We start from the raw sequence: 141,893 nt of genomic DNA, 5'->3' as shown, positions 1-141,893 counted from the left end.
TTTTCTTTTCATAAATCTTGTTTTTGATGTTAAAAACTTAATGAGCATTAATCTTGAATGGAATTACAGCTCTAAGTAGACAATTCAGAGTGTTGTCTTATTTAATGGAAGAATAAATTCCTGTCGGTGGCATAACTTTTCTGTGTGTGTGTTTATTAAATAAAGATTGCTTTTATATGGTGATTTGGGAGGCAGAGGAAGCATGTCTAAAAGCTAGTCTTGGCTCAACCTTTGACCTCTTTCAGAGTAAAAGAGAGGCTAACTTCTTTACCTACATCCTGATGAAGTGAGGTTCACTAGGTCTGGAGTGGATGCAGCATTTCTGTTGCATTATGTGACTGGTACACAGTATACTAATTCTGCTTGTTAGACGACTTGTATAAATTGATTGATTCACATCAAACAATATAATATTTGTTCCATTTATTTAAAGGAAATTGCCTTGCAGATTTTTTCCCCAAGAAATTTCAGTGTTAAAGATTTTTAAAATGCTTTTTCTTCTTTATGTATTTAGATCTATGACCTTATGGGAAGAAGTCAAGGAGCATTTTTTTGTTGTTTCCAATTTCCCTTAGCTCCTATCACTCTACCCCCACATGTTTTTTTCAGGTGGACTTTGGACTGTTCCACTGATCCAAGCTGGCAGTGAGGAGGTTATATTACAGAGGGGGCCTTGTTTGCACATGAGGGCTTATATTTGGGTTTTCAATCAATTTACCTTAAGAGAGTCCTAGGGGCATGGAAGGCTGATGCAATTGATTTCTGTTTCAGAATTTCTAAAACCTTCATCTACAAACCAGAAGTAACTCCTAAGTACAAGAAGTATGTAACCATTCTTGTAAATGATGTTTTCTTAGTGCGTAATGTCTAAAGAAGTCAGCTTGGATTTTGATATAATGGTGTTGAATCTGTAGATCAGATTGGGGAGTATTGCCATCTTAATGCTATCCATGAACATGGGATGTTTTCCCCTTTATTTAGGTCTTTTTTCTCTCAAAAATGTTTTGTAAAAACATTGAGTAAGTTTTGCACCTTTTATTGTTAAATTTATTTCTAAGAATTTTATTCCTTTTGATGTTATAATGGAATTGTTTATTTTATTTTGGGGTTGTTGCCTGGTACTGTTATGCATACACATTACAAACCTGCACATACTGACATAAATGCTGTGATTTCTGCTCATGATTTTTTCCCCTTGAAAACATTTCAGAAAAGTGGTACTGAAATGGAGGAAGAAATTTTAGTTGGTTCAGTTTCCAAATAACTTTACCATCTTGTTGTGTAACTTGAAGGCATTATTATTCTTTGGTAAAGGAGGCTGCAAGTCTAAGAGAGAAATGGTTTTTCAGGGGTTACTTCTGTCATTCTTAGGAGCAAAACATACCTCGCATGGAAAGGCCATGAGTAAGGGTGGCAACGTACAATTGAACTATTTAAAAGTAAGTCTCCCTTAGATAGGGCTGTTTTAAATGTACCACATGAAAGATAAACTTAAGGAATTCCTTATAGTTCCTCAGCCTCCAGTAACTTGATTTTTGTTTTTCTGAAACAGAACTTTGTTGTTTGTTTTTATTTTTTTTCCATGGCCTCATTCTGTGGCTGAGTGTGGAATGTGCTCTGCAATCTGAAGGTCTGCAAAAGAAGAAAATGAAAGCGTGGTCTTGGTGGACGTTAAGAATCACGGTCAGTGCTAGAATTAGGAACAGAAAAAACAGTTCATCCTTATAGGTAAGTTCTAAAATGGATTTACATAAAAAATTGCTTGAATAAACTTTTTTTAAATTTGTAAATCTAGTTCCTCTCATTCATAAGACAGTGTTAATATTCGGGGCTGATATGTCTGCTAAATTTAAACTTCACACGTTCTTTTCTACACAATTGAGGAGCATATACCAGCCTTCCAACTGCCTCCTCCATATAAAACCTCTTTTGCTCGGGTTACTCTTACAAAAGCTGCCACTTTAGAAAATAAACGACAAAGGACAGCAGTGATTGAAATCTGGAAATTTAAGGATGAGGCCACATCTGCCTTAAATAGATGCATTCAGCTTTGGTATTTAGTCCAGATGAGATACGAGGCCACCTAATGTGATGAGTGTCTTAGTGTGCCAGGGAACAATGGGGCATGTCAGGCGCTGGTTTTACCTTCAGCTCTGAGCTTCCTGCTTTTTATCGGTTTAAATCAACTCCTGTGTTACGTTGAATACTTTGTGTTTTACTAATCAGCTTCAAGAGCAGTAGCCACTTGGACTTGGTTTAGAGCTCAGTTCAGACAGGAAAGGAAAGGAAAGGAAAGTTGCTCTTTCATGGAGGAAGTATTCCTGGTTACATAAGTGATAAAAGAAAAGTGCTCAGATAGAACTTGGCTTATGTCAAACCTTAGTCGATTATAATTTGTAACTTTGGAGTGATTGTAACTTACGATAAGTGAAGTGAAACGTTAACATGTAAATACGCTTTTCGAGGATGTCGGTCCCAGAAACATTCCTTAAGTATTGGGATTGGCTGAACGGGTGGATACAATAGAAAAGTATGCTGTTCTGTCCCTTAACTGTTGTCTAAATAGAAGGAACAACAAACACAACCAGCAGATTGATACTTCATCCTTTACCAGAACTGACAAGTCAGATAAGTTCTCCATGTGCAACTGTCCTCAAACCACTGATTTACTGGTCAATTTTTGGAAAGGGCCTTGGTTAATTAGACCAGGACTATTTCAGTATCGATTTAAAAAAATGATTTAGCCAGTTTGGCTCAGTGGATAGAGTACCAGCCTGCAGACTGCAGGGTCCCGGGTTCGATTCCGGCCAAGGGCACATGCCTGGGTTTCAGCCTTGGTCCCAGGTAGGGGGCATGCAGGAGGCAGCCAATTAATGATTCTCTCTCATCATTGATGTTTCTATCTCTCTCTCCCTCTTCCCTTCCTCTCTGAAATCAATAAAGAAATATATTTTCTTAAAAACAGAAAAAAAATTATTTTATAGGTGGCCTAACAGTATTTCTTTGTCCTACCTTACTATGTAATGCAGTACTCATGGGAGAATTGAGTAATTAGATATGTGCGAACAAGATCAACTTTACCTTTTGGGCATCTTAAATGCTTTGTGAGTGTTTTAGAGTTATTTTTAGACCTGCCTTTGGTGCTGGTGTCTTGCCAGGTTGGAATGCTATGACAGGCAGTTCACAGGCTGTACCTGGATGTCATTTTGGCATTCTCAGAAATAATTAGCTCATTGAATAAATATTTATTGAACACTGACTTTGGGCCAGGTGCCGTGTGGGGTGAAGACCAGAGTCTAATTTTCTCGGCTCCAGGAAAAAGATATCACCTCCCAGAAATGGTGACTTCCTTTAGTAGCCTAAGTTCTGTCTGTGAGCACCTGTCATCACAGAATATTCTGTGGAGGAATACATTTTGGGGTGAGTACTATATAAGCAGGCTGAATAAACACTAAATTATTTTACCTTTAGATTAGAATTTTTTTAATTAAATGTTTTATTTTAATATAACTACAGATTCATACACAATAGTAAGAAATGATCTCATGTAGCCTTTATCCAGTCCCCTCAATGATAAGATCATGCAAAAGCATAGCATGCTCTTTACTGACACTGATACAATAGATAAGAATTTTCACATTGAAACTCAGTTCGGTCACAGGAAATGCTCATCTTAACATCAATAAAGTTTTGATATCTCCTGATGGAATTAATGGTTCAGTATTTTTCATCTTCTACCACTTCACCTCTACCCTGGAAACTTTGAGTCTTTGAAACTACCAATTTATTTATTCAATAAATGTTTATTGGGCACATACTACATGCCAGGTATTCCTCTAGAGCAGTGGTTCTCAACCTTTCTAATGCCGAGACCCTTTAATACAGTTCCTCATGTTGTGGTGACCCCCAACCATAAAATTATTTTCGTTGCTACTTCATAACTGTAATTTTGCTACTGTTAATGAATCGTAATGTGGTTGAGAACCGCTAGCAGGGTCACCTAAGACCATCGGAAAACACAGATATTTACATTACGATTCATTAACAGTGAGCTCATATTTGAGCTCATGGAGCTCATATTTCAGTGTGGGGGTGGGGAGAGACAATAAACAAGTAAACAACATGAGCAGCCATGTACCGGGGCCTCCCGGCAGAACAAACTCGTCTTCTGACATCGGAGAGTCCTGGGTATGACTGGCAATCGGAAAGGAGAAGGAGTAAGTGGAATGGCAATGGAGGAGATGAAGTTGAAGAAGCAGACAAGATGATACAAGACCTTATTGGCCAGTGTGAGGGGATTGGATTTTTATGCCAAGATCAATGGGAAGCCATTGAAAACGTTGACCAGGGGCCTGAAATGATTGGATTTTTTTCAAGGTCACTCTGAGTGTTCTTTGTAGAGTTGTTTGGCAGAGACTAGTCTGAAACAGGGAGACTGTTTTCGGGGGGCTCTTCTCGTGGTCCAGTTAAGAGGTGATGCTGCATGGACTATGACAGTGGAGATGGGGATGCAGAGAAGTGAGCTTGGGATTTCTTTTTGTGGCTCTTCTCTGTTACCTGGCTTATGTCTCTGAGGTTGTAGAATGGCAACCTTCTACTAAGAGAAGACACTTAGGTTCTTATGGTGAAAGGAAAGGATAAGACATCTCATTTCCTGGTTTCATATTTCCACCTACATGAGGTGCTTCTTAGTCATCATTTTTATTTTTTTTTAATGTTTTTATTGATTTTTTAGAGAGAGGAAGGGAGAGAGAAACATTGATGAGAGAGAAACCTCGATTGGCTGCCTTCTGCACATCCCCTACTGGGGACTGAATCCACAACCCAGGCGTGTGTCCTGACCGGGAATCAAACTGGTAATCCCTTGGTTCATAGGTTCATGCTCAATCACTGAGCCACACAAGCTGGGCCATCACTTTTCTTTGTTCTGTTTGTTCTTCTCGGTTTTGTTTCTGGTCTTTGCCTTTCATGTTGGAGGCTTTTTCTAAATTATCTTTTGTTGTCCATCTAAAAGTGTAAGGCCTAGAAAGCTGTTGGAAGTTGTGCCTGAGAGGGTGGGATGTGTTAGTTAACAGGCTCTTTGGTTTGAGGTTTCTATCAGTATCTATAGGTTTCTCCACAGAACTATTATCCAATCTGCTGGTAGGAGGAAGAGGGGGCAAAGACACACACTTAGCTGCTGGTGGTCTTAGAGCTTCAGCAGTACAAGGGGCTGTGAGCTGTGCCTGATCAATCCCTTTCTTTTTTTTTTAAATTACTTTATTGATTAAGGTATCACATATTTGTCCTCAAACTCCCCCCCCCATTCCCATCCCAAACCCCTCCATATGCATGCCCCCACCCCCCTGTTGTCCGTGATCACTGGTTAGGCTCATATGCAAGCACACAAGTCCTTTCGTTGATCTATCTCCCTGATCAATCCCTTTCGATCTCAATATTGCAACTCTTCCCCCAACCCCCACCACACCTGGGGTTCACCTGCCTATTCAACTTTTCCACAGAAACAACCACTAGTCTCCTGCTGGGTTGGGGGAGGGGTGGTCACCTGGCAGCTTGGGATGGGGGAGTGTACATTGGGGTACAATGGTTTCATCTACAGACTCTGCCAATACCCACTGGCAGTCCTAGCTGGCACCGCTGCCTGCCAGGGTACATGGCATCTTCATTTCCCGAGCTTTCTCAGGAGTCTATGCTCTCATCACCTGTTCTTTGCCCCTATGGGTATAGTACTTGATTTCACTTGTTCTAATGTTAATGGGAGGAAGTAGAGATAAATTTGTGTTCAGTTCTCTGAGTCAAAAAGAGGTACTGCTGTAAGCACCATGGAAAGTAAGGACTTTCAACCCTCTGCTTAGAGAAAACGGGTAAGAAAAGTCTATAGCAAATTGTAACCCCTTTGTGATCTCAAAGAACTTTCAACATGCTCTCTGTTTGGTAGCTTCCTTTAACTTCTCCATGTCCTCCTTGTCCAGTCAGTCTGGGGTAAGAAAAGCAGAACTAAGACAGGAGCATGTTCTTATTTAACATAGAAAAAGTACCTCATTAGTCTTAACTAGCAGGACCAAACTACTTGCCAATAAGTAATCTGAAGTTTTGCCTACATGTAGGAAAAACTGAGTTCAGTTGTTACCTTTAGAAAAGGGATAAACAGGCTGAACAGTGTATTAAAGTCAAAATAAAGGTTAATGTGCCCAGCTCCCATTGCATCATTTGCCAGGAAAGTGTGTGCTGTGAATTTTGCAAATCATTGCATGATTCGAGAAGAAGTGATCGGGAGCACAGGTTTTCATTGTGTTCATGCCCTTGACGCTACCAGCTTGTGAAATGTTTGTAAAGGGCTAGAACAGGGTCGTGGAGGTTAAGGAATCTCGGAGATGTGCTGAGTTGAGGCCACACACTGACTGCTTGCTGGATCTCAAAGGTTCATGGCTTCAGCTCGCCTAGATCCTTCTGCAACAAAACTACATGCAAATGAGATGGGGAAGAATCCTCAATGGAGCAGCCCTTGGCTTATCACCACCACTCCAGATCATGCTAGAGAGAGAAACTGTAGGCACAACCTCAGGAACAGAGTAATTAAGAGCATGAGCTCTGGAACCGCTCTGTCTACAAGTTTGGGCAAGTGGGTTTCCTCAGCGGTAAAAGGGCTGACAATAGAACCTGTTTCTTAAGGTTGTTGTGAGGATTAAGTGAGTTAATACCTGTAAAGAGCTTCGAACAATGTCTAATAAATCGATTCCCTAAGTGCTGATTTTATTATTACCTTAACTAAGATTCTCTGAAGCTGTGCTCCAATATAGTAGTCGCTAGTTACCTGTGGCTATAGAGCATTTAAGATGTGGCTGGTCAAAATTGGGATGAGCTGTGAATGTAAAATATACACCAGATCTCAAAGACTGAGTATTAAAAAAGAAGAATAAAATATCTCATTTTGTCATATTGATTGTATGTTGAAGTGATAATATTCTGGTATATTGGATCTGTTTGGATATATTACATATGTAGTCTATAATGTAAACTACTTATGTGGCTTACATTATATTTCTACTGGACAGCATAAATGTCTCTTCCTCATATGATTTCACTGTAAACTTCACCCTGATATTGTCCCCCCACCACCACCAAGGTAGAGCTCATGACACTTCTAAAGTGCACACATTATATATTTATTACATAATCTGATACATTTCCCTCCTCCTATGCAGTAGCTTTCTCTTTTGAATAGTGATACTCGACCGTACTTCTTTCCCACTATTGAACTTCCCAAACACAGTGGGATCACTGATGGTAAAAAGCAAATCACAGTTCTCGCTGGAGAGAACAGTTCCTGTTTGAGGAGTGAGGCACAGACTGAGATATAAGTGAAACAGCCTATAATATGCTGTCGCTACCTTTGGAGTGTAGTTCTTGGGGAGGCTGTCTGATTATCTGCCCACTCAAGTGGAAGGAACTGATAGAACATAGAACTCTGCCCACCAGGAAGACACAACTCAGTTCTGCCAAAATTCTTTATCTTCCACGAAATTACACACATGAAACTGAGAACTACCATGTAGATACACAGGTGGTATCAGGATTGGATATGCCTTGACATGATGGGTCCAGAGAATACGTAATTTATGTGTTCTTATGATTTCAAGTCAGATCACAATTGGTTAACAGGTAGCACTATGCTATATTCTTTTAAATGGACTCCTTTTGCATTGCTGCTAAAGACTTATTTTTAAAATAATGAGTAGACATAGATTCACCCTCAACAGTAATTTCTGAAAATTGATTTTAGAGGGAGGGAGTAAGGGAGAGAGAGAGAGAGAGAGAGAGAGAGAGAGAGAGCAATGTAAGAGAGATACATCTATTGGTTGTCTCTCAAACATGCCCCAACTGGGATTGAACCTAAAACCTAGGTATGTGCCCTGACTGGGAATTGAACCCACAACCCTCCAGTGCATGGGATGATGCTCCAACCAACTGAGTCACACAGGCCAGAGCTCAATAATTTTTCAAAAGTCAAGTGACCCATGTGCATATCAGAAAAATATGGCTCACAGGTAAAACAGATCATGTGGCTTGCAAGATGCTTTTAGGTCTGTGGGCACATGGTGCTCTAAACTAATGAGTAGATTCGTGTGAGGACATGTGAGCTGTCTTTCTGCATTTAGAAACATACACTTAAAATGTCAGGGTGATTAGAGTCCTTGGAGGCCATCTCCTGCTTTGTATATGAAGATCAAGAATGGACCAATGCAGCAAGTATATCCATACATACACATACAGAGAGAGAAATGCTCACATCATCAAATTTACCATTTAAAAATGTACAACTTAGTGATTTTTAGTATTTAATAATTTTTGTTTGTTTTGTTTTGCTAATCTTCACCCAGGGATATTTTTTCCATTAATTTTTAGAGAGAGTGGAAGGAAGGGAGGGAGAGAGGGAGACAGAGTGTGAGAGAGAAACATTGATTATTTAGTAATTTTTAGGACAAATCACAAAGTTGTGTACCACTATCTAATTCTAGAACATTTCCATCATCCCCCAAAGAAACTTTATACCAGTTACTCACTCCTCATCCCCCCTTCTCCCAGCCCCTGGCAATTACTAACCTGCTTTCTGTCTCTATGGATGTGCTGATTCTGAACATTTCATATAAATCAAGGCATATGACATGTGGTCTTTTTGTCTGGTTTCAAGATTCTTCCAGGTTATAATAGCATGTATCAGTAATTTTTTAAAAATTTATTTTTTCCATCACCATTTATCCTCTCTCCCCCTGCACTTAATTTCTTTTTACGACTGAAGAATATTCCATAGTATGGAAATGTGACCTTTTGTTTATTCATTCGTCTGTTGATGGCCATTTGGGTTGTTTCCACTTTCTGGCCATGGTGAATAAAGGTGCTATAAACATGCACGTACAAGTTTTGCATGAACATATCTTTTCAGTTCTCCTGGTTATTTACCTAAGAGTGGAATGGCTAGGTCATATGGCAACTCAGTTTAATTGTTTGATGAACTGACAAACTGTTTCCAAAGCAGCCGCACCATTTTCCACTCCCACCAGTGGGGCATGAAGATTGGTTTCTCTACATCCTTACAATGTCTGCCTTTTTCACTATAGACGTGCAAGTGGGTGTAAATTAATATCTCATTATGGTTCTTTTATTGACTTTATTGGGATTATATTGGTTAACAAAATTATATATACGTTTCAGATGTACAATTCTATAATATATCATCTGAATATTGTATTGTGTGTTCACCACCCCAATCATTGTGCGTTTTATTTTAAATTTTTATTGAGAGTATTACAGATGTCCCCCACTTCCCCCTTTTACCCCCTTAACCCGGCTTCCACCCCACCCCAGGCCTTCACCATACTATTGTCTGTGTCCATGGGCTAAGCATATACTAGTATTCATATAAGTTCTTTTTTTTTTTTTGTTTTGTTTTTTTATTGATTTCAGAGAGGAAAGGGAGAGGAAGAGAGAGATGGAAACATCCATGATGAGAGAGAATCATTGATCGGCTACCTCCTGCACAGCCCCCACTGGGGATCAAGCCCACAACCTGGGCATGTGCCCTGACTGGGAATTGAACCCAAGACCCTTCAGTCCGAAGGCCCATGCTCTATCCACTGAGCCAAACCGGCCAGGGCCATATAAGTTCTTTGGTTAATCTCTTCCTGCACAACCCCCCCATTATGGTTTTGATTTGCATTTTATATTGAGTATCTTCTCATGTGCTTATTGGCCATTTGTACATCTTCATGGGAGAAATGTCTATTCTAGTTCCTTTGACCATTAAAAAATAGATTATTTGTCTTTTTATTGTTGAGTTGTAAGCTGTTTAGCATATTAAGTTGAATCTAATTTAAATAAAGCACTCACTGCTCTAGAAAGATAAGAAGGTTGCAGTTTGACTTTGTTGGTTTTTTTTTAAGATTTTTTTATTGATTTTTAGAGAGAGGAAGGGAGAGGGAGAGAGTGAAAGAAACATTGATGTGAGAGCAGAACATCAACCGGCTGCCTCCTGCATACCCACTACCGGGGACTGAGCACACAACCCAGGCATGTGCCCTGCCTGGGAACTGAACCAGCAACCTGTTGGTGCACAGGACGACACCCAACCCACTGAGCCACACTGGCCAATGCTGACTTTGCTTTTAGTTCTTTTCTAGTACTTACACACTTTTTGAAAAGAACCCCTGGTCACAGACTGTGAACTAGAACCTACTGCCATCACTAATAAAGATGATTAACCCTCAGAACCAAAGCTGAGGATTTGGAAATCCCGGGTAAGTGACTGAAGCCATCTATTCTGAAAAGAAAGTAGCCCCTTCTAGCATGGTAAGTCACATCTTCTCGTTAAAACCACCCAAAGGAGAAAGTGAAAAAAGAATTGTAGAGACCTGAAGGAGATGAGCAGTCCAGGATCTAATATTGCTCTAAACTTGTTTTTCCCAGTGAAGGCTGACAGGCGTCTGACCATGGGCAGAGCCACCAGGCCCTCCAGGGCGACTGATGCCAGCAGCAGCAGCAGGAAGGGAAGGGTGTTGCTGATTTCCCTTCTGACTCTGGGCCTTTAGGATATGTGTCCTTTGTCTCTCATCTTAAGCTGTGGGGAGACTGGTACATGGACACGCTGCTTGCTAATTAAATGATTCCTTTTACACAACACTTCCGTAGGAGGGCCACTTGGTGTCTAGAATGCTGTTCGTATAGACTCCCTCTTACTCCCCCCTCTACCCCCTACACACACTCACACACACACACACACACACACACACACACACACATCACTGGGTCAGGGAGACCAAGGCCCTCCTTAGGATAACTGGGAACTCACAGACGGGAAGAACGCACAGCTGTTTCTCTGAGACCAGGTCTCCCACACGCCCTCATTCAACAGCACTGATGGGAGGAGTTCTGAGCCTGGTCCTGCCAGGTTTGGTCCTTTCCTTCCAGAGCTCACCGTCTGTCTAACGGGGCACAGAGAACAGCAAATAACCATGTGTCGTACAGTGTGCAGTATTAGGTGGAACAGGGAACAAACTCTGCCTAGGGATATCAAGAAAGGCTTCACCGAGGAGGGGATCCTTGGCTCAGGGTTGTGTAACTCAGCATCAGGATGGGTCCCTTGCTAAGGACATCTGCTGGTGGGAGAGGGAAGAAAAGAGGAAACTTCAGCGAATGGCCAACCCTCTGTGAGGGGCAGCTCGCTGTGGGGTGGGAGCCTCTGCTCTGGGTCTCCAGGCAGGCCCACCTTGGCCTGACCTCGGCTTAGTCTCTTGGCCAATGCTGGTGTGAAAAAAAAAAAACACAGGTAGAACCGGCCAACCCTCTGTAGTGCAGGAATAGGAAAAAGCAACCAATCTCCCAATTGTGTAACCTTTGATTTTATGTTTAGCTCAGGAAATCTTGTTTTTGTTTTCATGGCAACGCTTCTGACTTTGAACCAGGGACTTGCCTGCCTGGTGTTCTCCGCGCTGCTTTATCCTGTTTCCCGAGTTGCTGGCTTCAGAAGGAACTTTGAGACCGTGTGCGACTTGTTAGAGGGTATCCAGCCGCATCCAAGTCAGGGCAGCTATGGGAGCGCTCTCCTGCCCTCTGGCCTGGTGGTTGCTTCCCTAAGGAAAAGAGTAGCTCTGGAACCCAAATCTGGCTCGATTTCCCTCCTGCCGAACACGGCCACCTCAATGTTAGTAGGTTCTGTACATGAAACTTCTTAGTTTTAAATAACAGCCATCAGCTGTGCCTGAGTCACTCCAAAAGGAATGCATTGGAAGGAGGTCTGGCGGTTCAGGGAACTGACCAGGAGGACCAGGCTATGAAAAGAGGCAGGAGTCTGGGCAGCAAGAGCAGGACACCCGTTAGGGGCACCACTGAGGTAAGGGCTTGTTCGTTTCTCACCTGGCCCTGACTCTGTCCCTCACATGAGAGCGCCAGGCCCTGGCAGAAGCATCAAGTCTAGGCCTCATGCCTGCCCTGGGGCTAGGCTGACTTCCAACGTGGGAGGAAGGCTCTGTCTCTCCCACACAGTATGGGAGACACCCCCCCCCCCACCGCCCCCAAAGGAAGTGTTCAGATGACCACTGCACCCTGTCGGTGGGAGGAGTGAGCTGAGTTTAGGAGCAGGGCTGCCAACAGCAGGAACAACACTCATGGGAGATCCCTGGTATGCAAGGCAATCCTTAGAGATAAAATGGGGCTGAGATTTAGTCAAGATTATATTCCCCGCAGGGGATGCGGATGTGAGGAATGATGATGATAACTGACCTCAGTTACGGATGGCCTCCCAAGAGCTGACTATGTGTGACAGAATCTCATTTCATCTTTACCTGGCGAGCATGCAGCAGTACCCCGCGGCCTTACCCAGGGGGCGATGGAAGTTCAGGAAGGGTGGGCTTTCTCCAGGGTCCTGCAGCTCCTGGCGTTCACACTTAGGCCTGCCAGGTGTTGGGCTCATACTCTCTCCAGACACTGGTTTCCCTTTCCCCGGGGACACCGTTCCGTGGTGAGAAATCACAGGATGGCCGATGAGGCTGTGAATCCATCTCTGCCCCGTCCAGGCAATTGCTACTAGTTGCTCTTTGCCCCCAGATTCTATTGGTGTCACCCAGCTAATTTACATGGCCTGCTTTCATCTTGTTATGTGCTTTGCTAGGGAAGTCAAAAGTAATTTTCTAAGGCCCTTGTTGGGTAGCTCAGTTGATTAGCGCATCATCCTTATATGCCAAGGTTGTGGGTTTGATCCCCTGTCAGGGCACATATAAGATTCAACCAATGAGTGCACTATTAATAAGTGGAACAACAAATGGATGTTTCTCTCTCTCTCTAAAATCAACTAATATTTTTTTTAGAAGTAACTTTTTTGTTGTTTTAATTTCTCTTGATGCTTCCCTTGAAGTCCAAAGAACTGCCAGCTAGATTGTGCGTGTGTGTGTGTGTGTGTGTGTGTGTGGTCACATTCACCCCTGGCAGAGTCCTAAAAACAAACGGACCCTGATGGATCCCAGACATACGCACCCAGAGGTTGTAGAACAAAGTCTCCGCCATGTGAGTACCTGACCAGACAGGTCGGTTAAAACCACCCAGATTTTCTAGGTGAACATTAAGGACATGCATTATTTGTTTCCAGAGCCGATGGTCAAAAAATTCATCCCACGTGCACGTGGCATGCTGTGAGCCAGTTCGCCCCACAGCTAGTGCACGGCTTCATTGCACAGCCCTGGGCCTGGAGCTCTAGAATTGAATTGTCCTCCCACTGAAAATGCTAAGTAGGTGACTCCTTAGCAAACAGAGGCTGGGAGGTTTAGCTCAAACAGAAGGGCACTTTTAGGAGCAGGGCATTTCGGAGACCAGATGCACAGGCCTGAACAATGAAGGGGCAGTCTGTTCATTCCTGGCCTTGAGCCAGCTGTTGCCCTCTCTGGACAATGGTGTGTGTGTGTGTGTGTGTGTGTGTGTGTGTGTGTGTGTGTTGGGGGCTGGGGGTCTAGTTCTGAACCTGAGTTAATTTATATGCTTTCAGACCAAAATAAAGCATAGAGTCACTTTTCATTTGGGTACCAGGAGACCAGAATAACAAAGCAGAAAAGCTCACCTAACTACCACTTACCTGTCCTGGGTCCACAGGAGTAGGCAGGAGAGAGCCTGTATCCATCTATCTCATTTATCCTCTCTTGTCTAAGATGTGTGGGTAACATCTGAATGCGAGTAGACCAGGAGGATGGAATGGAATGGTCCCAGGCCTGGGCCTTGTGGCCAGCGGCTGGAGGAGAGAAGCTGAGTTATTATGACCAGAGCAAAACAGAGGCTGGGGTGTCACCCAGTGCCTGTAGGGAAAAGGTGATGTATGTGTACCCAATAGGAGTGTGACAGCCCAACGTTCCTTTCCAGGAACTACCGATCTGAAAGGGAACTTTGGCTCAATCCCTGGGACAACCAGTCCCTACTCAACCTCCCCTACAGATCTTGCCTGTCAGAAGCCCCTACAGGAGAGGGTGAGCTCCATGCTCCCTGTGCTTTCTTCTGTGGCTGCCTTTCTGTAAAGCCCTTTCTTAGGACGAATGTGGTGAATTCAGTGCATAATTAAAAAGCAAACAAACTTGCCCCAAGGGAACATTTACAATTTAAGGAGACATTTGTGTATAAGCAATGATTCATGCTTTGTTGTATTTCTAAAAACAGAAATGATTGCATTGAAAGATCTCTGCCTCTAATGTACTTTAACCAATACATGACCATCTCTGAATTATTAAGACAGCTAAGTAGCTGCTATCTAAAAGAGAGATTCATCTACTTCAGCCATGGATTATAGATTCACTGCTACCACAGACAAAGTCAAAAGACATAAACTTGGTGTCTGGCCATCATGGCTCAGTGGTTGAATGTCGACCTATGAACCAGGAGGTCACGGTTTGATTCCCCGTCAGGACGTGCAGGAGGCAGCCGATCAGTGATTCTCATCATTGATGTTTTCTCTCTCTCTCTCTCTCTCTCTCTCTCTCTCTCTGCCTCCTTCTCCCTTCCTCTCTGAAATCAATAAAAATATGTGTATTTTTAAAAGGCATAAACTTGGGAAGATATTTGCCACAACTAGGAAAAAATATTAATTGCCTTAATATATAAAGATTTTACAAATCAATAAGAAAAAGACTAATAATCCAATAGAAAAATGAGCAGAGGAAATGGAGAGATCACAGAAGGTAATACAAATGGCTTTTAAGTGTACAAAATGATGTGCAATTTCATTTACTTTTTAAAAAGGAAGATAAAACAGTGAGATACTATTTTAACCTTTCAGATCTCAGAGATCAAAGTTTGATAATGTACTGTGTTAATGAGGATGTAGGAAAATAGGCATTCTCATATACTAATGGAAATGTAAATTGGTAAACCTCTTTGTAAGAAATTTGACAATATCAACCAAAATTAGAAATTTACCTACCCTGTTACTGTGTAACAAATTACCCCAAAACTAAGGGGCTTGCACATTTACAATGATTTTGCTTATGACTTTGAGGGCCAGAACCTGAGGAAAGGCTAGTTCCTCTCTGACCCACATATGGTGGCAGCTGGGGTGGCTGACACTGAAGGATTCACTTTGAGGAATTTATCCTACAAATGTGAGCAAAATTAGGGACCAAGGGTATTCATTACAGAATTAGTAACAGAAAAAGACTAGATTAACCTAAGTGCCCATCTATAGGGGATTGGGTGAAATAACTCAATCTGTGTCCATGCAATGAATAACTGCACCTGTTAGAAAGAATGACACAGTTCTATGAACTGCTATTGAATGAGCCCCAAGATATAATTTCAAACAAACAAAAAATATCAACCCTGGCTGGTGGCGCAGTTGGTTGGAGCATTGTCCTGTACCCCCAAAGGTTGCGGATTTTATTCCCCGTCAGGGCACATACCTAGGTTGAGGGTAAGATTGGGGTGCATATGGGAGGCAGCCAATCAATGTTTCTCCCTCTCCCTTACTCTTTTCCTTCTTCCCCGCTCCCTTTGAAATTGGTGAAGCTGTATTCTCAGATGAGGATTTAAAAAAGTAAAATAATCAAGGCGCAGAACCTCTTGAAAAAGTACCTATGGGAAGAAATGTTCTTACAATAAACCCCTGGAAACCATACATGCCCAGCCCAGAGCAAGAGGCCAGACGGGGAACTGGTGTCCATCCCCTGAGCCTGGGGCCAGGCCACTCCGAAGGGGCGGGCAGCTCCCGGGGCAGCGCCGCAGCTCAGCGCTCCCGCCCCGGTGGCCGGACGTGGCGCCTCCCCCGCGGCGGCTGGAGCCGGGAGGTGGGGTCCGGAGCCGGAGCCCGGGCTCTGATGTCACCGCGCGCCGCGGGCGCCCCAGCACCTCCCCGGCCGGAGCGCAGGTACGCGGGAGTCCGGGCGGCCGGGCCCGCCACCCGCTCCCCGGGAGGAGGCAGGGCTGGCGCCGCGGCGGGAAGGGGCGGGGGCCGGGGCGGGGTGTCTGCGGGCCGCGGAGCAGCCGGTGCGCCCCGCGGACGGAGGTGTGGGCTGCGGAGTCGAGGGGGGCCCCTGCGAGTCGCGGTGCTCCCCGCGGCAGGCTGGGGGGCGGGGACGAGGCCAGCCGGTCGGGGCGGCGGGAGCAAGCCGGTGGCCAAAGCCCCCCGAGGGTCTCACTCGGCCACCCTCCGCTCCCGCCCCTCGGCCGCGGGGCCGCTGGAAAATGTACGTTTCTCCCGTCCACGACCGCGCTGCCCACCAGCTTGCGTTCGGAGTCAAGGCCGCGCCATGAGCCGGCCCGCGGACCCCGCTCGGCCGCCGCGCCACGTGACGCGGACGCCCCCTGCGGCCGCCGGCCTGCGCCTCTCCTCTCTCGCGTGTCTGGACTCTCCGAGCTTGAAGACTCAGGTAGGTGATCCAACCGCACCGCCGCCTCCTCCTCCAGGGGTCAGCAGCATCCCGCATCTCCTGCACCGCGCGGAGCGAGTCTCGGGGAGCGTGGGGGAGGGGCGCTGGGGACGGGGACAGCCCTGGGACTTAACGGAATGACTGCCAGGCCAGACCTACTCCGGGGTGCTTGAATGCAAGACAATGCCTGGGACCCAGAAACTCGGTCTGGCAGGGAGCCTGCCTTGCAGGAGTGTCCCCTCGGCGAGCCTAGTACTGGGGGAAGACCCTCTGGGAGGGGCGGCCTGCACAACCTCTCCCAGGTCCGATGTGAGGTGGTCTCTGAGAGAGGTACCACTTAATTCTGCCCATTGCTGGTCATGTGAGTTTGTCCGCCTTTCTGGTCACCTGATCCGGATCTGCTCCCATTGGCTTGGTATGGTTTTACCCACTGGAAGCCGTCTTCATTTATTTCCCCAACAACCTCTAACTGAAAACCTGGGTCAGCCTGCTGGCCTGGCGCAACCTCTCCACGGAGGTCCTGACCCGTATCCCAACTTCTCAACTGCCAGACTTGCCACAAACACTTGAAAGCCCACAGGCCTCAAATTGAATGAGCACTGGACCCCTTGGCCAGTCCCCATCTCAGCTTTCTCCTTTCTGAGCTTGGCACCTGCATCTTCCAGGCCCCCAGCTCTGCATGCTGAAGTCATCTTTCTCTCCTTCCTCTCTTGCTCATTTGTTAAGGTGATAAGTACATTGCAAATGCCCTGCTCCACCCGCCACGGGACCCCCATCCGGTGGTTTTCTAGCAGAGAGTCCATGCTGCTCCCCTGCTCTGGCGAGGCTTGGGAGAAGAGCTCTTTGAGCTCCAGCTCCAGGACTTCGCTGCCGGCACGGGCCCTGCAGCCCCGCCCACAACGGACACTAACACTGGTGCTGGGGCCCCTGGGCTGAGCCACCTCCAGCCACAGGGACTGCGAGAGGCTCCCTGCAGCCAGACAGGTGTGAGAACTCCTTACTCTTTGTGCTGAGGCCCCAAAACACGCTAAAGGAGCTGGGCCCTCCTGGCCTAGCAGGTTCTGCAGAGGTGTGAGTGTCCTGCCTGGGTATCAGCCTGCTGGGGCCACCACTGCAAAAGCATCCTTGAGACAAGTTAAGAGCAATAAGCAAATAGATATGTACCCACATTTTTATTATCCATTCAAGCTGTTTTTATTTGGTGAACTCAGAGTTTTCTTTGTCAACAAAGTGATTCACAAGTAAGATAGAATTTTCAAGGCCTTTGTCGAGGAAACATCTTTGTACTTGAACCGTCACCATGCCTGTAGATTCAGCAAGCCAACCTGGGCAGGCAGGGGTGGCATGAGCCAAGGTGTTCCCAAGCTGGGCCCAGAGGGGTAGGCAGAGAGAGGGCTAGTGTCTGGGCAGGGAGGATGGGTTTCCTAGAGGAGGCGACTGTCCTCCCAGGGCAGGGCTGCTACTCGAGTAGCTTCTTGTCTTCCTGAAGTCCAGAGAGTGGAAACCCTTGGCAGAAGCGGTCCCCAAGCCTGAGTGTGAGGCCCAGCCTGCAGGGCTGGCCTGAGGGGGCATAACGATGCCTCCAGGTGAGTGACGTCAAGATGGTCTGGTCCCAAGATGTCAGCTGAGAGCCCCTCCCGGGATTATTGCAGGTATTGCCTCTCCCTTGTAGGAAACAGCATATCCTCCCACCACGAACCTCCCTCCCTACCCTGACCAGCATTCTGTAGCATCTGGGGTCTCAGGGACGGGGGTGGGAGAGTGATCCTGAGCTCCAAATAATGTCTAGGAGGCTCAGATGAGCTTGCCTTTTCAGTTCCTACACCACATGGGGGGCGCCCTCTTCTGCACTCCCCACCAAGCAGCTCAGGGAAGGCAAGCCCTCTCTCCAAGTCCCCATAGCCCATAAGGACCCCAGTTTCCCAAGACTCAAAGCTGCTTTTATCCCTGACCAAGGCATACCCACCCAACTCCCCACCCCCACCCCCTACACCAGCACTGGGAGGTATAGATTTCTGGCCAGTTCTGCTCCAAGCTGTGCCTGCCTGCTTTTCTGGTTCCTCATAAAGCATGAGTGACCTGGTCAGGGTCCATGGTGGCGACTGCCTCGCCCAGTGCACCCCAGAAAAGACTGCTAGGGAGGGAAGAGGGAACAGAAGCAGAGGAGCCCTCTTCCTTCGCCTCCATCTACTCCTGACAAGTTGGCTCCTTTCCTTGCCATTCAACAGATATTTAACGTCGACTGCATGCTGGGTTTGGGGGTCCAGGGGTGTGTACACACAGCACCTGTCCTTAGGAAGCTCCGGGTGGGAATGGGAAGAAGGAATCAGGCAAGCCAACAGTTACACCCCAGGGTGATGAGCGCGGCACTGGGGGAAGGCCAGGAGACCCCTAAGCTGAGCCCCATCGGAGGTGCAAGAATAGCGGGACAAGAGGGGGTGAGCCTGTCATGACTAGACAAAAGGCCGTCTCCAGAAGCAGGGACTCTGCCAGTAGTTTGAGGGGAGGTGGGGGGATTTGCCACAGTGGAGTCGGGGCTGTGTTGGAGGCTTCAGGCAGCTGGGCGTGGGGGTGGGGGGAGACTGGCTCTCAGCAGGGTTTGCTTCTAGGAAATGGGTCTGGCTGCAGTAAGCTTGAAGGGCAGGGATCTGCCTCTTACCAGCTGTGTGCCCTGGGCAAGTGACTTCCCCCTCAGAACCCCAGCTTCTTCATCTGTAAAATGCAGAGAGCAGTTGGGACCAGCAAGATAAATATTTATGTAAGGCACCTGGAACGTAACTGGCAGGGGGGAGGGAGGACGGCTGTGAAGCTGACCTGCCACCTGACCTGGGCCTTCCAGTCTCCTTTCTTGTCCCCCAGAACATTCCTGACGGTTGTTTATCAGGGAAAGCACACGGAGAAGCTAACAAAGCGCCAGGAAGCCGCCGGGCGGGCCCGGGCTGGGAGGGAAGGAGCATGGGTACATTTTCAGGGCTCCCGGAGGTACCAGCCAGGAGAGCCCCTGCAGGGAATGGGCCAGGGGCCAGTTCCTTTCCCTGGGCTGAGACCCTCAACCTCCAGAGTTGCCTCCTGGGTTTGGGCCTACTGCCCATGCCATTCTTTTTTTTTTTTTTTTTTCTCCAGAGAGGAAGGGAGAGGGAGAGACAGAGACAGAAACGTCCATGATGAGAATCACTGATCCGGCTGCCACCCCCGCGCCCCCCACTAGGGATCGAGCCTGCAACCCGGGCATGTGCTCTTGACCAGGATGGAACCTGGGCCCTTGAGTCCGCAGGCCAAGGCTGTACCCACTGAGCCAAACCCGCTAGGGCCGCCCATGCCATTCTTGACCTGGGGGTAATGCCAGCGCTTGAGGCGGTGTGACTGGAGAGGGGACTGGTAGCACCTGGAGCCCCATCACGCGCCATCTATGTTCTTCCAGGCCCCACGGAGCTAGCTGCCCAGCGCTCATCCGCGCAGCCATGGAGGCCCTGGGTCCTGGGGGCGACCGCGTCTCCCCGGCCTCCTCCACGCGCAGCCTGGACCTGCGGCGGCTGTCGGTGCGCGCCGACTCGGCCTACAGCTCCTTTTCCGCAGCCTCGGGCGGCGCCGAGCCGCGCACCCCGTCCCCGGAGACCGACCTTCTTCCCTACCTGGACTGGGACTACGTGCGCGTGGTGTGGGGCGGCCCGGCCCCCGCCTCGGCCGCCGCCGCCCTTCGCGCCTCCCCGCAGCCCCGGCCCGCGGCCGCCGCGCGCAATGGGCTGCGCGCTCCGCAGGCCCAGGGCGGGCCGGGGCCGCTCAGCAGGCAGGACACCCCGCTGCTGTTCGCGCTGGCGGCCGAGGCGGAGGCCGCAGCGCGGGCCGCCGAGCCGCCCAGTCCGCCGGCCTCGCGGGCCGCCTACCGACAGCGGCTGCAAGGCGCTCAGCGGCGCGTCCTCCGGGAGACGTCCTTCCAGCGCAAGGAGCTCCGCATGAGTCTGCCGGCCCGCCTGCGGCCCGCGGCCCCCGGGCGCCCCCCGGCGGCGCACCCGCGCTCCGCCTCGCTCGGCCACCCGGGCGGGGAAGGGGAGTCGGCGCGCTCTGGGGCCCCCGCGCCTGGAACAGCCGGCCCGGGCCGCCTCGCCAACCAGCAGCGGCCGTGGTGCTTCTCGGAGCCAGGGAAGCTGGATGGCATGGGTCGGGGCGCTGGGATGGCTGGGGCCTGCTCCAGCTTGGGCTTCGCCAGGCCTGAGACCCAGGAATTGCAGCAGCAGGCGGTGGCAGAGTTCGAAGGTCACCAGACCAGATGGCTGAGAGGCACAGAGGACCCCGAACCCCCCTCCTTGAAGCTCGACGACGACGTCTACAGGCCTGCTCGAAGGAGTCAGAGCGCCGCGTCAGGGGAAGCTTTGGGTCCCTGGGGAGGCCCAGGAGGGGCCATGCCCATCGTCCAGGTCTGGAAGAGCAGGGCTGCAGGCTTGGGGTGGGGCACATCTGGGAGACTGAAAACTTGAGCCACATGACATCTAACCTGTTTGCCTTTCCAGGCTGTTCCTCAAGGAGCAGAACCCAGACCCTTGTTTCAGACCACACATTCCAGGTGAGAGACATGCATCACTCTTGGGAGGAGGCAGCTTTCACAGCTCTTGCCCCAGAAAAGAGAAGGCCTCCCACCTACCCTCAGTCTGAGCCTTGGGGCTCTGTATTTTGCAAACCAAATCCCCAACTGCCCCCCCATTCCCACCCCCCAACACTTTACTGTCTCTCGGGTGCAGAACCAAGAGCTTCCGTCCCGGTCACTGTGGTCAGTGCGGGTCTCTGCCTCCAGGTTCCTGACTCAGAAGGAAGCTGCAGTGGTGTGTCCCTCAGAGGGTCCCCTGAGCAGGCCCACTGACCGTGAGCTCAGGGTCCCAGAGACCCACATGGTGTGTGCCCGGCTCCCTTCCCTTCCTGATGACGAGGTCTTCCTGGAGGAAGTCCCGCTGGTCAGAATGAGAGCACCTCCAGACTGCCGTGCCCCGCCGGGGCTCCCAGCCAGGTGAGTTCTCTCTTGCTTCCAAGCAGAGTGAGACATCCCCTTTGCACACACAGCTACACAATGCCGGAGGGGCAGGGAACCCGCCCCTCGCTGAAGCCCGGGCGTCTGGGCGATGGGGTGGTGGCAGGTGGCCCTTGGAGACCACCACCGGTCTTCTGCCATAACTTTTTCTGATTCAGTGTTCCTTCCATTTCCAGTGTCCATGCCTCTGACCCACAGCATGGAGCTGGCTTGGGCCAAAGGCCTGACGGGGCTACAGTGCCCCCAGAGCACCCCCTACATGGGTGCCTAGAGACTGCAGGGACAGGGGACTGCTGGTCCACGTGCTGTCGTTCCCCTGGGACTGCAAATGGTGACGTCCCAACCGCCGACTCCACTGGACCGCTGACGACGGACTTCCCTGCAGCTGTAGAGAGTGACTCCCTCAAACCTCTCCCAGCTGGTGCCCTGGGACCTCCAGGCAGTGATACCCAAGGGCCTCCTGATGACACGGCCTTGGCTTGGGGCACTGTCGAGCCTGGTTCCAAGCCAACGTGGCCAAGTCCACGCCTGGAGCAGCTGGTTCAGGAGCTTGCCAGACTGGATCCCTCTCTGAGTGACACTCTCACATCCTATCCCAGCCCAGAGCCACCTCTGGATCTGCTGGATGGGCTGATTCCGTTGGCTGAGGTCTGGGCTGCCATGAGACCAGCCCGTGGCAGGGCTGGAGAGGAGGCTGCTGGTATTTCTGAGCCAGGGTGAGTGAGGGGCACCAGGGACTCAGGGGATTCTAAGCCCCTGCAGTCTGGGGCAGAACCACCCAGGGCGTCCCCTTACCCCCCTCCTCCCCCCCGTGCCATCTATGTAGCTCCCCCCAGGTCCTGCCAACTTCTCAGGAAGAAACAAGGCCTGAACACCTTCCCCCTCACCCTGTGTCTGACCAGCCATGTGGCCAGGGTCTGCCTGAGCCAGACAGCAGCATCCAAGCTAAGAAAGTGAGTGTGGTGGGGTTGCTGGAGGCTGGGTGGGACAAGAGACCTGAGTTAGGCCTGAGATGTCAGGAGCCTGGCCCCCCGGCTTACGTAGCCCCGCCTTCCCTGCAGGTGGAGCTGGCGGACCTCCTCCAAAAGATGCTGCGGAACCTGGAAGCGGAGCAGGAGCAGCTGCAGGGGACAGCCCAGACCTGGGCCAGGCGTGGGGCTGCGCTGGAGGCCGCGGTAGGCCAGGCCTGTGCACCCCGCGAGCTAGAGCGGTTCAACCGGTTCATGGCCGACCTGGAGCGCGTGCTTGGCCTCCTGCTGCTACTGGGCAGTCGCCTGGCTCGCGTGCGCCGCGCCCTGGCTCGAACGGGAGCACACGGGGACCCTGAGGAGCAGGTAAAGGGGTTCAGGCTGCAGGAGAGCAGGGCGGCGAAGCGCACTTGCCCCGCTCACGGTGCCCTCTCCCTGCGGCTCCAGGCCTCTCTGTTGCAGCGACTCGGGCTCCTGCAGCGGCAGCAGGAGGACGCCAGGGAGCTGAAGGAGCACGTGGCGCGGCGCGAGCGGGCCCTCCGGGAAGTGTTGGTGCGGGCACTGCCCGCCAGGGAGCTGCGCGCCTACTGCGCCCTCCTGGCCGGCAAGGCCGCTGTCTTGGCCCAGCAGCGCAGCTTGGACGAGCGGGTCCGGCTCCTTCAGGACCAACTGGATGCCGTCAGGAGCGGCCTAGGCCATCAACCCCCATCTCCCAGGCTGGCCTCTTCCCCGGGGACCCGTCCTCCGGATAAACCGCCCTTCTCCCCTCTGCTTATTTAGTTACCAGCGGTGGAGGTGGGGAGCTTTGCCCTGCCTTTCACGCACCAGGCTGGGGGTGACGCTGGTTTATTGGGCGCTTTCCCCTTGGGGTGGGGATGACCCAGGCCAGGCCCTCTCGGGATACTTCAAAGCATTGTCATGTGGCCTCACCCAAGTCTTGTGGATTATTTGGTAATTAACATATGGATTTTACAAACTGCAGTATTCCCCCTTTTTGTGATGAGAGGTGAGCTTGGTGAGGGTTGGGTAGAGGGGGAGGAGACATGTCAGAGTCTCAACGTAAGATGCAAAACAGCCGTTTATTCCTCACAATAAAAGCTGATGTGAGAAGTGTGATGCCACGGGAAGCATAGTTTGGGGGAAGGATCTTGTTTACTGGTTACAGACAGCCCCTTACCTGACGAGCAGAAGAGGGGATTGTCGGAGGATATCCGTGAGGTCTGAGAATCAGGAAGACGAGAACCAGGTTTGAAAACAGGAGGGACCGGTAAACCCTAACTGTTCTGGCAACGGCATCACTACCAAAGCCAAGGCCTGATTGCCTGAGTCGAGGTCTCCTTTGCTGGCTTTACCCAAGCCCCCAACCTCAGCAGTGCAAGTGGGGTACTGCCTCCCTTCAATGCATATGGATAAAGTCCCCAGTGTTTTCCAATGGGTTCAACTGTTTGGCTGCCTAAGGACCCTGACAAATGCCCAGTACACTTGGAAATGTGGGGACATTCATTCTAAGAGCTTTCTTCCTCTTCCAATTATGTCATCAAAGTTGACTTCATCCCACTCTCCTAAGGAGACTCCACTGGGTCCGCCAGGCTTGAGGAGGGCAGTTGGGGGTGGGAGCAGAAGGTGGGGCATGGGGGACCTGTGAGGGCTGAGGACCTGGGGAGGCAGCTCATCTGTGAGCTAGAGACGCTGACTTGGGGGGTGGGCTGGGGTTGGAGGGGCTGAAACAGGACAGGCACGCTCCTCCATTTGTGCATCGGCCCAGTGTGCCCAGAATCAATGTTAAGTTCTCAAATACACCTGTGAAAACCTGCTTTCGCATTTGTGGCTGCAAACTGCAGGGAGATTCCGGACATGGTTCATGCAAACGCGCAGTGTATTTTTTGGGAGTTGGGCGCATGAAAAAGCGTGTGTATTTAAAGCCACTGACCCCAAAGCGAGAAACCGCTGCTTCTGGGCTTGTTTTCCGATGCCTATTGTCACCAAGTGCAACCGGGTGGGAATTTTAAATGGCGGCATTCATAGCAAAAGCCTTCGTGATAACAGTGGTGCTATTGAGCACGGAACAAAGCTCACATTGTGCCTCTTTATGAAAAACATATGGGGCTCCTGCAGAGGCAGTTGCGGTCCTAACATTATGCTTTGAACACTGCGGAGCCCCGGCTCCAAGGTCCTCAGCCTCGCAGGGCAGCTGGCTTCTAGACACGTCCTGGATGGAATCTCCTTATTTCTGTCTTCTGCCCTGTACAGGCCCCACTGCGTTAGCCCATTGTGACAGCCTTAGAAACACACTCAAAGGGTCCGTTAGACCAGTGGAAATGGTGTATTTCAGAGAAAGCACTCCCAGGCCGGAATGGCCGGAACGGGCCTGGGGAGCAGCGTCTGCCCTTGTCCAGTGAAATTGCACTTTGTTCTGTGTTGCGGTTCCCCATGGGGAAGTACAAGGCTTCTCTGCTTTTCCCTCCAGATCGGGGGAGCCACCAACTGCGCCCGTCCTTTCCTGTCGTCCCTGTCTCCCTCCTGCCCCAGTCATCCTCCCGCCCACGCCGTATTCTTGCAGAGGGCAAGGATGAGCTCGCCCCACTAGTAGGTGTTCCGTGTTGGCACCACAAACCAAGACTTGAAGGACCAGGAGCCGGGTGGACGTCACCTCCAGGACGCTGCCAGCAGAGGGCACTGTTCTCCTTACGATGGAAGCTGCTACCCCCACTGGACCCCCTGCAGCCTCCCAGCTACCAGGCCCTCTGGGCGAGCCACGGGGGCGCCGCGTCCCTGCTGGGCCCGGAGGCTGCGGTTAGGCCTTTCTGCTTCCGTCGGAAAGCAATGCTGGCCAGGCAGCCCTTGGGAAGCCTGTCTCTCTTTCCTCAGTTGTTGGTTAATGAGAAGTGAAGAGGAGGGAAGCCAGGGGTGTTGATCTCGAGTATCGATATAAAAAAATAGCCTTCCTTAGTCCCCCAGCGTGGAACAGGGTCTCCTGGGTCTCTGTGGGGGCTTCTGGCCCCACCCCTTGACGTCGCCCGCGCCCCACCCTTCCCCCCAGTCTCGCCCCCGCCTCCGCCCCCGCTGCCCGCGGTGGTGCCTCCCGGCTCTGCCCGGCCGCCTGCGGCTGGGATTGTTGCTGAGCAACAGGCGGCCCAGCGACCGCCTCCCCGGCTCGCCTCCCCCCGCCCCCGCTGCTGCTCCTAAGATGGATGCAATGAGTGTACTTTTACCTTCAGGCTGCAGCTGGGGAACGGAACAGGGAAGCAATGTTCGCGTGCCCCAGAGCGGCGCCAATCTGCCTTGCACAGCCGGCTCCGCACGCCATGTACCTCCGCGAGCGGCTGGCGAAAACCTCGGGGATCCTCGCTTGTAAATCACAAGTTTAAGAGGGAATTTAGATCAATTGTGGTTGAGAACCGCAGAGAGGGGAGGTGAATGGGGAGTGTGGGGGTGGTGGGAGGCAACTGCTATAAAGCAACCTTCGCTACGACCCTGCGGTGTTGTTATCACAACAGGTGCTTACCTGATGTCTTTGAAATGTCAATCTCCCTCCCTCCCTCCCTCCTCCTCCCTTCTCCCTTCCCTGTAGTCACACCTGAGACTACTTCTGCTTCAAGGTTCAAGTCCAGAGGTGTGGCAGTTGTGGAATGGTGAGGCCAGGGCAGAGGTTGAAGGCAAAAAGCTACCTGGAGAGGAATAGAGTTTGTGTATTTATGCAAACATTTTAAAAGGTCAAATAATTTATTAAAGGAAAAGGCCCAAGCGAGGGGAGAATGCATGTCCTGGGGTTCCTGGAAAGGGGACCTGGCCCTGAGCGGCTCTGCCTAGGACCCAGCTGGAGTGTGCTGGGGGGTGGGGGTGGGGGGTCTTTAACAGCACGAGTCCAGGTGACTATGAGGGAACATTTATTAAAGCTGGAGACAGTAAGACAAGAAAGGGCTTAACACAGAAGCAACAGGAGAGCCTAGGCTGGGCTGCCTTAGCTCTCTGGGAAGTCAGAGAAAAGGGGGCCTTGGGGACGGGTTCAGGGGACTAGCCTGGGAGGAGCTGCCACTGCCCATTGCTCCCCTGGTTGCAAGCCTCATGGGGTTCTTTAGATTAGCATGCCTGTGGGGGGAGAAGATGGAAAAGGGAGGGGGGTGCACAGGCTGGGTCCTTTGTGTTGAGGGTCTTTATCTCACTCTGCTTGTGGGAATCTTAGGGGAGGCCTCAGGGGAGGGTCTCAACAGAATAGTCATCAGCTTTCCAGGTGTGTTCTTTCAGGGTCAGGATCTCCACTGCTTGGTCTGGGCCCCAGGGCAGGGGGTCTTGCGTCAATGCAGCTGGTCCTGAGGCAGCCCCCCGAGTCACTTGTCTGGTTTTGCTGCTCTTTGGGGCCTGGAGCTGAAATACAACTGATGCCTAGATGTTATCTTTAAGGAGGAGAAGGTCTGGGGGGTTGGGGGGGGGGGGTGTCTAAACCACAGGACCAGCAATATGCTAGTGGTGGAAATGTTACCCTGAGGGTGAGGTTCTTGTTTTCCCCGTTTTGCCCCTTGCTAGGCACCCAGGGCTTTCTGCCCTGGTGACCTGTACCTGGCCCATTGTCCTTGCTCTGCTCATGTCTAACTGCCTATAACACTAGGTGTGCCTAGCTTTATGACGGTGTGTTGAGGGCTGAATGACAACTGTCTAGTTCTGGAAGGTGGGGGTAGGGATTCTAGAGGAATATGAATTAAGAAAGACATTGTTATGTCTCTTAATTAAATCAATATTACTTATCGGGTATGGAATAAGTTCCCTTTTCTGGAATACATTTTTTCTTGCAAAACCCATTGGTATTTACTTATTTTTGTTAATTCTAACCAGAGGATTTATTTTCCCTATTGATTTTTAGAAAGAGTGGAAGGGAGGGAAAGAGTAGGGGTGGGGGAGAGAGAGAGAGAGAGAGAGAAGCATTGATGTGAGAAAAACATATCGATTGGTTGCCTCCAGCATATGCCCTGACCAGGGTTGGGGACAAACCTGCAACCCAGGTATGTGCCCTTGACCGGGAATCGAACCCCGAGACCCTCCATTTTTCGGGCTGACACTCTAACCACTAAGCAAAGCTGGCCAGGGCTTGATTGTCCTTTATGCATACAATCACTAACATGGTAAACAATGGTGATCATGTGAAGCACAGCCACCAATCAGAGCTATTTGGGAGTGCAGCTAGATACCCCTGTGGGGCCAGCTTAGCACCCCTGGTAATATTTCAGGTTGGTTTGTAGTTCCCAAAGAACTCTACCTACTCATTTCCTATGCTTCTCCCACTATAGCCTGTAGGGTAGGTATTGCCAGTCTTATGTCCCACAGAAAAGGGACATGGAGCTTGGAAAATTGGGTGACTTTCCTAAGGTCACTAAATGGGTAAAGAGCTGAGATTGAGACCACCTTGCTTTTCTGCAACAGGATATTGTGATGGGAAAAGCACAGGATGCCATCCCACTGATACTTTATCTCGCTGTGGGGCCTGAACAAGCCCCTTACAATTTCTCTAGGCTTCAGTTTCCTCACTTTAAAATCAGCATACCAATAGGACAGACCTTTCAGGTTGTAGTTAGTATCTGCAAAGTGTTTAGAACTGTCCCTGGCACGTAATAAACACAGGTCTTAGGTGTATTACCCACACCCTGGTCTCCATTAGTTAAGTGAGACATGCTCAAAGACAACCTCCAACCTTCTATAAGACAAATAAAAAACTTTATTAAAAAGCTTGCTCTGGATGTGACTCTCATGCATCTACATCAACAATTCTCCCTATCAAAAGGAGTGGCTCTCTTCCCTGTGGTCATTCTAACCAGCTAAATTGCCTTAACTTATAAACAATTACTTTTGTGTGTCAGTTGGAAATACCCTTCCACAAGTGTACCTCCTTGCTAGGCAATATATGGTTCGTGAAAACTTCCCATAGGCACATCAAACCATAATTTCCTAGTGATTTACCTTATAATGTCAGAAAGTGTTGTCCTACAAGGAAAAAGCAGTCGTTTCTAACACCTGAGTTTTAGGCTTAGTGATCCTAAACTCTTGTCAAATGTTTTACCTCACTTATTTTTATTTCTTTATTTTTAAATGTATTTTTATTGATTTCAGAGAGGAAGGGAGAAAGAGAGAAAAAATAGACATCAGTGATGAGAGAGAATCATTGATTGGCTGCCTCCTGCATGCCCCCCTACTGGATATCAAGCCCGCAACCTGGGCATGTGCCCTTGACCAGAATCGAACCTGGGACCCTTCAGTCCGCAGGCCGATGCTCTATTCACTGAGCCAAACCGGCTAGGGCTGTTTTACCTCATTTAGAAAGATTGCAGCACACTCTTTTGAAACATGAAGATTCTTCTGGCAGTTTGAGTAACCCTCCTCTAATTTAAGTGTGCAATAGACATTAGTTATTATTATTACTACCCTACTGGTTTAGACTTTGATCTTTCTCAAGGTGGGTCATATTTGCGTCTGTGACCCTATTTCAGTCAGGCCTCTCTTTTACCATGGAAAATCTCTACTATTTTATTGCCTTCTAGACCTTCAACCACTCAGATTGCTATAATTACTGCCTCCCACAATTTTCCTGCAGAGGTAGAAGATCTCATCTGCATTTTAAAATAATTTGTGCAGCTTAGCTAGAGTTCTCGCAAGGAAGGTGGGAAAGGCAGGTCAGAGCTTACATTTATCTACAGTGTTGGCTACCATGGCCACGTGGGGTTGACGCCTTTTATTTTGCGGAGCAATTCAAACTCTTTCAGTGATAAAGTGGCAGAAGAGGGATGAGGAGAAAAGGGAGAGATTAAGTAGATAAAAAAGGAGAGGGAAAGAAAAATACAGTGGCAAGAGCTGTAAAAGGCTTAAGGGAAGTACATCATCTCACAAGCAGAAACAAAATAGGAGACTGTTTATTTCATTGCTTAAATCAAAACATTCCAAGAAGGACTGCCTTACATAATTTCAGAGGCCTCACTGAAATATGTATATTTGGGAGGGGAGCCCCACTACCTCGTGCCACAAAAGCTATTTGATATAACTAATGACATGCAAACACAATTTGCAAAAGCAGAGTATTACCACCATATGATACTAAAAAAAAAGGTTGAGCAAATAGATTCCACATCTTTAAAACAAACCAAAAAAGCCATTATAATTACACTGTCTTGAACCTGGGAAATCTTGGCCATACCTATGAACCTTCTCAGTCATAGAAAGGAGCAAAGGTCCAGAGACATCAGGTCACTCCTCTGAGGTCACTGAGCAGAGACTTCACATTTGTTATTTTGGGTTAAGTTGTTTGCTTTCAGAAATGGATGTCATGTACTTTCTAATTGTACAGACCTTTCATGTAAAATAGTTGGTCCTTAATTGTATTCATTACTGTTTTACCAGTTATTTTTCTGGTATGCTTTTTTTTTTTTGAATGGCAGCCCAACTTTGAATAGTCACCTACTGCATTGAAAGTCTCAGCCAGATTTTAAAAACCACAGAATGAGAAATATGGTACAACAGTGCAAGTCACATAAATCACATTTAATTAAATATTCATGCCAAATCAAAATAGCCACCCACCAGTGCCCAAGACGGGTGTTTCTATTTCACCATAAAGATAACCACAAATTAAAAGTGTTTGTCCAAATGTCTCTTTTCTCTTGTTAGCAAATCACCTTTACTCCCAAGACACACTTGCTTCCTAATATGTAGCACTCACAGTACAAGTGAAATTAATTACATTTGCAATGGTCATATTCTGTGTTCAAGACTCTCTGAACGCTTGATTGCCTAAAACGAGGTAGATAAGCATTTAAGGATTTTGTTGGTTGGGACTGATTTCCTTTAGATCTTGATCATTATGATTTTAAATAGAATTCCAAAATCTTTACCAAAGATCAAAAATGTCTAAGCACGTTGCCTAAAAATGGAAAAATATAATTTCAAAAGGTTATTATGAAAATTGTTTTACCTCATTTCAATTTAAAAAAACGGGACAAAAGCATCAAATTACAAAACCACCAGTATCTTACAGCTGACAAGCCACCCAACCTCACACAACACTTAAAAGAGACCCTTGCAACTTGTTCTGGCTTGGGAGTGCATAGATGCAGAGGCACTGGGGTTAACTCCTTAAGGGACCAGGCCAGCTGCTGCCCCTTCACCTTTGGTCCTACATTTCAAGTCTCCTCCAACGTTTAAGCCTGACTCCTGGCATTTTTCATAGGAAGCTCTCACTGAGACCTTGACTGCCATCTCTGACGGCAGGTCAAGCTACAGACAGAAGCTGGAGGCACAAGCCCACCCGGGGAAAACACTGTGGTGGACAAAGTTGGAAACCGGATGGAGCCGGAAGTGTTGGGCCGCGGTCATGCACAAGCTTAGGCTGAGGGGCAGGCCGGATTAGATCAACGCAGTAGCCTCAGGACTGTCAGGTTGTGGGGGGCAGGCTGGGCATGAGACCAGCGAAAGGTCCTGGAATGGATCCCCGAGAGATTTCGGAAAAGGCCGGCAGGCCACTGCGGGTCTTGGTCTTTTTACGAGGAGCTATGGGCGAGGCACCCAAGAACTTGCTGAAGGAGCCCGACTTCCTCAAGCCTCGGGCCAGGTCCTGGAGCATCAGGTCATCGGCCAGGACGCCCAGAAACGCGCTGGTGGTGGAGCTGAGGATGGTGGCGGCCACCTGCACCGGGCGCCGGACCACGAGACTGCCATTAACACCACTGGTCCCGTCGGGTTCGGAGGAGCCCTGCAGGCCAGGGTCGCCAAGCAGCCGGCGCAGCGCGTACGAGGCGCCCCGCCGCAGGTACTGGTGCGCCCGCCTCCCGCTGTGGTCACGCACGTGCACCTGTGCGCCCAGGCCCACCAGCAGCACGGCGACCTCCTCGCGGCCGTGCAGGGCGGCCAGGTGCAAGGGCGTGTAGCCGCCGTGGGAGCGCGCGTTCACGTCGACCGGCGCGCCCCCGAGCCGCGACACCTCCACCAGCTGCAGCACCATCTCGCGGTCGCCGCTCTTGGCGGCCCAGTGCAGGGCCGTGAACCCAGACATGAAGTCGCGCTTGGCGGCCAGGCCGCGGTCGCGCAGCAGCAGACCGTGCAGCTGGTGGTTCCAGCGGCCAGCGGCCGCCCGCACCAGCCACTCGTGCTCGGCCGGCTCCAGGGGCACGGCCGACGGCGGCGGCGCGACGGGCACCTCCTCCGTGTCCGGGCTCAGCAGGCGCGGGCCGGCGCGGGACAGGCGCCGCAGGTGCGGGGAGCGGCCGAGCCCCAGGCCGGACTCCTCCACCGAGAGCCGCCGCCGCAACAGCGGGGAGCCCCGCGGGCTCGGCTCCTCCGACAGCTGCCGGCGCAGGCCCTGCTCTTCGGCTCGGATCCGGAACGCGGCGGGGCCCGGGACACAGCGCACCGGCAACATGCAGGGCTTCTGGGGAGGCGCGCGCCGAGGAGGGGGCGGCGGCCCCGGCGTCGCCCCGGGCCCAGGTTCCAAGCCTGGTGGCTCTGCGCCGGGCAAGGCCTCCTCCGACGGTGCCCTAGCCGGTGGGGCCCCGTCGGCAGAGAGGCCCTCGGAGGGCGGGGCCCGCTCCACGGGCCCCCCGGGCTGCTGGGTCGCGGGGCTTACCAACAGCTCCCCAGTCGGCGGGGCGGGCTCGGAGACCGGGGCCTCGGGGGTGTCCCGTGGCTCTGACGGCGGGGCCGGGTCCTCGGGTGCTTCCACCGACCCCTGCGCGGGGGCCGAGGATGGAGCCCCCGAGGCAGCGGTTTCCCCCGGGGAGATGGCCGCGGTCTTGGGCTCGGGGGCGCTGGAGTCGCCGGGGGGCTGGGGCTCCGGCACCCCCCGGGGCCGCAGCTTCTTCCTCAGCACCACGAACTTGACGCCGTCGAGCTCCTTCACCACGGCCACGTCGTTGACGAGCTGCTTGAAGCGGTCCCTGCGGGCGGCACGGCCGCGCGGGTCGCCCGCGTCCAGCAGCGGCTTGAAGCGGCTCAGCAGCTCGGAGTTGCGCACCTTCCCGCCGTGCTCGTGCAGGAAGCCCAGCACCGCGGCCGGGCTCACCCCGGCGGCCGCAGCGGCAGCGGCCGCGGCCGCGGCGAGCGCCATGGTCGGTCCCCGCCCGGCAGGGAAGCCTGGCCGCCCCCGTCCCGCGGCCTCGGTTCCCGGGGTCCGCGGCAGGTGTGCGTCGCGGCGCCCGCTGGGACGCGCCGGAGCCGGGGTTCCGGGAGTCACGTCCGCCTCGCCAGGCTCACCTGATCGGGTCCACCGAGGCCGCACGGGCGTGCCCCGAAGCTGGACCGCGGTCACGCCCACGCCGCGGAGCCCGGGCGTCTCCGGGAGAAAGGCGCTCCGGGTCGCCGCGCGCGCCCGCGCCCGCCCCCGCCGCCCCGCCGCGCCCCGCGTCTTGGGGTAGGTTTCTGCCTTTATATTCTGTCCAATGGGTGCCAGGCTCCATCCCCCGCGTTTGGTGCTCGCTTTACAGGTGACAGCTGCCACCAGGGAGCGGAAATTCTCCACCACCGCTCCCCCCACCCCCCAGCTCCATACACGCACCCCAGAAATTAAAGGCGCAGTGCCCTGCCGCAGCTCGGCGCTGGTTGCTAGGTGGGTGTGTTTCCCAGGAATGAATGCCGCAGTCGACCCACAAGGAGCTTAGGATTTTATTCCTTTAAGAAATATTTACCACAAAATACCGGGCGATTATTTAAAAACAACCATTTCTTTAAAGACTATCAGTGCCTCTCCTGTAGTCGAATGCCTTTCATACTGGCTTCATGCAATTTGCAGCAAAGACAATTCGCTGTGCGTGGCAATGTATGTGACACGAGGTTTAGAAGAGGTGTTTAAAAAAAGGAATTGTCTTATGAAGAAATAATACATTTTCACATCGGATTTGGGGAATAAAACCACAGGAAAACATAACGAGTAAAAAAATATCACTTGAAATCACCATTAACATTTTGAAGTATTTTTATTCTCCCCCATATACGTGTATACATGTTTACGCTTTAAAATAAGAATGTGAAATTGAAAATATGCTATGTTTTAAAAACTTCATTTAATCCACAAACATTTGTTGAGCACCTTGTGTGTGCCAGCACCTTTTCGGGTTGTGATATGTCAATTAGCAAGACAGATAAAACCCCCTGACCTGTGGAGCTCACGTGGTGGTGGGGGTGAGGAACAGAAGTAATGTGATGAATCCGAAAACTGGATAGCGTGCGAGATGAATACTGTGGAAACAATAGCGTAAAACAGGAGGGGCAGGTTGCAATTAAGCAGGGACTTGAAGTGATCAGGAAGTTCACGAGCTAGGTGGGAGAAGAAGGAACCACCAGGGCAAAGGTGGGGTCGATTTCTTAATTTACAAATAGAATACTACACTATAAACCCAGAGGCACCGTACCTTAGTACTGTAATTAGAGAGAGCAGGACCCTGGAGTCAACATTCCACACTTGAATCCTAGCTCTACCTTAGGCTACTTGCTTGACCTCTGTGTACCTCAGTTTTCTTATCTGTGAATATGGGAGTGACAATAATAGTATAGTGCTTACCTCATTAGGCGGCTGTGAAGATTAAGTGAGAAAATAAACCTAAAACAGTGCTTGGCCCCCAGTAGACATTCAGATTATTGTCAGTAGTGTAGCCACTACTATTATTGCTACTTGTTGAAAAGAAAAAGAGAACAGTAACAAGAGAAAGATCTCCCTTTCTCTAATCCCCAAAGGCCATTTCAGTCTTTAGAATGCAGATGATTTCCAGAATGCACGATTAATCGTTTTCCCCCCACTTTATATTTTATTGCAAGTATTTTCCCCAATGACAATATTCTTTACAAATGATTTTTTAAAAATATATTTTTATTGATTTCAGAGAGGAAAGGAGGAGAGAGATAGAAACATCAATGATGAGAGAGAATCATTGATCAGCTGCCTCCTGCACACCCCACACTGGGGATAAAGCCTGCAACCCAGGCATATGCCCCAACTGGGAATCAAACCGTGACCTCCTGGTTCATAGGTCGACCACTGAGCCGCGCAGACTGGGCCACTGTTATTTTTAACAAATTTTAGCGAATAGGCCAAAGGTTGGAAAAAAACACTGTAGCAATTTTACCAACATAAATAAATATTACATGTCTACAACTATAGTCTTCGTATTTAAATCCAAAAGTCATTGCTGGTCAAATGTTCAGAGAATGATTAGCATGTGATCACACTGCATCGGGGGAGGTAATTGGGCTATTGTCCCCGGGACTGACTTTCTGCAGCAGTGTTAACGCCTGCAGGCCAATTCTCAAGGTGACATTCGTTTACTAGAACTATTCAGCATATATTTAAGACTGCTGTAGTACATATCAAAGTTTTCTGTGACATTAAACTTTTATATATACTTAATTTTAATTACACAAATGGGTCTACATAGGTAAAAACAGGTGGGCTAATTTGTCAAATGTTTCTTTTTAAAAAATATATATATATCTTATTGATTTCAGAGAGGAAGGGAGGAGAGATAGAAACATCAATGATGAGAGAGAACCATTGATTGGCTGCCTTCTGCTTGCCCTTCTGGGGGTTGAGCCCCCAACCTGGGCATGTGCCCTTGACCGGAATGGAACCTGGGATCCTTCAGTCCATAGGCCAACACTCTCCCTCTCCCTTCCTCTCTGAAATCAATACAAATACGGTACATATATTTAAAATAATAACAACAAAAAATACAAAGCAAAACCACCCTGGCTGATGTGGCCCGGTTGGTGGAGCATGGTTCTATACACCAAAGTTTGTGGGTTCCATTCCCAGTCAGGACACATATCTCGGTTGTGGGTTCAGTCCCTGCAATGGGAAGCAACCAATTGATCTCACTCTCCTCTCTTTCTCTCTCTCTTTCAAAAAAAATAAATAAATAAATCAACCAATAAAACACAAAGCCAAGACAAAACAAAAATATCAGGCCTATTAACCCAAGGAAGTTTATGTACAAAAAAGTACAAGACTTTGAACATTACTTAAACATTAACACCTAAGAAATGGCGTTGAGTAAGACACTTTCTTGACTTAACAGCAACAGTCTACTAATTTCCTGAGGTTTCACAAAAGGAAAAATATACAGTGGACAGTCTGGCTGCTGATAGGGAATCTGTACTCACCAGAGAAGGCTGGTTTGTCTCCATGATGGATCCAGGTTCCCCCATGGCTGCTGAGCTGTGTTGCTGGCCCACTCCTGACATGCAGACAGCCTGTGGCCTGCTCAAAACTGCAGTGGCCTTCCCTCTGATTCCCCCTTTATGGAGGAAGGGCGTGGATAACCCCACCAGTAGATAATCCTGTCTCATATCCATCCTGTTCCTAAATCTTTATACAGAAACGCAAAAAGATGGAATTATTGACACTGTTGAACACTGTTACTGTTTTCAAAAAGTAATGCACTTGTGGATGGGGTGCTGTTTGCAGTTTCTATCAACATTTGAATGATTTTATCAGCCACTATGGCTACAGTCCATAAGAACAGCCGGTATCACTCAGTGGCTGAGGGTTGACCTATGATCCAGGTCACAGTTCAATTTCCAGTCAGGGCACATGCCCAGGTTTCAGTCTCTATGCCCAGTGGGGGACATGTGGGGATTGAGCAGAAGGCAGTGGCCAATCAATGATTCTCTCTCATCTCTGATGTTTCTATTTCTCCCTCTCCTTTCTTCTCTGAAATCAATAAAAATATATTTTAAAAAACTAATCAAATAATTCTTTTTTTTTTTAAAAAAAAGAAGAGGAATGGAAGTTTCTATGCACAAAAATTTCCATGCAATTTATGTCATTATATATATATATATATATATATATATATGTGTGTGTGTGTGTGTGTGTATACATATATATATATATATATATATATATATATATATATAATCTGTCCGCAGGCCCATGCTCTATCCACTGAGCCAAACTAGCTGGGGTGAAAACCACTCTTAATATTTGTGGTTTACTCTGGGAGGTTTCCTGTATACATCCAGAGATATAAACACAGCCATGTATACAGTCTACACAGATGGAATGGGACTGCACATTGTTTCATAACCGTGCTTCTTTACTGCCTGCTGTAACCAATGCTGGTGCGGATGGAAGAGGGGGCCCTGCAGGAGCTGATGGCAGGCTCCCCGGGAGAGCTGGTGAGGGTCATCAAGCTAGGGCAGCGGGGGCAGAAAGACAGAGATGGATGCCAAAGACAGTTCAGAAACAGAACTTGTATTATATTGCCTGTTTTCATTTTCACAGTCACATTTCCTTCATTGCAATTTTCATTTCAATAGCCACTTTTTATATTTTCTTTTCTTAGCCTTTTCAGGACAAATTGCTGGTTCCCTTGGAAAAATAGTTTCCATGACCTCATTGGTAGTGGAGCCTCAATCAACTCGGACTTTTGTTACTGCCTCCTCTCTCCACTGGGAGGAGGGAGGAGTCCCCTGTTCAAGATTATTGATTTATGTGAACTCATTTTGAACTCACTTTGACTGTGATCACTAAGAATAGACAAGGGATTAAGTACTGATTGAAAAGGAATTGCTGGTACAAGCAAGTTCATGGACTGTGCTTAACAGGCTTCAGGCTCTGAGCTATACAAAGAATCATGCCCAAGGTCACAGTTAATTGGCTGAACCCAAACTTGACCCCAGGCTGATTCCAAAGCTTGTGCTCATTTACTGTGTAAAATTAGGTCACTGATCACTTAAAATCACTTAGTATCATATAATGTTCTGAATGTTAACAAATATAGGGGGAACTCCTCAAGTAGAAATCTAGCTTAAACCTTTGTACTTGGGCATCTGAACATACTCTGCTTTAGTATTTTCAGTGATTGGTCTATAGTTTGAGCAAACATTAGAGCAAGGATGCCAATGACATTCAGTTCCTCAGGCGGTTTTTAATTTTAGGTACCCTGCTGTCATTGAGGCCATGGAATCAATTCTTCCAGTGACCAGCAGTTTGCCCGCAAGCATTGGGAAGATCAAATACAAAATGTATATTTCTAGCCCAGCTGGCGTGGCTCAGTGGTTGAGCATTGACCTATGAGCCAGGAGGTCCCAGTTCATTTCCAGGTCAGGGCACATGCCTTATTTGCAGGCTCAATCCCCAGTGCGGGGTGTTCAGGAGGCAGCCAATCAATGATTCTCTGTCATCATTGATGTTTCTCTCTCTCTCTCTCTCTCTCTCTCTCTCTCTCTCTCTCTCCCCCTCTCCTCTCCCTTCCTCTATGAAATCAATAAAAATATTTTAATGTCTATTTCTATCAAGGATGAAAGTCTGTAATGTTGTCTTGAATATGGGTGAACACAAGTGGGAGGCCATTTGTTCCTAGTTCAGTATCTTAAATTTGGAGGCAGTCAGGGTAGAAAGCCCTTCATATTTTTAAAAATCACATTATTAAATAAATATAAAATTAAAAACCATCCATAATCTGCATTATATTATGCTATGCTATGTTATGTTATATTGCAGTGCCTATTCCAACCCACACTACCCTGTGAACCCCACAGGGAGCCGTAGTAGATGCTTTATGGCGGTGATTGTCTTGTCCTCTCATGACAGCATGAATCGCTTTCTTCCATTAGGCTCAGACCACCACAGTCTGGCTCCTCTGCCCCCTGGTGTCTCACCAAAGTATCACCACGAGAATCTGGGGTGCCAGTAGGCAGGGACATGAGGGGGATGGGTTCCTCAGAGTGGCAGTAAAGGGACTTTGCCCAGATAACCAAGTTTTGCAGTCAGGACTTCCTGCTAACCAGCGTAGGGGAACAAGAAGGGCCTTTTCGCCCTAGCCGGTTTGGCTCAGTGGATAGAGCCGTCGGCCTGCGGACTGAAGGGTCCCAGGTTCGATTCCGGTCAAGGGCATGTACCTTGGTTGCGGGCACATCCCCAGTAGGGGGTGTGCAGGAGGCAGCAGATCGATGTTTCTCTCTCATCGATGTTTCTAACTCTCTATCCTCTCCCTTCCTCTCCGTAAAAAATCAATAAATAAAAATCAATAAAATATATATATATTTTTTTTTAAAGAAGGGCCTTTTCTTTCTCATGCCTGCGACTTTTTAAGCCCAGTCTTTTCTGAGGTCAAAGGGACTTTATTTCTAAACCTCAGCGACAAATGTCAGAGCCTTGGTGTCTGTTGTAAACTGAGCTTTTGTATCTGTGGTTGACTTTTCAGGCTGCTGATCTGACTCCTCAGACTTGCTTGGTTGGTAGGCAGGGAACCAAAGACTTGGAAGGCTGTGTCCTGGCTGGGGGGTCAGGGGCAGACCTTGCCCTTTGCTGCCCTCCGTTATGCGTGCTTTATTCTTATACATGAGTTTTGACTTAAAATATTTTTTTCTTCTACACCACGAGGGACACCATTTTCCTTTCACATTGGTCGGTATCTAAATTAGGAGAGCTTAGTTTGAAAGGCCTGCAAAGTCCTATTTTAACCATTCCTTTAATTGTGGAGCCCCTGCTTGGGCCAGGATGGACAAATCAGGAACCCGTTTGGGTATTCCATGCAGGTGGGCTTGGAGATGACAGCACCGAATGTCTGGAAATAGAGTTCCACCAACAGCATCCGGCTTTACAGATAGACAGTTAAGAAATAGCTCAACTTTCCCCTAAACTCTTATACTAGTATACCTGTAGGTTTAGCTTGCCTTCTGTTTAGTATCATGGGTAAAGGTAGAAAGAATCCTTACTAGTACACATCAACTTCTCCAGCTTCCTAGTCAATAGTTCTTAGAGCTCATAACAGAGAGCTCAAAATAAAATTATTTAAAATAAGTTAGACTAAAAGACTGAAAGTTATATATAGATTGAGCTCCTCCCTTCTAGATGGAATGGGTTGGGGGAGGAGTCAAGCTGAAGTAGGGGTAACTGGGGGAACAGAATGAGGTGGGCAGGCAGCCAAAAGGCTTGTCTCAGAAGATAAGAACTTGCTTGCTGCATTGAGACTATCAGCTAAGTAAATAGCAAACAGTTTTACTAACAGCCCTCTGAGCAATCATTTGTGCCATTGAGCGATGAGCAAGAAACAGGAGGATGAATTCTGCCTCTGAGGCTGTGGGGTCTGGGGAAGAAGTCCCTAACAGTACTGGTTTGACTTGCCTGTCTTAGCTTCATTGAAATACTAGCGGTTCAAAAGGAAAACAGGGATGATATAGGTCTCTTCTCAGGTTCCTGTCCCCAAGGTGGCTCGAGCTCCCAGGAGCAAGGTGCTGTGTCCTCATCAGTCAGCATATTGTTCTAAATGTTCAATAAAGATTGATAACAATGATATGGCAACTTGTTACATAAGAATGACTTTCATAGCTTTGATTTTTCTTTTTCAGAATGGGGTCACAGGGCACTGTTGTCAATAACTTCAGTAGTTATGCAGTATGTTCAACAACTATTGATAATGATAAAATAGTAACAGTTTGTCACGTGATAGTGAGATAGTGATTCTCACCACTTTGTTCTTTTTAAAAATGGGGTCATGAAAAATATACGAAACAGGAAAAAAAACCCAAAAGATAAAAAATAAAATGGGGTCAGAGTTTTCTGCCTACACACCTCTCATCTGAGTCCGTGAACAACTTGGCTGTGTTACGATAGGGGTACGTAGTTCAAGAATTTTTAAAGCCAGGAGTGCGGCCATGGAGAGGGCTGCCTTTCTCCACGTTTCTGGATGTAAACTTCTGGTTACCTTCTTAGATGTTGACTGAACGGAGGTGATCATAGCATAGTTAGCAACGCAAACACCTGCGCTAGATCCTGCAGGACATCAATTCCAGGTACAACGGCTGGAGTAAGAGCAAGGAACAAAAATACAGAGGCGCTGGTGGCGCTCACAAGAGGAAAGGCTCGGCTCCCCCCTCCTCCCGACCCCCCCCCCCCCCCCCCGCCGCCCTCCCGTGTCTAAAACACAAACTATTGAGGGCTTCTGTCTTACTGGAAAGGGGCTGGAGGCTGCAGGGTGGCTCATTATGTGTGGCACCCTGTTCCTTCCTCGCTTTCTTCCTTCCCCAATCTTCCTCTTCTCTAACAACGATGACAGACTTTACTGGGCAAAATAATCCTTTCTTTTTTAACTGGAAAATGTTGTCAAAATGTCACAATGTCCTAATGTCCTTTGAGCTCAACATAACTGGGCCTTAGAAACTTTCCAGGGGAGAGACAATACGACCACAGTCTGCACAGAGCCTTCTGTGTGTCTGTGACAGCAAAGACCAAAACAAGCACGCTGATGTTGTTGGTGAGGGCTGGGCTCTTTTCCTGCTGCTGCTTCGTGGTAGTTCAGTGTACATCTTTAAAGAACATTGCTTATGTCTCCGTTAAGAGGAACTGTTTATGTCTCAACGGTAACAAATCCCATGTCCTATTTATCATTTTGCTCCAGAAGGTGTAGTGGGTTGAATGGTGGCCCTCCCAAAGATACGTCGATGTGGAGAATGTGACCTTACCTAGAAAAAGGATCGTTGCAGATGTAGTTACATTAAGGGTCTTAAGATGAACCCAGCTTGGATTATCCAGGTGGGCGATAAATCCAATGACAAGTGTCCTCCTGAGAGACAGGAGAGGATAAGACACAGACAGGGAGAACGCCATGTGAAGATGGAGGCAGAGATTGGAGCAATGCCGCCAAGGAAGCCGAGAGAGCCTGGAGCCACCAGAAACCAAAGAGCAAGGAGGGATTCTCTTCCGGAGCCCGTGGAGGGATGCAGCCTGCTGACACCTTGATTTTGGACTCTGGCCTCCAGAACTCTGAGAGAACAAATTTCTGTTGTTTTAAGCTACCCAGTTTGTGGTAATTTGTTAAGGTGGACATAGGAAACTAATAAAGAATGTTGGGAGGACATGGGGGATTTATCCAAGTCTCACCAAACTGGAGGATTCCGTCCTGAAGTGGCTTTCCTGAGGTCCTAGGACTCAGATGGCCCAGGGCTGTGAAGATCAGGCACAGCTCAACTCAAACCCATGGTGTGACTATGGTGGAGAGTCCTGATGTGTAGGCCAAATTTCAGGAGCAGAAGTCCCCTGACGGTATAACACAGTGGTTCCCAACGGGGGGCACATGCCCCACAGGGGTGCAATTTGATTTTTAAGGGGGGGGGGGGCAATTCTAGAATGAGTTATTAACAGTGAAATGTTTGCATTTCTTATGGTTCTAGGGGCCTCATATACAGTATATAAATATATATTGTAACTATGCATTTCAGTTCTCTATTGTATGTTTTGAAACTTTATTTGCTATTTTTTCATATCATTTCATATTATTACTAGAAGCCCAGTGCATGCAATTTATGCAAGGGGAGGGGTGTGTGTGTGTCCCTCAGCCCAGCCTGCACCCTCTTGCAATCTGGGACACCCTATGGGGTCGGGCCTAAACTGGCAGTCAGACATCCCTCTTGCAATCCGGGATCACTGGTTCCTAACCGCTTGCCTGCCTGCCTGATCGCCCCTAACCACTCTGCCTGCCTGCCTGATCGCCCCTAACCATTCTGCCTGCCTGCCTGATCGCCCCTAACTGCTTGCCTGCCTGCCTTATTGTCCCTAACTGCCTCTGCCTTGGCCCCTGCCGCCACAGCTTTGTCCAGAAGGATGTCTGGAATGACGTCCAGAAGGTCGTTTGGGTATCTGGTCTAATTAGCATATTACACTTTTATTATTATAGACTAGTGGCCCGGTACATGAAATTCGTGCACGGGGGGGGGGGAGGGGGGGGGCGGTCCCCTCAGCCCAGCCTGCACCCTCTCCAATCCAGGACCCCTCAGGGGATGTCCGACTGCTGGTTTAGGCCCAATCCTCACCTGCCTGCCTGCCTGATCACCCCTAACTGCCCCCCCACCAGCCTGGTCGCCCCTCACTGCCCTCCCATGCTGGCCTGGTCGCCCCCAACTGCCCCCCCCTGCAGGCCTGGTTGCCCCACGCAGCCTGCTGCTCAGTCATTTGGTAGTCCCTCACTAACCCCCCTGCCAGCCTGGTCCCCCCCCCCACACACACACAGCCTGTTTGGTTGTCCTTTCAGTTGTTTTGGATATGAAGGCCGCTTAGCCTTTTATATATATAGATTATTTTTTAACAATTTCTTAGTGATTTCTTCCTCAGTACTTCAACTGTCCTTTTGTTCTTTTATTTTTCTTTCATGGATGCCATGCTCTTTGGAAGCTTGTTTAGACCAAGTTAATGGCCTTTTAGGCTTCTTCCACATGAATAGGAGTTATTTTTTTGAATAATAATAATTATATGTGATGGCAGGGGGGTTGGCATCAGGATTTTAGAGATGCTTAGGTGGGGCCTGGCCGAACAAGGTTGGGAACCACTGGTGTAAAGGTGTATATACCCAGAGGCAGGCTCCTCATTCTTGCAGGTATTTGATGCGATGAGATGGCAGGTCAGCCAGCACTTGTACCCTGCCTGGGAGGGGTGTTTCTTGTCAGTTCATTCGCTGAACTGCTGGTCCCTGACTCCTGCTCCACCCATGACAGGCTCACTTTCCCAGAACTCCACCACCACCTGCACTGCCTGCATCCCTCTGGAACCATCCACAACACGGCATTGCAGGTAGTCATCCCCAAGCCCCGAGAGTTGACAGACAAGATGAAATATCTTCAGACTTCCAGTATAAAGAACCATAGGTGACTGTTCCTATCCTCTGTATTATACTACAAAGCAAACACCTGGTGGGGAAGTTGGACGTATCAACAGAGAGCTATGGGAGGGTGTGCTTAGGACTAGACAGAGATGTGCTGTGTGCTGGGGAGCCCAGAGGAGGCAGCATTCCTCCTTGGGAGACTGGACGCTTCTGAGACAGGATATTCGAGGTGAGTAATGACTGAGGAGGGCGGGGAGAGGCTTCTCAGCAGAGGCGTCGGCAGGAGCAAAGGCACATAATAGGTTTGTAGAACAGCAAGAAGTTCATGAGAGACAGGAGTGAGGATGGGAGTAAGTACAGAAACAGGTTGGAGAAGGTGGGTGGTGCCAGGCTATTCAGGGCCACACACATCCTTGATGACTCAAACGGAACATGTCCAAACTGAACGGGTTGTCTTTCCCAGCCCCCTCTTCCTCCCACAGGGACTGCAGCTCCTGAAAGGGATCGGCATCCACCCGGCTGGCGGGGACCTCACCCTCTTCATTCCCCCCTGAATCCATCCAGCTCTCTCCATTCCTGTGCCGGGCCATCATCATCTCCAGCCTGGACACCTGCAGTGGTCCTTCCCTATCCCCCACTTCACACCCAATCTTCCCGTCCCAGGGTGACTGCCTCCACTCCATTCTTACCTGCAGCCAGTGATCCATTTAGAACACAGATCTACTCATATCACTGTCTGTGCAAAACTGTATTTTAAATGGCTCACAAGACCCTCTAGAATTCAACTTCTGATAAAAAAAAAAAAAAGAATACAAGCACAGAGGAGCTGATCATGGAAAGCAGTAGTGTCCTGACATTCCCCATCCGCAGCCTTTCTCCCTGCAGAACCTCTTTTGGCCAGTTCTGGGTTTTGGCACTGCTGGTGGTTACCTCCACATCCCCGATATTATGCTTATACTGAAGTTTCTTGACTTATCAATCTTGAATATCCTAGTGCAATAAGTAAGGGTCCAGTTGACTTTTATTGCCTTTTATCTCTCGTATCCAGCCTCGGAGTATTCCTAGTTCCTCCTCAGGTCTGTTTGGAAACCACAAAATATATACTTAAACCTTAATGTCTTGCTTCCTCAATCTTGGGCAGACCACTAACTTACCACTTTGTAAGATGGGAATGTTAGAGCTCCCATCCAACCATTCACCCTCCACACCCCAGCCACTCCTTGCCCGCACCTTGCCGTACACATGATGCAGTTTGATGATGTTTGCATTCCATTTAACCATAGTGAAATTTTCCATAGTGTTCACTGCAGTTCACCTCCGTGCTGTGTCTCAGTTTGATTCACCTTTGACCCCTGCCTTTTCATCTACTTTAAAAAAAAAAAAATGAGAGTGTAACTTTCTTTCTCTTCTCCTTCTCCTTTTGCATTCTGTGAGTTTCCCAAGCCATCAATCATGCTATCTATTCTATTGTCTTCCCTCCTCCCCCAGGTCCCAACTCTCTCCAAGAGGCCTCTGGTCAGTCTGTCCTGGTGGCTGTCCAGGCATGCTGTACAGCTCCCAGCATGCCTCCGGGGACTCCCCTTACCTGCTCTCCTGGGTTGGATGAACTGTTTCTGAATGTCCTATCTATCTCCTTCTCTTGGTAATTGCTGAAGCATGCTATCAAGTAACTTCCTAAGAAAAGATGCTTAGAGGATAATTTATTTTTTTACCTTTTTTTATTATGAAAGACTTCAAACACATATAAAAGGAGACAAAGTAATATCATGAACCTTGGATAAACCATTTCTCATTGTTACTGGTTTGATCATTTGTCTAGGCCTTTTCAGTAGACAACGAGAAATGCATTTTTTAAAAATATTTTTTTTTATCTATTTCAGAGAGGAAGGAAGAGGGAGAGAGAGATAGAAAGATCAATGATGAGAGAGAATCACTAATTGGCTGCCTCCTGCATGCCCCTACTGGGGATTAAACCCACAACCTGGGCATGTATCCTGACGGGAAATCAAACCACCTCCTCCTCATTCATAGGTTGATATTCAACTACTGAGCCATGCTGGCTGGGCTAGACATACATTTTTTAAAGGGGAAATACATCATAAATTTATGCTAAGCATCTGAATCATGTTGAAGACTAAGGGTGTTTACTTAACCTCCTAGATCTTATAGCTCCTTTCTCCCACACCCAAATGAGATAATGTATGAACATTTCTTTAGTCTCCCTTATACTGAATTGATAGCCTGGCTTGGTGTAGAGAGTTCTTGGTTGAAAGCAGCTTTCCCTGAAAACTTTGAAGACATTGTTCTGTTTTCTTCTAAGCAACCAATGTTGCTAATGAGAAGTATAGTGCCGTTCAAACATTTTTCTTGTATGTGGCCTTTTTATTTATTTATTTATTTTTCATGTAGGGGAGCTTTTAGGATCTGGTCTCTACCATTCTGAAATCCCACTATGACATGTCTAGGTGTGGGTCTTTTTAAATTAACTTTGATCCACATTTGCTTGGGAAGGCAGATGGGGGAAAGGCATTCAGTATACAAGAGATCGATTAGCCTCTGGCTTTTAGCTCCTGTCTTGATGCCTCCCTGGCATTTGTGGCCTTAGGAGTCCAGAGCCTGGGAGGGGTGTCTGGACAGGGGATGCAACCCCTCTGTGAGTAAATGTACTTTAAAATGTTCCCTTACAATCTTTTATTTTTATTTATTTATTTAATTTTAAAATATATTTTATTGATTTTTTACAGAGAGGAATGGAGAGGGAAAGGGATAGAGAGTTAGAAACATCAATTCAGCTGCCTCCTACACACTCCCCACTGGGGATGTGCCCACAACCAAGGTACATGCCCTTGACCAGAATCGAACCTGGGACCCTTGAGTCTGCAGGCCGACGCTCTATCCACTGAGCCACACCGGTTAGGGCTTCCCTTGCAATCTTTTAAAGGAATCTTGAAAAGAGAGGAGGGAAACAGGAACTGGGAGTCTCGGCCTTGCCCCTCAGTCCTCTCCCCGGCCCTGCAGCTCTTCTCAGTTCCTGGAATGAGTCTTATTTTCTCTAAATTCGATTTCTTCATCTCGGAACTTTTCTCCTTCTCTACCTCCACCCACACCGACTTTCTGCTCATCTTCCAGTCTGTGCCTCTTCCTTGAGGTGTCTCTGATCCTCCACTCAATCAGGTCCCCCTCACATTCGGTGCTTTCCCTGTCACCACGCGTCTCCATCTCCTGCCATTGCTTGTTCAGTCTCTGTTTTCAGACTCTGGGCTTCTGGACAGCGGGATCTCATCTTCCTTGTTCAGGGCTATAGTCCTGCTTCAGAGACATTCTCAGCGGGCAGCCATGAGTCCATGCGGGTGCAATGTGGGTGACGAGCTGCAGAGAGCTATGTCAGGGAGACGGATGAGGATGCTATTGCTGAAGTCCACAGGAGATGAGAGGGCCCTGGACTAGGGCAGTGGCAGGAGGGTGGAGAAGAGAGCCTGGTTGTCTCTGAGGACACAATCAGGATTTGGTGACCTTTAATTTAGTGATGGGGGAATATGAGTATTCAAAGATAATTTCACAGTGTCTGTCTTATGAGAAGAGGAAAACAGCGTTGCTGTTTGCTGAGGTAGAAAGATTGAAGAAAGGAAAGGTACAAGTTGAGTTTGGGTAAGTTAAGTGGTGGGTCACCAGGGAAGTAGCTGCAAATGAGGATCTAGAGCTCAAGAGAGACGTCTGGGCTGGAGCTATGGGAGTTATGAACTTCTAGATGGTGGAGGACATGCGGGTGCAGGTGAGCCCACCTAGGGAGAAGGTATAGAAGGGCAGGAAGGAGCAGTATGAGCCTGGGGAATCCCAGTCCTGTAGGGGCAGGTGAAGGAGTAACCCACGGAGGGAAAGAGGAAGGAATGGATGGAGAAGCAGGAAAGCCAGGGGAGGAAAGAGTTTTAAGAAATAAGGACATAGGGAGATGGCTAAACTGTGACATGGCCATTCCTTTGGACCATGAATGAGAAGAGCTGGAGGTACTGACAAGAATCAAAGTGCAGGCATGGTATTTGCTAAATGAACCCAGCAACGTGATTCATGCAACCAATATTAATTGAGTACCTACGAAGTGTCCAGGTCCTGGGGATTCATTAGTGAGCCAAACAGCCTCTAATCCCTGTCCTCATGGAGCTCACATTACAGTGAGGAACACAGATGACAAGGAAAATGAAATGCACAGGATGTTAGAAGGTGACAAGTGCTGAAGAGAAAACACAAAGCAGGGAGGAGGGTAAGAAGTGTAGGGAGAGTTGCAGTTTCACACACGGTGGCCTAGGGAAGGCCACACTGAGAAGGTGACTTTTGAGAAAAGACGCAAAGAGTGAGGAAGCAAGCCACGTGGGTGTCTGGGGGAGGAGCATGCCAGGAAGGGAAAGGCATGGGCCAGGAGTGCTCAGGGGATGGCAAGGAGTCCAGTGTGACTGGAGGGGAGAGAGGTCAGAGGGCTCCTCTCATGTACAACCTTGCAGGCCCTGATGAGAGCTGAGGTTTTTGCTCTGTGGGAGGTGGGAGCCATCGCAGGCTTATGAACATGGTACTAACAGATCGGACTGTGCTTCAAGAACCACTCAAGAGAATTGCCAGTGAAGGTTCATGCTTTGAAGGCCCAAGGCATTGATAGACAAAGCATAGAAGGAGAAAGTTCAGAAGTCAGAGGTACACGCAAACAAGATAGACATTTCTGGGGACCAGAGCAGAACATAAATCCAGAGACTCAGTCACAGCGGAGATATCCTGGAGTTGGCCTCCCGTGATCGTGTTATCCAAGGGCTAAAAATACTCCTCACAAGGTGGGGCCTGGAGCCAGACCCACCGTGGGAAATCAGGTGGTGGGACGGAGGCTGTAGAATGAGATGTAGATCTTCATGCTTTAACAAATTCTGAAATCCAAACTCTGCATGAATTCTACTTTGTTTATTTCTGGATAAATATTTGAAAGGATACGCATCCACCCAGGGAGTGGAGTGGGAGGCTGGGGCAGGGGTCTCCCTCTCTTTTTATGTACTTTTGATATATGTGGCTCTTTCTCTCCATGAGTACACACACATTACCGAGAAGGTAACAGGGGCCTAGGGCAGGGCGGGCAGGTAGAAGCAGAATTAAAAAAGAAGCCACTAGGTTGATCCATTAAGAGGCGAGGTCAACAAGAACAATTTCCTTGGAGTTGTGGAGACAAAGGACAGACTGATAAAAGACACGACACAGGAGTGAGTTCAAACGTAGATTGCTCTTTCAAGAGGTCTGACAGGAAAGGGAGGGAGAGAGATAAGGAGGGGGCACGAGAGGGAAGGAGGTCAAGAAAGGCTTTTTTAGATGGAGGAGATTTGAGGATATTGGCCAGAAGACGGTAGGAGAAGGAGGGAGGGAGAGATTTAAGTTATGAGAAAAGGAAGGAAATGCCCTGGGGAAGAGTTGGGGGACGACTTTCTTGGAGCCCAGAGGGAGGGTGGTCCAGGCGGCACTCTCGGACACAGCCACGGTGTTGGGCTGGGGGAGTGGTGGGCGGTGGGGTTAAGGGTTTTAGATGCTGACCCACGCCTGGCAGCTTCAGCGACAGTGTGGCCTGATTGCCCCACATCGCTCCTGTCGGTACTTTTCTGACCCTCCGCTAGACTGTGAGGGCAGGAACCAGGCCTGATGTATCCCCTGGGCTCTAGCACACAGTAGGCCTTCAGTTAATGCTTGTTGGCTGAGTGGATGGATTTTATTTGTGAAAAAGAGGCCCAGGCCTCAGCTGAGAGTGAAGAGGGATGGAGTGGGGGAGAGTGACTACTCTTTGAAGCAGCTGCCATGGGAAGGGGACAGGGTGGTGATGAGGAACCAGTGCAGGATTTCCAAGCAGCTCTGCTCGGTCTGCTGAGCAAGGATCCGTCAGGAGGTCCTGCTGTCAGGCAGTGGGGTGGTGATTCTTCTTTCTCTCACACAGCGCCGGCCTGAACGAGCGTGCCGAGAAAGCAGATGGGGTTTTGTAATGTGAGTGGACCTGCTGTCATCCTCTCAGTGGAGGCCTGGAGCAGTTCGTGTAGCTCCCCAAGGCCCTGGCTTCATTCCTAGAGAGGGTTCTTGCCTTGGGTGGGCTCATCCTTTGTGCTGGCAGCTGCTGTGACCAGAGCAAATTAGTGTGTTAGCCTCAGTCCAAATGTCACCCCAGGGAAGCCTGTCCTTGTCTCTCCCTCCTCTGGATCCCAGGCAGGGAGTGCGGTGAGCCCCACTAGGAAGCCAGGGCTGGGGGTACAGTAGCTGCCAGGACAGGGCACATACTGGGAGGTCGGGAGCCAGGTTGAGCCATCAGGCTCCACCAGCAGGACTGGTGGGATTGCCGAGCCGAGGAGAGCGCTGGCCAGGACGCGGGGTTCTGGAGGCCCATAGAAAACCAAAGTCCAGGGCAACCCGGGCAGGCCAGGTGAAGGAGACAGATGTAAGGGGAACAGGTGGAGGCTGGCAGGGAAAGGCTGGAGCAGGTAGCTGGCACAGGTTCGCTCAGGACTTGTGCTAAGTATTGCTGGGGCACGTGCCCTTCTACTTGACTCCCAACACATTTTGCTTTGCTGAGGGAAGGGTGAATAACCAAGTAGATGATTATAACTAATAATATATTTTTAAATTTTTAAAAATATTTTTTTCTTGATTTCAAAGAGGAAGGAAGACGGAGAGAGAGATAGAAACCTCAATAATAAGAGAGAATCATTGATCAGCTGCCTCCTGCTGGGGATGGAGCCTGCAACCAGGGCATGTGCCCCGACTGGAATCGAACCGTGATCTCCTGGATCATAGGTCGACACTCAACCATTGAGCAATATCAGCTGGGCATAATTAATAATATTTATGGTTGCTTTCCTGTTGAACCCTGAAGTTTGAGAGGCAGTAACCATGCCTTATTATCTCCATGCCCACAGCACACGGTAAGTACTCAATAAATCTTTGTGGCGTGAATGACCAAATGGCCTCAGTGTTTAGTCAGTCCAAGAACCTTTATTATTATCATAATAGCCTAGTCCAGCAGGGTCCTGAGAAGTGAGACTGTCCCTCCCCTTCCCCCCAAGAGGGACTTCACAGATGAGAACAAATTCTAATGGCCCCACATCTGCAAGTTATCAGAAAAATGAACTCTTATCTGAAACTAGAGGCCTAGTGCATGAAATTCGTGCACTTGTGGGGAGGTCCCTCAGCCTGGCCTGCACCTCTCACAGTCCGGGAGCCCTCCGGGGATGTCTGACTGCCGTGGAGGTGGGAGAGGCTCCTGCCACTGCTGCTGCGCTCACCAGCCATGAGCAGCTTCTGGCTGAGCAGCGTTCCCCCTGTGGGAGCACACTGACCACCAGGGGGCAGTTCCTGCATTGAGCATCTGACCCTAGTGGCCAGTGCGCATAATAGCGACTGGTCATTCAGCTGTTCAGTCAATTTGCATATTAGCCTTTTATTATATAGGATGAATTCAACGTATCTGACCTGTCGTCGGAAGACCAGACTATGTGAACTCTTCCGACTTCAGGCACCTACCCAACAGCCATTCTCTTCTTCTTTCTAGCAATGTGCCCTGCCCTAGGGGCCGAATCATTATTGTTTGTCGTTTGGGAAATTATCTGTACACTTCCAAGTACTTTACTGAGCAAGCTGACCAGAGGTCGTGTGCAGAAGGACTCATAGGCCAATGTAAGATTGTCCCGCTTAATGATGGAATTTAAAGCTTGCAATGAGAAGCAAGGGGAAATAATTGGGGTAGGTGAACCCTCTTAGGGTAAGGTGTGTAAATGTGGAAGGAGCACCCTGGCCGAATTCTGTGTTCCACAGTGTTCACATTCTCTCTTTCCTCCCTCCCTCCACCCCTCCCTTTCTCTCCCCCCATCAGCCTTCCACACTTAGAGTGTGGTTATAAGAACCAGAACGGAGACGGAACGAAGAGGCTCAACAAACAGATGGTGCCTGGAGCCAACACACACTCTATGGAAGAAACACAGGGCAAGTACCCCGGCTACAGCCACAGCACAGGGGGCACCCTATGGACAGCTAGAGAAGAGCACACGAGGGGCCAGAATGGGATCATAATGGGGGTCACCAGAATGGCTGATTACAGGGTGACAGCTGTCAATCTGGAATGAGCGTGTTCCTTACCTTATAACTTGGTTTATCCATCCCTTTCTATCTACAAGTAACACTGTTGTCTTCTTGTGTCATTTTTATCTGTACTCAACGTCCATATGTTTCATTTATTCTAGTCTAGCATGTCTCCCAAGTTACCAACTTACTATCTATACTTAGCACATCATAGAAATTTTGCCTGTTTTTTATTTTTCTTGCCTTCTATAGCAAATTTAAATATTCTCAATTATATTTGGCAACACACATTACATTAGCCTGGGCCAACCTTTGACAATCCTGAAACTTCTATGTGGTCTGAAGACTTATTTCTGGTCAATAAGACCCCGGGGGAAGATTTTAGGGGCCATCTGGGAAAGGTTTTCCTCCTTGATAAAAGACAAGAGCAATGCAAGGAAAAAGTCCTTTGTCCCCTTCCTCCCTTCCTATCTCTTCACCACTGAAACAATGGCTGGCACGTAATCGGCACCCAACAAATAGTTGGTTGAATAAGTGAGCGAATAATGCTGGTGTCCAGCCTTACATCTGTGACTTCAAGTCATGCTTCATCTCCTGATTAAGCTTCATTTCTAAGTCCAGGGTTGGGAAGGTGAAAGCAGGATGGAGAAAAGAATCTTATGATGATGATTTAATAACAATAATAACAGCTAACATTTATTGAAGGTTCATTCTGTGTCAGAAATGGTTCCGAGTATTTGACATTTCATTCTCACAGTAACCATATAAGGTGGAGATGATGATTATCCTCATTTTGCATATGAGGAAACTGAGGCACAGAATATCAGGCAATTTACCTGAAGTCACTCAGCTGGCAAGAGGTGGCCCTGGAATTTGAATCTATAATATGAAGGTTCAGAGAACACCCACATTGACGCAATGTTATCTGCTAGTTTCCTCTTGCTGCTGTAACAAACTACCGCATATTTTGTAGCTTTAAACAACACAGACTCACTAGTATTATCTTATAGTTCCGGAGGTCAGCAGTCCAGCACAGGGCTAACATTAAGGTGTTGGCAGGTCTGCCATCTTCTGCAGGCTGTAGGGTAGACCACTGTACCTTGCCATTTCCAGCTCTTCCTCTTTCTTTCTTTCTTTCTTTCTTTCTTTCTTTCTTTCTTTCTTTCTTTCTTTCTTTCTTTCTTTCTTCCTTTCTTTCTTTCTTTCTTTCTTTCTTTCTTTCTTTCTTTCTTTCCATCTTTCTTCTTAAGAACATGTTTTTATTGATTAGAGAGAGAGAGAGAGGAAGGGAGAGGAAGAGAGAGATAGAAACATCAATGATGAGAGAGCAACAATGATTGGCTGCCTCTTACACCCAACCCCACGGGTGCAAGCCTGCATGTGACCTGACCAGGAACTGAACCAGCGACCGCTCTTGGTGCACAGGATGACTCTCAACCAACTGCACTGGCCAGGGCTCCAGTTCTTATTTTTGAATCACTTGCCTTGTGCCTGCATCACTGATCTCTGCTTCCGTTGTCACATTCCCTTCCCTGCCACTCCCGATTCCCTCTTATGAAGACTTGTGTGTTTCCACTGGGTCCCCCTGGATAATCCAGGATAATTTCTCCATCTCAAGATTCTTAACTTAACCACATCTGCAAAGTCCCTTTTGCTGGGTAAGGGAGCATGCTTGCCGGTTCCGGGGGTTAGGACGAGGACATCTTAGGAGGTCCTTATTCTGACGACCACACCATCCTGGCTGTGCCGGTCCAGCATCCTGTACCTCACCAGGTCCTGGACCAACAGGGCCCAAGTTCTGTCCCACACCGAGGAATGGAGGAGTGTCCCCTCAGACCTTTGCCTGCTTTCCTAAAAGTTTCTGGCTTGTTCTCCCCTCCCCCACGTACATGCCCACCCACCCCAAGCAGAGGAGGCATACTTAGCAAACCAGCAGTATGAACCAAACAGGTGAGTGATGGGCCTTGGTGCGTGTGCATTCATGCATCTAGATCGGGTTGTATACATTGGTCAGGTTCTTAGTTCTGTTTCCATTCCTCGGTCAGCTGGCCCCATCCGTGTGTGTGTGTGTGTGTGTGTGTGTGTGTGTGTGTGTCTTATAGTGCCAACTTACTTTTATTCTGCTCCTAATTCACAGAGTAATTTCTCTCAGCTCCCTTGAATTCCTCCTTCCAGTCTCTCTGGCCGACCCCGGGGTTCCAGGTAAAACTCTACCTCTCGGCCATCTTGTCTCCAGCTCAGTGGTTTCCCTGGATTCCTCCCAGCAGCAGCCTTTTCCAGACCCGTTTTGTCTGTCTGAATAAATTCCCCGCAGAGATGTGGTTTTCAGACTTATTTTTAGCTGCAGAAGAACCCTTGGTTGAAATGAAAGCCTAATATATAAAGCAGATGGAATGGAGCCGTTGGGGAGGGGGTAGAGCCCGCACCCCCAGCCAGGCCCCTCCTCTGCCCCACTCTTCCCAGGGCCGCTCTGGGCCCAGTTTGAAGACCAGGCCCTGCCCACTTGAAGCCTGGCCCTGCCCATTGGCTTCTCCTCGGTTAACTGTCTCTCTCCCTATTGGCTTTGCCAACACAAAGCATTTTTTTCTCTCTTCACTTTGCTCATGCTCTTTGAAGGTCACATTTAGCCCCCAAAGCACAACGTTTTAACTTCCTCGTCTCTGCCTCATGTGTTACCATGTGGGGCTCCCTCTCACCTGCTTGTGGCCCACCTGTTCATGGCTGCAGGGATGGAGGCCGTGCTGAAATGGGCTGGCCAGCCAGCTGCACATCACCTGGCCTCCCCACTCAGAGTGTAGCTCTCTGGTTACTGGGCAGTTGACCTATTTTTTTCCAGAGAATTCTTTTTGGTCACAACTACTTTGGAGGAGCAGAAACGCTTCCACCTCAGGGAGGCCCAGCTTTCAATGTGCCCATTGGGGGTGGGGCAGAGCCAGGAGCAAGAGCTTCTGACAAGTCACATGGAGTCCCTTATAAGTTGGTATCCACCCCTGTCCTCGAGCACACCCCCCCCCCCCCCGCCAGGTTTGGAGTGGGGTTCCCTCCCCAGCCGGCAGCTCTGGACCACAGGGGTTGCCTCAGGAGGCCCTGTAGACACCAGGACCGGGACCTGTGAGCGGCTCTGTGGCCCATTGCCTGAGGGCATCCTGCAACAGAGGAAGCTTACGTTTTCCCTCGCATGGAGTCCCTTCCTAGTCCTGTTCCTTTCTCATCCTGAAGAACTAATTACTTCCATACTCATCTTGTATTTAATTGTGTGCTCTTTTTCTCCAAGAAAGCCTTCCAGATTCTATAAGCTCCCGGCCCCACAAAACCTGGTTGTGTCCCTGGGATCTGGTCTCGGGGCTCTCCCCGGGGACCCGGGGATCCACGTGTTAAAGGAGCCTCTCCTGTGAAAACAGGCCGAGATCCTCATCTCCAGGACTCTCCGAGGCATCGCTAGAGCTCTGTGTACAGGGCGTCCGTGCCAAATGCTCCGGCGGAAGGCAGCAAGGACTAAGTTTTGACAGGCTTCCCATCCCATCCACGCAGTGTCTGCTGTGGAACTCTGAGGCGGGGACCGCCAGAAACCAGGAGGCCAGGGGAGGCTGCTCTCTGCTGGCTGACCCTCCCCTCCCCGCCACTCCCACCCCGCCACAGGCTCCACATCCAGCCCTGGTGCACACTCTGGCCAGACTTCCTGGAGGAGGAGTCAGACAATGGTTCCTTCTCTCTGGAACAGCTTTCCACCAGGCCAGGATCCTGGGCTAGGCCTCAGGCTGGCAGGGCTGCCATTTCACTGGAATTCCTAAACCTCGCTTTTAAGAGTCATGTTTGCAAGATGGGCAGGACTGCCTGCCTGGCTGGAGCATCTCGGGACTTGTGACCCCAGGCCTAGGACCGAGCAGGCTCCGTGGGTCACTCTTGCTCTGTATTGTTTCACAGGCGTTGACACAGGACAGACATGAAAGCCAGAGACAGGAAGCACCAGACACAGGCCGTGGGTTAAAGCGTCCCCACGAGCTGCTCTTTCCCGATTCCCAACGAAATCAAAGAGAGTAGGTAAGACCGCGGGGGAATCGTACTGTAAGGAACCAATGCCATAAACTTCAAACTTGGCACCCAAAAAAGATCCAAAAGGAGTGGCACAGCATAGCTCTTCTCCCTACCCTGTCCTCAACACCCAGACGTTGACAAAATCCTGAACATTCTCCCTAGCGCCCGAATAGGAAAGGAAACAGATGTGAGTTGTGCCCTTATATTCTTCCTCTTCTGAATGAGCAGTATGAAAATGTGCGTGGGGAGAAATAGGGGAAGCAGGGAACATGATCTACTGCGCTGACTCAGCCGATGGAAAGAAAGGCTCCAGAGCAACACTCCAACTTGAGAAACGGATCCAACTTGAGAAACGGATCTAAAGCCTGGGTTACCCCCCTTCCTTGGGGATAGTGTCCTCCACTCCAGGCCCAACCGGGTGGCATGAGCCTGTGCAGGACACGCATCGGAACCCTAGGACAGGAGCTCACGTGGCTGTTCCAGCAAAGACTGCACTCTGCTCCTGCTGAGCTCTCCTCTCCCCTCCTCCCCGCAGAGGACCAAAGAGTGCCAACACCCAGCCTCTCCCTTCGCTCCAAGGGAAAAACACACTGGTCTCAAACAGTGGGGAGATGGTCGGTAAGGCCCCTCTCCTATCACGTTACAACAGCATAAAAAAGTTCTGGACAGAGCTACCCAGCCAAGATGACAAGCAATGGATGCAAACACATGGCAGCAAATTATTAGAGGGAAATAAATAGAGGGAAGACAGTGGGGAAAAGACCAGGGTTCCAACCCCCCCACCCCCACCCCACCCCCACAAAAGGAAAATCTTCTCAACTGCTTCACATATAAAATGACTTAATAAGAACATGAATTTAATAAATTGGAAGCTGAAAGTTTGGATGATAAAACAAGGAAATTGATGGAAAGGAAACACATTGAGAGCAAAAAAAAATACGATTATAGGACCAATAAATACATAGAACCGATAAGGAAGAGAACGGACCCCACTGAAACTCTAATCACTGAGTCGGGGCATGTAAACAAGGTAGAGAGATTTAAGAAATCAGAATGAATAGAGACAGAACACAGGCGAAGATGACCCCATAGAAGGATTATTTTATCCCTAAAGAAGAGAAATAAAAAATAGAGGCAAAAGAGCAAGTCTAATGCAGAGAAAAAAAAAAAAAAAAAGACTAACACTGCAGATTGAGAGACAGGTAATGTTCCAGAGAAGCTTGATTCAGAATGTTTAATACCAAGGCATACCTTAGTTAAGAATCTGAGTGACTTGCTTAGGAATACAAGCAGGAAAAAAAAAAAATCCCCTATGAGGGGCAAAGTCAGGCCGGCCTCAGGCCTCTTCCCAGAAGAAAAAGGAGCTAAACCTACCACATTCAACGGGAAAGAAATTGAGATAGAAAAATATTATATGCAGTCAAGGTGGTCCTAGTGTAATGGCAACAGAAAGGCATTCTTTAATAACCAAAACCCTCTTGAAAAAAAGAAAAAACAGCTTAAGAATGAAATTCAGTCTCTTAAGAGATGAATTGAAACAACTTGCCAATGCGGAAGCCTCCATCAGAAGACCAGTGGAGTCGGCGGTGGTGGTAGAGTGGTGAGCATAGCTGCCTTCCAAAAGACCAGTGGAGAGTATTGAAGTCATTTAAATCTACACGGTATTCCAAGTGTCACCCAAAAAGTTTAGGCTGTAATAACGAGTAAAAAGCAGTTATTTGAGCAAAAATAAGGTGCAGCCCAGGAGACACAGATATAGGTAACAATCCAAACTGCTCTGGGGAGAGAGCAAAGAAGGGCTGGTTTTGTAAAGGCAAAAATCGCCAAGCGTAATTATTTCATGCAAGTGAGAGTTGCTGACGAGGTTAACAGGGATTGGTTAGTTCCGATATGCAAACGAGGGAAGTGAAAACTACAAGAAGGACGTAAAGTCCATAAGTGTCCATGCAGCAGTTCCAGAGTGTTTATGACTCAGCCTTGAGCTGTGTTTAACAATAGTTTAGCCACTGAGGCACAATCCATGCATAGGCTGCAAAGGCCCCAGTAACCTAACAGCCTCCTGACTCAATTTTATTTATTTATTTATTTATTATTTTTTAAAAATATATTTTATTGATTTTTCACAGAGAGGAAGGGAGAGGAATAGAGAGCCAGAAACATCGATGAGAGAGAGACATCGACCAGCTGCCTCCTGCACACCCCCACCGGGGGATGTGCCTGCAACCAATGTACATGCCCTTGACCGGAATTGAACCTGGGACCTTCCAGTCCGCAGACCGACGCTCTATCCACCGAGCCAAACCGGTTTCGGCCTGACTCAATTTTAAAAAAATCCTTACCTGAGGACATATTTCCATTGATTTCCAGAGAGAGGAAGAGTGAGGGAGAGAGAGAGGGAGGGAGAGAGAGCGAACCTGCAACCTGGATATGTGCCCTGACAGGGACTCGAACCTGCCACCTTCTGGTGTACAGGACAACACTCCACCACTGAGCCACACTAGCCAGGGCCCGACTCAATTTTAAGTGACTCTTTAAGTAATGCTTATTCCATTTTTTTCGCATTATCACAATGCAATTGCATAACTACGCAATTATGTTTTTACAGAACATAAAATGATTATCATTAACCTGGATAATATAAAGATAACTAGAGGCCCGATGCACAAAATTCATGCAAGAGTAGGCCTTCCTTCCCCTGGCTGCTGGCACCGGCTTCCCTCTGGCACCCGGGACCTGGGCTTCCCTCGAAGCCCTGGCTTCATCCAGAAGGTCGTCTGGAAGGATGTCCTGTCTAATTAGCATATTATTATGCTTTTATTATTACAGATAGTATAAGAAACCAAAGTCAGGAGGCAGGGTCAAAAGAGATGGAAAGATGGGAAGAATCATGGGAGCTAATAATATACACACATGATTGAAATGTGTAGTTAAAAAATGACTCCAGCCTGGCCTGTGTGGCTCAATGGTTGAGCACCTATGAACCAGTAGGTCTCGGTTTGATTTCCGTCAGGGCACATGCCTGGGTTTCAGACTCAATCCCCAATAGGGGGCGTACAGGAGGCAACTGATCAATGATTCTCATCATTGATGTTCTCTATCTCTCCCTCTCTGAAGTCAATAAAATATATTTTTAAAAATGATTCAATCTCTTAATGCTTTTCACAATTTCTGTTTAACCTCAGAGGTATCTTTTAGGAAGTAATATCTCTTGTGGTCAAGACACATTATTTGAAGTTCAACTCTTCCTTCAGTTTCACTTCAACTTCTTTTAAATTCAAGTAAAATTAAATGTAATACTTTTAATTGAAATAGCATATGTATTATGGTCCAATTCTTATAAAAATATCCCTAATGAAATTTCCTCCGATGTGCAAACAAGCATAGAAAGCTTTCTTATATGATTTAAAAATAAAATAGAATGGTCATTCTGTAGTTGATTCTCAAAGGTGGTATACAGCTGATTATATTTTCTTGCTTGTCATTTTTAAATATTTTAACATTCCAATAAATAAACAAAAAATTTTAAATATTAGAAAAAAATATTTTCAGGCTTCTCATTGGAACAGATAAATAGGCCAGAAACAGATTTGGCAGAGGTTGCTGCTATCTCTCAATGCTGACCCTGCTCACATCTTATGGAATTCTTAGCTGCACACATGACGGCTAGAATAAAGACCCCACTTCCCAGCTCTGGCCAATAGGATGTAAGCAGACATGCCATGTGGCAGCTTCTGGAATCATTTGAGAGTGTTTACTCATTTTCTCTTTATCACCTTCATTTCCTGCTGCTGCTTGGAATGCAAAAGTCATTATATGGGACCATGAGGTCAAGCCCTTTCAAAACAAAACAATATAGAAGGTGTGTGTAGAATGTCACATGCCCTAGACTACCTGTCTGGGTAACATGAGAAAAAAAGGCATTTCTGTCTTGTCGAAGCAAATGAACATAATCCTAAATCATCTACAGTCTGCCACACACAGGTAGAAATTTAGTCTGTGATACTATTTGCATTGTAGATCATTGGGGAAAATGGAACAATTGGCTTGGCACACACATAAACAAATCACTGATGGACCTAAATGTGACAAAAATGTTTTTAATGTTTTATAAGGAAATACAAAGAGAATATCTTTATGAGTTTGAGATAGGGGAAAGGTTTTTTATTTTATCTTATTTTTTTTAAGAGGCATTATAGTGAAAACCATAAAGGAAATAACAGAAAAACATTACAACATCAACATTTTAAACTTGCAATGAAAAGAAACTATAACCAAAAGTAAAATACAAACAACAGTGAAGTAAGTCTGTCATATTCAAGTTCAATGAGTGCTGGGTGTGTATGGGGTGGGGTCAGAGGAGTGATGAGCTAAGTGTGAGGAGAGCTGCATTTTCCCTTCTCCTGTAACACAGTGACAGTGCATAGCAGCTGATCAAAATCTCTGAGGACTTCTAAGAAACCTTTTTCTGTGTGGAACTCAGCATCCCATACGTGTAGTTATTTAACTGTGGGACCACTCTGGGTGTGTATGTAACATCTGTGAACTTCTCCTGGGTGTATAAGGGACACTTAGAAATGCTGCCGTAAGAAATAACACTTTGACTCATGTAAAACGATTGTTGCATTTACCTTTATGTCCCCACAGGTGATATACTCCTTCTGTACTTCTGGTCAGTAGTAGTATCGAATGGGGGAGGGAGGAGGGGGGGGAGAGGAAAGGTAGAAGGGGCAGGAGGAGGGGGAGGAAGAAGGAGAAGGAGAAAAAGAGGAAAAAGAAGGAAAATAAAAAGAAATTTGGGGTTTGGAGAGTACGTATAAATTCTCCTAGTGGAGTGAACATATCCTATGGAAGGAGGTCAGCTGTAAGTTCTCATGGCCATCAGCTGGGCCGCTAGAAGCAGATATTTTGAAATATGCCCAACTAGGGCGAAACAAGACCATTTTAAAGATACTTTAGGGCAAATCCTCGGGCATTGTGATGCAGAAAATGGCAGTTGGGACAGATTTCTTACCAGTTATATGAGAAAAAAAAAGAAAAGAAACAAAAGATATGGCCTGAGATGATCAACTCAACAGTAAGGCCTTCGTAGTCTAGAGAGGGAGATTTTATTAAACATTTTATTTCAAGTATAGTTTAAAGCCCTTCACTTATTTTATCTCATTTAATCCTGTGACAGAAGTACTATAATTATTCTCATTTTGGGGAGGAGGAAAGGGAGGCACCCTTAACTAAATTGCCTAAGGTTAAAAGCTAGCAAGGGATGGAGGCAGGATTCCAACCCAGGTGGTTTGCCGTAAGTCCAGCTCCCTAACCCACTGCTCTGCGCATTTCTTGTAGATTTATAATGCAGCACGTGGAGCACCATGATCGCGAGGGGGACGAAATGAAAACAGAGTCAGAAAGGTCCAGTGGGATGTGAGTTCACCTTAGGGACAAGCTTTGGTTGCCTGGGAGAGAAGGGAGAGGAAAGCCATTTCAGGGTGAGAAGGCCAGCTGCCTGAAAGCTGGTGCAAACACCATGCAGTGGAAGGACTAGGAGACCCTCTTAAAGGCAGGTGTGCCGAGTCCAGATGTGGTCTTCAGGCATCTCCAGCCAGCACACGTTTCTGAATAGGAGGGACAGGCCGTGTGTAGGGTGGATGAGGCCAGTGGAGGAACAGGAGGCAAAGCTGGCCACATTCTCAAAGCCTGAACAGAGAAGCAGGGGGAAGAGAAAAGAAAAGGTGGGTTTCAGAGGATTGGGAGCTGGATGTTATATGGACAGTCGGTGAAAAGGATCAGAGCCCCCTGACAACTTCCGCTTGGGCAGAGGTGTTAGCTTTCTGAGTTTTGTGCACGTTTTGGGTAGTGAGATTAGCAGAGAGAATGCACACGCATTGGGAGTAGTGGTTCTCTCTGCCCAGAATCCATTAAGACGTTGCCCTAAGCCCTTTGGGGCAGGTAGGGTGATGGTCACTTGCAATGTGATGTCTTGACCATCAAGCTAGCCTTTTCTATTGCTCCAGTCCCGGGCCTGAACTGCGCCTCCTGCGCATTCCCATTGCGCAAGGCGCTGAAGGCTGGTGCCTGGCCCAGGAAGGCCGCCGGGCCGGACGCGCGGGTCCCGCCCTGGGTCCCGCCCTGGCTTCGACCGGAGCATCAGGTGGGGGTCAGGGCACCGGCTTTAGAGGCTGAGGCGGCGCCGTCAGCGCATCGACACATATGCTGGCGTCCCAGTGCCTTCGCAGGCTCCGACGTGGTGAAGGCAGCTTGGTAGGGGAGACCCCTGGGGCGCACGCAGCACCCCACTCTCCTCCCACGGAGCCGGCTTCCTAGGGCGCGGGCGCAACACTCCCACGGGCTCGGCCCAGGGACACGCGGCAGGCCGGCGGGCACTGGCCCCCCAGCACCGCCCTCCCCGGCCCCCCAGCTCGCAGACTACAAGTCCCAGCAGCCCGCGCAGCCGGCACCTCCCGCCTCGCCGCGGAGACCCCCGGCGTCCCAGCGGCAGGGCCCGGGCTGCGCGCTTGGCGGGGCCGGGCGGGGGGGCCGGTCCCGCGGGCGGGGTGGGGGCGGCTCCGCTGCTTCTCTCCGCCGCCGCCGCCGCCGAGGGGAGTTTCCAGGAAGTGGCCATATTGGATCCATTCAGCCGCAGCCGCCGGGCGGAGCGCGTCCCGCAGCCGGCTCGTCCCCGTCGCGGCCCGGCTGCTCTTCCCGCCCGCCCGCCCCTGCGGAGCTCGCCATGGCGGCCACGGACCTGGAGCGCTTCTCGGTGAGGGCCGGGCTGGGCCGCGGCGCGCGCGGGGGTCGGGGGCGCGGGGCGCGGGGAGGGGCCGCCCTGCAGCTGCCGGGGCGCGAGCCGGGCTGTCAGCGCCGCGCGGCGGGCCTCGACGCCCCGCCGGCTTGGGGACGCCGGAGCGGGCTCTTCGCGGCGTCCGCCGGGGGTCCTGGGGCGTCGGCGGGGGCTCCTCGCCAGGCAGCTGGCGGGCTCGCCCTCCTTGGGCGCAGGAGAGGCAGGCCCCTTTCGCGGGAAGGAAGGAGCCTAGACCTACCCGCCTGGCTCCGGCCAGGTGCGAGTGCAGACTGGGACCCCGGGGGCGGGAGGGGAGGGTCCCCGATACTCCGCACCCCCATGTTCCTGGGCATTTCTCTCTGCACCGCTGGGGAGACTCTTGGCCACGCAGGTGCTGTTGGATGGGCACCACCAGTGAGGATGAAGCCCTAGGGACCCAAGGGGGACCCCAAATGAGCGCAGGCCAGTGGAAGATCGGGTCCTGAAGACCCTGCGCCTGCTTTTCCTCCCCCCTCCGCATCCCCCACCCCACAACAAGCGACGGAACCCTGGGTGCGATTCCAGGCAGGATCAGCCTCAGTGGTCAGGTCTGAGGCTGCCATTGCCCACGAACTGGAGCGGTGCCAGATTCGGCCCAGTGGATGTTTGTCTGGGCCCCAGTTCGGGGATGCTTTCTGCAGGACGAAGGGCTCCGCAGGGGGCTCTGGGCCTGAGCCTCCCAATGGCCAACTTCCTAAAGGTTTTTCTAATTCGGCGGGGGAAGGGGCCCTTCTGGGGTTGTGTCAGCATGTGCCCGGGTGTCTAAGGCTGGATCTGGGTGTGTCTGGGAGGCTGGGCTGTGACAGTGAAGGAAGCTGTGTCCTCTTGCCTGCCTGTGAGCCCTGGTGGCAGGGGCAGGGGAGGGAGAGCCCTGGGCTGTTGAGGGGGAGTGGGAAGGGGGAATGCTGAATATGTGACTGATAAGGAATGGGTTCTAGGGCTAAATAAGGGAGCTAGGACTTACGTAATTACTGCTATAAATACAGTCGTCTGAATTTATATATGTAAATTTTCCCTTTAACCTGAAAATACATTTGTTGGTCTACTTTGGAAATATGCATAACTAAAGCAGGAGCTCTTGGTTTCATAACTTGTAGACTGGGGTGTGTTATTTCCACTGGGGAGGGGGCTGTGCCCGTTAAGTAAGTTTAGATGCAGGGGGAGAGATTCAGAGGTTGGATCAGTCAGAGCTGCACCTCACCTCTGCACGGCACAGGAGAATTTATGTCCCCAAGGAGGGCAGTGCCTGCATCCTAACAGACCTGCCGATTCGCGGAGGCAGGAGACCTGGGAGGGTGTGTGTCTGTGTGCATTTCTCTGCCCAGCTGACCAGAAAGTTATGTCTGAGGCTTGTCCGTCTGTGGCCAGAGGTTGCTCCAGCAGTTGGTCTTGCAGGTGGGAGTGGCATGTAGAGCAACCAGAATCCGACCACCTGACTTGCTGGCCATGTCGGGCAAGTTATTTAACCCCTCAGTGTTCTCGTCTGAATAACAGGATAAAAATATGACGTCCCTCAGAGGGTTATCGTGAGGATCCAATGAGAGGGTCCAGGTGAGGTGCTCAGCGCGATGTCTGGCACAGGGTAAGACACCACACATGAGAGGTGATACCTAGAGCCCATGTAGGTGTGAGGACTGGCCTGGCCCTGTGTAAGAAGGCAGCAGAGAACACGTTTGCTATATGGCACCCTTCCGAGGGGCTCCCATCCCCGCCTGTCCAGAGGTTGTCCTCAGAGGCTGAGCTGAGAGGCCAGGCGGGCTGGAAAGGCCCTTTCCTTCAGATTCCTAGGTTGGCTCTCTGGGAGGAGTTTGGGTGTTACCCCCGTGGTGAGCTGAGGCACAGAGAGGGGACTGACTCTGGTGAGGGTGTACAGCCTGAGCTCTGGGGCCGGGGTTACTGTGCCAGGTTCAGCTGGTTGGATGGATGCCTTCCATGCCCTCTACACTCGGGGCCATCGGACTCCTGGGAGGACTTGGAGAGGTTGAATTTGAGTGGAGACCTTGGGTGGGGTCTGGACTCCATTCCCCTCTCCTGGCTTGTCATCCTGGGAAAATAATTCCTTCCTTTATCTTGCTATAAAACAGGCACAACCATACTGATGTTCTTCAAAGAGTTCATTGAAGGTTAATTGCAGTCTATGGCAAGTTCAGAAATATGCTTAGGTGCCTCTCCAGCCCCGGGGTTGACTTTGGTGTTAAGCAGTGGCCATGAGGCTCTGATCTAATTGAGCTATGGCAGGTCTACACTGCCTTTCAGGCTGGGTCAGTGGTCAGATCAGACCTGGAGGGCTGGGAACTCCTAACTTGGGGCTTAGATGAGCATGCAGCGTGGTACTTCGAGGTCAGTGTGTGCTGGGTTCCCGTTCCCCACATAGCGTGATGTAAACACCACAGACTCAGCAGCCTTTACATCGTGGCTTAGTCCTGCTCAACCCTAGATCCGCCGTGGGTTACGGTCAGTATCTCCTAGACTAGTGTGTCTGGGACAGCCATCAGAAGATTTCCGTTGCCTCTAGCCTTCCTTGGGCAATCAGATTTCTATCCACTCTTGCTCTGCTCCTCCTCCTTACTGGGACCCAGGCCCAGGGCTTACCCTGTCTTGCCTTTGAGGGCCATCTCCTGTCAGAATCTCATGGGGCAGGGCTCCCACACTGTGGTGAGGGAGGCTTTAGGGTGGGGTTGTAAGGGTGGGAGGTGGGAGGTGGGGGTAGGGTAGGGGGAAGTAGAGATATGAGAGGGAGAGGAAAGAAGCTGCAGCGTGGCAGCCTCACACCTGGCATTCCTCCCAGCCCGTCACCCCCCCCCCTCCCATGTCCGCTCTATCCCCAGCACCATCTGTCACTTCTGTTGTCACCCCTGTAATCTTGACACTTCCCCAAGAAGCAGACTATCTACGGAGTGCCTATTCCCTCCCTGAAGCTAGAGCTGGAGGGTAGGGACGCTGGGAGGCAGCCCTCTTACCCACATGGGACTCTGTCACAGAGTGGTACCTCCTTGTCCTGTAAAAATGGCCAGTAACCTTGCTGAGCTGTCCCAAAGGAGAAATGAGAGCTGAGCAAAAGACGTCTGTGTGCCGAAACCGGTTTGGCTCAGTGGGTAGAGCGTCGGTCTGCGGACTGAAGGGTCCCAGGTTCGATTCCGGTCAGGGGCATGTACATTGGTTGCGGGCACATCCCCAGTGGGGGGTGTGCAGGAGGCAGCTGGTCGATGTTTCTCTCTCATCAATGTTTCTAGCTTTCTATCCCCCTCCCTTCCTCTCTGTAAAAAATCAATAAAAAAATATATATTTAAAAAAAAAAAAAAGACGTCTGTGTAGCTCTCAGTGCCTGATGGTGTTGAGGGGTCATAAGTGAGCCCCACCTTCCCCTGGTAGGTGGGTCTGTCCTGCCCTCCTTCCTTCATGGGCATCGTGCCATGCTATGGGTGCTCATGTGAGTAAGTTCTGCCTGGGATCTTGACAGGTCAGAGCAGGGAGGCTGGTGGGAGGCATTTGTGATCCAGAGGAGCACATGATAAGGAACTAACCAGGCTAGGAACAGAGAGGGTAGCAAGAAGGAGACTGACCACAATGCCAAGGAGATGGGAGAATGGATTGAGGCCGGGAACGCAGGGAGGGCACTGGATGTTTTGTCAAAAGTTGAATGGCAGGGAGGGCACTGGGTACTCTCCTCGTTGATACCAGCAGCCTGTAGTTGGTAAGGATGCAGCCTGGGCATTGACAAGTTTGGGACTGAGACCCAACCCCAGCACTGGTATCCCTTGAGATGGCAGAGAGGGTGGATCCCTGTGAGTTTTGAGCCCTAATGGTGGGCTAGGTGAAGGTGCCTCTTTGGGGCAGTAACTACCATGAATGCCTCTGTGGCTTGAGTCCAGCTACTGGAAGCAAGTAGCTGCAGGATGACAGAGCAAAGGGCCTGAGGGCTGGCCGGCCTCCGTGAGTCCCATGTAGCCAGTTCAGCCTTCCTGCCTCTGTGCTGCTAGCTAGGGTCACGGGATCCCCAGGCATGGTCCCCAAGGCATGAGCTTTGCCAGACCGCCAGATGTGGAGCTGTGCAGGCAGGAGAGAGACACATCTGCCTGGGGAGAGGATGCCTCCCAAGGTCAGCATGCCCTTGTGATAGAGCTAGGGTGTTTTTTGCTGGAGCCATGTGCTTCCTCATGGCTTGTGTGAGGAGCCATAGCTGGGAAGAGGTGGTGGAGCACAGGGCAAGGGGCATCTTGACTGTAACATGAGTTGCCCTGGGTGGTCTTGGCCAAATTAGATATTCTCTTCCTCAAAATATATGGCTTCCAGGTGGTCGTTGGTCCCTATCCTGGAGGCCTCCTTAGAGGGACAGAACCAGGGGAGAAGGGAATAAGGGCCTATTTCAGATTTCAGGAAGTGGCTACTCCGTGAGGGGTCTCCTGGGCTTGGGGCACCTGGAACCTAGGGTTCAGGCGGGGCTGTGGGCATGGACCCAAGTGCACTTATTAGACCGGACTGTGGGGCCTGGGTGTTAGTCTGATACTCTCTCTGGTGCTGGGGTGAATGGGGCAAGCAATAGGGAAGTCTAACAGTGCTGGCCCATATTGGTGCCCATGCATTCCTCTGTCCCCTCCCAGCACCAGCATCCATCCTGGGGTTGGAGGGGTCAGGGTCACCTTTGCTGCCCACATTCCCCTTTCCAAGGGTGGTATCCCATTCACTGTGGAGCACAGGTGCCCGCTTCCAGCCATGTCCAGACCACTTGTGGCTTTCCCTGCTGCAAGGCCTGGAGGGCTGCCACTGGAGTCCCTGAGCCAGGTGGGAAAGTGTGATTGTCTGGGGTTCCAGTACCTTCCAAGGCCCAAAGAACCCCCCCCCCCCCCCCCCCGCCAGCTCCCTGGTGGGATGGACCACACCCCTCAGGCCACACAGCAAAGCCCAGGAATGTGACTGTGTCCTTGGCCTGGAGTGGGGTGGGTGGACCCAGAAACCAATAACTGTGCTCTTGGCTTCTTAGAAACCTGGTTTTGAAATGAGAAATGTGAAACGAGCCACCCCAAATTACTAAGCGGCAGCCCTGGCTATCTGTGTCGGCGCCATGAAGGTTGATCCCTACGCGCGTCTTCTCCCCAGCTTTCTGTTGCCGCCGCAGAGACATTTTCGTTCCCAGGTGGCCTCTTGCTTTGGGACAGGTATGTCCTGCCTCTGTTCTTCTTTCCTGGGCCAGGTTAGCAGCATTTTCACCCCAGCTCCTCCCACATATATCCCCTTGGTTATTTCCCGTAACCTTTGACCTCAGCTTAGTGGCTTGCTGTGGAATCCTGGGACCAGAGCCTAAGCCTTTCCTGGGAAAATTCCTAGGATTCCTGTCAGACTCAAGGACAGTTGTGCTGTGACCATGGGTTCTGGCCAGAGGCCTCTGCTCTGGCTATTTACGGCCCAGGCTGCTCAGAGCAGCTAGAGTGGGGGGTCGGTGGTTTGTGCCAGAAGCAGGAGTGGAGAAGGCTCCCGGTGGCAGGGTGACTCCTGGGTCCATTGCAGGACTTAATAGCTCTCCTGGGGAGTGGACGTCCTGCCTGCCTGGCAGGGTGCTCGGGCCAGTGGGTGCCAAGCATGGGAGCCTGGGGGATGGGGGTGGAGAGGGGAAGAGTGTTGGAAGTCCAAGGCACCAGAGAAGAAACCTCTGTGGAAGGCCTGGGGGAGGGGCTGCTCTTTGTCCTGGATTCAGGAGCCAAGTAACACTTAGGGTGCGGCAGTACCTCTTCTCCCACCCCAACAGCCAATCTAGTTTGGGAGGTTTGATCTTAGGGGTATTTATTCACTCACAGCTTCTTTGATTCTGTTGGTTCAGACATTCAGCAGATTTCCAATTCCTTCCGCATAAAAACCTGTTTTTGTGTGGGCAAGCTGTGAGACATGGTTTCTCCCCAAATTCTACTTCTCTTCTTGGTAAAAGAGGCAGCTTCTCTTTGCTGGGGATGAGGGCTGGCTGCTCCAGAAGGCCCAGACAGAGCGTTTCCTGGTTAGGAAAAGGATGTCCTAGTTATCCACTGGGCTGCATAACAAAATGCCATTCTCCACTTTGTTCTGGACGGCCGGGCATGGAGGAACGCAGCTGGCCTGAGCAGTTATTATTTTGGTTGTTGTCTTTGATGTGCCAAAGAAATGATGACATAGAAGCCTGGAGCCTGGCTCGGGAGCCAAAAGCTTGTTAGTGATTAGAGAGGGGATAATGGCCCTGTGGAGTTTCCCACTGTGTGTATGGAGCCCAGAGCTGCCAACTCTGTCCTGGAGCTTTGGGGAGACAGTGAGAGCCCCCTGAGCCAGCACCCCAGGGAGCCGGGTGTGTGAAAGCGGCAGAAGCAGCTGGTACCGCCTCTCCTTGGAGCCACGTTAAGTTTTCCAGCCCAAAGGCTCCTCCTGTGGAGCAGTCTCCTGGGGGTCTCCGTGCCCCACGTAGGGAGACGGAGTATATTGTCCTTCCCTACCAGATCCAGGTAGATGAGGTTGCAGACTGTCAGACCCTGGGCCAGGCACAGCCCCGGACATGTTGTGTTGTGGCCTCATGGTATTCTCAATTTGTATTCGTTTTCAACTAATTTAAAAATTAGAGGGGGAGGGAGCGGCTAGGGAGAGATTAATGGGGGGAAAAGGAGACTTACGTAATACTTTAAACAAAGAATTTAAATAAATTAAACAAAAGGAAACCATAATAAAATAAAATAAAATAAATTAGAGGTTCCATTTAAACATCTAGATTTCTGGATTCTCCTAAAAAATTGGAAGATATGGCAACACAAGGTTTGCATTCCCACATTTGGCTGGAATTGCAGAATCATGGGCTGGTGTGGACTGAGCAGAGGCTCTGCCGCCCCCCACCGTTCCCACCTCTCCCTGGGGGACCCCACACTCTGCTATGTCAGCAGTGGAGTTATGTGGCTGGAGGTGTCGGTCCATTCAGATCCTGGCTGCACCTTTCTGAGCAGTGTGGTCTTGGGAAAATTGCTTAATATCTTGGTGGCTCAATGGTCTCATCTGTACAAGGGTGATAATATTACAGCCTACCTCATAGGGCCGACGTGTGGACTGAAAGAGATTAGAGCCATTCATGGTAAGCACTTGATAACTGTTAGCTGATGTTGTTTTTACTCTACTGGTCCCTTTCGCCCATTTACATCACCTGTGTGGCCTCTACAGCCTTTTGAGTTTAGACTGAATTAGATTGGGCCTCTGAGGTCAAGAATCTGCTGTCCTCATCTTTCCATTGGCAGCCATCCTGGTGTTGGGCACAGGGCAGATGTGCCTGGTGAGCGTGTGTGGAGTGACTGAATGAATGCGTTGGGAGCCTTGTAAGAGCAGGAGAGTCAGTATCGCAGAGTGGTTTGTGGCAAGGGCTTGCCTGCTCTGACACCCCTGCTCTGCTCAGATTAGTTCTCCAGCTTCTGTGTACCTCAGTTTCCTTACCTATAAAATGGGGATAATAAGTGTTTGCCACACAGGATGGAATGGACTGTGTAGGAGACTGTAAGATCGCTTGGCTTATTTTTCACAAGTGGTCCTCAGCGAGGTGGTGGTGTCATCATTTGACATCCGTTCCTTCTTTTGGTTGTAAACCCTGAGACGTTTTACTTTCCACACCCCGCCCCCTCCCGCTTCCCGCCATTCAAAGAGTTTCACTTTGGAGATTGTAGCAGTCAAGATGCTTTCAGTTGCAAGACATAGATAGCCCTACTCAGTTAGCTTAAGCAGTAAAGGGGAAAGATGGCCAGGGGTCAGGGGAAATGCCCACATGGAGGGCAGACACTGGCTCTCTCCTCTGTGATTTCCTTGAATCTGCCATCCTCTGAGTGGGCTTCAGCTTTAGGCTAGCTCCTCCAGTGGTCACAAGATGGTCATGAACTTGGGTCATGTGCCTGTGCCTGAACCAGTTGTGGAATTACGCTGATTAGCTCAGGACTGTTAGGCCCCACCCCCAGAGTTGGAACTGTGGTCTTACCTGCCAGAGCGCAGGGCTGATAGCCTGGTAGCCAGTGGGGGACGGGAAGGTTCTTTCTGAGTTGTGCCAGCTGAGATGTGCCAGTGATGCACTGGAAGCTGCTGGCTCCTCCTAGACTGGGATCCCACAAAGGTCAGCAGAGACACCTGGGGTGTCAGAACAAGCGGGGCACCTTGGATCAGATGTTATTGATGCCAAATATAGGACCAGGGAGGTTGGCATTAGCGACTTAGTGAGCAGGGAGGTCGGATCAGTCTTCTGAAACCAGGGAATAGCACTCGGTCTCCGTCAGGGCCAGTAGCCATTCTTCCCTGTGTGTACTTGTATGTGTACGTGCAGGCTCTGGAGATCGGCACTCCCATGGTCGCTGAGGCTCCTGGGAGGCATTGACTGCCCCAGGGCTGTGGGCTCTGGAGTGACAGGGTGCAGCCGGAACAAGTTGGGGGTGAAGACCTCCCTGCACTCCCCATGCGTCCCCAGAGGGAACCACGCTATGTGAGTGAAGACAGGCAGGCTAGCGGAGCGTGGAGAGATGGCTCTTGTGGTAACCCCCCTGCTTTTAGCGTCTGGAGGCTGGCGCTGTAAGAATGTGGGGACACCCAGGAACAGGATGGCCTCTGATCCTGTGCAGGCACTCTGCCCCAGAGTGGATGCGCACACCTGTGGTTCCCAGACACAGGTGACCGGGTGGGTTTTGGCTGCAGACTACAGGTTGTTGGATTGCATCCTGATTGTGTCACCCTTGGAAGAAGAGGGTGAATAAATACTGCAAGCACAGCACGCCTTCAGTCTCGCCTGAAAAGGAAAAAGCTCTAGACGAACTGTTCTGTCCTCCATTCGACCCTCGGGCTGCCACGAGCAGGTAGAACAGAGAGTAGATAGTGCAGCTCGGTGTGAGGTGGGCAGACAGCCCTGATGTTGTAGCAGTTGAGGACTGCGTTGTCTAATTTATGAATGGTAGTGTTGTCTAGCATGCTGGGCATAGTGGGGGGAAGGAGGGAAAACCCGACCTCCCCCAGCCTGCAGCCAAGTTCAAGGAGTTTATTGAAGAGATGGAGAACCAGGATGCATTAAAAAAAAAAAAAAAGAAGAACAACTAACAGTGCAAGGAAATGGTGTCACTGCCAAGTGAGGGGTCAGCAATGTAAGTTCTTAGGGGCCAGGTCAGAGCACGTGCCAGGGAAAAGGTAGAGTGAACTCTGGAGCCCAGGGAGGGGCCGAGTTTGAAAAGTGAATTCAGAGGTAACCAGCTGGGCGGAACTGAGCTGAGAAAGGCTTCAGACCGTGAAGGGCCGGAATGCCATGCGGGGGCTTTGGTCCTGACCCGGCACATCCCAGGCTCCATTCACTGTATTTGATGTGGCACCAGTGAGAGGAACCTGCCTTCGGGGCCTCTTTGTTGGGTTATGTTTGGGGACCTGGGCTTGAGTGGGGAGGTTGTGACATGGTCACTGGGGACAGGGGATAGGGAAAAAGGGTCAGCTACAAGAATAGAGGCTCTGTTGAGAAAGGGTCATTGGAGGGAACAGGTTTAGGAGTAACCCTGACGTTTAGAGAGGACAGCATAACTGCCCAGAGGGGGCCACATGGGGTTTGGGCTGGCAACACACACACTTGGGAGTCATCGATGCAGGGCTACAGTGACTTAGCTGGGGTGGGATTGTAGGGGGCACATAATTAGTGGGGAAGAGAAGGTTGGGTGTGAGTGCCAGGGGGCTCTGGTTGGGAGGAAAGAATGGTTGGAGGGCTTCAGGCTGAGGCACAGGCTAGGGCTGCAGAGAGATCGGGGAGAGCTCAGGTGCTGGGGCGACCCCTCTGCGGGAGGGCAGGGAGCCAGGGCCCCTCTGCCACGGTGCCTGCCTCTGCATTGCATAAGGGCTGCCATTGTCCTCATCAGTGGCGCCTGGGGCTGCCTTCAGGTAGGCCTGTTTCCACCCCTCTAGTGTTGTGGGCAGGATGAGACTCAGATCCACTGCCCTTTCCTGTCTTGTTCTTTCTAGCGGGCAGTCGGGGTAGGTTGGTTGGGAATGGAGGAGGCATGTTTCTGCCCTACATGGAGCTGTCTGGGGCTTGCCCTCCAGAGGGGCCAACCCCAGGAAGGCTGAGCCTGGGAATTTCCCCTCGGAAGACAGCATTTTACCCCCATTCCCAGGGAAGCCATGCACATTGGAGTCTGACCTTGACCCTCTGCTTTGGGTTGTGGTGGTTTCTTTTGATTGTGCTGTGGGCCAGCTCTAGTGGCCCCAGGCTGCCTCTCTGCTAAGGCCAGGTCTCCACGTTCTCATCCGAATCCTCTCCTAATCAACCAGAGGTGAGGTGGGGTGAGAGGGTGGCATGAACCAGAGCCTGAGGGTCCCTAGAGAACCCCACTGAGGCAGGAGGAGGAGGCCTCAGAGTCACGATGCCTTGGAGACTGGCTCTGAGATCCAGTGGTGGGTCCGAGTGAGCACCAGCCCCTTTAGCAGGGCCCACGTGTGCATTCCACACTTGGGTGCATGAGGAACAAGGGGTGTACTTAGAGGTCCCTACATGGAGCTTGAGTGAGGGTTAGAGCCAGACCTGCCTCTGCTTGAGTCCTACTTGAGTAGGAGGGCCTAGAAGGTCTGGGAGGGGACCCCAAGAACATAATACTCTTCAGTCTTGGCCTCTTAAAATCTTTATTTAAGATTCAGGGACCTCCTGGGGCCTCCTTCTGGGCAGAAGGACGGTGAGCCCTCAGAGGTAGTAGCTAGGAGATGCCCCAGGCCCCAGCATCCCTTGCCAGCCCAGGTGGAGCAGAGCCATGGGTGTAAGGGCCTTTGCTGAGATGGATTCAGGGGCCTTGAGGCCCATTGGGCTCCCTCTGAGGGAACCTGGCCTGGAATTGGAGCTATGGTATACTTGTGTTGTGTCCTGAGATTTGCTGAGAATTCAGATGGGGGTTTTACTCAGGTTTATCCTCACCCAACTTGTCCCCACTTCCCCAGTGGGCTCACTGCCTCGCTCTGTTTCTCTCTAAGCAGAACGCAGAGCCAGAGCCCCGGAGCCTCTCCCTGGGCGGCCATGTGGGCTTCGACAGCCTCCCCGACCAGCTGGTCAGCAAGTCGGTCACTCAGGGCTTCAGCTTCAACATCCTCTGTGTGGGTAAGTATATCATGGCCTGGCCAGGGGGCAGCCCCAGACAGAAGACAGATGAGGGCCTTCTGGGAGATGGGCACGGCTGCCCTGGCCACCTGTTGAGCTGCAAAGGGACCTCCCAGGCAGAGTCACACTTTGGGGGTTCAGAATGGGGTTTTGGTTGATGCCTCTGCCAGAATCAAGGACAGAGTTGGAGCCCAGGCCTGACTCAGAGTTGCCTTGAAGAGTAAACAGGATTGGGCATGTGAAGGTGCTTTGTAAACGGAGCCTTTATCACAGAGATTTAGGTGGTTTGTTTACTTAAAACACATTGACTGTTGTTCCTACTATGTGTCTAGGACTCTGTGGCAAACAAGACTCTCCCCCATCCTAGCATCATGTGCTAAGAGCTCCCACACACGTCTGAACCAGTACAGCCCCAAACTGGGAGGCTCTGGGAGAGGCCATGCACCTCAGGGCATGGGCCTCCCAGAGGCACAAAGAGCTCGGCCAGATCCTCCACAGGTGCCTAAGCCTTAGCATCTGCCGGGCTGTGGGGGCCCCTTTGGGAAGCAGCTTTCCTCAACCCCACTTAAAGCCAGCGGTGCCGGGGCCTCCCAGAGCAGCTGGACCAAGTCTCCTTTGGCTTCAGACCCAGGCCCTGCTGGCCCCAGGACCATCCTGGCTCTGGAAGGGATGGCGTGCAGAGCAGGTGATTGGGTCCCATCGAGGCCAGCAAAGGCCAATGTCTAGCGGCGTCTCAGCTGCCTGGCTCTGCCTCTTCCCCCTCCCTGAGGAAACATCGCACACGTTCCGCATAGCCCCATCTCATGTCCAGGTCAGCCTTATGACTCTTTCTTCCACACATTATTTCTGAGGCCACTGAGAAGGGATGGCTCCCGGGGACAGGGACAGTGAGGGATGCAGTGGGAGGCCAGCCCCTCTCTCTTCTGTGGGAGCTGAGGATGCCTGAGCCCCACCCAGCCGAGCCTACGGCCAGGGCCAGCCCCAGTTCCAGCCTCTGACGTCCCTTCCCCTCCACTGCCCGCTCCCAGGGGAGACCGGCATCGGCAAGTCCACGCTGATGAACACGCTCTTCAACACGACCTTCGAGACCGAGGAAGCCAGTCACCACGAGGAATGTGTGCGCCTGCGGCCGCAGACCTACGACCTCCAAGAGAGCAACGTGCACCTCAAGCTGACCATCGTGGATGCTGTGGGCTTCGGGGACCAGATCAATAAGGATGAGAGGCAAGAGGCGGGAAGGGCGGCTCCGCCCAACCTCATCCCCTGTCCCACCCTGGCTGGCCGTGGTTCTGACCCTCTGCCCAAGCACTCCTCACTGCCGTCTGTCCCCAGATGAACCACCACGCCCTACACTCCACGGGGGCCAGGGGAGGGCCTGTCAGGGAATCCTGAAGTCCTGACGACCCTTTAAGAATCAGGAGAAGGGGTCCGGACAGAGATCCCAGCCCCCACGGTGAGGCTCAGCGGCCTGCCTCCCAGGTGACGGAGCTGTCTGTAGTTACAGGCCCATCGTCGACTACATCGATGCGCAGTTTGAAAATTACCTGCAAGAGGAGCTGAAGATCCGCCGCTCGCTCTTCGACTACCACGACACGAGGATCCACGTATGCCTCTACTTCATCACGCCCACCGGCCACTCCCTCAAGTCCCTGGACCTGGTGACCATGAAGAAACTAGACAGCAAGGTGTGCTTCCCCACTGGCCCCCCGCCCCCACCTCCCCAGTTTGTTCCGTGGGCTCCACAGTCCTCCGCTGGGGTTGGGTGTGCTGGCTGCAGTGTGACTGTCCCTTACAGCCCCCGGGGGCTCTGCTGTTTGCAGGCTTGCAGAAGGTAGCCCCCTTGACTTGGTCCTCTCTCTGTTCCCTTTGTCCCTGTCCTCCGGTGGGCACACCCTGCTTTGGGTGTTTTCTCCAGAGCTCTGTCCCCCTGAGTCTGGCCTTCAGCCCCTTCCTTCCAGCTGAATTCCTTTTTTTTATTTTTTTTTAATTTAAATCATTTATTGTTGAAAGTATAACATATGTCTCCTTCCCCCCCATTGACCTCTCCCCACCTGCTCCTGACCCCCAGCACAGGCCCTTGCCCCCCTCCTGTTTGTGTCCATTGGTTATGCTTAATGCCGGCTGAATTCTTATTCTCAGCCTGCTGGCTCCTGGCCTCCTCTCCCTCCTCGACCCTCTCTGACCCTCTCCCCAGAGCATCCCAATTCTCTGCTCATTTTCTCTCTCTCAATTCCCAGTTCCTCTGTTCCCTTCACGTCCCCTGTCTTTCCTGCCATGGATTTCCCTTGGGTCTCCTGAGCCCACTCGGGAGAGGAGAGTTAAGGCCCAGAATTGAGTGAGGACTAAGAGGGCAGCTTCATGGGGACGATGGGAAGGGCTTGGGGCCCTAGAAGGCGTGCACTGTCAGCAACATGAGTTCATTTTCACCGTGAAAATGGGATAACCGTAGCCCGGGGATTTTGAGGTCTTCCTGTGGCTACTGCTGCTGGGTCATCTTACCTACTTAGGTGGGAGCTCAGCCCTCCACCGCTGCTTGTATCATGTCCCAGGCCCGTTAAGACCTTCAGAGAACTCTGGGTCAAAGCTGAGTATGCCCAGGAGACTAGTTTTGGGGAAGAGGGGCTCTAAGAAGTGCTGCTACAATGCACCCAGGTGGCTGGGTGCAGGCCGGGCCTCCCCATGGAGTACCTCCATCTCTCTTGCTTCCTGCCCTCTGCCCAGGGTTGTGGCCTGGGCAGGGCTGTCCACAGCCGGGGAATAACTAACATGCTGCCCCCTCTTCCCTGATCCTGGCAGGTTAACATTATTCCCATCATTGCCAAGGCTGACACCATCTCCAAGAGTGAGCTCCACAAGTTCAAGATCAAGATCATGGGCGAGTTGGTCAGCAATGGGGTCCAGATCTACCAGTTTCCCACTGATGACGAGGCTGTTGCAGAGATTAATGCAGTCATGAATGTGAGTGTTGGGCAAGGGCCTCAGGTCTGTGGGGCCAGAGGGCTTGCAGGCAGCACCGATCTCTGACACAGCCCTGGGGGACTTACTCCCCAGGATTTCAGCCTTTCCTTCTCCAGGAGAGATGGGTGGGCATCTGGGAGCTGGCCAAGTCGTGTGTCCTGTGGACAAGGGACGGGAGGAATTGGGTATTGGGCTGGTACTGGGGCTTCCCCACAGTTGAGTTTCACAAGAGCTGGAGTCAGGGTGGGGACCTGAAACCTGTAGGAGTGAGCAGGCCGGATGCCAGGGCTGGGAACTTAAGGAAGAGCAAGGCCCACAGGTGCTCTGAGGGAGCTTCTAATGGCCCCCGGGGAGCCCAAGGGCTGAAAGAACACCTTAGAACACGAGGAAGGAGGTTTGTGGGTTTAGCCCGTTCCCTTGTTTGGAGGTCCTAGGATACTTATAAAAAAGCCGGAAGGTGAGCATCTGGCCAGACCTTGTTCGGCCCCGTGCTCACGTGTCCTTGGGCCCCTTTCCAGGCGCACCTGCCCTTCGCCGTGGTGGGCAGCACCGAGGAGGTGAAGGTGGGGAACAAGCTGGTCCGAGCGCGGCAGTACCCGTGGGGCGTGGTGCAGGGTGAGTGTGGGCGGGGAGAGCACATCCCCAGCTGGGGGACCAGACTTAGTCCCCTGTCCTGCTTGCTGCCTGTAGCCCCCGGCCTGTGCCCTCCCTGTGACCCCCTGTTGCCTGTCCTGCCTCCGGAGTCTGTTGCTGTCCTGTGCCCTGTCCTCCGGGGCCCATCCGTGTGCCGGCCTGACGCCCGCGTGCCCTCCGCTTGCAGTGGAGAACGAGAATCACTGCGACTTTGTGAAGCTGCGGGAGATGCTGATCCGGGTGAACATGGAGGACCTCCGCGAGCAGACCCACAGTCGGCACTACGAGCTCTACCGGCGCTGCAAGTTGGAGGAGATGGGCTTCCAGGACAGCGATGGGGACAGCCAGCCCTTCAGGTGACGTCCTGCACGCAGAGCGAACCTGCCTTCCCAGCCTCAGCCACACTCGCCATGCTGGCATCTGCGTCGGGGGTCTTGTGAGCCAGGGAGTGAGGCTGTCTGGATCCAGCGCCCTCTTGCCCGCAGTGCTCCCATGACTCGGCTTCTCGGCCTCTGCCGACCCCATCCCGCTATAATCCCTCCCTTGGTCTCTTTTCTCTGGGTCTCCGCAGCCTGCAGGAAACATACGAGGCCAAGAGGAAGGAGTTCCTGAGTGAGCTGCAGAGGAAGGAGGAGGAGATGAGGCAGATGTTCGTCAACAAAGTGAAGGAGACAGAGCTGGAGCTGAAGGAAAAGGAAAGGGAGGTGAGTGCTGGGCTGGGGTTCTGGGGTGAGGCCGGGCCTGGCTGGGTGGCCGGAGGGCCTGGCACCTTCCCGGCCCACATGGAAGCCCGACTCCCCGCTTCTGCTCCAGCTCCACGAGAAGTTTGAGCACCTCAAGCGGGTCCATCAGGAGGAGAAACGCAAGGTGGAGGAAAAGCGCCGGGAGCTGGAGGAGGAGACCAACGCCTTCAACCGCAGGAAAGCTGCCGTGGAGGCCCTGCAGTCCCAGGCCCTGCACACCACCTTGCAGCAGCCTCTGAGGAAGGACAAGGACAAGAAGAAGTAGGTGTGGGCCCCCTGCGCTGCGCTGGCTCCCGCTCTCTCCTGGGCTCTCACTCTGTCCCTCCCTCGGCTCCTTCACGCTGACTTTCGTTCTCACTTACTCTGGCTTGTTTTACCGTTTTCCTCTCATTTTCACTTGCCCTCTCACCTCCTTCTTGCTCACCTTTCTTGCTCACTAGTGACCTTGATATCTTTTGCACAAATGTCTCTCTTTCTCTCTCCCTCCGCCCCTCCCTCTCTCCCTCCCTCCTCTCATTTTCCTGCAGCCTCCACAGAGCTGGGGTGGTGAACCTGGGCCACACAGGCAGGGAGAGGCCCCAGAGAGTGTGTAGCGGTCTCAGGGCAGGTCTTTCAGGCCAGAGGACAGGGCCTGGGAAGGTCAGCGTTCCCTGAGAGATTCCAAAAGCTCCTGTGGTTTCCGCTTGGACAGCTGTGGTGCTTCCCCTTCCCCCACCCCCGTCCCTGAGGCAGTGGACGTGGGATCCCTGTTGGCTGGCAGGTGGTGACGGAGAACAGCGGAGACTTGATCCCAGCCAGCACCGACCCCCTGAACCAGATGATCGCTTCCTGGCTGAAGGAAGGACAGCAGCTCCCGGGTGGGGAAGGGGCCGCCCCTCGAGGAGAGGCTGGAGGTATTTTCCCTGAGAGTAGACGCAGGAGAGGGAAGCATGGGGGATGGCAAGGAGACTTTTCCCAGCCTCCAGGAGTCAGTCAGCAGGTTGGCCATGTGGAGGCAACTCAGAGTCCCATTTCCTTGGTGTTTTTTTCATAGCCTGTTTCCACCCTTTCAGCTGGCGTCTGGATGCTCTGGCTCCTAGGGGTCTCCCTCCCCCACTCACTTCACTCAGTGCCCCCACCACATCACACTGTGGGGACCTTGCCCATCCCTGCATCTCCCAGCCCCTGGCCTGTCAGGTGCCTTCCTTCCTTGCCAGCCTCGGAACTAAGCAGGTACCCGTTTCCTCCTGAAATGTCTGGGGATGTGTGTACCCGGCCCTTCCTCTCTCGGTGGCAGTGGAGCCCCATGATGAAGGCCATGCAGTGCATAGCTGTATTACATTCCCCAAAACGCACACCCGTGAACACACATGTACACTGTCTTTCTCTCCTGCCCCATCACATACACAGGCTCAGGCACATACCTACCAACACACCCCATCCCCAGACACACACGCACAGAAGCACAGACACATCTGAGGAAATGAAACTGGAAGAGCTTCTCCCTGGGGAGACAAGGGGGCCAAAGCCAGGCCTTTAGGAACTGGGTGCTAGTTCTCATTCCCAAGGCCTGCTCTCTGCATTGGAACGGGCCCTCCTCTGTTCCGTAGTCTCCCCCATCCTGCTGACTGGTGGTCCCATCCCAACTGCTGGGACTAGTGAGCCCCTGCCTGGCCCCAGGGAGCACTCAGCCCCACACTTCCCTCAGCCACGTGGAGCTCCCCTCTGCTTTGCTTTTGCTTCCAGCCCTCATTCCCTGTCCAGCTCTTGGCTTGGTGAGTGTGGGGGCTCTGTTCGTTGGAATCTGTGTGGATCACAAGCTAGTGGCTCAGAAATCTGTTTTTTCCTGGAAAAGGGTGGGGGGGGGGTACACAGGTCTATGACTGAGGTGCTGACACCCAAGGTGACTTTGTCCCGCTCCCTGCCAGCGTGGCCCAGGCCATAAAGAAAAGTCAGGCAGCGTCCCCCTAGAAAATAAGCGATGGAGAAACCACGCAGGAACGAAGACAAGGACCTGTGGCCAGGTCAGGGTCTGAGGACCCGTGAGTGGGGTGCAGGCTGCCTGCCGGGGCACCAGCACAGCTCTCAGGGTGGGGGCTGGACACCGGAGCCAGGTCTCCTTGCTTATCCCGTGTGGCCTGGGCCTGAAAAACAGGTCTTTTCTGTTTACTGGACATGCCAGAAAGCTTCAGTCAGTTTGGCCTCTGGGAGAGAGCGCTCTCCTCCCAGGCTGGCCTTGTGGAGGCCAGGAGTGGTAAAGGTGGGGTGGCTGGGGGCACCCTTCCCTCCTGCCCTGGTCAGGGGAACGGGGTGAGTCGGGAGTGCCTTTGTGGGGGAGGGAGGGGGCAGTTATGACCATTTAGTTAAATGGCTTTGATTGGTTGTATTTATTCTTTAAATTTTAATCAGTATTTTGCAAAATTATTTCCCAATCAGATCTTGACCCTCAGCCTGGGACTCCACAAACTGAAGCGAATTCTCTGCTTTACTCGTGACACATGCCAAACTGACTGCCCTTTCCCAGTGTCCATCTTGCTGTCTTTTGCTTCTGTTTGATTTGGTCGTCTGCGTATCTTTTAATGTGTCTGTTTTTGTTCTGTTTGTTTTATTTTTATTTTTCAGTTAACGCACGCACAGACTTACATGTCAAGAGCGGACTTTAGACTTTCATGTGTTAAGTTGCTTGAGTTACACCTTGTGACCCTTCTCCCATAACATGGTGTGAGGACGGACTGGGAGCCGGTACAGACTCCAGTGTTTACAGCCTTGCTCTGTCCCCACCCCCGCCCCAGGCTGTGCTGGGCCTGGCAGGCCACCCCCCTCTATGCAAACCCGACAAAGCCATACGAATGCTGGAATCCCAAACTGATGAGGTTTATTTTTTTCAGAGCCAGTGGCTGGTCTTCCATTTACAGTGTCACTATTCCCTGACGGAGCAGTTATGTGCCGCTCTAGCGAAGGCCCCCGCCGGCGATGCTCGGCCTAAGGGTTCAGCGTCAAGATGGCAACTCATGAGGTGCCTTAGGTGTGGCCGTGTGGTGTGGTATACATGCTGCAAAATTTGTCCGATTCACTTTGCGTTAATTTTTCTAACCTAGAGTTTAATTTCAATAACAACTTTTAAAACACTTCTAAATTTTTATTTTGTCACGAGCGTAAAGACGAATAATATCCTCTCCCATTATTTTCATACGTAACACAGACACCCCGATTTTTAAAAACTAAAAATAGCTCAGCCTTTTTAATGTAAAAGTATCCCTATACTATATCGGGAGAGGTGGTAATAAACATCCTGCAATGACAGTGTTTGGAATTTCTTTACGGATGGAAGTGGAACATGGACAAGATCACGTCCAGAGTTTTCACTGTGAATGTAAATGGAACAGCAGCCCCACGCCCTTGTCTGTGCCCCTGAGGTGCTACCTGTAAACAGGGACCAACTCCGTGTGTGTTAAGTGTTTTTTACTCGGACTAAGACTCCCAAACCAGTCCTGCGTGTTCCTAATGCACAAAATGCTCAGCCGGGAAGAGGTTTTTATCTCAAGGTCCTTCTTTCCTTTTTTCCTGGCTGAGTCACAGGGCAAAAGATGAAGGTGTCTGATGTCTGTGGACAATTTAAGAAAAAACTACCAGCAAAGAGCTTTTTCCTTTCAGCTGCATTCTTAAGGGGGCTGTTTTAAGAAAGTACGAGCATCGTTTGATTCTTCTATGCTCCTGTTGGCTGGCAAGCCACCCCGAGGATCAGGGTTGACAATATGGCCTGATAAAATGGGAGACAAGAAATGAATGAGTGGAGGGAAGGATTTCATTTAATGTTGATGAAGCACTGTGCTGGGCACAGGCTCCAGAGTAACACGCAGCCCACCTCTCGAGGACATCACAGCCTAGTGCACTCCCTGGCTGGAAGCTTCGGCAGCCGTGCTGATGGATTTGGGGTTGATAGTTTGTTTTTCATGTCCTCTTCCTCCTCCCCCCCGCTGCCCCCCGCCCCCCATTGCCTGCTTTATTGATTTGCAGGACCATGTCTCCATTCAGAGTGGGGAGGAGGGGTGAGCCACCTGTGTCCACTGAGGCATGGCCAGAAAAAGGCAGCCTTTGCACCTGAGGGGCTCCACTTATCAGGAGCAGAGCAGGTGTTATTGATGCTCAAAGTGAAAATTCTCCCAGTGTTATGCCATGACCGCGGTGGATGCAGACTTTGAAGGGGTAGGAACCTGAACTATTTGAGAAGCCTTCTTCAGGAAGAACATGGATACACAATTAGGTAGGGGGCCTTGAGGACTAAGCTTCTTTAGCCTCCCAGGACGTCCACCTCTGGTTGTGATCATGTGGGTATCCGAACAGGCAAAGTCAGCATATCTAAGGCAGATGTAGCTTGTCTTTAGAGTAATTATGTGAAAGTATATAAACTTGGGCAGAAGTATGACCTGAAGATAGAGCCTCTGTCAGCTAATGTATTTCTGAGGATGAGGCTTGATGACCCAGTGGGTTCACTGGTTTTATAAGAAATGAGGACTCCTGGTTCATGAGCCAGTTTGGGGACTCGAGTGGGCAGATTCTGCCACCCATCCACCATAGCCTGTGGGCCACTCCCAGGGCATACTGGAAGGCCAGAATGGTGGCTGGTTCCAGTTGCATTTTCTGGGGTCTGAGCTGCCTCCACAGGTTTCATTAGCGTTGGTGGACCTCACTACACTTCTTTCCCTGTGCTGTTTGTGTTTGGAATTTTGTCATCATCAGCTGAGACCAAATTAATCCTGGGTGCACAAGGGAAGCTTAAAACTTGCCATGATTTAACTAGCTGCCCCTCATGGGATGTGGCCCCTGCCCGCAGAGTCTGTTTCCCCCTCCTTTTGTTTCTCAGTACCATTGATTGGCATTATTTGGGCTGTCAGTGGGATCATGCTGGCATTTGCTATCATGTCTTTCATGAATCAAGTTGGTTTTGGGGTAGAATCACCATATAATTTATTGTCCAAACTGAGAGGTTTCAGAGTGAAAGGAGATGCTGTTAATTATTCCAGCTCAACAGGCATAAGCCAGAACTGTCTCAGGCAAACCAGGAAGTATGGTCACCCCAGTTAAGGGGAACTGGAGCCTAGGTGGTTTGCAATGGTGCAGACTGACTGCATGGATGTTTTTATGTCTCTGTGTGGGTTCCCTGTTAAGTGGGGCTCATATTACTGGATAAGAGGCCTGAAGGAAGTGTGGCTTGCTAGTCTGTTACGTTAACATGCTTTTCTAAAACTGCTCCCCTTGTTAATTCATTTACTCCTTCATTCATTGACTGTTTTTGTTCCTTTCCATTCACTTTGTACTTGTTTTCCCCCCCATTAAATTTTGCATTTATTTTGAGTTTTTTTGTGGTGTCTTTCTTGGGCAGTAGCTTTTCTGATTTAATAAGTTTTCTAGCCTATTAATCTGCTACAACTGTGGTAAAATACAGCTTGTCTTTTCTGTGAACTTTGTGGGGTGAATCAGCTTCTGTAGGAATTATAGGGATTATGCAGGACACGAAGAAGGCAAACCCTGCCCTTGGAGAGTTTACATCCTTGTGGAAGAGGCTTGACATGGGACAGCTAACACCCGAGTTCTCATTGTGTGCCAGGCATTGCTCTAAAGCACATTACATGCATTGATCCCTCTACTAGTAAACTTCATACTAATTTTATGATTAAGTACCATTTCCCCCCATTTCATACCTAAGCACAGAGAGGTTAATTAATTACCCAAGGTCACACAGCTAGTAACTTGGAGGTATTGGGATTTGAATATTGGTAACCTATACCCTTAATTTGTGAGCTGTAGCTGCTCTTTGGCAACCTTATGAATGCTGGGAGAACAGTGGAAATGCAGCCAGTATGAAAGTGTTCAGTCTGCGTGTGGGTGGATGGGTCTGAGATGGTTTTGTAGAGGTGGGATGCCGTGGTAGGCAGGCAAATATTTGGTTAAGGAAGGTAGTCTTCTGGTTGAAGGAAGTGATGATAGGCTCCTGGGTCCATTTGTTGAGTTTTCTCTGTTGGGCACTAGACTAATCTCTGTGAAGACCAAAATGAGGAGATTGGGACTAAAGTCCGGGGAGCTGACAGTCCAGCAGGGAGACTGGTATGCAGACACCCCTAATGAAGGTACAGCTCAAGTCTACCCACGGGGAGGCAAGGAACAGGGAGGAAAGTCTTCACAAAGATTTGAGTGACAGATTCTCCTGGAAGCCAGGGGAGAAGGGCCTTGTTGGTAAAGGGAACAGCGTTGTACAACCTGGCTCACCCATTAGAGGGAAGAAATAATTGGACAAGTTTAAGAAAGGTACATGATGCTCACCAACCCTGCACTTCCCTTAGCCCCGTTGTCAGCAAACTGCGGCTCGCGAGCCACATGCGGCTCTTTGGCCCCTTGAGTGTGGCTCTTCCACAAAATACCACAGGCCTGGGCGAGTCTATTTTGAAGAAGTGGCGTTAGAAGAAGTTGAAAAAATTTGGCTCTCAAAAGAAATTTCAATTGTTGTACTATTGATATTTGGCTCTGTTGACGAATGAGTTTGCCGACCACTGCCTTAGCCCATCTGATCCTTCTCCCATCTCCATTTTCTGCAGCCACGGTCCTTCTGTGGTGAGGATAAAAGGAAGATGGATTGTGTCCATATTTCTCCCACCACAATGATCCCCAATCTCTGATCTGAGGTGGGATATGAGTTCCTAATCTCAAAAAAAAAAAAAGAAAAGAAGGAAATGTTAGAGGAAAGTAGGATGGCACCCCAACTCAATATTGAACAGCATCAAAAAAAATTTTTTTAACTTACAAGTGGTACTTAGACAATACAGAAGTTTGCTTCCCCAAAGAGGAATTTTATTTATAGAAAGATGGAGCCACAAGGCTGTCCCTTAGCCCAATACTGGGCTTCACAGATCTACCTTCTCTTTGGAAATTCAGAGTTGGATTCGCTCTGGGGACTCAGCTTACATCCAGAGCCACCTATCTAAGAGGGCCAGATACCTCCCACCAGCCCCCCAAAGTCAAAGATAGCCTGAGCTGGTGTGAGCCCTCAGGATGAGCCCCACCCTGCCCACTACGGTGCCCACTGACAGTGGAGGGAAGGAGGCAGAGGACAGTCCTGGCCACTGGTGAGAGCTGTGGCCATGAGCTACATGCTGCTCTTGGCATCTCCATCTGTGCTGAGGACAATTGTTGATGGGGCCCAGGAGATGGTATTCCACCTGGGTCTGACTCTAGCAAGTCTAAGTGCGTGGTACCCACTATATGTGAAATATTCAGACAGGGTTGCAAGGACTTCAAGTTTATTTTAACAAACGCTCCAACAAGCAAATTTGTTTCAAGGAAAGGTCAGGATTGGTACTGACTGCAGTGCAGACAACTATTATAGAATATCTGGGCCTTGACCACTTTGCACCCAGTAGCAGGTCATACTCCCCACGGCTTAGCACATTTACAAAAACTGTTCACATTGGAAAGACTTCACAAATCACCTCTAAGTGTGTGGCGCAGTCATTCACATCCCAGCACTACTTACACAGCTCCAGCTGGCATCCCTGCCAGCTGGACTCCACTGCTTCAAAAATGGCTCTATCGTGTCCCAGCTTCGGAGAGGCAGCTGGCGTCTCCCTCACAGCCATGCTAATCACCTCCTCCTCCCCGTCCTCCTCCTGGCAGCACGCGGTTGGAGAAGGCTGGGTCTCAGAACCAGCTCATCTCAACGAAAGCTCTTGGAGCTGCACCGCCCCATCACAGGGGTCACACCTTGAAATACCGTTCTTTAGCATAAAAGTTTCTCTAGTTATGCCGATCAACGACTTTGCTTAAGAGTAACAAAGGGAAAATATTCCTAAAGCTTGATCACATTATCGTACATCAAACAAAGCGTACTTTATAATACAGTCCTCGTAAAGAGAAGACATAAGTCATGGCCAAATCAGGGTAATTGTATCTGGAGGGACTGTCCTGTTTTTGCAGTGGCAGGCAGGCTGGCTGTGCTGCACATGTGCTTGCTATAGGCCTGGGAAGCTGGAAGGACCTGGCCAGCTCTGGGGGGTAGGGCAGCAAAACCTGGTCGGTCAAAACCAGCCGGGCCCTAAAAAAAACCACCAACAACAATAACAAAAAACAAACACAAAACTGGCCCGGCCCTTCAGCCCTGAGCAAGGCCTCCCTCTGGCTTCATACTCCAGCTCGCTTGGGGGCCGATACCAGCCCTTGCTGGGGAAGGAAAACCAAGCTGCAGCATAAGCATTCATTCCTTCTCCCTGGGGAAAGAAGGGGGCAGGATCAGGATCTGCCCTTATCTCTAGTGACCCCAACCTTTTCCCCCCTTTATTCTAAGGACCCAGGAATTTTTTCTCAGCTGTTCTTCTAGGGCTTTTTTCCTTTCTTGTTACAAAATCCATAGAGCCTAGAATTTAGAGGAGGCCAACAGAGGAGAGGTTGCCATTACGCTCTGAAGGGCACTGGGGAAGGAGTGCAGGCTGGCAGGTGAAAGAGGACGTTGTCTGTGCAGGAGGAGGACTAAACACTTCTCAGCTGCCGCTTTACCAATATCCTGCAGTGGACAAACTGCTCGATGCCGACCTGTAATTAAACCAGAGTGGTCATCTTGGTGCAGAACCACGTCACATTCTAAGGAATGAGCAGTGAGCGTCCCGATGTTAGCATGGAGCAATTTCAGAAAGGGGTCCAGTCACAAAACTTAAGCACATTAACCTTACCACCTCAGGGACATCCATCTCCAACCCCAGTGAAACCGTAATGAGTCTAACTATGCATTCCACCCTACTCTGTCCATCCTGAGAGATTCTGACAGCGCCCCCTCCCCCCCGCCCCAATGCCTGGTATCATAGACTCATATAGATGGTGAGAGGTCTGAAATTTATACTCCTCAATATTAAACTCTGGGTTGCTTCCTTCTGAACTGGACACGCGCCCCCCCCCCCCCCCCACCTCTTGGCTATAAGGGCTGCCACTGAGGTAAGCTTTTCTCACTGTCAGAGAAACCCACCACCTGGCCCCGTGAGGGGAGCATGTACCCCACACTCCAGTCCAGAGGGCACGCCAAGTGTGGAAAGCCTAGCCCTTGGGCAGACTCTCCGCAGAGTCGTCATGGCCAGAGCATCTTGCGCCAAGGGCCAAGAAGGGCCGTGGGTCCCCTTTTGGAGACAGTGGGGCAGCTCAGGGAACCAGACGGAGAGCTTGGTGTGGGGGCAAAGCTGACGTCTACCTGTGCTTTCTTTAGCAGATCAGAGATAGGAGCACACCAGTCGGGCATGAGCCTCTCCAACTCTAAGGTGATGATGACCAAGGCCAGTGTGGAGCCCTTGAACTGCAGCAGTTGGTGGCCCGCCATGCAGTGCTGCAGCTGCTTGGTCAGGGACGCGACGTGGAGGGAAGGATTCCTCTGAGGCAGCAGCTCCACCACGTGGGGCCAGCCCACGACCACCAGGGCGTGGAACTGGAGATTGTGGTTTTTTAATGTTAGAACAGAAAACCCCATACTTTTCATATATCAATGACCAAAAGTGCAAACAACTTAAATTTTCATCAGGGAACATCGAATGTTGCCCAGTCACTTTCACTTCCATTCATGGCCCCACCAGGGGCTTGAGGCTTCATGCCCATTTTGTGGTCAAGCTGAGTCCCAACCTTGGAGAGGAAAGGCGGTCTGCTTCCTAACATGGCCTTAAGAGGCCCAAAGTACCTAGCTAACAACGTTTCAATGCTGAACAATAGCAGGAAAGTCACTTGTATCTGCTTGATATGGGAAGAAACGGCAACTTGGCAAAGGTGGCCAGTTTTCATAATGAAACAGCCCTTGGTGATATAACCTTCATGCTTCATAACAGACCAAAACCCCATGACATTTCCACACTGCATAATTTTGCCTTACTAACAGAATCATACCCTTAAAGATGACCATCATTCCCTAACTAAAACCAATACCGACTAATAGGATATTTTTAAGTGCCAGATCAATATGGTCTAAAGCCTCAATAAGGACTGTGTGTAGGTGAATCAAGACAGCTAAGTGAATGTGTGTAAAGTGTAACAAGAGCAGACAGCTTTTTATGTACAGTATTCATAGAATGGAAAGTTAAATATTTTTGCAACGTGTATTTAAGAGAAACCATAATAGTGCCGTCTAAAACTCTTTGTAAAGTTACTTTACTGTCCTTTAGAAGTGGAAGTCTGGTGGAACTGTGTTGGATGTAAGGTACATTTTCACTGCTCCATGTGTCATGAGCCTTGTGGGTCACCCTTTTTGTGGTGCATGTGCAAGGACGTGTGCACGCTTGTGCTTGGCCGTCCTGTGTTGTGAGCTGTTCCAAAGGCACAAACGAGTCCAGGGTAGACTCTGCAAACTCCTTGTACTTACTATGTTCAAGAAGTCCAGCGGCGTCCCAATACAGAGGTCCCAGTGCAGTTTGTCCAAAATAGCCAGCTCCATCCTTAGCAACTCACTTGGGGTACAGTCAGAGCCACAGTACTTTATGAAGTCCTCGGTGCGTGGAATTAACTGTACAAAGAAAATAAAGAGCCCAAAGCCCTGTATCATGTCATGGCAGCTTTTGTTTCCTTATCCCCGGGGCTGGACGTCCATGAGCCTTCTAATGGAATTGTCTTCAAGTGACCTGACAGAAAACACTTCTGAAGGAAAACCCAACCCAGATCTAGATGGTCAAGTCCCTAGGCCCCTGGTCGGCAAACTGCGGCTCGCGAGCCACATGCGGCTCTTTGGCCCCTTGAGTGTGGCTCTCCCACAAGATACCACGGCCTGGGCGAGTCTATTTTGAAGAAGTGGCGTTAGAAGAAGTTGAAGTTTAAAAAATGTGGCTCTCAAAAGAAATTTCAATCGTCGTTCTGTTGATATTTGGCTCTGTTGACGAATGAGTTTGCCGACCACTGCCCTAGGCAGTTGTTACAATGTGGAGCAAGTATCACATGGTCACCCTCTGCAGACAGCTTCTGATTCCCAGCTGCACTTCAGCTCCTACCCAGAGGTGTTTGGAGAGAGGGCCTATGCCATCTTCTCTGTTCAGCGGTAGGAACTCACCCAAAGCCCTCCAGGACCTGTTCCTGAGCCCTACCATGACTGCTTGTGGTAGAGAGAAAAAGGAGGCTTTTGAGTTTCATGGTCTGCACCAGACAGCCTCAGTTTTGGCAACACCATAGCTGCAAACACATTCCCTTTAGCCTTGTTTTAAGGCAGTTCGGTTTTGGAAAAACTTTTGATTTTTTCCCCCCCAGAGGGACTAATAAGGCTTGTCTCTTAAGTAAACATTCAAGTACCAAGTGCATTAAAGACTTGGCTCTGCTTTTTTAGATAAATTATTACTGTAACCTTTAGAAATATTTCTTTATAAAGGTCATCGACTTGATTTTTAGTTGGGCAAAGCAACTTTTGGGGGCATAAATTATATTAAACAAAAATTAAAAGTATTTCCATTGAAGGTTTAGAACTGGACACAAGTGACTTCTTCTGTCCCCTCAGACCCTGAGATCAGCTAAGGGAGACCCTGTGGAAGTGGCAGTGGTTCCAGTATACCCAGAGGGGAGGGAGGAGGTCTGGGAAGGGTATTGGGAGAGAATCTTGTCCGGAGCACAACCACAGTGAAACTTAGAAGTGCAGCAAGCCTGACGCTCTTGTGGAGCCTTCTCCTCCACGCCTGCCCCTCTCCGAAAATGGTCCAAGAGTCCCTGAGGACCAGTGTCATGGACACAGTCACATCTTATAGTCTCAAGCACCTTTCTTAGATGTAGTGTCCAGGAGTGGACATTAGGCCACGTGGTTTGGGAGGCCATTTCCTTAGCTCAACAGCAGATGCCTCTGCTTAGTGGGAGGTGGCATCTGGCATCAACCAACGAGGCAAGATCTATTTGCCAGGAGCTCAGGTTTGCTGGGCCAGGAGATGCAGCTGTTCTAATTCTCCATTTGTGGGATCCCAGAGTCCGACAAGCCTAAGAACGGACAGCAGAGCCCTGGCCAGTGTGGCTCAGTTCACTGAGCATCGTTCTGTGCACCAAAAGGTCACCAGTTCCATTCCCGCTGAGGGCACCCAAAAATAAATAAAATAAAGTATTTTTAAAAAAAGAAAGGACAGCGATATCGTGGGAAGTTAATAACTTTTTTTCAAAATGCCCACCATTGCCCAGCTGGTGTGGCTCAGTGGTTGAGCATCGACTTACTGTATGAACCAGGAGGTCACGGTTCTATTCCTGGTCGGGGCATATGCCTGGGTTGCGGGCTCCATCCGCAGTGTGGGGCCTGCAGGAGGCAGCTGACCAACAATTCTCTCTCATCACTGACGTTTCTCTCTCTGTCTCCCTCTCTGAAATCAATAAAATATATTTAAAACAAAAACAAAATGCCCACCATTCCCAAGTACACAGGAAACTTGAGTGCTCCCGTGTTACACCCTTCCATCTCCAAAGGCAGTCCCGAGTGGACTTCCAGAGGTGCATACCTCCTCTTCTTCATTGACCTTGGCAGCAAGTCTCAAGCAAGTGACGGTGACAATGTGGAGTAAGCTCTCTCTCACCTGCAGTATAGAACGACGAGTGAGTAGAAGATGAGTGTCAGAAACAAACTGCGAAGCACTTGTGATCTTTTTCTTTAAGAAGTTAACCCCCCTCCCCGCTTTTTAAAAGACTGATTGTATTCCTCCATAAATAAGTTAGTGGCAGCTTCAGATTTGACCAGTGGGACTGCTCCTGATATCAGTCAGGACAGATGCCTGGTCAGTAGTCCTTTCTTCATCGGGGGACTGACTGGAAGGGGGAATGTGACACCTTCTCAGGGAACCCCCAAGCACACCCTACCTTATCACACAGGAGGTCCTTCCTCAGCTAGGTCCTCTCAACTCCAAGTCCACCCCTGACAACCACACACCACTAAGCCACAGGCACAGGGGTGGGGGGTGGAGAGGGTCCGATTCCAGGTCTCCCTCTTCCAGCGAGGTACTTAGTTCTGAGCATGGACATGGCTCCTCTCTCAAGCAGCCTTGGGGAGCGGAGGTCCCCTCCCTCTCCAACACCCCTCACCGTCCCTCCGAGGGCTCCCTACCGTGCCTGAGGCCAGGAGGCGGCAGCAGGTGGTGAGAGCCAGGTTGAAAGTGCTGTGGGAGAAGAGGAAGAGGTTCCCCAGCCGCCGCAGCTGCAGCACGACCTCCTGCAAAGCGCCGCTGAGCTCCACCTGCTCCAAAGGGGGAGGCGGGATGGCAGGGAAGGTGGCTGGGGGCTGGTCCCGGTCCACCAGTGGCAGGAGCCGCCTGCTTAAGGGGAGCAGCCCCTTTGCCTTAATGGGGGGGGGGGGGGCAAGGACACATATGTAATACCTTAATCAATAATAATAATAATAATAATAATAATAATAGATTTAAAAAATCGCGGAGGGGGAAGCGCCTCCCAGCCGCCCAGCGGCTCAGCGTTGCGGCCCCTTCCCGCGCCCGCTCCCCGTCCTGAGCAGAGCTCCCCGACCCGCAGGCCCTCCCCAAGCACCTACTCGCAGGGCAACCCCCAGTGAGAGGACCGGTGAGTCCCGCCTCGTGCCTCGTGCCTCGTGCGGGGACGCACCTGGGGCTGTGTCCCGGCCCCCGGGAGCGGCTCACCTGAGCGCGGGTGCAGGTGGGGCCCGGCCGCGTCCCGAGCGCGCGTGAAGTGGGGGGTGCAGGTGCTCCCGGGAGGGCCCCGCCGCGGGGACCGGTACCTGGGGGTGGCCGCCCCGCCACAGGCGCGCCTCGCGGCCCAGGGCCAGGCGGAGGTGGGCGACCAGCCGGCGCTCGTTCAGGGGGCCCACCGAGTCGCTCAGCCGCAGCGGGCGCGGGGGTGGCGGCGGGGTAGGGGCGGCGGCGGGGCCTGCCGCTCGCGGGGTCCGCGCAGCCCGCCCCCCGGGCTCCCCCCTGGACGGCGCGGGGAACCTTCTCCGAGGCGGCGGGAGACGGAGCCTAGTGGCCAAAGCGATCCGACGCCCGTCCGGCGTCTCCTCCGAGGGCGGGGACCGTGCGCCCGAAGCCATCGCGAGCGCCGAGCCCTCGGTCCGGAGCGGCTGCCCCGGCTTTTATAACCCAGCGCCCCGCTCCGGCGCTGGGCCGGCGGGCTCGGCGGGCCCAACCCAGCCTCACCTGGGGCGGCGGGGTGCGTAGTCCGCCCCTCCTTGGCACTGGCTCCTGCGGGGAGGGACACCCTCCGGGGACGCGGCCGGCCGGGCGCGCAGGTGGGCGAGGGACCCTCTTGACCTGCCTCCCGCCCGGCGCCCCCCGCCCGGCGCCCCCGCCCATGCTGTCTCCAGCCCGGATGGGGCCGCTGGTGACCCCGCGGGCCCGGGAGAAGGACGCCGGCCACACACCCTGCTCCTTTCCTTAGACAGGTGTGAGCGGAGCTCCTGACTCCTAGTGTGATCTCCTGCAGCGACTTGACCTCCCAGAGTCTCCACCACCTCTCTCTCTCTCTCTCTCTCTCTCTCTCTCTCTCTCTCTCTCTCTCTCTCTCTCAAAAAAAGCGATGATCTCCCTTACAAAACCGTTCATTAATGCATACAATTTCCCACTGAGCAATATTTATTTAACGCCTACAATATCTTAGGCTCTGGGACCTAACAATGAATAAAATAGACGTGCACTTAAATTGTAATCCAGAAATACAGAAGAATACATGGAAGCCCCACAATTTCACCCCAAAGTATATGCCCAACAGAGATGCGTATGTGTGCACAGACACCTACTGATGTTCAGAGCAGCACTGTTTGTGATAGCCCCAAGCTGGATACAACCCCAATGTTCATCAATAGTTGAATGAGATAAATTGTGGCCTATTCACACAACGGTATATCCATACAATGGAATATTGTTCAGTCATAAAAAATAATGACTGATATATGCTACAATAGGGATGGAGCTTGAAAACAGTCTAAGTGGTAGAAGCCATTCACAAAAGGCCACAACCTCTATAATATCACTTATATGAAATGTCCAGAATAGGAAAATTTATAGAGACAGAAAGTAGATTGGTATTTGCCTAGGGCTGGGATGTTGGTGAGGGGGGCAGGGCAAGTGGGCATGACTGCTATGAGTATAGAGCTTCTTTTTAGGGTGATGGAAATGTTTAAAATTGATTGTGGTTATGGTTGCACAACTTTCTATATAGCATAAATTATGGAGTTGTACAATTTAAATTGATGAGTGATATGTGATTATGTTCTCAATAAAGCTGGGTATATATATCATATGTATGGTATGTCAGATGATGTAAGTACTATGGAAAGAGTAGGAAGGGAGATAAGATTGGAGTTGAAGGTTGGAATTTTAAAATACACAGAGTGGCCAGATTATTATGATCTCTGAACGCATAATAATCTGGCCACTCAGTGTATATCCTATATAATAAAAGACTAATATGCAAATTGTTCCCTCCACCAGCAGTTCAACCAGCAGACAAGCCGGCCAACTGCCCATGTCCCCTCCCCCTGGCCAGGCTGGCCGGACCCCACCCAGGCACGAATTCATGCACCGGGCCTCTAATATATACTGAGTGGCCAGATTATTATGCATTCAGAGATCATAATAATCTGGCCACTCAGTGTAGATGGTAGCAGGGCTCACTGAGAAGGTGATGTGTGAGCAGATATTTTGAAGGAGGTGACGGGGTCAGGCAGATATCTAGGGGGAGAGCTTTTCAGAGCCTCAGTTTGGATCTGAGCTTTGTCACTGCCCGTATGATCTGAGCTTTGTCACTGCCCGTATGTATAAACTTGGACAAATTACTTACTTGGTGCTATGCCTCAGTTTTTTATCTGTAAAATAGTTATTCCTATTTTCTTTTAAAATAACCAATATACCTATTTCAAAAGGTTATTATGTGAATTAAATTAATTTTTAAAAAGAAAGTAAAGTACTTAGAACAGTACACTGGCATGAAATAAAATGCTTTTTAGCTATTTTTATTAGTTCCTACTGCAAGTGCAAAAGCCCTTGCATTCTAAGGTAGAAGCATGCCTGTGATGACATGAATCAAGGAGGCCAGGTGGAACTGGTGCAGAACACTGAGCAAGAGGGAAGATTGTAGGACATGGGAAGAAGGGTTGTAACATTTACACTGTGAGATGGAAAGTCGTTGACAGGTTTTGAACAGAGAAAAGACACTATCTGATTTATGTTTTAACATTATCACTCTGGCTCCTGTGTTGAAAACAGACCAAGAGGGGATAAGAAAGCATGCAAGGAAAGCAGTTTCTGAGCTGTTGTAGTAATATAGATGAGCAATGGTGGTAGTGGTGAAAATGGTCAGATTCTGGTTCTATCTTTGAAGATACAGAGAACAAGCACTGGATATTGGGTATGAGAGAAAGAGACTGGTTTTGACCCAAACAATTGTCAGAATTCTGGTTACATTTGTGATGAGGTAAGTTCTTTGACGTTTGGTGTGGGGCAGGTAGGAGCGGTAGGGATGGATACTGGGGGAGGGATGGAAATCAACCTTTCAATTTTAGACACAATAAATTTGAAATGCCTATTACACATCCAAGTGGAGTGGTGTTCAGGGGAGTGGTTCAAATAAGAAAGACGGTAGATGGATCGTTTGTTCTTTCATAAAAATGTATTGAAAACCTACCCTGTGCCAGGTCCTATTCTCGGTCCCATTTTAAGTTCTGGAGATACTAGTGAGAATGTCGACAAAACACCTCACGGGCCTCACCTTCGAATGGTGAGAGATCATAAACAAGTCATCAATCAAGCGCAGTAATGTATCTAGTCTTTAGCTCTTCAGATGGGGGCACAATGTACAATTGCTATTGGAGTTTTTCTTTTTGTGTTTTTAAAAAAATCCTCACCAGAGGATATTCCTTCCATTGATCTTGAGAGAGAGAGAGAGAGAGAGAGAGAGAGAGAGAGAGAGAGAGAGAAACATCCATGTGAACAGGGAGCGGGTAATTGCAAGGGCTGCTATTGTTTTTTTAAATATTGGAGTATTGCAAGAGCCAGAAGATGGGGCTTGTGTTAGAAACGCCTCCTTTTCCCAACTAGTGACAGCCAGGCATCCCCGCCCCCAACGAGCCTGAGGTGTAGCGCTGCGAAAAGGCAGCATTGCGCAGGCGCAGTCTGTCTAGCGTCCTAGGAGACGGACTTGAAAGCCTCTGCGCAGGCGTAATTCAAGCGGCGGAGGAAGCCCGAGGCCCGGGAATGGGGCGGGGCGAGCCAGGAGTGCGCCTGCGCACAGCGCACTCTCGCCCGGGAGCCGCAGTCTCGGGAGCGCCAAGGCGGTTTTTCAGTTATCTTCGGCCCGCCGCTCCCGCGAACCCGGCGTCTTTGGACTGCACCCTGGGCGCGGACGTCCACCGGGCACGGGAGAGAGCCACGATGCCGGTGAGGAGAGTGGCTCAGCTTCTGTGGTTCCTCTTCATCTCCGCGGCCTGGCCCGGGGGCGCGGCCGTTGCCATGGAGGCGCGGAGCAGGCTGGCGGGCGGCCGGGGTGGGGCGGGGCAGGGCCCGGCCCTGGGTCCCGGGCCGTTGGGGAGCCTGGTGGGTAGGCCTGGGATGCGCGAGCCTCCACCTGGCCTTGGGAAGGACCCGGGGCAAGCTCTGCTCCCTTTGTCGCTGCTGCATCCCGCAGGGCCTGCGCTGCTTGAATGAAGGCGCTGTGCCAGAGGATGCGCTCTGGCTTTCAGCTCTGCCCGCTGCGTTGGGCATCTGGGAGCGGCCACCGAGAGTCGCGTTTGGATGCTCCGCACCCCAGAGGATCTCCACAGCGGAGCCAGGCTCCGGAAGCCAGCAAAGCGAGGGCTGCCTGCTCCTACTCCAGGCCCCTGACTCGAGCTGTCATTTCTCTTGTGGCGCCTTAGCTTACAGTGCAAGGATGTAACCCCTAGGTGTCTTTGTGGGTGAGGGGGTGGGGGGAGGTATGTTTGTCTTGTGCACTTAGTACAGGGGTGACCGTAGTCCAGTATAGGATCATGGAGAACACCTGAGCCATGGCCAGTTATTTGATTGTTACGAGGCCTTCGACAATTATTTAATCTTTCTGAGCCCTTAGTTCCCATATAATTTTACTTTTCCTCATGGGGTTATCAGGATGAAATAAGATACTGCTCAGGAGAAATAAAGGACAGTGCTTGCCACTTAGCATTAAATACTCAATATTTGTTCCTTGTCGTTGCTTTCAAATTGTTTTATCAATTCATTCAATACATATTGGGCACCAACCACATGGTAGGCACTGGAGATACAATATTGAGCAAAACCAGCCTGGTTCTTGACCTTGGGAAGAGAGAAGCTTGTCTTCTTGGGCGGAGGTCAAAACCATACATGTTTATAGAGACAAGCCACTTAACATTAATGAAGTCAGTTGGTGGCATACAATAGATAGAAGTAGGTTCTGATTAATTGTAAAGTGTTGCCATGTAGGACTGCTGGCTTACAGATGTCAGATCATCTATTTTTTTTTTTTTTTCAAGAGAATCTGAAATTGTTATTTTGTGAAAATTTTTCAATTTTTAACTTTTAGCAACTAATTAAAAAGACTTTCATTTTTTATATATATTTTTATTGATTTCAAAGAGGAAAGGAGAAGGGGAGATAGAAACATCAGTGATGAGAGAGAATCATTGATCGGCTGCCTCCCGCATGCTCCACAATGGACCTGGCATGGACTGGAAATTGAACCATGACCTCCTGGTTCATAGGTTGACTCTCAACCACTGAGCCACACTGGCGGGGCCAAGAGATTTTTAAATACTATGAGCCAAACAAAAGACATCTGTGGGTTGAATTCAGCCCCTTGACTACCTGTTTGCAACCTCTGGTGTAGACACAGAAAAACAGACATTAATTAAACAATGAGCTATCAAAAGTGTAATTGTACCAGATGTAAAAGAAGTGAGAAATGCTCTCAGGGCCTACACAGGCATGCCTCGTTTTATTGCTCTTTATTGTGTTTCACAGATGTTTTGTGTTTTTACAAATTGAAGGCAAGACCTTCCACCAGCAAAAAGATTATGACTCCTATTGCATTACTCTATTACATTACTCGATTTATTGTTGTGGTTTGGAACTGAACCTGCAGTAACTCTGAGGTATGCCTGTACAAGGATTTGACCTACTCAGAGAAGTCTGCCCAGGTGAAGTGGATTTTGAGCTGAGATCTGCAGTATAAATGAAGAGGAGAGTGAGGAATGTTCTAGGCCAGTGGTCGGCAAACCGCGGCTCGCGAGCCGCATGCGGCTCTTTGGCCCCTTGAGTGTGGCTCTTCCATAAAATACCATGTGCGGGCGCGCACATACAGTGCGATTGAAACTTCGTGGCCCATGCGCAGAAGTCGGTTTTTGGCTCTCAAAAGAAATTTCAATCGTTGTACTGTTGATATTTGGCTCTGTTGACTAATGAGTTTGCTGACCACTGTTCTAGGCAGAAGGAACTACAAGTAAAAAGGTCTGTGGTGAGAAGGATCATGGTGACAATAAAAGGCCTAAAAGAAAGCTGCTGTGGCTAAGAAAGCCAAGCACGGTAACTTGTGAAATAAGACAGGAGAAGTAGACATGGGCCAGGACCAGATCTTACCTTAAGGATTTTTATTTTTATCCTAAGATCTGTGGGAAACCATTGAAGAATTTTAAGTAGGTTGTTTCTCTAATGAGTATCAAACAGTAGTCATACTAAAACATTTTCCTCTGCTGCCATTTTTTCCCTTTCTGTCTTTCATTTATTGTTGTCTTCTATAAAGAAAATAGACTATATGTGGATGTATTATATGATAAAAAACATTTTACTAATTCATTATAAAAAAATAAAAGTCTCAGGAGAACAGAGGACCTACTACTTACTATATTCTTGATGATTAAAGTTGTTAATTTTGTTCACATGTGTTTTCCTACAGGTAGGAAACTCAGGAAGTCCGGGACTTTTGTGCAGAATGACAATAATATACTGATCACTTCTGCTTGAGTAGCATTTACTATAAATGTAAATTATATTTTCCCTCCCCTCATTAGTATTGTAAAAGAAACTTCTTTTTCACATTTTTAATACACTTTTTCTATGTAGCTGTAAGATCTTTAATTGCATTTAACAGATATTTATGGAGTACTTACATGTGCAAGGCACTGAGATGGCAAAGTAACCTTTTTCAAATTTTAAACATAATCTGTTGAAGGTAAATGTAAATGTGCTTTTCATGATCTGTAAATATTTTCTCCACCAGATCAATAAATCAGAGAAGCCAGAAAGCTGTGATAATGTGAAGGTGGTTGTGAGGTGCCGACCGCTCAATGAGAGAGAGAAATCCATGTGCTACAAACAGGCTGTCAGTGTGGATGAGATGAGGGGAACTATCACTGTACATAAGACCGATTCTTCCAATGAACCTCCAAAGACATTTACTTTTGATACAGTTTTTGGACCAGAGAGTAAACAACTTGATGTTTATAACTTAACTGCAAGACCTATTATTGATTCTGTTCTTGAAGGCTACAATGGTGAGTACTTTATATAGTTCACTTTTTAAAAAACTACTTTATTCTGGTATTATTAGTACCCCATAAATTCACTTATTGCAATTATAGTTTGATGAAATACATACAGTTGTGAAACTATCACACAATTCAATTTATCACCCCCAAAAGTTCCTTTATATCCACTTACAGTCCCACCCCCAGGTAGCAATCGTCTTGCTTTCTGTTTATGGTTTCACCTTTACTTAGAATGTCATATAAATCAAGTCATACACTATCTCATCTTTCTTATCTGTTTTCTTTTACTTGGCATAATATTTTTGAGGGGCATTCATGTTGTAGCATCTATCAGTAGTTTGGCTCCTTTTTATTGCTAAATATATCACCTTTTATGATCTTTGATGGAAATCTGGGTTATTCCAATTTTTTGGCTATTATACAAAATGCTGCTATGAGCATTCTTTTTAAGGCTTTGTACAGATACATTTTAAGGTTTTTCTTGGGTAGATACCTAGGAGTGGAATTGGTGGGTTGTATGGTTAATGTATATTTATTTTATTTTTATGAAGTGTATATTTTAATTAATTGGGAGAATAGATAACAACTTGTTTGGCCAATTTTTTCCCATTAAATTTTTTTTATTTTTCAATTACAGTTGACATACATTATTATGTTAGGTTCAGGTGTGCACCCCAGTGATTAGACAGTACATAACTTACTAAGTGATCACCCTGAGAAATTTAGTACCCATTGACACCATACATAGTTATTAGAATATTATTGACTATGTTCCCTATGCTGTATTTTACATCCCCGTGACTATTCTGTAACAACCAATTTGTACTTCTTAATCCCTTTTTTCACCTATTCCCTCAACCCCCCTGCCCATCTGGCAACTGTCAAAATGTTCTCTATGAATCTGTTTAGTTCTTTATGAGTATGAGTCTGTTTCAGTTCTGCTTGTTTGTTTGTTATTCAGATCAGTTAGTATATCATTCATTTCTTTTTAAAAATATTTTTATTGATTTCAGAGAAGAAGGGAGAGGGAGAGAGAGATAGAAACATCAATGATGAGAGAGAATCATTGATGGGCTGCCTTCTGCACGCCCGACATTGGGGATTGATCCCGCAACCCAGGCATGTGCCCTGACTGGGATCGAACTGTGACCTCCTGGTTCATAGGTCGATGCTCAACCAAGTGCCATAAAAGCAGAGCCTGAAGAAAGGGAGGAATCTACCCACGTGGGTAGCTGAGAGAAGCACATTCTAAGCAGAGGAACAAACAAGCACAAAGCCCCATAAGCAGAAATGTGCTTGGTGTGTTCCAGGAATGAGAAGAGGCCAGAGGAGTTGGCATCAAGTGAACAAATCCAAGTGTGTTAGACAAGGTCAGAGTGGTAAATGGGCAGAGCAGCTCATGTGGGTATTGTAGGCCAGAGAAAGGCCCTTGGCCCTTCCTTCCCTGTGAGTGAGGTTCTCCTATGTTTTTATCTAGAAGTTGTAAACATTTTAGGTCTTAAATTTAGGTCTGTCATCCATTTTGAGTTTTTATATGTGATGTGAAGTAAGAGTCTAGTTCTTTCCTTATTTTTTTCCTTCTTGCCTATGGATATCCAGTTGTTCCAGCACCATTTGTTGAAAAGGCTATCCTTTCCTTTGGAATTAACTTGGTTCTTTTGGTAAAAATTAATGGACCACAAATGTGTGGGCTTATTTTGGATTGTCTATTTACTGGTATTCCATGTATATCCTGTTTTGATTACTGCAGCTTTATAATATGTTTTGAAATTAGGGTAGTATATGATCTCTAACTTCATTCTTTTTTTTTTTAATATACTTTATTGATTTTTTACAGAGAGGAAGGGAGAGAGATAGAGTTAGAAACATCGATGAGAGAGAAACATCGATCAGCTGCCTCCTGTACACCCCCTACTGGGGATGTGCCCGCAACCAAGGCACATGCCCTTGACTGGAATCGAACCTGGGGCCCTTCAGTCCGCAGGCTGACGCTCTATCCACTGAGCTAAACCGGTTTTGGCAACTTTATTTTTTTTCAAAATTATTTTGTGTTTTTTTTTTTTTTTCTGGTGTTTGCATTTTCATATAAATTTTAGGATCACCTTGTCAATTTCTACCAAAATAACCTGGGATTTTGTTGAATTGTTACTCTGACAATGTTGGAGTCTTCCGGTCCAGGAACATGATAGATTTGCCCACTTATTATGTCTTGTTTAATTTCTTATATCAGTAGTTTTATAGTTTTTAGTGTACAGACCTTGTACTTCTTTCATAAATTTGTTTTTAAGTATTTTTTGATACTTTGTGAATACAACTGTTCTTATAATTTCATTTTTGGAATTATGCATTGTGAATGTATAGAAATGCACTTGATTATTTTAGTAGGTTTTTTTTTATTGAGATAACAATTCAAATAACATAAGATTTACTACTTTAACCACTTTACAGTGTACAAGTCAGGTTTTCAGTACATTCATAGTGTTGTGCAACTGTTGCCATTATCAGTTTCCAGAACATTTCCATTACCCCCAAAAGAAACTTTTATCCGTATTAGTAGTTACATCTAATTCTGCTCTCCTACTCTGCAATAATTTATTACTTTCAGTGTGCATGAATTTGCCTGTTCTGGGCATTTCATATAAATAGAATCAGATACTACGCGTAGTCTTTTGTGTCAGGCTCCTTAGCATGTTTTCAGTGTTCATCCTTATTGTATGTATCAGTACTTCATTCTTTTTATGGCAAAATAATATTCCATTGTATGGGTATAGTATATCTTGTATATTCATTTATCAGTTGATGAACAATTATTTTCATTTTTTGGCTATTATGAAGAATGTTACTATGAACATTCTTGTACAAGTTTTTGTGTGAACATGTTTTCAGTTCTCTTGTGTATATATTACCTGGAATGGAATTGCTGGGTCAAAAAGTTAACTGCCAGACTTTCCCACAGTGGTTGCACCTTTTTTATACCCACCAGCAATGTATGAGGTTCCTAATTTCTCCACATGCCAAAATTTGTTATATGTCTTTTTTTTATTGTTTAAAGTATTACATATAGTAGTACATATATCTCCTTTTTTTTTCCCCATTGACCTTCCCCCAGCCTCCCCTACCCCCTGTCGCTTGCCCTCATCCCCCCCCCCCCACCCCAGTGTCTTGTGTCCATTGGTTATGCTTATATGCATGCATACAAGTCCTTTGGTTGATCTCTTTCCCCCCCTCCCCAACACTCCCCAGCCTTCCCGCTGTAATTTGACAGTCTGTTTGGTGCTTTACTGCCTCTGTATCTATCTTTTTGTTCATCAGGTTATAATGTTCTTTATTTTCCATAAATGAGTGAGATCATGTGGTATTTTTCTTTCATTGCCTGGCTTATTTCACTTAACATAATGATCTCCAGGTCCATCCATGCTGCTGCAAATGGTAAGAATTCCTTATTTTTTATCGCAGCGTAGTATCCCATTGTGTAGATGTACCATAGTTTTCTAATTCACTAATCTGCTGATGGGCATTTAGGCTGTTTCCAAATCTTAGCTATGGTGAATTGTGCTGCTATGAACATAGGGGTGCATATATCCTTTCTAATTGATGTTTCTAGTTTCTTGGGATATATTCCTAGAAGTGGGATTACTGGGTCAAATGGGAGTTCCATTTTTAGTTTTTTGAGGAAACTCCATATTGTTCTCCACAGTGGCTGCACCAGTCTGCATTCCCACCAGCAGTGCACGAGGGTTCCTTTTTCTCTGCATCCTCACCAGCACTTGTCGTTTGTTGATTTGTTGATGATTGCCATTCTGACAGGTGTGAGATGGTACCGCATTGTCATTTTGATTTGCATCTCTCGGATAATTAGTGACTTTGAGTATCCCATCTAATAAAGAGGGAATATGCTAATTGACCATCACTCCATCACAAAGATGGCTGCAACCACAGCTGAGGCCAATTTCTCATAAGAAGCCTTAAAGAGCAATCAGCAGGGACCTGAGGCTATGCCCTCCCCCGCCCTGGGGGGCTTGACGGGGGACCTCAAGGTGCACCCCCAGTGCTAGGTTGGGGGAACTCAGGCCGCGCCCCCGCCCAGCGGGGCTTGACGGGAGACCTGGGGCTGCGCCTCCCTGCCAGTGGGGCTTGACTGGGCACATGAGGCTGCACCCTCCTCCCGGTGCTGGGCTGGGGAACCTGAGGCTGCGCCCCCCCCCCCCCGCCTGGCGGGGCTTGACGGGGGACTTCAAGGCATGCCCCCCGCCCTGGTCTGGGCTGGGGGACCTCAGGCCACTCCCCCTGAGACTATGCCCCCTGCCCGGCAGGGCTTGACAAGGGTGGGACTGGCTGGGTCTGGATCTAGCCCAATGTGGGGGGGACCAGCCAGGTCTGGGTCTCACGTGTTTTTGAGGTGCATGTGGGTGGGCGGGGACTTGACACTGGTTCCCATGGTGAGCCCCAGATTCTGACAAGAGGAAGGTTTTCATATACATTTTACTAATTTTCTTTCATCTCTGACACTTCTATTATAGAGAAAGGGCAAATAGCAATATTAAATTATTTCCTCTAATTAATCCCCTTTTAATGTTCACGAATTTCGTGCACCGGGTAATTAGTGTTTTCATATGTCTCTTGGCCTTCCTTCTGTCTTCTTTCGAAAAGATTCTATTTAGGTCCGTTGCCCATTATTTTATTGGATCATTTATCTTTCTTTTATTAAGTTGTATAAGTTCCTGTAGATGTTGGAGATTAAACCTTTATCAGTGATAGCATTTGCAAATATGTTCTCCCATACAGTGGGCTTTCTTGTTGTTTTGTTGATGGTTTCTTTTGCTGTGCAAAAGCTTTTTATTTTGATGTAGTCCCATTTGTTTATTTTCTTTTTAGTTTCCATTGCCCTAGGAGCGGTATCGGTGAAGAAATTGCTTCAGCATATGTCTGAGATTTCTCTGCCTGCGGATTCCTCTAGTATTTTTATGGTTTCTCGTCTTATGTTTAAGTCCTTTATCCATTTTGAGTATATTTTTGTGAATGGTGTAAGTTGGTGATCTAGTTTCATTTTTTTGCATGTATCTGTCCAATTTTCCCAACACTATTTATTGAAGAGACTGTCTTGACTCCATTGTATGTTCATGCCTCCTTTGTCAAATATTAATTGAGCATAGTGGTTTGGGTCGATATCTGGGTTCTCTGTTCTATTCCATTGGTCTATATGTCTCTTCTTGTGCCAGTACCAGGCTGTTTTGAGAACAGTGGCCTTGTAATACAGCTTGAAATCTGGTATTGAGATCCCACCTACTTTGTTCTTCTTTCTCAGGATTGCTGTGGCTATTCGGGGTCTCTTTTTATTCCAGATGAATTTTTGGAGAGTTCTTTCTAGGTCTGTGAAATATGCCATTGGTATTTTAATGGGGAGTGCATTGAATCTATAGATTGCTTTAGGTAATATGTACATTTTAATGATGTTGATTCTACCAATCCATGAACATGGTATGTTCTTCCATCTGTTTACATCCTCCTCTATCTCTTTTTTCAGTGTCCTGTAGTTTTCCGCATATAGGTCTTTTACCTCCTTAATTAAGTTTATTCCTAGGTATCTTAAATTTTTTTGGTGCGATGATAAATGGGATTGCTGATTTAGTCTCTCTTTCTGTAAGTTCACTATTGGTGTATAGCAGGCGTCCTCAAACTACGGCCCGTGGGCCACATGCGGGTGTTTTTGCCGTTTTGTTTTTTTACTTCAAAATAAGATATGTGCAGTGTGCATGGGAATTTGTTCATAGTTTTTTTTAAACTATAGTCCGGCCCTCCAACGGTCTGAGGGACAGTGAACTGGCCCCCTGTTTAAAAAGTTTGAGGACCCCTGGTGTATAGAAATGCCATAGATTTCTTGGCATTAATTTTGTATCCTGCTACATTGCCGAATTCATTTATTAAGTCTAATAGTTTTTTGATGGAGTCTTTCGGGTTTTTTATGTACAATATCATGTCATCTGCAAATAAGGACAGCTTTACTTCTTCTTTTCCAATTTGGATGCCTTTTATTTCTTCTTCTTGTCTAATTGCAATGGCTAATACTTCCAGTACTATGTCAAACAGGAGTGGTGAGAGTGGGCATCCCTGTCTTGTTCCTGTTCTTAGGGGAAATGGTTTTAGTTTTTGCCCATTGAGTATGATGTTAGCTGTGGGTTTATCATATATGGCTTTTATGATGTTGAGGTATGATCCTTCTATTTCCACCTTGCTTAGAGTTTTTATCAAGAAAAGGTGTTGGTTTTTGTCAAATGCTTTTTCTGCATCAATTGATATGACTATGTGATTTTTACCTCTCAATTTGTTTATGTGATGTATCACGTTTATTGATTTGCAGATATTGTACCATCCTTGCATTCCTGGGATAAATCCTACTTGGTCATAGTGTATGATCTTTCTGATGTACTGTTGGATCCGATTTGCTAGAATTTTGTTGAGGATTTTGGCATCTAATGTTCATGAGGGATATTGGCCTGTAATTCTCTTTCATTGTGTTGTCTTTATCTGGTTTTGGTATTAGGGTGATGCTGGCTTCATAGAATGATCTTGGAAGTGTTCCTTCCTCTTGAATTTTTTGGAATTGTTTGAGGAGGATAGGTTTTAGTTCTTTGAATGTTTGGTAAAACTCCCCTGTGAAGCCGTCTGGTCCCGGGCTTTTGTTTGCAGGAAGCTTTTTGATGACTGCTTCAATTTCTTCCATAGTTATTGGCCTGTTGAGCTGTTTAGATTCTTCCTGATTGAGTTTTGGAAGGTTGTATTTTTTCTAGGAATATGTCCATTTCCTCCAGGTTGTCCAGTTTGTTGGAATAGAGTTGTTCATAGTATTTTTTAACAATCCTTTGTATTTCGGTGGGGTCTGTTGTTATTTATCCTCTTTCATTTCTGATTTTGTTTATTTGGGTCCTCTCTCTTTGCTTCTTGGTGAGCCTGTTTGTCTCTATGTCGTTTATCTCCGCTCTGATCTTTATTATTTCCTTTCTTCTGCTTACACTGGGCTTTTCTTGTTGCTCTCTTTCTAACTCTTTGAGTTGTAGGATTAGGTAATTTATTACCATTGTTTCTTGTTTTTTTGCAGTAGGCTTGTAGAGCTGTGAACTTCCCTCTCAAGACTGCTTTCACTGTGTCCCATAGATTTTGGATTGTTGTGTTTTCATTGTAGTTTGTTGCCATGATGTTTTTTATTTCTTCTTTGATCTCTCTGGTAACCCAGTCATTGTTTAATAGCATGCTATTTAGTCTCTATGTGTTTGATTTTTTTGGATTGTTTTTATTGTAGTTGATTTCCGGTTTTATGCCACTGTGATCTGAGAAGATGCTTGATATGATTTCTATCTTCTTGAATTTGAAGAGAATTTGCCTGTGACCCAATATATGGTCTATCTTTGAAAATGACCCATGTGCAGTTGAGAAGAATGTATATTCTGTGGCTTTGGGGTGAAATATTCTGAAGATGTCAATTAATTCCATCTGGTCTAGTGAATCATTTAGGATTGATGTTTCTTTGCTGATTTTTTGTTTAGAGGATTTGTCCAATGGTGATAGTGGGGTATTAAAGTCTCCTACTATATTGCTGTCAGTCTCTGCCTTGATATCTTCCAGGAGTTTTTTTTTTTATGTATTTGGGTGCTCCTGTGTATTGGGTGTGTATATGTTTACCAGAGTTACTTCTTCTTGTTGGATTGCTCCCTTTAGTATTATGAAGTGGCCTTCTTATCTCTTTTTATGTTCTTCACTTTGAGATCTAATTTGTCAGATATAAGTTTTGCTACCCCCACTTTTTTTGTCATTTCCATTCGCCTGAAAAACCTTTTTCCATCCCTTCACCCTCAGTCTGTGTGCGTCTTTTTTTCTGAGGTAGGTTTCTTGTAGACAGCAGATATATGGGTCATGTTTTCTTATCCAATCCGTTACCCTATGTCTTTTGATTGGGGCATTTAATCCATTTACATTTAAAGTTATTATTGATAGGTACTTGTTTGTCGCCATTTTTATTCTTTACCCCTGTGTTCCTTCTTCACTTCCTATTTCTTTTTTTTTTTTTTTTTACATCAGACCCTTTAGCATTTCTTGCATTGCTGGTTTGGTGGTAATAAACTCCCTTAGTCCTTTTTGTCTGTGAAGCTCCTGATTTCACCTTCAATTTTGATTGATAACCTTGCTGGGTACAGTATTCTTGGATTCAGACCCTTCCTTTGCATGACTTTGTATATTTCATTCCATTCCCTTCTGGCCTAATGTGTTTCTGTTGAGAAATCAGTCGCTAGTCTGATGAGGGATCCTTTGTAGGTAACTTTCTGTCTCTCTCTGGCCGCTTTTAAGATTCTTACTTTGTCATTGGTGTTTGCCAGTCCTATATAATAAAAGCCTAATATGCAAATCAATCGAACTGTGGAATGACCAGTCACTATGACATGCACTAACCACCAGAGGGCAGATGCTCAATGCAGGAGCTGCCCCCTGGTGGTCAGTGTGCTCCCACAGGGGGAGTGCCAGTCAGTCAGAAGCCGGGCTCATGGCTGGCGAGCACAGCAGCAGTGGCGGGAGCCTCTCCCATCTTCCCTGCAGGCAGGTGGTAAGGAGTAAGGGGTCCCGAACTGCAAGAGCCCCAGACTGCAAGAGGGGGATTAGGCCTAAGCCACAGACGGACATCCCCCGAGGGGTTCCAGACTGCGAGAGGGCACAGGCTGGGCTGAGGGACCCCCTGAGTGCATGAATCTCATGCACTGGGCTTCTAGTTTAATTATAATGTGCCTTGGCGTCGGTCTTTTGGGGTTCATTTTGCTTGGGACTCTGGGAGCTTCTTGGATTTGTGTGGGTTTTTTCTTCTCTATATCAGGGAAGTTTTCTGTCATTATTTCTTCAAACAGGTTATCTATTCCTTGCTCAGTTTCCTCTCCTTCTGGCACCCCTATTATTCGGATGTTGTTTTGTTTTGTGTTGTCCCAAAGTTCCATTCGGCTCTCCTCCTGCTTTTTAATTTTTTTTTTTTCTAGAAGCTGCTCTACTTGGGTATTTTTTCCTACCTTGTCTTCTAGGTCACTGATGCGGTCCTCTGCTTCTTCTAGTCTACTCTTGATGCTTTCTATTGAGTTCTTTACAGCAGTGATATCATTTTTCATTTCTTCTTGATTCTTCTTCATTTCCTCTTGGTTCTTACACATATTGTCGAATTTGTCTTCCATTCTTTTCATCCATCTTATGACCATTTCTCTGAATTCTTTCTCTGACAGGTTGCTTGTCTCCATTTCGTTTACTTTCTTATCTGGTGATGCCTGCTTTTCTTTCATATGCAGGCTGTTTCTTTGTCTCCCCATGTTCTCTCTTCTCTGTGTGTCTGGTTATATAGTTCTCTCTCTCCTTTCTGTGTTGGAGTGTAGAACTCCTCTGAATCTGTGTGCTTGCGCCACTTGGGAATCAGTGTTCTTGGGTTCGCAGCTGTTTGGTGGGTGCCGTAGTTGTAGATTCCCTGGGCTTTTCAGGCTCCTGATAACATCCACTTTTCCTTCAAGATGACGCAGTCTCCGCGTCCAGCCAGTCGCTCCAGTAGGGAACCCAGCAGCAGTGGGGGCGCCCCGTCTGACAGTCCCCCACAGTCTCCTGGGGTATAGCTGTCCCTCAACTCACCAACAAACACTCCCCATGTGACCACACACTCTCCCTTTGTTTTCTCACTCACACACTATCTTGCAGTCTGCCTTCCCATCAGTAGCCATTTTCTGCAGTCGCCAGAAGGCATTTCCATTGCTGTCTTGGTAATGAGGTCTGAGAGCATATTCTATCGCTCATTAGTCAAATTTTTTTTGTGGGTGGGAGGAAGGTCCCTGTTCTCCTAGGTCTTTGAATATCTTGCATGCTTTCTTTCTTCTGTTTCAATAGCAAAGATTATGAGACCTGGGTTGTGGGCTCAGTCCCCAGTAGGGGGCATGCAGGAAGTAGAGGATCAATGATTCTTTCTCACCATTGATGTTTATATCTCTCCCTTCCTCTCTCTGGCTAGGAGTTGCACATGGGACCTGGGAGCTCCTGTCTTTTTTATTATAGCCATACTAATATTATGAAGTGGTATCTCATTGTATTTTGCAGTTGATTTTTGAAAAACTGTTGTATACTGCAACCTTGCTAAACTTATTATTTCTAGTAGGCTATTATTATTATTATTATTATTATTATTATATTTTTGTAAATTCCTTAGGATATTGTACAGACACAAGAGCATGTTGTTAGCAAATAAAGATAGTTCAACCAATTTCTTTCTTTCTTATTCTCTTATTACCCGAATTGCACTATAGTTTCATAATTTCTTTCTGTTACCCGAATTGCACTGGCTAGAACTTACAGTACAATGTAGTAGTGGTGATAGTGGACATTTTTGTCTTGTTCCTGATCTTAGAGAGAAAGCATTCATTGTTTTACCAGTAAATATGATGTTATTTATAGATTTTTTTCTTTTTTTTTATTGTCTAAAGTTATACATATGTCTCCTTTTCCCCCAAATGATGACCCTTCATCCCCCCCCCCAGCCATTCCCACCCCATGCAAGCCCCCACTAACCCCAGTGTCTGTGTTCATTAGTTATCCTAATATGCATGCATACAAGTCCTTTGGTTGCTCTCTAACTGCCCCCTCCCCCTACCATTTGTCTCTGGATCTATTCTTGTTCATCAAATTATGTTGATCATTATATTCCACATATGAGTGAGATCATGTGATATTTATCTTTCTCTGACTGGCTTATTTCTATTTGTAGATTTTTCATAGACATCCTTTATCACATTGAGGATGTTTCCCTCTGTTTTTAGTTGGAGAGTTTTTTCAGGAATGTATATTTTGTCAAATGCATTTTTTCTGCATTTATTTAAATGATCTTTTTAAAAAGTTTGTTAATATGGTCAATTGCATTGATTGATTTTAAAATATGAAACCAGCCATGCCCACCGGGTCATAGTGTATTATCCTTTTGTATATTGTTAGATTTGATTCCCTGAAATTTTTAAAAATATATTTTTATTGATTTCAGGGAGGAAGAGAGAGGGAGAGAGATGGAAACATCAATGATGAGAGAGAATCATTGACTGGCTGCCTCCTGCATGCCCCCTACTGGGGATCGAGCTGCAACTACCATTTACTTGTACTCTACCAGACATCCTGTTGGTCACTTGAAGTATTTCATTTGGTCCTTACTATTAATGTAGGGTAGCTAAATTTTTATTCCCATTTTACCTTTGAGGAGACAGTCTCTGGGTAGAAACTTGCTTAAGGTCAAGTGGGTAAAAAGTGGCAGATACGTGATTCACACTGAGGTCTTTTTGATCTGGAATCTGTATTCTTTTGCTGTAATTACGCTATCTTTTCCAACTTAATGTCCACATTAAATAATTAATGTACACATTATAAGAAATGTTTTTAAATGTAAGATTTTACATTTAGGGTTTGGAGTTCTTTTTATTAATAATTAGAAATATCTCATTGACTCTAGTACTTTAATCGTGCTTTGCTCATGAGGCACAGAGTACATACATATTGTAATAGTTGTCAATAAAGGTGAAATTTGTACTAGAATTCAGGGAAGAAATTGCATCACAGTGTCAAAGGAATTAATTTTAAGAGCTGTTGTTCTACAGACTTATACTCTAAAAAGACATTGATTTTCTTCATTTTCAGGGACTATTTTTGCATATGGACAAACTGGAACAGGCAAAACTTTTACTATGGAAGGTGTTCGAGCTGTTCCTGAACTTAGAGGAATCATTCCAAATTCATTTGCTCACATATTTGGTCATATTGCAAAAGCAGAGGGTGATACAAGGTAAAATAATTCTTTTATTTTTCCAATATTGAGAAGTACAAACTTAAGAAAGGCATATAGGTACAAATCTTATAAACACACTTTAAAACTGTTCTTATAAATATTTCACTGTTTCATGTTTTTAAAGTAATGTTTTATTTATAGATTTTTGGTTCGAGTGTCTTATTTGGAAATATATAATGAAGAAGTTCGTGACCTCTTGGGCAAGGATCAGACACAGAGGTTAGAGGTAAGGATAATTGAAATTGGAGTACTTTCCAAAGCAATAGAATGTTAAGACCAATAATAGCTTAATCTTATCTATGCCTACCTCTATAGCCAGATATCCTACACTCTCGCCACCCCATCCTACTCCCACCCCTCTTTCCAGCCTACTTTACTCCTATTTCAGAATCCTTACATTTATTCTTTTCCTCCTACCTCAACCCAGATTGGCTACTTCCTGTTTCTTTAAGTCTTAGCTTAAACATCATCTTAGGGAAACTTATCCTGTCCCTGCTTCATCAGCGTAAGTCTCTATAATGTATTCTTATACTGTCTTATATTTTTTAATTCATGGCATTATCACAGTGGAAGTAAAATAATTTTTGTGTGTAATTATTTGTTTGTATGTTCTCCCTATAGATTTTCACTTCCACAAGTGTAGAGACTGTTTACCTTGTTTATCACTGTATACTCAGTATCTAGCAGTGTCTCACAGTAGGTGTTCAATAAATAATTGTGTTAAATAACACATTTATTTACACATTATTTATATGTAGTGGATGTTCAATGTTCATAAATAACACATAGATGTTCAATGAATAGCTGTGAAAGAATTATGGATATATGTATTAAGTCTTATGATTATTATTTTTTTTAGGTTAAAGAGAGACCTGACGTGGGAGTTTATATCAAAGATTTATCAGCTTATGTGGTAAATAATGCTGATGATATGGATAGAATTATGACACTAGGCCACAAAAATCGTAAGTGTAAATCATAATTTTGATTAAACATTTATGTGTTGAGTAGGCTGGTTTAGAAGCAAAAACTGGTGTGACATTTTGTTCCACAAAGTCTGGATTTTTAAGTTTCTTGAAAATCCTTTCTCTTTGATTATTTACTAGGTAAAGAGCACATATGGATGAAAGATATCACAGATTACTTTCTGTGCTGACCAAAATTTTCTTTCTTAGTACTAATGCTATATCTTACATAGCTGTTTATTTGTTAGCTACAGTAATATTTGGTAACATTTATTGAGTACTTACAGTGTGGCAAGTGCTTGTTCTAAGTGCTTTATAAGAATGGGTTCTTTTAATCTTCACAATAGACTATGACAATATTAAATTCCTGTTTTATGATTGAGGAAACCAAGACTTAATTTAAATAGCTTGTCCAAGGTTATATACTACTTAATATGTGGCAGAATGAATATCTTAATCTAGCCATGAATCAGTATAACCAGGCACTATACTGCCACCCTTTTATTGACAGGAAAAGCAAATCAAAATTAAAGTGATATTTTTAAAAAATATTTTTTTATTGATTTCAGAGAGGAAGGGAGTGGAAGAGAGAGATAGAAACATCAATGATAAGAGAGAATCATTGATCAACTACCTCCTGCATGCCCCACACTGGGGATCGAGCCCAACCCTGGCATATGCTCTCACTGGATATGGAACCAAAATGGTTTTTTTTTTTTTAAGTAATTGTTTCAGGTTTTGTGTAAATAGTAAAGAACTTAAGCAATATTTAATACACAGATGCCCCAGGCCTCGTACTAGTGATGTTGCTAATAACAATTAGAGATTAGAGATGAAAGATTAGAACATAGGAAGTAAACATGTTTCAGAGTTTTTTATGAATAGACTAAAAATCAAGCAAACTCAAGGAAATTAAACAAAAATATTTTAAAAATCAATTGCAGCCCAGCCAGCATAGCTCAGTGGTTGAATGTCAACCAATGAACTAGGAGGTCACGGTTGATTCCCACTCAGGGCACATGCCTGGATTGCAGGCTCGATCCCCAGTGTGGGATGTACTGGGGACAGCCAATCAATTATTCTCTCTCATCATTGATGTTTCTATTTTTCTCTCTCTCTCCCTTCTCTGAAATCAATAAAAACATTAAAAAAATCAATTGCATTCTTAAAAACCAAGTTGTAGAAAAAGACCAAATTTTAACAGGAAAATGAGCAAAAGATATGTACAAATACGTTATTCACAGAACTGTACACAGCAATAAGCATGTGAAAGGATGTTAACTACAATAATATTTGGTAACATTTATTGAGCACTTTGTAACAACTTCACAAATAATTAGGAAAATGCATATTAAAACAACAGTGGGAGATATTTTACCCATCGGTTTGGATGAAGGGATATACAAGTAGGTAAGGCTGTATTGGTGATGAGATTATAACATAGTGCGGTTTTTTGAAGGGCAGTATAATAGTAACTGTTAAAATTTTTTAAATGTATTTCTTTTGACACAGTGTTTCTAATTCTAGATATATATTCTAGAAAAATATATTTAAGTATAACAAATTTCTATTGAAACATTTGTAATAAAAAGTTTGACACAATCTAAATAACGATAAACAAAACATTGGTTATATAAATTATGGTACAAAAATAATGTGGACTATAATGAAGCTCTGAAAAAAATCACAATTAGTTTAATCTCCATGTAGAGACCTGGAATATTTTAAAGATATATGTATTATTAAGTGAAAAGCAAATTTCAGAATAGTATTACTACATCATCCCATTAACATATTTGTAAAAAAGCTAAATTATTAAACTATATGTTTGTACATTGTGTGTGTGTGTGTGTGTGTGTGTGTGTGTACACATGTGTGCATGTGAAATGGAAATGAAAGGACATGTAATAGTGGTTGCCTTTAGGAAAGGGGAAGTAAGATTGGAGAAAAGGGATGTCAGGAGCTTTCATTGTGTTTTTTAAATATACTTTAAAATCTTTTATCCCAGGAATATGTTCATGTACTGCTTATTTAATTTTTAAAAATTTTAACATAAGATTTCATTTACAGTAGTGACCAAAAGCTCCCATTAACTACCTGAGAATTAGTTTAACGTGGTATGTGAGATTTGTTCAAGGAGAACTAAAAAATTCTCATGAGAAAAATAAAATGAAATAAAGATAAAGGGATTTGAAAATCTAAGATAGCAGAGAGGAAAATACTCTTAATAATTAGAGTTGGAGAATTGAATATTTAGTACAAATATTTAGCACAAAAGTTCCAACATAAAAATTTAAACTTTATCATATTGAAATATAGTAAAATAACTATCAAGAAGGAAATAGCAGAAGAGAGATACGGGACAATAAAAGCTGCTATTCTAAATAGATAAAAAAAATCAGTACAAATATAAACTTAGTTCCATTTTTGACAGATGGTCATAGTATAGAAATAGTTAATTTTATACTTAAGAAAATAAGTCAGTCATCTCACAAACAGCCTGCCTAGCAACTAAAATGCAAATTTAAATTATTCCAGTATATTTACATGTGGGCATCCTTGTAAATTGGTTAATATTTTTGTAGAGCAGTGTTTTTAGCCTTTACACCAAATTTCTTTTCTTTTTTAATATATATTTTATTGATTTTTTTTTTTTTTTACAGAGAGGAAGGGACAGGGATAGAGAGTGAGAAACATCGATGAGAGAGAAACATTGATCAGCTGCCTCCTGCACACACCCTTCTGGGGATGTGCCTGCAACCAAGGTACATGCCCTTGACCGGAATCGAACCTGGGACCCTTCAGTCTGCAGGCCGACGTTCTATTCACTGAGCCAAACTGGTTAGGGCAAATTTCTTTTCTTTAAAAATTATATTTTTGAATAGGTAATTCATACACATAATGTAAAATTCAAAAGGCACAAAAGTATCCATTGAAAAAACAAGTCTCTCTCCTACCCTTGTGTCTCAGTCACCTGGTTCCCATTCCTGGTGGCAACTTCTGTTAGTTTCTAATGTACCCTTTCTGATGTAGTCTGTGTGTTTTTAAAGAGTGCTTGTCCTCTTACTTTATTCACTTAACAATATTATCTTAGAGATCATTTCACATTAACACATACTTACCCTATATAATAAAAGGCTAATATGCAAATTGTCCCCTTGACCGGGAGTTAGACCAGGGGGTGGTGCCGGGCCGGCCAACTGTCTGAGGCCCCTTTCCCAGCTAGACCAGCCCAACTGGCCCCAATCGGGGCGGGCCAGCCAGACCCCACCCGTGCACCAATTCATGCATCCGTGCTCTAGTACATATATAAGCATTTTAAAAGAATGATGTAGTATTTCATTGCATGAATCTACATAATTTATCCAGTCTTTTTAATGATGGACTTTTGGGTTGTTTTCAATCTTTTGTTCTGAGCAATACTGCATTAAATATTATTACATATACATGAGTTTATACACGTGCAGGCATATTTATAGGATACATTTTTCCATATCCTCTTGAAAAGCTTAAAAACATATATCTTTTATTCCAAAATAAATATTTGACAAAAATTAAAGCTATGGAAATGTTTTTTGTTTTATTTCCATTGTGACGTGTCAATGTTTGGAGCATTGAGTCTACTTCATTGCTGCAAGTTCTTCTCTCCCAGGGATTGTAAAGCTCAACATAGGTCACATTTAACGGCATGTCTGTTGCATTTCTTGGTTTTTATAACCAGATATGCAAAAAAATTACAATCATAAATAGCTTGTTTTACTTATATTGCAAAAACAATATGTATTAATAAGATTTTTTCAAATTACATGTTCTCTCCTCATCCAAATTGGAAAACACTGCTACAGTGTGATTTGATATCACATAGCTATAAAACGATTTCTACTCTTTGACCTGGTAATTCCAGTTTGGAAAATACATCCCATGGAAATAATACTAAAGAGAAAGAGAGGTATCTGCTCAGAGACGCTCATTTTGTGTTCCTTATGAGGACCTAAAGTGGGAAACCATCCCAAATACTAGTATCTCTCAGTAAGGGAACGGCAAAATCAAGGTTTAATAGTTCTCTATATTTTTTGAAGAAATTCATAATTTGATTTAAAAGAAAATAGAAAAGTATAATATGAAGTCACAAGTCCTTGCTTTTTTTTTTTTTTTTTTTTACTAATTTTTCCTTTACCTTCTTTTGACAGGCTTTACTTTTTTTGTTTTTCAATTACAGTTTACTTTCAATATTATATATTGGTTTCCAGTTGTACAGCATAGTGGTTAGACAATCATATACTTTACATAGTTCTCCCCTTTGTCCCCCCTTCCCCCATATTTCCAGTACCCAACCGGTACATACATAGTTATCGCAATATTATTGAATATATTCCCTATGCTGTACATCCCCGTGACTATTTTGTAACTAGCAATTTGTATTTAATTCCTTCACATCTTTCTCCCAGTCTCTTACTCCCCTCCCCTCTGGCAGCCACCAGTCTGCTCTCTGTATTTGAGAGTGTTTCAATTTTGTTTGTTCATTTATTTTGTTCTTTAGATTCCATATATAAGTGAAATCATATGATATTTGTCATTTGCTGACAGACTTATTTAGGCTTTACTTTTCTTTCTTTTTTTAAAAAAATACATTTTTATTGATTTCAGAGAGGAAGGGAGAGGGAAAGACCCAGAGAGAGAAACACCAATGATGAGAGAGAACCATTGATCGGCTGCCTCTTGCACACCCCACACTGGGGATCGAACCTGCAACCTGAGCATGTGTCCTGACCGGGAATCCAACCGTGACATCCTGGTTCATAGGTTGACGCTCAACCACTGAGCCACGCAGGCTGGGCTAGGCTTTCCTTTTCTGTATTAGTGCAATTTACATTCCAGTTATCTGACTTCAGTACAGCCATGTTAATAATGAATAATGTTTATATTTTAATGTTTAAATTCTAAAATCAAATCTTGTGTGGAGAAGTTCTGCATGAATATATAGTAGGAAGATAATTTTCACATTGGGTAAAATTAACCTAATGCTTTTAAAATACTTTGGAATTTAAGGGGAAAAAATGTGTATTGTAAAAAACAAAACACCTTTTTCTTTGTTTACAAAATATATTCATGTAAAATATTTATACCCACACAATACTTTGAATGGATGCTTTTGTTTTATAGAAGAGGGATTATACTATATATTCTTCTCTTTTTGTTTCCCAGACATATGTTATGGGTATCTTTCCATGTCATACCTTTATTTTTTTTAAATATATTTTTATTGATTTCAGAGAGGAAGGGAAAGGGAAAGAGAGATAGAAACATCAATGATGAGAGAGAATCATTGATTGGCTGCCTCCTACATGCCCCCTACTAAGGATCAAGCCCACAATCTAGGAATGTGCCCTTGACCAGAATCGAACCTGGGACCCTTCAGTCCTCAGGCCGATGCTCTATCCACTGAGCCAAACCGGCTAGGGCTACCTTATTTTTTTAACTCCATATTATGACTAGTTTATAATTGATTAACCACTGTCCTATGATTGTTTCTAGTCTCTTGCTGTTGTGAATATGCTGCGCTGAATATCCTGGCATCATCTAATGCATGTATACAAATATTTCTGTGATTTAGATTCGCAGAACATAATGTTTTTTAGAGATAGCTGAAACAGCAATTTTTTTTTCAATTATTTACCATGTGTTTTTATGTAAATTAGTTATTTTTTTAGCCAGTAATACTTCTGGTTAAAATTACTTTGTCCTAAAATTACCTCTTTAGTATAAGAAACATTACAAATTATTTTGTTATCAACATAAATTGTCAGAAACTGCTAATAATGGCTAAACACATCTATGCTTTTATGGTTTAGGCAGGCTGTTTGATTTTTGGCTCTGGTAAAATTAAGTATTATAAACCCTTCTGGATAGTTAATAATTTTTAAAGGTACTCCCTGTTATTATACTTTTTAAGAATTTCCTTCCTTTATTCAAGGTTCTGTTGGTGCAACTAATATGAATGAGCATAGTTCTCGTTCCCATGCCATCTTTACAATTACCATAGAATGCAGTGAAAAAGGCGTTGATGGTAACATGCACGTCAGGATGGGGAAGCTCCATCTTGTAGATCTTGCTGTAAGTAATAGGCTACTACTTTAAAAAATAACTCTTGTAATTTTTTTATTTTATAAATGAATAAAAATTGAAGTGAAAAGGTGTGATTTATATATGATTTTTAAGTTGTTAACTTGGTGTATGTGTTTTGCTTACTATGGAATATTTTGAACCTGTGCAAAAGTAGATAGAATAGTATAATGATCTTCCATGTAACCATCACCCACTTCAACAATTACTAGCTCATGGCCAGTCCTGTTTCATCTCTACCATTCCCCACTTCTCTTCCTGTATTCTGATGTGAATTCCAGATACTATATCAGATTCCTTTTCTGTTAAATTAATTTTTGTTAAGCTCTAGAAACAATATTCTGTATTTTTTATTTTAGCTTTATTTCTGTGTCTGTTTATTGCTAGGGTTCAGAAAGACAGGCAAAAACGGGAGCTACTGGACAGCGCCTCAAGGAAGCTACAAAAATCAATCTTTCGCTTTCCACCCTTGGTAATGTAATTTCTGCCTTGGTTGATGGAAAAAGCACTCATGTGCCTTATCGTAATTCTAAATTGACTCGTCTTCTTCAGGATTCCTTAGGAGGAAATTCAAAGACCATGATGGTAAGACTTAATTGGTGATATTATAGTTATCATCAGGCAACTTTTAGATTCCTGTTTATCCCTATAATTGATATGCATAACATTTTTAAAACTATTGATTATTTTACTTTATTTGATTTTGTGGTTATTCTTTTTCTAGTATACCATGTATACAAGCCCATACTGTGTTATTTGGAAACACACATGGTTATACTTACTTTCTCTTTCTTTTTAAAAATATATCTTTATTGATTTCAGAGAGGAAGGGAGAGGGAAAGAGAGATAGAAACATCAATGATGAGAAAGAATCATTGATTGACTGCCTCTTGCATGTCCCCTACTGGGGATCAGGCCTACAACCCAGGCATGTGCCCTTGACCGGAATCGAACCTGGGACCCTTCAGTCCACAGGTTGACGTTCTATCCACTGAGCCAAACCAGTTAGGGTCTTATTCTCTTTTTCAAGAAGATGAGAGTAGAAGTATGCTTTAGAAATTATTTTAGTTATCTTCGTAATGGTAGTATTAATTTTAACTGTGTCAGGTGTCACAATGTTTTGTTTTGTATTCCTAATTCAACAGTGTGCAAATATTGGGCCAGCAGATTACAATTATGATGAAACTATCAGTACATTACGGTATGCTAACCGTGCTAAGAATATTAAAAATAAAGCTAGAATTAATGAAGATCCAAAGGATGCTTTGCTTCGTCAATTTCAGAAAGAAATAGAAGAACTGAAAAAAAAGCTTGAGGAAGGTAACTTTTCCCCCAAATGTTGATCTTAATGTTGTCTAAAAATATGTTGCTTTACCACTAAACCACCTATTAAATATTCTTCGCACCTCTAACATTGATATTTAAAGGAATATTTCTGCTTGCTAACTTGATACATACATATTAAGTAAGCTCAAGTAAATGTATATAATGTTTGTATATGTGATTTAAAAACTTTACTTAAGATTTGAGAACCAAGATGGCGGCAAAGTTAAACAACTAAACTGCGCTGCGCACAACAATTTCAAAAATACAACTAAAAGACAAAGTGTCTATCACCCAGAACCACGGGAAAGCTGGCTGAATGGTAGATTTACAACTAAGAAGGAAAAAGAAAGAACAAACACGGAAGGGCTGAGGTACGGAGGCGCGTGAATCGGGCTGGTGGCGGGCGACGGGACTCGCGGCTTTTTTTTCCAACCCGAAGGGAGATAAGCTCCCGATCACTCTGAAATCCAGTTTCTGGGGACACGCGGGGGACCCAGACACCTACGGGGAGAAGCTGGACTCTCGGCCATCGTGTCGGAAAGTGAGAGTGACTTTCTTGCAGAGGTGCGCCCAGCAATTAGTGTTTACTGCACTGGAGCGTGGGACGCAGGGACTTGGAAACGTGGAAAGGCAGAAAAGGCAGACTAGCAGCCATTGCTGTTTGCCACACCCTAGCCTAGTGACGCCCTGAGACCCCGCCCCGCACATTCTACAAACCTGCCCAGGCTCCAAACAGCAGCTTTTGCATATAAATGGCCTGCCCTGTGGCAGCTTAACCAAATAAACTGCAGCTCCAGTCAGACTGCTCCAAAACCACTCAAGCAAAGAGGAGAAAACTGCAGTTTTTGCTGTAACTCCTGCTGAATGGCCTCAGACAGTAGCTGACCTGCACCCCATTGGAGACCCAGAAACGAGGGCATCTAGTGGTCGGTGTGAGACGACACCAGATTTCAACCACTTGCATAAGGGACACATTCAAGAGGCAGACTCAGTGAGCGCCAAAGCCCTACTGGAACAAGTCCCGGCCCATAAACGTGTCTCCAGCACAGCAATTCTTCCTTTATAGATACAGCGGGTCCTCACAGCCAATTGGCCTAGAGGTCAATTCCTCCCAGTGACACCAACAACAATCAAGACTTTACAAAAAGGCTGTACACACAGTCTAAAAAGGGGTGCACCAAGAGCGTCCACCTCAGGTAACTGGGAGGCTGACCCGTTGAACCAATAGGACACAAAGCTACCCTACCAACTCAGGGAAGCAGCGAAAATGGGGAGGCAAGGAAACAGATCCCAAACAAAAGAAATGGAGGAGAACAAATGACTGGACATAGAGTTCAAAACCACGGTTATAAGGTTTTTCAAGAATTTCATGGAAAAAGCCGATAAATTTAATGAGACCCTCGAGGATATGAAAACGGTCCAACTAGAAATGAAACATACACTGACTGAAATAAAAAATATACAGAGACCCAGCAGCAGACTAGAGGAACGCAAGAATCAAGTCAAAGATTTGGAATACAAAGAGGCAAAGGACACGCCTCCAGAAAAGCAAGAAGAGAAGAGAATTCAGAAAGTAGAAGATAGTGTAAGAAGCCTTTGGGACAACTTCAAGCGTACCAGCATCCGAATTTTTGGGGTGCCAGAAGAAGAGAGAGAGCAAGACGCTGAAAACCTATTTGAAGAAATAATGACTGAAAACTTCCCCCACCTGGTAAAAGAAATAGACTTACAAGTCCAGGAAGCGCACAGAACCCCAAACAAAAGGAATCCAAAGAGGACCACACCAAGACACATCATAATTAAAATGCCAAGAGCAAAAGACAAAGAGAGAATCTTACAAGCAGCAAGAGAAAAACAGTTAGTTACTTACAAGGGAGCACCCATACGATTATCAGCTGATTTCTCAACAGAAACTAGGCAGGCCAGACAGGAATGGCAAGAAATATTCAAAGTGATGAATAGCAAGAACCTACAACCAAGACTACTCTACCCAGCAAAGTTATCATTCAGAATTGAAGGGCAGATAAAGAGCTTCACAGATAAGAAAAAGCTAAAGGAATTCATCACCACCAAACCAGTATTACATGAAATGCTGAAAGGTATCATTTAAAAGGAGGAAAAAGAAGAAAAAAGTAAAGATAAAAATTATGAACAACAAATACATACCTATCAACAAATGAATCTAAAAGTCAAGTGAATTAAAAATCTGAAGAACAGAATAGACTGATGAACATAATAGAATCAGGGGCATAGAATGGGAGTGGATTGATAATTCTCAGGGGAAGGGGGTGTCTGTGTGAGGGGTGTCTGTGTGAGGGGTACGGGAAGAGACTGGACAACATCATACACCTATGGATAAGGATAGCGAGGAGGGGTGGTAAGGGCAGAGGGAAGGGTGGGAACCGGGAGGAGGGGAGATATGGGTGGGGGGGGGGGGAGAGGAGAAACAATTGTAATAATCTGAACAATAAAGATTTATTTAAAAAAAAAAACTTTACTTAATTTAAACCTCTATCTTAATCCCAATGACCTTTTGTAGATTTTATATGACCACTTATTAAATAATTAATTTTTACTTGTCTCTGTATAAGAGCAAATTCTACCATATATTTAGATGACTATGACCAGAGTTCCCTGTGATAGATATCAGTTACTGTTGTTTGAAGTGAAGAAAGCTATCACAGAGTCAGGGTACACCAAGTTTACTATAAGTAAAATTCATTGCATAGTCTTCAAATATGCTTTCATACTTAAATTTGAACATGAGGTTCTCTTTTGGAAATTCTTTGCTAACAAGATAATATTAGAAGGTTAGCTAGTTTGAAGACCTTATTCATGCAGTTGAGAAATTTACCATCACTAAGTGCCCAGTGTCTTCCTGTACCTTCATGCTAAGAACTGATTGGCATAGGGCTCCTTTGCATACCAGGTAAACCAGAGGGCTTTGAAACTGCCTCTTTTCAGTCTATGGGAAAACTGGTTAGATCAGATGTGAAATCAAGAGATGCCAACATCACAAATGTTTGGAGAAGGTGCTGATTCAAGAGATGCCAACATCACAAATGTTTGGAGAAGGTGCTGATTCAATACACTTGAGTAAGATTATTGAGGAAAAGCAGTTGTAATTGACCTGCCTCTTAGATAATGAAATTGGTGTTTTAAGTATGACCACTAGGTGGTATTTATAGTCAGTATATTTAAAAAATTTTTAATTCTAGATTTGTTAATGTTGAGTATACCTTTATTTTGCTAACTTATGTTTTTTATATTTATTTATTGTGGTAAAATATACATAACATAAAATTTACCATTTTAACTATTTTTAAGTGTATTAAATAAGTTCACATTGTTCTGCAACCATTACCATCATCCATCTCCAGCTTTGTAGTCATCCCAAAATGAAACTCTGTACCCATTAAACACTAACTCCCCATCGCCCTTTCTCCCTCAGCACCTGGTAGCCACTATTTTACTTTCTATCTCTGAAGTGACTATTCTAGGTACCTCATATAAGTAAAATCATGTAATATTTGTCCTTTTGTGTCTGGCTTATTTTATTTAGCATGATATCCTCAAGGTTCATCCATATTGTAGCATGTGTCAGAATTTCCTTCCTTTTTAAGGCTGAATAATATTCTGTTGTATGTATATAGCACATTTAAAAAAAATGTTCATTGATTTTTTTAAAGAGAGGGAGGGAGGGAGGGAGAGAGGGAAACATTGATGTGAGAGAAACATTGAGAGAGAGAGAGAGAGAGAGAGAGAGAGAGAGAGAGAAACACATTGATGTGAGAGAAACATTGATCAGTTGCCTTCTGTATGCACCCCAACTTGGGATCAAACCTGAAACCTGGGCATGTGCCCTGACTGGGAATCAAACTGGAGACCTTATGGTACATGAAAAGATGCTCAACCATCTGAGCTTCACCGGCCAGGGCTATTCCACATTTTGTTTATTCATTCATTCGTCGATGGGCACTGAGTGGCTTCTGCCTTTTGACTGTTGTGGATAATGCTGCTATGAATGTGGGTATACAAATACCTGTTGAAGTCCTGATTTCAATTTTTTTGGGCATATACCCAGAATTGGAATTGCTGGGTCATATGGAAATGCTAATTTTATTTTTAACACATTTCATTTTATTTATGCTCCTAGAACATTTGTTTTTGTAGCATAGTTGACAGAGTTTTATAATCTGGTTAATAGAATTGATCATAAGAACAATAAAAAGTAGGCAAAAATATTTAAAAATTTCTTTTAACTTTTTATTTTGAAATAATTTTAGACTTGTGGAAAACTTGCAAATATAGTGAGAGTTCCTATATACCCATCACCCAGCTTCCCCTGATGTTAACATCCTATATAATAAAAGCCTAATATGCTAAGTGTCCAACTGTTCGTTTAACCAGCCTCTATGATGCACACTGACCACCAGGGGGCAGACGCTCCAACCGGTAGGTTAGCTTGCTGCACATGCCCTGGAGCCCTCCCTTGGTTTCTCCCGGGCCGGCCAATCTCCCGGTCCCTTCCTGGCCTTTAAAATATTTCTTCTAATTAATTTCTTTTCAATGTGCACGAATCCGTCCACTGGGCCTCTATTCTTACATAATCATAGAACAATTTATGAAACCAGATGATTTACATTGATACAAATTTAACTAATCTACAAATCTTACTTAAAAGTTTTTAGGCCATACCAGTAAAACAGTTTTATTTCATTTTAAAATAGTCATCTATGTGAAGATCCTATTTAAATTTGACAGTTTTCCCTCTCATGCCCTTTTTCTCTAGTCCAGTATCTAATCTAGGATCACACTGTGCATTTAGTTGTCTTTTTAATTTCATCCAGTCTCCAGTTCCTCAGTCTCTTTTTGTCTTTCATGCTCTTAACATTTTAGAAGAGTACTGGTCATATATTTGTAAAATGTTCCTCAATTTGGGTTTGTTAATAGTTCTCTCATAATTATTCTGTAAGGTTTCTATACTATAAATCTACTACTTATTTTATTTTCTCCTTTATAACTAATATGCATCTTGTGGGGAGCTACTTTGAGACTATACGAAGGTCCTGATTCTTATATTTTCTCCCACTGATTTTAGCATCCATCAAGGGTTCTTGCCTGAAACAGTAACTCTGTGGCATTTAGTCATTGGTGACTCTCTTTCCATCACTTCTTCTGATGTTTAGTGTTTGAAATTCTGTTGTATGGAAGAGCGCTCCCTTCTCCTTCACTATTTATTTATTACATTATTTACATATGTCAGTATAGACTCATGGATATTTGTGGTTTATAATACAGTAATCTATACTAATAAAAGTGTAATATGCTAATTAGACTGGACATCCTTCCAGACGACCTTCTAGACAAAGCCAGGCTTTGAGGGAAGCCCGGATCCCGGGTGCCTGCCGGCGGCTGGAGGGAGGCCCGGGTCCCGGGTGCCAGAGGGAAGCCAGTGCCGGCAGCAGCTGGGGGAAGGAAGGACTACTCTTGCATGAATTTCGTGCATCAGGCCTCTAGTAATATATATTTTATTGCTCAAATTGTTCCAGCTTTGGCCAGTAGGAACTTCTACAGAGTTTTCCTGTATCCTTTCAGTATGCTCCCATAAGTTTTTTTATTTACTTAGCATTTCCTTATTTTCTGGCAGCACAGGTGTTTTGGGCTCATTCTGTATTTTCTCTATCCCAGCCTTAAAATCAGCTATGTCTCCCTGGTTCCTTTCATTGGAGAATGGTATTTAGAAACCAAATTTTCAGCATTAGGTGTGCTCATTGCTACTGAGGTGTCATTGTTTCTGGACCTAAAGAACAAAATATTTTTTAATGAATTCCTTCTCCCAAGACTCTGTGATTTCTTTCCATCCTTTATTTACAGGTTCAAGTATTATATTGCTGTGATTAGTGTAAATTTTACTTTTTCTTCCAATTACTTTTGTTTTCTTAGACATTTCATATATGGACAGTGGCATTTTTAAGTAACTATTTTGATGGTAACATAGTACTGACCTTCATTAATATTAGTTTAAGTATTCCCTTTTATTTGATTTTTGTTTTTTTTTTAAGTTAACAAAATCTGTACAAATAAGTCCTTTTGAAATATTTCTTGTGATATAGTTCTAAAAGTGGAATCACTATGTTAAATGACAGTTTATGGCTCTTAACAAATATAAGACTGAAATTATTGTAACATGTAATGTTATTTATATTTAGAACTATACTTTATTATTTGAAACTTTAAATGGATAAGAATTTAATTTCTCTTTAGGAAATTTAAAAATAAAGCCTGTGTGTACATCATATCTAGTTCTGAGGTTAGCATATCTGATACGCTGTTTAGGAATTTTAATACAAGGTTTGTTTAGCAACAAAAACTTAATGGAATAAGTGATGTAGACATTTTCTATATAGCCAATGACCTGGAGCAAAATAAAAATCATTGTAATAAATTTCTATTTAAGGGGAAGAAATATCAGGCTCTGATATCAGTGGGTCAGAAGAGGATGATGATGAAGAGGGTGAGGTTGGAGAAGATGGAGAGAAAAGGAAAAAAAGAAGGGGTAAGTTCTTTTTAGTTCTAGAAATTACCTTAGATTGCTACTTAATGATGGTTTAACATTCCCACGGAAGTTGAGTGCATGCCTTTTATTTTCCTATTTTAATTACAGTAGCAAGTCAAACAGGAAGTATGACATATACCTGGTTAACTTTTTATTTTCTGTATTATTTTTTCTCCTGTACTTCTCTGTTTATAGCTGAATTAGAATACCTATGTTCTGTTTTTATTTTAGAATTTAGAATTGTAAGTCAGTGATAGTGGATATACTATTTTAAAATTTCATGTAAGGTTTCAGTTTTATTGGGGACTTTTATGTACGTTATGAACCTAAACTTTTTAGGAACTTAGGATAATGTGGAGGTTTTTTCAAGCATAATTAGGCTTTCGAAGTCATTGAATTTTTTAATAAATTTGTATAAGGATTCTAATTTTTCAATTTGATTTTTTCTTTATAAAATGTACTTTCATTCTCACCCTGTTATGTGCCATTTATTGCCCAAGTACAAATTAACACTATTTATTGTAATAAAGATATGGATAACATGCAAAAGAGAGAGACGTGTTAAATGGCCTACATTAAAATTTTTTTACCCTAAATATTTATTTATTTTAGAATTCTCTTCCATTAACATGGATCATTGTTTTCAAGCTAGTGCATATTTTGCTTGTCTTATTAAAATTATCGTAATCAGCCCTAACCGGTTTGGCCCAGTGGATAGAGCATCGACCTGTAGACTGAAAGGTCCCAGGTTCGATTCCGGTCAAGAGCATGTACCTTGGTTGCAGGCACACCTGGGCTGATCGATGTTTCTAACTCTCTATTCCTCTCTGTAAAAAATCAATAAAATATATTTTTAAAAAATAAAATAAAATAAAATAAAATTATCGTAATCAGGGCAAGATGTTACAGTGCACATCTTTTGCCATTGCCTGGCTGCCTGCACCCGCCCTTTAGGGAGATGGGGATCATTAAGGAAACTTAACATTGAAAAAATATTATCTTGCTGAAAATAAACTCGTCATTGCTTGATCAGGACTCCAAATTTACAAATGATAAAGATTTTATAACTTCAAAAGACAGGAAAAGCATGATTTAGAGCAGGAGTTGGCAAAATATAGTCTGGCCAAATTCAGCCTACCGCATGTTTTTGTAAATGAAATTTTATTAAACAGCCATGTTTGTTTGTTTATGTGGTCTATGGCTGGCTGCTTTCATATGAGATTGTACGGTTTTCAAAACCTAAACACTTATTATCTGTACCTTTACAGAAAATGTTTGCAAACTCTGACTTGGAGAATCACTTTTGTGTGCATACCTATTTCTTATTTATTGATTTGAAAGAGAGAGAGAGAAACTATATGAGAAAGAAATGTGAATCTGTTGCCTTCCGAACATCTCCCGACCAGTAATTGAACCTGGAACCTGGGCATACACCCTGACAGGGAATTGAACTGGGGATCTTTTGGTGCACAAGACAGTGCTCAAATACCTGAGCCCCACTGACCAGGCCATACCTGTTTTTCACAAAGTAAATTATTCAAAGCTAAAGCAGATAATAGATTTGTTAAAAATAAAATTTTAAATAGCAAAAAATATTTAATAGTAAAATACCTTCCTTTCAGGCTTAGAAATTTTAAAATGTTCAGTGAGCTTTTCAAAGTTTGACCATGAAACCTTAAAACATACATAATTATATCTGATAGTGTATTGTTTTAAAGGAGAATGAGTGAAATTGGAGACAAACCAACCTGTCTATAATGTAAGGCAATTTATAATTTTATAAGTTTAATTATGCATGATTTCAAATCTTAAAACTCAGTTCCTTTAACTTATCAACCTAAATAGTTTAAATAAACTTAAATGTCACCAAATGACTTACTGATTTTTTTATTCTTGTCATTCCAACCCTCTGAATTACTGTGTTTTAGGTGAATAGTGGGGTTTGCCCACAGTAGATGCTTAAAGGAATACAGTTTCTAATTCTGCATGGCTTTGATAGTAGAGCATATTGGCTAGACTACCAAGACTGGTTTTGAGGGAAAGTAAGTTTTGGTTCTTTAATACAAAGCTTGATTGTCTTTTAAAATTCTCTCTCTGGAACTGAATTTTTCTGTGTATGTATTCCTTTTCTTGTTTCCTTTTTCTTTGGTTCCCGTCGGGCTCATTTCTTTGTCTTCCAGGCAGTAGCAGCAGCAGTAGTTCAGACTCCACATGTTCTGTCATAGAGAAACCTCTGGATAAGTTCTTGCCTAGTGAGTGGTAGCTCTTAAGTTCTCTAACAGAGCTTTGGCTTTTTCATAACCCGTGGGCTTCATTTGAGGAATGCTGCACTGCTCCCTGTCATGACTTAAAGAATACATGTTGGACTTCTCAGTAGAACAAAGCATGTGATGACCTCCCCCTTCATTGCTTCCAGTAACCTATAATTGTTAAAACATATACTTAAATTTATGCTTGAGACAATGGAAGAGAGATTCATGCTTTTGCAATTGAGATAATGTAAAGAGAGCTAGTAAGCTGTATAAAAGAATACTTCTTATGGTTCCTTTTCATGTTTCATTACAAATTTCTAATCCTTGTCAGTATAAGGGATATGTAGTAACAAATCCTGAATTTCTAAAACTCCAAATTATATTTGGAAATACAGTGCCCATTATAACATGTCTTACAGTTATAAAGGCTTTAGGCTTTTGTGTCCTAATCTTAGGGTAGCTTAAGAATGAAAGCACCCAAATAAATAAATAAAAAGTAAAATTTGAAGCAAGTGAAGATGAATTGAATAGTACTAGTATTTTATATCAAATGGCCATTTATCTCTATTTCTAAATTACCTGATTGATTTTAAGAAATTTTCTAATGTATGATTAGAGAAATCAGATCCACAAGAAATTGTTTATGCATTATCTGTTGACTTACTTCAAACCTAAAGACTTTTTCTTAAACCTTAATTAAATTGAAAAGTATTATGAATTTTATTTATATTTCATTTTCAGAAGAAGAGGGAATTGGTGCTTTCTTGTACTAGCTTTCAGCTTACTGTCTTTTAAAGCATTATCTATATACTTACCTTTAGAAACCAATAGCAAAAACATTTGATTATTGTTCTTATGCCTTGAGCTTTCTAGAGGAAGAATTCCAAGAATATTAGGAATTGTATTCTCTATTGACAATTCTTAAATTTTACCAAAAACAGTTAATTTCAGAGGATAACATAAAATACATGACATTGCTTTAGAAACCATATTAGAGGTATTATTTTGTATTATAACTCTGAAATACAAGAAAATATCTGAGTGGGAGGCATTTTCTGTTTTAAAATTTACCTTAATTATTAAAGACTAGTTATATGGAAGTCTGTTATGAAATGAGTTATAATTTGTTCAATTCAAGCAGTTTGTACACCTGGCACATAACATTAAGTTCTTTTTTTGTGATGTGGGTGTGCTGATGAAGTACAGAGATGGTTGTCCCAGCATGATTGCTGTGTGTAACTTGTATGTCCTTTCCCTTTAAAAAATATGAATGGCTTTTTTATTTAGGTGTTCTTTGCTTGAATCATCAATTGATTATTTACTTCTATAGAATCATTATTGTAATTATCCTTAACGAGCCACTAATAGATTGAATGCAAGTTTGTTATTATACAGGTGTACTTCACTTTATGTAATAAATGTTTTTGGTTTGTATGTTTCTTTTCCTGAAAAAAATTGCCCTTAAATCAAGTTGGAAAATCAAATGTATTGGGTGAGATCTTGCTTTTTACAAGGATTCTTCATTAAATCCTTTTGTTAATTAAATCATTATTGCAAATTGCTATAATCTAATTTGAGGTTGAGGTTTTGGGTTGGATTTTCTTAAAGGGAGGCACACCTGTAACAGTTCCTTACATTGGAAGAACATTGAATTGGGAAATTTTGAAAATGGACAGTGTGAATTTTGCTGCTTTTAACTTACTAAATTGGCTTAATTTTCTGTTTTGCTCTTTTAGAATACTTCTCAGGTCTTAACAGTTTCCCAATTCCATGTCTGCTGTTGTTATACCCACGTGGTGCTGAACTGTTATATTTGCAGGAGTTTGGGAGTCTGTGTGAGCTCTTGAGATTGAATTCAATTGTAATATTAGACGAAATTAATCTTCCTATTATCTTTGCTTAAATTAAATCTCTGATTGTATTGAATATGCTTTACTTTTTACATAAAACTGCTCTTTCAGTTTTGATAATGATTTGCTTTTTATACATTTTTCTTTGTTTTACATAAGAAATAATGTTTTTCTTTTTTTCCTCTTCATCTCTGTGCATATGCTTCCTGTCTACGATTTGCTTACTACTTCTTATTGAAAGATCAAGCAGGTTGGTGTGATTGATTTGCACTCCCCGTGGTACAATTATTTAAACTATAAAGAACTTTGTCATCTAACTATATTACATTTAAAAAATTTAATGATTTTTTTACAAGGTAAGTATCCACCTTTTGTATTTAAAAAGATCTGTAAACTTTAGCTTTACAAAAACTTCCATTTTTTCCTAAATTATTATTTTTTAATTTATTTCCGTTTTTATTGACTTAAATATTAGGAACATTTTTTTTATTTCCAAAAGATCTTTTTAGCAGAACAATTCAGAAGTATTAGATTGACAGTGACAGACACACAGGATGTGCTAGACCTAATTAACAGCAGAGACAAAAATAATGCATCACCAGATCTAGATGGCATAATCTTTTTTCCTAAAATTTTAAAAGACCCATTAAGCCAAATTTTGGAAATATAAATTATTTCACATTCAGGCAATTTTTTCTTTTTTTCTTTTTTTTTTTTTTAAGTGAGGAATCAGATGCTTGGTTACTTATGCCCATGGGTGTTCATATAGTGAAAATGAAATTAATTCAATTAATACTTCCCTGAGATTCTTCCCTTTAACTGTACCTTGCCAGTGTCCCCCTTCACAGTTTTGGCTAGAGCACATGGCACAGGGCAATTAAAACTATATTTATCTGAAAGTTTGTGCTGAATTCTATTATGCAGTATTAGAGCATTTTTTTGTTTGTTTGGTTGGTTTTGTTGAATGAAATTTTTAAAAATTAATGTAAAAGTGACTTTTAGTGATTTCATGTTTTCAAGTGCCTGGTTAGAAGAGTTGGCACATATCTACATTTAGCTTTAAATATTATTTGAAGAGAAATATAATGATTTATTGGAGTAATTCTGGCAATAATATATTATGAAATATTAGATTTTTGAAACTGAACCTCGCTGTATATACATGGTTATTTTTCTGAAAATGTTACAAGAGCACAGTAAGATCTTTGTTGCTAAAACATCAGTTTGAAAATATTACCTGAATGGTTTTGAATAACTAATGCAATTTAATTATAGTAGTAATTCATCAATAGGCATGTGCTTTTGTATTTCTAAATATAAAATCTTTTTATTCTATTGCCTCTTAATGGGCTTGGAAACTATATGGTGTGTTTTTGTGTGTGTGTGTGTGTGTGTGTGTGTGTTTTAACGTATTATTAATTGATTTCAGAGAGGAAGGGAGAAGGAGTGAGAGAAACATCAATGATGAGAGAGAATCATTGATCAGCTGCCTCCTGCACGCCCCCTACTGGGGATCAGCCTGCCGTTGACCGGAATCGTACCGGGACCCTTAGTCCACAGGCTGACGCTCTATCCACTGAACCAAACCTGCAAGGGCAGAATTTATATGTTTTTAACTGTTGACAATTAGAAGCCTGGAAGCCTAAAAAAATTAATGTACATATATTGACCAGATAATTTCCTTTATACTATTAATATCCATGTCTTCACACATACAGGGTTGTTGTTTTTTCCCCTTAACATATTTGCTGTTTTTTTTCTTTAAATATTTGAAATTCTGAGGTAGAAAGGAAGCTATAATTTATTATGCATGCCACTTACATTATACTTGAACTTACACTTTCCCCCTCAAATTTCTAAAAAATAGTATTACCAATGGGAAATTCTTTGGGAATAGGGATTAGATTACTTTTCTAAATTATCTTTTAATAGTGTTATTCAGAACATTCAATACAGGTGACTGTGCCAAAGAAGCCAATAGAATAAGGTCTACGTCCTGACTTTTGGAATGCAATGAATCACACCACACCAGAGCATGAATTTGGATCAGTGCTTTTATTTATTCTTTTATTTAACTTATTTGTTTCATGGCTTAAGTTTGCTTCAGATGTATATTTATTTAGAAATGAAGGATAATATATTTTAAATCTTTGGGTTTTTTACTATAATTTTATCCTAAAAAATTGAAGCCTGTGCATGATTCTTTGTCTCATGGTTTCCGAAAGAATATATTCAGATAATATATATCTCCATCATTTTTTCAGTTCTTTTTCCTTCTTAGCAGGGGGCGTTAGCTTTTGGGTGGAGACATTAACAATTCATAAAGTCTTCTGGTTTACACTCTTCTGTGGTCCTTTGGGAAGGAAGTTAAGAAATACAGAAAGCTCTCAGGAGAGCCTCAGACCAATTCTATGAAAAGTTTGATAATTTTTCTGAAGGAAAGTATGTTTCAAAGAAAGTATATTACCAGAAATGAATGATCTTTGATTCAGTTTCATAACCAGTTTAAAATGCTAGTTTTATTTTCTCTTTTTGATTTTGCATTTTAACTTCATGATTTTGAAATTCATTCAATAAACTTTTGTTGTTGTTGTTATTTTTCCATTGATTTTTAGAGACAGTGGAAGGGAGGGGGAGAGACAGAGAGATAAACATTGATGTGAAAGAGACACATCAATTGATTGCCTCCTGCATGGCCCCAACCAGGGCTGGGTGGAACCTGCAACTGAGGTATGTTCCCTTGGCAAATCAAACTGGGGACCCTTCAGTCCAAGAGCCAACACTCTATCCACTTTTATTGAATATTTACAACACTTAATTTAGCACTTTTATTCATATTATTATTTGTATATTAAGCACTCTACTTACTAGACATTATAATCAAAGTAATCGATTGGAAACTGTGTTTCCAGCTTGATTATTTTGTAATATTTCTACTTATAGTTAATACTTGTACTTAATGTGACAAATGTAGGGTCCTGTGTTTGATACAATGAGTTATTTTAGTTTTTCATTTAAAATATGACATCATGACAGCTCAGCAACTATAAAATGCCTGGTTAATTACTATGTAACTGTTATATAATTAGTATAGACTTTTTTCCTTTAAAAGCATACCATGAAAGAAAATACTTTCCAGTAATTTTATTAAACAAAATTTTATAAATGCTCTGAAGATATGTATTAAAAACTACTTGCTATAAGTTCTGACTGATACTTTTAATCTGTTCATTTTATACATATATGTGACTTTTAGTTATTCATTTATTTTAATAAATTATAGGGAAATACATTGGGAAGCCACTTTATTTTGTACCTGGTTATCAGAAAAAAGTAACTAAATAATCATACTGCTTTTTCCACCTATATGTTATCTTGGGACACACAGGTCTGTGTTTTTTGTTTGTTTGCTTTGGCTTTCCTATTAATCTTTCTTTTATTTTCCTGCTCATGTTTTGCTCCTCTTTTACTTACTTTTGTCCTAATCATTGCACAATAGGAAAACAGCTTGAATTTAGCAATTAGTTTAAAAGTTCTAAGAACATAAAATAAATTATTCATTTGATTTACTTAAAATGTTAATATTATATTTTATATTACTGAGGAATGTACCTTTTATAAAAATGAAGAGAATCTACTAGTATACTGTTCTGAAACGTTGACTCTAAAGTGATTGTTGTAATTGAATGACTCAAACAGGTAAAAAGAAAGTTTCCCCTGATAAAATGGTTGAAATGCAAGCAAAAATTGATGAAGAGAGAAAAGCACTTGAAACAAAGCTTGACATGGAAGAAGAAGAAAGAAACAAGGCTAGGGCTGAATTAGAGAAACGGGAAAAGGATCTTCTTAAGGCCCAGTGAGTGTTACTGAATTGATGTAGATTTGTGTTTTAAATTTCTGGTATTTTTCTGAGGACTAATGTATAAGGAAGAAAATTGAATAATAATTAGAAACTTGATTTTTATCTCCAGAGTAGCTATTTTTGGATAGAAGGTTTCATTGTGTGTGTTGTATTTCTGAAAATTATATGTTTTGATTATTTCCTCTCTCTGTGGGAGGAAAAAATTTTAAGTGAATTTGAATTAGTTGTAGATCAACTCATACAGTAATGAATTATCCAGTGGTATAATTCGATAGAGATGTTGTATAACCATATTCCTATTTTGAAATTTTGTATCCAAACTCATTAAATTTTGGTAATTGATATTGGTACAATAGTAGATAATCGGAGTATTCTCATTTTAATCAACAGACAAGAGCATCAGTCTTTGCTAGAGAAATTATCTGCACTGGAGAAGAAGGTAATTGTTGGTGGTGTTGACTTATTGGCGAAAGCTGAGGAACAAGAGAAACTTCTTGAAGAATCTAATATGGAACTGGAAGAAAGGAGGAAAAGAGCAGAGCAACTTCGCAGAGAATTGGAGGAAAAAGAGGTATCTTTTTGGTTCTGGTTGACACTTTTTTTCTAGTGAAAAGCTAAATATAATTTTAATAACATTGTAAAGCAGCTCTGTGGGTTGCTTTGAAGATGGCTGCTAAACATATTATTTGTTAAATAAAATTGTGATTTAAAGAATAAATTATTAAGTTTATCAATTTTTCTCATAGCAAGAACGCTTGGATATTGAAGAAAAATATACCAGTTTGCAAGAGGAAGCACAGGGAAAGACCAAAAAATTAAAGAAAGTTTGGACTATGCTGATGGCTGCAAAGTCAGAGGTTGGTCTCTTAGAAATTACCTACTAATGTAGTTCCGAATTTAAAAAAATAATTTTTTTGATTAAGTATGATTATGAATCTGAAAGGAAGCATGGGTGCTTACAATTTTAAAGAAATAAAAATGTCTCCTTGATGTGCAGTTTTTAATTTTAGCTCTTAAATTAAATTTCTAACCTTAACTAATAATGTGAAAAAGACATTGTGAGGCCCTGGCCGATGTGGCTCGGTTGGAGCATCATCCTGTATATCAAAAGGTGGTGGGTTCGATTCCCCACCAGGGTGCGTACAAGAGACAACTGGTTGATGTTCCTCTCTCGCGTCGATGTTTTTCTCTCTTTCTCTCTCTCTAAAATAAAATAAATAAAACAAGACATTGTTAGTGTCATTCTGTCCATTGTTTTAGGAAAGAACTGGGTAAGCTTTTACAGGGTTTCTATGTCAGATTGAACTATTTTGTATTTAAAATCTTGTTTGTCCTTAATATTTTCTTTTTTTTTTTCTTTTTTTTTTTTTTTTAGGGAGGTGGGGCTGGGGAAGAGAGAAAGGGAGAGAGAAAGGAACTGTCCTTAATATTTTCATTGATTTTCTCATAGATGGCTGATCTCCAACAAGAACATCAGAGGGAAATTGAAGGCCTATTGGAGAACATTCGACAACTTAGCCGGGAGCTTCGGCTTCAGATGCTTGTTATTGATAACTTTATACCTCAGGATTATCAGGTCAGAGGGGAGTTCTCTGACCTAGACATTAGGTCACTTGGCTGGGGTTAAGAAATAAGGAAATATAATTTGTCACTTAATTGGTGGTAAATAGTACATTTCAGTTGTTAACAATAAAATTTTCTTGAACTAATGCCGTAACATTTCACTTTAGCTGTTAACTTTTCTTAGTACATAATTCTCTGTTTGAGTAAGTATCTAAATAAGAATTTCTCAGCCCTTTAGAGAAATCCAGATTCATTTATAGAAGGTCCTTAAATAACATTTTTTCGGTTATCGTCGTTATATCATTGATGAGGGAAAAAAATTGATTCCCAACCAGGGCTACTGTCTGTATGGAGTTGGCATGTTTACCTCATGTTTGTGTGGGTTTTCTCTGGGTCTTCAGGTTTTCTCCCACATCCCAAAGATGTGCACATGAAGTGAATGGCATGTCTACGTTGCCCCAGTCCGAGTGAGTGTATGTGTGTGTGATGTGCCCTGTGATGGAAGGGTGTCCTATGCAGGGCTGGTTTCTACCTTGTGCTCTCAGCTGCTTGGACAAGCTCCAACATCCCGTGAATATTTTTCCCTGAACTGGATAAGCCAATTGGAAAATAATTATCTTAATCTTTCATATATATATATATCACATTTATTTCAGTGTTTAATATTAGTAGTTTTGGGTCTTTATATAGACGTTTGGTGATGTTTTTGTGACCAGAAATATAGACACTTAACTCTTGTTTATATCAATTAGCTTAAGATAAAATTGGTTTTATTATACATCATTTCCCTTAACATCCAGCTTCCAAGAACCGAACAAAACCTTAATGAGGACTTAATGTAATTGCAATCAGAATCAAGATATAGCTGCTGTTTATTCATTCAATGTCCTTTGTCCTATGAATAGAATAAGCAGAACTCCTGTTGGAACTTTTTCTCCCTGCTTATGGATGCTAATTCTGTGTGTGTGTGTGTGTGTGTGTGTGTGTGTGTGTCGTGTGGGTGCGGGTAAAATATACATAACATGAAATGTACCATTTTTAAGTATTTTTAAGAGTACAATTCACTGACATTAAGTATATTCATAATGTTGTACAACCATCATTTTCCATTTCCAGACAGATGCTAATCCTTAATACTAATATAATTTAAGAATCTCAGCCTCTATTTTTCTTTACTCAAAATATTCATCTTTCTAGTACATTTTAGTAAATTTTAACATTGATTTTTTTAAAAATTTACTTTGAATCTCTCAACAGCTGTAAGCAGTTTGTCTAAAAACAAGCTGTATATTTTTTCCTTTGAACATCAGGTGTATAGAATTACCTTTGGTTCTTGGTGCACTCTCCTTATTGGCCCTGGAAGGCCTCCCTTGATTTAATTGGTTATTTTGTAGTGAACTCATCACCCCAGACAAAAGCTAGGACCATTATAGTAACCTGCTTCCAACCAAATGGTTCCCTCTCCCTCTTCCATCCCTTTGCCTCTTCCAACTCAAGGTAACTTTCATTCTGAATCATTTTCTTCATTTCCTTGCTTTTTATTTTTATATAGTTTAATTGCATCTACATATATTTCTTAAAAGCATATATTTTAAAATTTATAAAAAGTGTATCATGCAGTACATAATTGAGACAAAATTTCCCCCATAATTTATTAAGATTTTAGTTTCATGAATATTTTTCAGTATTTTAAATGTTATTAAATATTAAAAGTAGACTATCTTTGACTCTTAAAAGGAAATGATTGAAAACTATGTCCACTGGAATGAAGACATAGGAGAATGGCAGCTAGTGAGTATTACCTTCATCTTTTCATGGAATACTTGTGGAGTACTACCTGCAGACTAGGAATTTTGCTGGCTCCAATGGGGGGAGAGTTGGTCCATAGGATGAATCAGATGAGAATCCAGTAGGATGGAGATGTTTTTCTAATTAACTATATTATAATACACAGAATATTCAGTGGAAATGGATGGGCAGGGCTACATAGTACTAAATGACTTCCAGGTCCCTTTCTGTTCCAGCATTCAAATCATGTTTCATGAGTGTAACATCCGTATGTTTAACAATAATTTGCTAATTCACAATATTAATTGCTAATGAAAACAATTCTCCTGTCTCTTTTTTCCCCCCCAAGAAATGTGTTGCCTACACAGGAAATAACATGAGGAAGCAAACTCCAATTCCTGATAAAAAAGAGAAAGATGTAAGAGTTCTTTTTTTAAAAATTACAGTGTAAAATATTTATAGGGCTATGGGTCACTAAATTATGTGATCAACATGAAATCAATCAGCTGTGCTAAAAAAAAGTAGGTTGATCTTTTGGGAATAGAGACTTGGATGGGGCGATTATTAGGACAGTTCGGCTCACCTGCAGTTATGATGGCAGGCTGAGTTCCACCTCCAAAGAGTGGCATAGAATCTTCTTTTCACCACCTCTCTGGGTCATGGGGATGTGTTTAGCGACTAGGATGTCCTTTTCAAAGCTAATCTTAGTCTTAGGTCCACAAGAGGAGATACCGGCTTTAGGGAAAGCAGCAACAGTTCTGCTTTCCTGCTAAGGCGTTTATGGTGTGTCAGGGCTCACTCACCAACCCTTGCTGAATGCATTTGAGATAAATGGAGTTAAGGAAGGTATCTGTAGATATTTGTTTCAACTTGTGTTCTGTGGCTTTTTTCTAGAGTTTATTCAGTGTTTTAAATCTTTCCCCAAATCTGATTTGTCTGGTGTTGGTTTCCTTTACTTAGCCCTTCGAAGTGGACCTTTCCCATGTATATCTTGCCTATACTGAGGAGAGCCTGCGGCAGTCCTTGATGAAGTTGGAGAGGCCCCGGACTTCAAAGGGGAAAGCAAGGCCAAAGACAGGGAGGAGGTAAGACTGTCTTAGAATCCCACGAAATCAAGGCAGTGAGATGCTAATTAGATTTATTTAAAGGAAATTTAGTTAAGATGATAAATATTTTGGCTGATACATTTAAATATCACAATTCTTGCCCTGGCCTGCATTGCTAAGTGGTTAGAGTGTCCATCCAGGCACTGAAGGGTCTCAAGTTCTATTCCTGGTCAAGGGCTCATACCTTGGTTGCACGTTCAATCCCCAGCCCCGGTTGGGCTGCGTGCAGGAGACACCCTGTCAATGTGTCTCTCTCTCCTCTCTCTTTGTCTCTCCCCTCCTCCCCTCCTCCCTTGCACTCTCTGAAAATCAATGGGAAGAATATCCTCTGGTGAAGATTGTTGACACACACACAGAAATGTTCTTATGTAGTTATGATTTGAGTAAATAAAATCTTGCTGAAGAATTAAGGTCTTCCAACGTCTTTAGCTGTACGTATTGAGTAATAGATTTTATTTTTAATGTATTTTGTTCTCTCCGAGTCATCTACTATCTTAATTCCTTAATTCTTACACTAATTCTTCTAGTGAGATGCTAATTAATTTGCCTGGTTAGACTCTTAAGTATTACATTCAGCTGATTTGTTTTTCTATAATAAACATTGTCCCAAGAACCTTGATGTCCTCAGCCACCAGTTAAAGAAAACGTCTCTGACCATCTTTTCTTCTCCTTTGGGGGCTGGTTTGACTGTTGAGTAGCCTGTATGTACCACCACATAAGCCCAGGGAACCAGGACGTGAGAGCCCAGAGCTTATTGTTCTCCCTCTGCCCTCCATCAAGTGCTGTTGAGCTTATTTAAACTGATTGTAAGACTTTGGGGCTCCTGAAATGAGAGGGAATAATAAGCTTATTCCCCCCCTGCTTTGAGCACTTGGATTTTTGAGTTACATGTAAGGTGAGGTTGTATGGGTTTAATATTTTTTTGTTGCATGATCTCGTAGACATGACCTAATATTTATAAATTTGGGATAGTTGAACTCAAGGAGGAGGAATCAGTACCATATTAAAAGTGCACACATTTTTCATTCTTTAGCACTTATGTGGTAGGGGTTAGAAACTCTATCTGCCAGCAGAAGCCATGCATTAATAAATGAGGCATAGCAGTTCAAAGAAACATGAATCTCTTTAGACCTTTCACTTTTCCACTTTTAATAGAGATATGTTCCTCTTAACTTGGAAGTTAGTAAGAAAACTAACAATGCAAGTGTGATGATAAATGGTAAGACAGTTGGCTTCAGTGTAGGTGAAAAATAGGCAGCAGTGGGGGCGGGGACAAAATGGAGAGTCGTCCGTCTGAAATGAGTGGCTGCTACCTTGCTCCTAGTTAGTTTTGGGACTAAAGGGCCCATTGTTTCCATTTCCTCTTGTTTCAAAGAAGAAGCCAGAAATCAAATTATTTAAATGAGATCTCTCCGTTTTCAGTCACTTTTTAAGAATTGATGTGGACCTAAAGCAAACAAATAATTTAATGTTATTTGGATATAGTTTTCAGAATAGTCATTTAAAAATATGTACCTTTTGGTTAAACAAACAAAACAAACATGTGAGCCAACATTAGATTAGCCAAACCCACCATATCTGTGCACCAGAATTAGCCTGCTGTATTATGAAAACAATAGATAGCCTTAAACACAGACAGATATACACATTAAATGATTTATTGATATTACATTACATGATAATGTTCAATGTATGTTTCTCATTAGAAATGCATAGTTCAATATGCTAAGCAAAATTGCAATAAACATGGTACATTAATGTAGCATTTACATCAGTCCCTACATGTGCATCTGTACTGTATTGCCTCAGATGATGTGGTCTTTGAATAAACCCGCACCTTTAGCCTACCCCGGAAGAGATCATCAGCAGTTAAATCTGGCAAGCATGCAGCCCACTGAGCCTGGCTGGGTGGTCTAGTCCAGTTTTGGAAATTATCATCCACTCAGTTTCTCACCACCCGGGTGGAGGGTGGAGTGCCATGATCTTGCACCTATTCTTGGTGACCTTTCCCTAGCCTGGAAAAGTGGGCATGAATTGATCTCTTAACATGGTCAAACATGTCAAACCTTGGCCTGGTTCTAGACTCTATGGCCCCCTTGTTTTATCTTCTACATAATGTAAAGTGTTTGCATTTCAGACTTTTAGGAAAGTCTTCATGTTTTCTTTTTCTCTTCTCCAAACAGAAAGCGTTCTGCAAAGCCTGAAACTGTAATTGACTCTTTACTTCAGTAAATGTTACAGATTTAAAGTCTCAATAAAAAGTAGTGATATCCATGCCTGGACAAAATATTTAATTAAACACTGAAGACTTTTGTGTAATTTCAAGTAATGAAAGCTGTAAGTCATGGAGTAAGACTGGAACTAGTAATCTGTCTAATAATTTTTAGTCTGTATATGTCAGTATAACATTGAAATTGCACAACTGGTAATTGTTCAAATAGTCATATTACTCTTCATTTTATACTATGCAGGGAAGTTGGGGGAGCAGCTCCTACTGTAGAGAGTTGCTGTTCAGATGTATTCATAAATCTGCTAGTAATTTGCTCAACTACTGTATATTTACCTAACTGGATATTCGAAATAGAATAAAATGTAGGTCCTGTCTTGCACATAGACAGCAGTTCTAATTGTCCTATGTTTTGCTGTTATATATGAATGTATGGACTGCATATCTAAGAAATGGTTCAATCCTAACGCCCGCCCGGCCTGTTTAAGTATGTTCTCATTTTTGTGTTATCTTTATTGTATCTTAAGTATTAGATGACCTCTAGAATGACAGTCAATCTTTAGAAGTACACATTTAAAAAACGAAAGTTGAAAATATGTTTCAACTGTACCTCTCTTGACTATTTTTGCCATTTAGAGTTCAAATCAAATATACTTTTGTTCTGATTTCATGTTCTCATAAAACATTGAATATGTACCTAATTATAAAGGAGTCACCGTTGCAGAAAATTAAGCTAAATACTGGTCACTAGTCTTTGCTGTATGTGTATATTTTTAAAAATTCATTTTGAAGTGTGATTAATGGATGCTTTCCTTTGAGTTCTAAATTGTGATGAAAATTGAGTCTCCATTTCCCAGAAAGTACAACTAAAGCAAGAAAAATAGCTCTTAATCCTTTGCCATTAAAACATTTTGGTTTGTTTTTTTCTTTATAGTTTATTAAAAGAAAATATTCTTCCCTGAATTTCTTCCATTGACAAATCCAGTTAGACCATCTTCCTCTAAAAATAAAAATAATATTTATTTTATAGTAAAATAACTTGTAATAGATAGAATTGTGTTTTCCTTGTTGGCTGCTTACAAAATTTTTGTTTTTATTTTTTTAATGTCATGTTACACCTACACCACTTAATATATCTTTTGTGAATTTTAAAATAAATTAGTATTAAGTTAACATTAGTTTAAGAAGTTTGGTTAAATGGTTTATAACTACAAAGCCATGTATAGAGTGGGGTTGAGTAAGGTGGTGTACTTGTGAGGTGGTAGTCAAAATGTGTTCACAAATTTAAAGTGATTCCGGAGGTGTGTCTGAATGTCCTGTGTGTGGTGCATATTTTCTAGGTAATAAGAATTGCATTGAACTGGTAGCGTTTTCTTTGTAGTATGTAAGATAGAAGTTTATAACTTTATTCTGTGAGGCAACTGTTTACGTACTGTGAAGACTTGAGGTGAATATGTGTCTTGTAAGAGCTTTGTGTGAGCAGAGTATCTTGGCAATTGTAGATGCACATTTAACTGTTAGTAATTACTCTAGGGAAATCTTAATTTTACCAATAGAAAGAAAAGGTGAATACTTCTTCCTTTTAGAAGTTCATGTTTATCACCTTTAATCATCTAGTTAATAAGAAAGGAATAGCATTTACATTAAACTCTAAAATAGCACAGAAAACTTAAGCCAGTATGTTAGATTGTTTTCTATTCCACTCCACTGCGGTAACAAAAAAAAACATATAAAAAGTCAAAGCGTTAAAAAAAATTTTTTTTAAATAGGCTACTTTAGCAGTTTTTTTAAAAAAGCATTTACATTAGAACTGATTATATCAGATGGACAATAATTGCTCATCTTATGAAATACAAAAATTATATACAAAAATTATATATTTAGGCAGGCCTGACTAATCTATATGAAAACATGGGACACTGACTTGACAGTGATTCACTTAGGTCCAATCATAGCAGTTCTGTGGTTTCTTCACACTTACTGTGTCTTTGTGCACAAATAAAATATTTTGTAACTTCAGTGTTAATTTCATATAAGGATATAGATACACTTGCTCATTATATGAAATAGACAGACTTAAAATGAGTGGCACATATAAATAGGTTTTTGAATGGGTCTTTTCTCTTTAATTTTAAAAAGTATTATGTATTTATTAAAAGGGGCCTTGGTAGAATGTTATTTGTTGTGGTATATTCTTTAATAAACCCTGTAATTATATATACTGATAGTTAGGATATTAAAGTATCATAGTAGTCCTCATTTTTGTTTAGGTGCTTGTAAAGTATAAGATTACTCAAGGAGGGAGGTCTGAATCCATGTGTTTATCCCACAAATAGAATCCATTTGATAAACTGTGTCATCTACTTTCTAGGAAAAGGGGACCTTTCTTTTTGCAGCAAGAGGTTTAAGGTCACTGGGGATTGGGGAGGTGGGTACTGCTTCATCTGTAAGATTTTTTTTTTAAATTATGATTATGATTTTTGGGTTTTGTTTCTTCATAGTCTTTTAAAAATGTCTTTCCCCTTAACTCTTAAGGAATGTCCTTCTCTTTCCTACAGGGCTGTGAATTAAGGAATCGGTAGGGTGTACATTTAAGCACTCCTGTGTCTGCCCAGTTGCTTAATATATGCATTTGTTTTCCTTTTTAGCTATTTTTAATTTAAAATACTAGAACAAAACATAGATCTTCCTAGTGCCTTTGAACTTATACTGTAGTCTGA

At 45.7% G+C, this 141,893-nt stretch overlaps 6 protein-coding genes across 14 annotated transcripts in view; 4 read left to right on the top strand and 2 right to left on the bottom strand.

Annotated features, from left to right (window-relative positions):
* Positions 1-135, top strand: part of GDF9 (growth differentiation factor 9) — a 5,281-nt gene extending 5,146 nt beyond the window's left edge. For all 4 annotated transcript variants that reach the window (XM_054717821.1, XM_054717820.1, XM_028148597.2 and 1 more), the window contains one exon: positions 1-135. This exon is cut by the window's left edge and continues 1,211 nt beyond it. The gene's annotated coding sequence lies outside the window, so the exon portion shown is untranslated.
* Positions 136-19,852: 19,717 nt separating this feature from the next.
* Positions 19,853-23,526, top strand: SHROOM1 (shroom family member 1). Of its 3 annotated transcripts, none has more exons than XM_054716994.1 (7): positions 19,853-20,806; positions 20,900-20,952; positions 21,181-21,390; positions 21,588-22,127; positions 22,238-22,364; positions 22,473-22,745; positions 22,842-23,526. In XM_054716994.1, the coding sequence occupies exons 1-7, from the start codon at positions 19,853-19,855 to the stop codon at positions 23,157-23,159; spliced, it is 2,475 nt and encodes an 824-aa protein (XP_054572969.1). In that variant the 3' UTR covers positions 23,160-23,526. The 3 variants fall into 3 exon arrangements, with proteins under 3 accessions (XP_054572969.1, XP_028000823.2, XP_054572970.1); XM_028145022.2 differs by having other exon boundaries at positions 22,827-23,526; XM_054716995.1 differs by lacking the exon at positions 21,181-21,390 and having other exon boundaries at positions 22,827-23,526.
* Positions 23,527-29,257: 5,731 nt separating this feature from the next.
* SOWAHA (sosondowah ankyrin repeat domain family member A) lies at positions 29,258-32,637 on the bottom strand. Its single transcript, XM_008146018.3, has one exon. The coding sequence runs from the start codon at positions 32,455-32,457 to the stop codon at positions 30,790-30,792; it is 1,668 nt and encodes a 555-aa protein (XP_008144240.2). The 5' UTR covers positions 32,458-32,637; the 3' UTR covers positions 29,258-30,789.
* Positions 32,638-61,643: 29,006 nt separating this feature from the next.
* Positions 61,644-82,619, top strand: SEPTIN8 (septin 8). Of its 4 annotated transcripts, none has more exons than XM_054717818.1 (10): positions 61,644-61,808; positions 72,828-72,951; positions 73,980-74,175; positions 74,450-74,636; positions 75,748-75,909; positions 76,428-76,524; positions 76,730-76,898; positions 77,114-77,246; positions 77,356-77,546; positions 79,887-82,619. In XM_054717818.1, the coding sequence occupies exons 1-10, from the start codon at positions 61,779-61,781 to the stop codon at positions 79,888-79,890; spliced, it is 1,293 nt and encodes a 430-aa protein (XP_054573793.1). In that variant the 5' UTR covers positions 61,644-61,778; the 3' UTR covers positions 79,891-82,619. The 4 variants fall into 4 exon arrangements, with proteins under 4 accessions (XP_054573793.1, XP_054573791.1, XP_054573794.1 ...); XM_054717816.1 differs by having other exon boundaries at positions 79,701-82,619; XM_054717819.1 differs by having other exon boundaries at positions 77,356-77,550.
* Positions 82,620-85,686: 3,067 nt separating this feature from the next.
* On the bottom strand, positions 85,687-91,281 carry CCNI2 (cyclin I family member 2). The gene is given in 6 exon segments (XM_054716740.1): positions 85,687-85,844; positions 86,491-86,721; positions 87,643-87,783; positions 89,732-89,806; positions 90,331-90,459; positions 90,973-91,281. Coding segments are annotated over 6 exon segments (1,023 nt in total). The 3' UTR covers positions 85,687-85,706.
* A 3,216-nt stretch (positions 91,282-94,497) lies between these two features.
* Positions 94,498-140,158, top strand: KIF3A (kinesin family member 3A). The gene is made up of 17 exons (XM_028148652.2): positions 94,498-94,624; positions 97,455-97,728; positions 109,405-109,549; positions 109,694-109,778; positions 110,412-110,517; positions 116,492-116,631; positions 117,028-117,225; positions 117,786-117,960; positions 124,427-124,525; positions 132,327-132,483; positions 132,880-133,060; positions 133,236-133,346; positions 133,940-134,065; positions 135,790-135,843; positions 136,190-136,258; positions 136,801-136,925; positions 139,130-140,158. Exons 1-17 carry the CDS (start codon positions 94,619-94,621, stop codon positions 139,176-139,178), a joined length of 2,100 nt encoding a protein of 699 aa, XP_028004453.1. The 5' UTR covers positions 94,498-94,618; the 3' UTR covers positions 139,179-140,158.
* The last annotated feature ends 1,735 nt before the right edge of the window (positions 140,159-141,893 follow it).

This window comes from Eptesicus fuscus, chromosome 6 (genome assembly GCF_027574615.1).
Source record: "Eptesicus fuscus isolate TK198812 chromosome 6, DD_ASM_mEF_20220401, whole genome shotgun sequence".
In the NCBI taxonomy this organism is placed as follows: Eukaryota; Metazoa; Chordata; class Mammalia; order Chiroptera; family Vespertilionidae; genus Eptesicus; species Eptesicus fuscus.
The sequence above is the reverse complement of the archived record's forward strand: the minus strand, read 5'-3'. Positions and strand labels throughout refer to the sequence as shown.

What these genes read in the sequence shown, in the direction of transcription:
- SHROOM1 (XM_028145022.2), top strand. Translation starts at nt 19,853, where the DNA reads ATGGAGGCCCTGGGTCCTGGGGGCGACCGCGTCTCCCCGGCCTCCTCC. An exon ending in CCGCCGGGGCTCCCAGCCAG is followed by an intron (nt 21,391 to 21,587) that starts GTGAGTTCTCTC and finishes TTCCATTTCCAG; the next exon opens with TGTCCATGCCTCTGACCCAC. An exon ending in GCTGGTATTTCTGAGCCAGG is followed by an intron (nt 22,128 to 22,237) that starts GTGAGTGAGGGG and finishes CCATCTATGTAG; the next exon opens with CTCCCCCCAGGTCCTGCCAA.
- SOWAHA (XM_008146018.3), bottom strand. Translation starts at nt 32,457, where the DNA reads ATGGCGCTCGCCGCGGCCGCGGCCGCTGCCGCTGCGGCCGCCGGGGTG.
- SEPTIN8 (XM_054717816.1), top strand. Translation starts at nt 61,779, where the DNA reads ATGGCGGCCACGGACCTGGAGCGCTTCTCG. An exon ending in CTTCAACATCCTCTGTGTGG is followed by an intron (nt 72,952 to 73,979) that starts GTAAGTATATCA and finishes GCCCGCTCCCAG; the next exon opens with GGGAGACCGGCATCGGCAAG. An exon ending in TGAAGGAAAAGGAAAGGGAG is followed by an intron (nt 77,247 to 77,355) that starts GTGAGTGCTGGG and finishes CTTCTGCTCCAG; the next exon opens with CTCCACGAGAAGTTTGAGCA.
- KIF3A (XM_028148652.2), top strand. An exon ending in GAGAATTGGAGGAAAAAGAG is followed by an intron (nt 133,061 to 133,235) that starts GTATCTTTTTGG and finishes TTTTTCTCATAG; the next exon opens with CAAGAACGCTTGGATATTGA. An exon ending in ACATAGGAGAATGGCAGCTA is followed by an intron (nt 135,844 to 136,189) that starts GTGAGTATTACC and finishes TTCCCCCCCAAG; the next exon opens with AAATGTGTTGCCTACACAGG.